The sequence below is a fragment of the Anguilla anguilla genome, chromosome 14 (assembly GCF_013347855.1).
Source record: "Anguilla anguilla isolate fAngAng1 chromosome 14, fAngAng1.pri, whole genome shotgun sequence".
Taxonomy (NCBI): Eukaryota; Metazoa; Chordata; class Actinopteri; order Anguilliformes; family Anguillidae; genus Anguilla; species Anguilla anguilla.
The window spans coordinates 5,535,867-5,657,265 of NC_049214.1; the positions used below are offsets into that span (position 1 = coordinate 5,535,867).

General features: G+C 46.6%; 6 protein-coding genes across 8 annotated transcripts; 3 read left to right on the top strand and 3 right to left on the bottom strand.

Moving 5' to 3' along the window:
- Nucleotides 1-8,270: 8,270 nt before the first annotated feature.
- Nucleotides 8,271-40,394, bottom strand: LOC118213470 (histone-lysine N-methyltransferase NSD3-like). Its single transcript, XM_035392486.1, has 23 exons — nt 40,031-40,394; nt 34,202-35,251; nt 33,294-33,453; nt 32,803-32,957; nt 31,263-31,877; nt 30,885-30,999; nt 29,872-29,972; nt 29,439-29,484; nt 28,543-28,673; nt 26,290-26,415; nt 25,752-25,878; nt 24,351-24,548; nt 23,820-23,999; nt 21,713-21,862; nt 19,447-19,603; nt 18,652-18,854; nt 16,773-16,888; nt 12,713-12,982; nt 12,177-12,293; nt 11,565-11,706; nt 10,521-10,627; nt 9,335-9,539; nt 8,271-8,583 (listed from the first exon to the last, which is right to left on the bottom strand). The coding sequence occupies exons 2-23, from the start codon at nt 35,204-35,206 to the stop codon at nt 8,318-8,320; spliced, it is 4,692 nt and encodes a 1,563-aa protein (XP_035248377.1). The 5' UTR covers nt 35,207-35,251; nt 40,031-40,394; the 3' UTR covers nt 8,271-8,317.
- Nucleotides 40,395-42,728: 2,334 nt separating this feature from the next.
- LOC118213187 (LETM1 domain-containing protein LETM2, mitochondrial-like) lies at nt 42,729-55,172 on the top strand. The gene is made up of 11 exons (XM_035391962.1): nt 42,729-43,112; nt 43,939-44,001; nt 44,512-45,055; nt 46,051-46,194; nt 49,249-49,383; nt 50,378-50,581; nt 50,946-51,065; nt 51,678-51,797; nt 52,916-53,023; nt 53,974-54,039; nt 54,729-55,172. The coding sequence occupies exons 2-11, from the start codon at nt 43,955-43,957 to the stop codon at nt 54,783-54,785; spliced, it is 1,545 nt and encodes a 514-aa protein (XP_035247853.1). The 5' UTR covers nt 42,729-43,112; nt 43,939-43,954; the 3' UTR covers nt 54,786-55,172.
- Nucleotides 55,173-62,043: 6,871 nt separating this feature from the next.
- Nucleotides 62,044-82,450, top strand: LOC118212767 (serine/threonine-protein kinase 10-like). Its single transcript, XM_035391028.1, has 17 exons — nt 62,044-62,488; nt 66,532-66,696; nt 68,441-68,489; nt 69,739-69,888; nt 70,331-70,403; nt 71,275-71,469; nt 71,954-72,128; nt 72,349-74,874; nt 74,971-75,101; nt 75,276-75,399; nt 76,921-77,100; nt 77,554-77,683; nt 78,522-78,646; nt 80,245-80,430; nt 80,940-81,065; nt 81,285-81,398; nt 81,912-82,450. The coding sequence occupies exons 1-17, from the start codon at nt 62,339-62,341 to the stop codon at nt 82,035-82,037; spliced, it is 4,725 nt and encodes a 1,574-aa protein (XP_035246919.1). The 5' UTR covers nt 62,044-62,338; the 3' UTR covers nt 82,038-82,450.
- A 98-nt stretch (nt 82,451-82,548) lies between these two features.
- Nucleotides 82,549-90,234, top strand: LOC118212984 (uncharacterized serine-rich protein C11G7.01-like). Its single transcript, XM_035391565.1, has 2 exons — nt 82,549-82,705; nt 89,008-90,234. The coding sequence occupies exon 2, from the start codon at nt 89,017-89,019 to the stop codon at nt 90,232-90,234; it is 1,218 nt and encodes a 405-aa protein (XP_035247456.1). The 5' UTR covers nt 82,549-82,705; nt 89,008-89,016.
- Nucleotides 90,235-100,084: 9,850 nt separating this feature from the next.
- Nucleotides 100,085-102,382, bottom strand: sprn2 (shadow of prion protein 2). Of its 2 annotated transcripts, none has more exons than XM_035390152.1 (2): nt 101,973-102,382; nt 100,085-101,010 (listed from the first exon to the last, which is right to left on the bottom strand). In XM_035390152.1, exon 2 carries the CDS (start codon nt 100,993-100,995, stop codon nt 100,540-100,542), a length of 456 nt encoding a protein of 151 aa, XP_035246043.1. In that variant the 5' UTR covers nt 100,996-101,010; nt 101,973-102,382; the 3' UTR covers nt 100,085-100,539. The 2 variants fall into 2 exon arrangements, with proteins under 2 accessions (XP_035246043.1, XP_035246042.1); XM_035390151.1 differs by having other exon boundaries at nt 102,079-102,370.
- Nucleotides 102,383-103,667: 1,285 nt separating this feature from the next.
- LOC118213352 (ras association domain-containing protein 2-like) lies at nt 103,668-117,661 on the bottom strand. 2 transcript variants are annotated; one of them, XM_035392261.1, is made up of 10 exons: nt 117,436-117,661; nt 110,125-110,207; nt 109,466-109,541; nt 108,741-108,892; nt 107,785-107,879; nt 107,289-107,428; nt 106,748-106,901; nt 105,691-105,812; nt 104,780-104,877; nt 103,668-104,326 (listed from the first exon to the last, which is right to left on the bottom strand). In XM_035392261.1, exons 2-10 carry the CDS (start codon nt 110,175-110,177, stop codon nt 104,257-104,259), a joined length of 960 nt encoding a protein of 319 aa, XP_035248152.1. In that variant the 5' UTR covers nt 110,178-110,207; nt 117,436-117,661; the 3' UTR covers nt 103,668-104,256. The 2 variants fall into 2 exon arrangements, with proteins under 2 accessions (XP_035248152.1, XP_035248153.1); XM_035392262.1 differs by lacking the exon at nt 117,436-117,661 and adding an exon at nt 110,318-110,946.
- Nucleotides 117,662-121,399: the final 3,738 nt, after the last annotated feature.

The following is a 121,399-nucleotide window of genomic DNA, read 5'->3' on the forward strand; positions in this document are numbered from 1 at the left end:
TGACATTGACGGCAGAGAGCTACATTGGCAACGAAGTCATAAGCCAAAAAAAAAAAGAAAAAGAAAAGAAACAAGGCTGAGGTAAAATTGACTTTCTTCTAAAATGATCAACGCATATAGATTATCTTGTCTCACAAACATGTGGTTCACGTAGCCTACTGCATACCTGTGACCAAGTGTTATCTTTTAAAACAGATCTTAGCTCAATACAGATAGATTATGATATTAACTACCATCTCTTCTCAGTTGACTCGTAGGCCTGTGGTGCCTTGTAAGCCTATTTTACCAACTCTGTTTGCACTTCGTCCACTTTGGCATAATTGCCTTGAAAGTCACTTGGGTGTAAGTGCCTGAAAAATGAATAAGTACAAATGTGAGCATGATCTCTTCTGTCAACAGGACTGAGTAAACATTGACATGTTATAATCAAGCCCTGAATGACAAGGATGAGAGGTCTCAGTATTTGGGAAAGAGTGGAGAAGTAGGTTGCGCGCATGACTCCATAGCTCCTAACAATATTATTTATGTTTTAAGATGTTTTTATGTTACATAGAGAGTAGACCTGTGCCGTTACTGGATAAAAAGTCACCTGTAAAAAGATAAAAACATCTTAAGAAGATTACATTGATGAGGCTGAGCCTGCACACTGTGTATTGGAAGGGATCTTATCCCAAAATGACGACCAATGTGCTGAGTTGTGCCAAAAAATATCTTTGTTTATTCAAATCATTAGTGCAAAAACATCGAAGTGCTCAAATGATGGTTTCCTGACTGAAACGTTTGCTGTCTTTCTTTTTGGCACTTTGAGCACACATATGTTTTTGCACTTTTTTGATTTGAATAAACAAAGATATTTTTTGGCACAACTCAGCACATTGGTCGTCATTTTGGGATAAGTTCCCTTCCAATGCACAGTGTGCGGGCTCAGCCCCATCAAGGTAATCTTCTTAGGATGTTTTTATCCCTGCAGACACACAGGGCAGTACGCTATTGGTTTTAAGTGTAGGGGAAGTACATCCCCTACACAAGGCATCCATGAGCATGTGAAAATCTGCTATGGAAGATAATGTTAGCCTCTTCAGCCAGAAGAGAAAGCTGGAACCTTGGTCTTCCTATGTTTGCTGTGTCGTATCAGGGTTTACAACCCTCAGGCTCAGTTGCATGTGTACACATTAATATTTATCACCCTACATCAGCCACACAATGATAATGCGCTGAAGGGAGGAGAGTTTTATTTATTATAAACTAGAAGCATGTACTGAACTCAATTCTCAGGTTTTTCTCCACTCTTATACATTTCTAAGAGTCCAAAGTGGTCAGCTTGACCTTTGCTTTATCCTCAACGCCTGCCATCCATACCAGGGAGGAGTCGTCTCTGACACCTTGCTGCCTGGGACCCCGAAAGCAACTGTTAGATAAATACTAATTAATAATTTTTGATTTAGAGATTGTTAAATTGTTGGTATGTAGGATACCCCCCTAGGCACCCTTGGTGGGAAAAAAAAATATTCCAACGTGGAAATCTGTGAGCTCAGTTTTGCAATCCATGCAATTTTATGAGGGTTTGCAAACACAGCCCTGTACCTGAAAGGGTTAATGGCTCACTCAAGAAAACTGCCTTTTCTGTGAGGGGATAAGATGATGACATGACAGGGTCAAAGTTCGGCGGTGTGTCGACAGGGGGAGATCCGGCTGTCACGCTTTTTGCTTTTTCTTTTCACCTTTCTGGGAATTTGAGGCTTCGGTGTGGTTTTTTTTTTTCTTTTTGGTTCGTCCAAAGCGTGCCCCACACTAGTGTGATTATTCAGTGTCTGACAGTAGCATGAGCCTAACAGTAGCACAGGTTAAGCTATCAAATCTCTCTAAATATCTGACAATTTAAATGAATTATAGATGATAGAACAGTGGCCATTCTGGAAAAGGTGCAAGGGGGGCGACATAGCTCAGAAGGTAGGAACGGTTGTCTGGCAGTCGGGGGGTTGCCGGTTCGATTCCCTGCCCTGGGCATGTCGAAGTGTCCCTGAGCAAGACGCCTAACCCCTAATTGCTCTGGTGAATGCGAGGCATCAATTGTAAAGCGCTTTGGATAAAAGTGCTATATAAGTGCAGTCCATTTTACCATTTACAAGGAGGTGAACCGTAGAACAAAATAAAAGGAAATTTTGGAGGAAGGAAACGTGTGAGAATTTGGAAGGTAACCCTTTTAGTCTCAGCGTCATCTACAAATCCTTTAAAGGCTCTGACCAATTATAAAAGGACAGATTCTGCGAGAGCCAGGGTTTGGACAAAAGCAGGTGCAAAAAGCTTTCGTGGCTAAAACGTCTGTACAGTGTTTCCCCTGTTGCACATTAAAAGCACACTGGCACTGCTAAGTGACTCTTTTTAAATATCTTGTTCCTGGAGCGCGAACCTCATCATCATTTGTCATTAGAGAACTGAGTGCAACGCACCAACTAATCGTTTTTTTTTTTTACCTTGACAAAGCGGGAGAGCGCAATGGTCCACCTTTTACGAGTTGCGCCAAGTCTTCAGAAGATTCGAGCGTCACCTGCTGCACGTGACGCTTTTGGTGATGTCCGCCTTTAGATCCCTGAAGTGAGGATAGGCATTCCATTCTGAAAACCATAAAGCCAAGGCTCTCTTCAATTTAGCAGGCGCAAGAAAGTTTTGCATACATGACATGCCAAGAAATAAGGAAATCTTTCACATCGACAGACTGTTTGCAGCCAAAATTTAAAATAAAGCTTTGTTTGCCCCCAAAGCTCAGTTCAACTCCAGCATCCTTCTCAGGAGCTGCCCAGGGTATCAGGTGTGGTAAATGAAATATATTTAAATCACATATTTTGTGACATTTATTGACATTTATTGGACACACTTATAGAAAAGTAATTAACATTTTTAACATACTTTTTAAAAAGAAAAAAACTATTTATACAGCTGGATATTTACTGATGCAAATTCAGGTATCTCATGGTTACAACAGCAGTACCGCACCCAGGACTTACACTACCCATTATAATACCCCACTGTCACCTGCATTATTTAAATATAAAAATACATACCGTGGCAGAAGATGACCAATGAGATAAAAATGAAGACCACTCTGCTGTAGAGAGTAAGAAATCAAGTTAATATATAATAACACAAAGATAATGAAATGACACACAGACTGAAACATTCAGAACAGTTTTATTGAAGTCAAACCTCAAGCAAGTCTGAAACGGATCCAATTTGTGGAATGTTACTTAAAAACCCTTCTGACAGAAGCGAAACATTTCAAACTCAATTTTCCTTTTAAATAATAATAAAAAAAACAAATATAATGTACAAAAATACGTTCCTACAGTCACACACAGATCATAAGCTAAATAGTACAGGCATTCTAAAGACACTGCAGCTAAATGACAATTGAGTTCTGTGCAATCTAGTATGTACAAATTTGGACAAGCATTCTTTTACACTATGCAACAACAGTGGCTGAACGACAAAACAATGTTTTATAAAGCAAAACATCAACAGCACAGAAACAGCGCCCCCTGCAGACATCTTAGGGTGGTTTCACTACATTTGTGTCTTGAAAAGGATTTTCATTCCATACATTTTTTTAAAATCATTCCTGATAAAATGTCCGGTAAATTTTAAAAATGAAATCTTAATCTGAGTGTGTATTTCTACTCCATGTTCATTATGAAAAGTCAGCAATTACAATCAGCATTACACAAAACCAACAAACCTGAAAAAGGGTAGTGGACAAGTCTGTCAGGAAGATTCAGAACATATCACTTTAAAAGTATGCATATTTAAAAAAAGAAAACAAAAGTCATTTTCCTTTTTTTAAAATGTTATATTCAGGTGTTAAATATTAGCAATTCCATTAAAATAAAAACAAAGGACAAGAGTACCATCTCCAACGTAGGATGAAAACATGATGTGTATAAACACTTAGATATTCATTTAAAGAATACACATTTGAGGTTTAGAGAATACCAACCTGTCATAACCATTAAGATACATTGCACCATGTAATACACTGAGTATTTATATACAATTGTATGTATTAGTGGAGCACTTCTGTTTTATTAAGATTAGGTAAATGACCCATGTAGAAGTATTCATAGTTTTTGCTGTGAGTGAAATATGTTGATCCTGAGGTGGAAACAAAGGCCATTACATTTTGGATTGGCTGACAATACTAATTCAATTCAATACTAGCATAATCAATGATAACAGTAACAATGATTTTTAAAAACAAGCACAGCAAATAAAGCAACGTACCTTTATAAGCATGACTTTAAAGTGAAGAGCACGCATTTAAGTCCAGATTGGCAGCTATGACGTTGGGATAAATGTGTTGACTACTGTCGGTTTCTATCACAGAATCAAACCGGATGACTGCTAACTGGCATCTGTAGAAAACAAAGTCTTGTTCTCTTCTTCCAGAACTGAATTATGTGCCCCAGGACAGAAGGGGGGGGGGAGGGGGAGGGACTAACAAAAATCATCCCGGTGCCCAATACACTCTCAACACAGCTTGTGTCGAAGTGGCAACGTTTGTGTTACAAATGAAAACTTTTTAATGCAGACTGTGTTGGAAGTAAGACAAAATGTGCTTTCCTTAAACAGATATGGAGATGTGTTAAAGAAAATGACTCGTTTTGTGTTGCTTCTAACGCATCCATTCTGAGAGCGTAAAGTCCTGAAACGCGTCTAGTCTCATGAGCAAGGGAAGCCCATTTCGGTGATCGGAAAGCAGATGCCATAGACATGAGCTAGGATTCCTGTCAGAAATCCCTGTTAGTCAGCTGATCTGTCCTTATAGTGTTCTCAGTATTCTGGGTGGGGGGGGGGGGGGGGGGGGGGGCGGTCATGCTACCCACAGTGTTTAATCACAGAGGCTCCCCAAAAACACTGAGGAAAAACTCAGCTCTATGACTGGACATGTTTAGCTGCATTCCTCTCCCTGGTTCACCAACTGCATTCATAAAAATAATAATAAAAATAATAATAATAATTTAAATGAAAAACAAAGCACACTCATCGAGCCTTATGTTATTACATGATAATAACTATCGCATTGCAGTACATAAACGTAATACAAGTACAAATACGAAATGAAAGGCTGCAAAAAAATAACACCAACATAACAAAGACAATTTCAAGTATCCTATGAGGAAAGTGTCAAATGTTACTTGTGAATAAAGTGTCATTAATGTACCGACTGGTGTACTGGTGGTCTAGCTGTTAGCCTAACCTTTACAGATGCAACCTTTACAGACTTCTCATGTTACAATGGAAAGGTATGAAGGTAAAAAAAAAAGAGCCTTGGACAGTTCACTGATTCATGTTACTACATGACCCATGCTGCACGTAGAAAGGCCTTGTCAGAGCCATATATTAAATATGACTATTATATATATATAACTATACACACTTAATCTATGGCTCTGGGGGTCACCATAATGGGTTAAGTCATTTGACTGGTTCAGTGATTGCCAGCGTGTGAAGACCCCTCCCATTAGGGGTCCCATGAAGCTCTTGAGCCTGGATGCATAAGTGCATGGAACACACACAAGATGCGTGACCAGAAACGGGCCTCAAGATGGCCGACAAAAATGACTGTATGTGCACCCATTTCAGATAAGATCACGCTAAGTACACACTTATAACCACAGGAGTAGGAAAAGCTCAAGAAGCTACCTCACAACAGCTACTTGCCTTTACATTGTCGTAGCCATTATAGTATTTCACAACGTGAGGCTTAGTTATTGGCCACCGGTTCGTTGGGTGGCCTCAGAACAAGCATGAAGTCAGGTACAGCTATGCTACACTATGCTGTAGTCACAAAGCTCCCCGTACACTACCTCCACTCCATCAAATGCTTTAGAATAAAGGCTTTTTTTCCTATTAACGTTAGTAAGAGTTTGTACACGTTACATAAAAAAACAGGTACAAAAGGGGTGCAAATTATCACGACGCTTGTAAATGACACAAAAGTAGAGGTCGATGCATGAAAAGTTCATTTTAAATCAAAAAGTTTAAAAAGTGACACTCGGGGAAAAAAAGTGCCATTCTGTAACTGCATGTGACATACAACTGAGATTAAAGGCATTGCATGAAGGAATTAGAAAATGTACTGTAACAACATACTCAATATAAATGCATAAAAATAAAGGACGCGCATGCCGCAGTCACATAATATAACCAACACTGAAGATACATGACACTATGAGTGAAATGCGTATGATGTATAAAAATAAGAGAAACGGATTAATCTCATGGCTAAACACAGCTCACCTCCTCCGTTACCCCTCTGTCCTAACAGTATTGATGACCGTGGATGCAGTACAAGTAGACGGGCAGTGCTTTAGCTTTCTGGGGGGGGGGGGGGGGGTGGGCAAAAGCTGGATCAGGGTAACAGGCATGGGTCACGTTCTCCACAATACTTAAGGTAGCAGGTTAGGCCTACAAAGAAATGTGTGCAGCTAGGATGCCTCTCAGCTCCCCTGATGCTGAACTGCCTTAACTCACTTTTTCACTAAGTTCAGAACCCTTGCAGTGCAAAAGCCCATTTCAAACCCTGTAGAATGCTATCACCTTCTCGTAAACATACTTTCATAAATAATTCCTAGATGAAAACTACCACCTATAAACAAATTTTATTCCTAATAAACCACTTGAAAGCATAAAATGTGATCCTTTTGAGCCTTAAATTCCTCACACAAAGGAGTTGTTTTTTTTCCCCTGTTTTCCTTTCAGGTTTTCTTTAAATAATCAAGTACATTCTTTGAGCATTTACAAATACCGTTCCAAACTTTTTTTTTTCTTTATGCCAGAAGAGTAACAGAAGCAGAAGTGCACACTTGTAGTGAAGAAACTAAAGAGGAATGTCCATTCCACCCCCAGCAACCACACGCACGAGCACCGTAATGTTTTAACAAATATTAATAAATATGAAAAAATGCACGGGGGAAAAAGTTGGCACAAATGCTTTAAAAAAAAAAAAAAAATTGTAAAAAAATTCTTAATAAATTATTAAATTTGGATCAGGCTTATTTTCAGTTCATCTGGTTTGATATCTGCCTGATTGATGATTATGACATTTGAAGTCATTTCAGGTTAGCACACCTCATTTGCATTACAAACTTTTAATTGGAAATAATGTCTTGTACAGTATTTCTGAAAATGTTTAGTTTGCCTTAGTGAACCAAGCGCAGGATTGCAAGACTCGGACATTAATTTCTATCTCAGTAATGCACGTGTCATGGTGACTTAAATACACAAGTTACATCACCATCATCATCATCATCATCGTCATCAACTCCAACAGCAAGGCATGGGAAGCGTGTGACTGAAATCTTAAAAACATCAAACAATTTTTTTTTTTTTTTTTTAAGGACACAACTCTTAGCAAGACGATGTAAGAGGATGAAGTTGTAAACATGTACATATATAAATATATCAATAAATATATTAAAAAATCTACCCAAAGGAAGGCTTTTACCACTTTGTGACAGCCCATCAAGGATAGCCATAAAACAACGTGCTCCAGATGGCAACAGCGCCACCTTTCTTTAACGTACTGGAATCCCGCGATAATTGCACTACGTGTTTTCCCAATCTTTATTTTTATAACCGATATCATATATATGTAATTATTCGTTTTTTTAAATTTTTTTTTTTTTTTACAAGAGGTACATAACACAAAGTTTGTGTTTTTTTTTTTTTTGGAGTGAATCAATAGCGTTTCGTCTGAGAGAGAGAGGCAGCAAGAGGGCTTCCTTTACCAGGCCAGCAAAGCATTCAGCTCCCTGTGATGGAAGCCCCACCCACTTAGGTCACAGGTAACCATGGTAACAACAGGTCAGTAACCAAAAAATAAAAAATAAAAAATAAAAACAAAGCAGCAAGGGTTAAAAATGTCTGTTTCTCCCTCACCCTCAGGAAACAAGCACAGAAACAGAAACGGTTCCCAACCACCAACACTGTTAGATTTGAATTCCTAAATTTGAAATGATGGTTGTTTTTGGAATGAAGAGCAAGGCCAGTCTCTCCCGCCTCACACTCGCTCCCCAGCACACATCTCGCACCTTGAGGTCCTCACAATGGTCAAAGTGCAGTCCCAGCTCCTTGACTCTCCCCACACCACACGCACCACGAGTTTGGATTCAGAATTTGGCAGATACCTAGTATTTAAAGCCCATAACCCTCCCCCTCCACCCCCCCCCCCCCGAGCCCTCTTCCCTCCTCTCCCTTTCCCCCCCCTCCAACACTCGGCCCACCCGCGCCTTCCTCCCCATCACCAGCAGGGGGCGCCCTTTCACTCGGCCGCCCCCTCCTCCTCCTCCTCCTCCGGCTCCTCCGGCTCCAGGGGCTCCTCCTTGACCCGGACCTTGGCCAGCTCGGCCCCGGGGTCCAGCGGGCTCAGGGGGTCGTGGCCGGGGCAGCAGAGGCGCCCCTCCAGGGCGGAGGGCACCAGCGCGCCCAGGTCGTGGTCGCGGCAGAAGGACGTGGGGCAGAACTCGCAGAACGCGGAGGCCGGGCGCTGGCACACGCTGCACTGGTGCCACGGGCACTCCCAGCGCCCTGGACCCACACACACACACACAAACACACAGAGACACACACACACACACACACACACACACAGAGACACACCGTTTTAAAAATGAGTGAGATTATGTGACAAGGCTGCTTGGCATAACAATAGCAGTTAAAGTTACACTATTGCTGAAAATCCGTGTACTAACATTACACAACTTAGTTACACAACTTCTGAAAATTATAGTGAAACACAACTAGTTGTTACAGCAACGGCAGCACAAGAAATGTTCCAGTTACAGCCACCGCACTCTGAAAGGGAGAATAATGGCATGACCAATTACTCCATTTTAGAAATTCACAGTAGTTTGGCCAGGCTGCGGTTGAAATAGGGTGAACTGTGTAGTCAGTTGATCAGGCTGCGTTTGAGATGGGATACACCCTAGGGTGGTTTGGTCAGGCTGTGTTTCAGACAGGACGTACCGTAGGGGGGTTTGGTCAGGCTGTGTTTCATACAGGACGTACCGTAGGGGGGTTTGGTCAGGTTGAGATGGGACGTCCCGTAGGGGGGTTTGGTCAGGCTGTGTATAATATGGGACGTACCGTAGGGGGGTTTGGTCAGGTTGAGATGGGACGTACCGTAGGGGGGTTTGGTCAGGTTGAGATGGGACGTCCCGTAGGGTGGTTTGGTCAGGCTGTGTTTAATACAGGACGTACCGTAGGGGGGTTTGGTCAGGTTGAGATGGGACGTCCCGTAGGGTGGTTTGGTCAGGTTTGTGTTTCAGACGGGACGTACCGTAGGGGGGTTTGGTCAGGTTCAGACACAGCAGGTGGTAGGCCTTGGGGCAGTCCTTCTTGTCGCACATGACCAGCTCCCCGCCCTGGCTGCAGCAGAAGCAGAAGTAGTCGTGGGTCTGCCGGCTCTCCAGCTTCACCTTGCGCTTCTTCGGCTTCAGCCGGGCGTTACGAGCCTTCTCCTCCTTCTCTATCACCACCGCGCTCTGAGAGGGGGAGGGACAGAGCGGGGAGGGAGAGAGCAGGGAAGAGGGGAGAGAGAGAGCAGGGAGAGAGACAGCAGGGAGAAAGACAGACCAGAGAGGGAGAGAGCAGGGAAGAGGGGAGAGAGAGAACAGGGAGAGAGACAGCATGGAAGAGGGGAGAGAGAGAGCAGGGAAGAGGGGAGAGAGAGAAAGCAGTAGGGGAGACAGCAGGGAAGAGGGGAGAGAGAGAGCAGGGAAGAGGGGAGAGAGAGAAAGCAGTAGGGGAGACAGCAGGGAAGAGGGGAGAGAGAGAAAGCAGTAGGAGAGACAGCAGGGAAGAGGGCAGAGAGAGAGCAGGGAGAGAGAGCAGGGAAGAGGGGAGGGACAGACCAGAGAGGGAGAGAGAAGGGAAGAGGGGGAGAGACAGCAGTGAGAGAGACGGCAGGGAACAGGGGAGAGAGACAGCAGGGAGAGAGACAGCAGGGAAGAGGGAGAGAGAGAAAGCAGTAGGAGAGACAGCAGGGAAGAGGGAAGAGAGAAAAGCAGGGAGAGAGACAGCAGGGAAGAGAGAACAGAGAAAAGCAGGGAGAGATACAGCAGGGGAGAGGAAAAAGAAACAGAGAATTGAGGCAGAGGATGAAAAAGAGTCAGTGGGTACAAGGAACAATGATTAAGAACAGGACATGAGATTGTGTGGAAGAAGAAAACATATTAAAGTTCTAAAAAGGATGGGACTATAAAAAAAAATAATCTAATGCCCTAAGAAAAACTACCAACCGCTGGCTCCAACAACACACACAGTGACAAAATGAAATCTCTCCGCATATAAACTCGGAAAAAAGTACTATAAATCCACATCCCCTTATCGTGTGGCTCATCGAAACTCTTAAAAGGTAAAAGGGAGAAGGGGCTGCTCAGGGTTTTTGAATGAGAAGAGCCCAGCCCAGCCCAGCCCAGCAGGCCCTAGAGCCTCCAGCCCAGCGGGTGGAAATGAGGCCGCACCTTGGGCTGCACCCCCAGGAAGCCGCTGCAGTTCTCCGCCCCGCACCGGCAGGTGGTGCGCCCGTTCCCCAGGCAGTCCAGGTTGTAGTTGAAGGTCAGTTCGGACTCTGCGGGAGACACGAGGCAATGCGAGCGCACTGAATCAATCACACACACAGTACAGAGCGTGCTCAGTTTACTCAGGGCATTTGACAACCGTGACAATAAATGACCTGTCGCACTGATGTTCGGCTGCAGTACTCTCTCATCTTTTCTCCTGAAAAAGCACAGACGAGGGCGACGCTGCAAATTCACGTGTAACCAGATCGCGAAACTTCAAACATTGCTGTTTGTCTGCTTTTACAGTATGTATGAATGTTGAAATTTTATTGTGTCCGTAATCGACTGCTGCTTTCTTGGCCAGGTCTCTCTTGAAAAAGAGATTTCTAATCTCAATGAGACTAACCTTGTTAAATAAAGGTTAAAAAAAGAAAAAAAAATTCATACAGTGAATAACACCATCCAAACTGACTGGTAATTACAGAACCTAAACCAACTCCATTTTTCTACCTAAATAACACCACTTTAATTCATATTATTATGCCACTTGAACTGACTCTACAAACTACTCCTGGAGTCCGAGTTGGATTCGTAATGTGATTCGATTCGCCTGAATTGATGCTATAAACGTGAATCAATATTGTGAATCACACCAACTGAAGTAATGTTGTCTGAACCCACTCCGTCTGAATTGATACCGTGGAATCACACCACCAAAATTCATAATGTGATTCAATGAAACTGAATCAACACTTTGAATCGCACCAACTGGACTGACGCTGTTAATTGCACCCCACCTGAAAAGATACTGTTAAATTGTACCATGATTGAAGTGATACTGTTCATCACACAACACCGATGTTTGTGCCGTGGTTCGACCGACCGCGTTCAGACTGAACACGGTCTGTAAAAAGACCGGGGGGGGGGGGGGGGGGGGGGGGGGGGGGTTGGGGGGGGGGGAAGACGGTGTCGGTGTTGGGAGGGGCGGCGGCGCAGTGCCCTCACCCGCCGCGATGTCGCACACGGCGAACAGGCCGATGCGCACGTCGCCGCTGACCGTCCACTTCTGCGTCTCGCAGTTGGGGCTGCAGCTGTGGTTCATGAAGCGCGAGAAGTTCCCCTTGGGCCCGGCGTCGATCACCCGGTCCTGCCCACACAGAGAGAGAGCACAGCCGCTACTCGCTACTCTAACTGCCAATCACAGCTTCGCTATGGAAACAAAGCTTTTTTTTTTTTTTTTTTTTTGAAGGGATCATACCAGTGAGGTGGCTGGTAATGTTTGGTGCTCTAACTCAAACCTACAGATTGCAGTCATGACTGGAAAAATAAAAGTGGCAATTCTGCCAATTCTGACAATCAACGAGTAGAGTCGCTGGCCTCTCAGTTCCTTATTTTATTATTTAAAAAACATAATAACATTAATATTACAAAGGTTACCCATGGCAATAAAGTGAAAAAAAAAGTGATGTATGTCCAGATAAACATCTTTACAGATATGTGATTCTCAAAAACCTATATCTAGGTACACATATTTCAAAAATATTTACAAATATTTCAAACTGTAAACACATGAGCACAGTGCATGGGGGAATATCCTGTGCGTTTTGGGGTCGGTACCTTGGTGAGGGTCAGCATGTAGAAGTCGGTCACGCGGTTCTCGTGGGAGCGTTTCAATCGCTGCCTGCACTCGTCCGCGTCGATCAGCTCGCCCACGTACTCCATCACAAAGTCCCCCTGCAACAGGAGCCACAGGCACATTGGTTCCACGGTCCATTTCCCATCCAGTTAATATGGGTTAACTGCCCATGAAACAACTTGATTAAAAAAAAAAATATTTAAAATTAATTATAAACAAGACCAGGTCAAAATCTAGTATATGGTTGGACCTAACACATGTGATGCGGCCGACCAATGGTGTAACTGCATCACTCACTCACTCAGTCACAGACATTCGCCTTAGTAGGGCTGGCCCCGCTGTTGCGGTCCAGCCAAAAATAAATAATCACTCTTTCACTGTCGTAAATAATAATAATGAAAATAGTGACATGCAGTTTTCAGAGCATCACAGAAGTGCGGAATGCTTGAGGAGAATGTCACTCCTGTGGCACTGGGGGACTGCGGGGGGGGGGGGGGGGGGCGGGGGCGGGGCTGACCTTCTTCAGGTCCTGCTTGGTCTTGAGGCCCCAGCCGCGCCCGTCGGTGCGGATGACCTCGGTGGCGGGGGCGAGGCGGCGGGAGAAGCGCTGGTTCTGGCAGCGCGCGCCCGCCGGGCAAGCCTCCGGGTGGCACTCGTACTGCAGCATGCGGTTCAGGCACTCCGAGTCCTGCCCGCACGGGCTCTCGTCCGCCGGCCCGCAGCTGCAGCGCGGAACCTCGGACACGTCCGCCACGTACACCTGCACCGGGCCCACCGGCCTGTTAGACTGGGAGAGAGAGGAGAGAGGGGTGAGAGAGAGACAGGTCAGCCACGTACACCTGCACCGGGCCCACCGGCCTGTTAGACTGGGAGAGAGAGGAGAGAGGGGTGAGAGAGAGACAGGTCAGCCACGTACACCTGCACCGGGCCCACCGGCCTGTTAGACTGGGACAGAGAGAGAGAGACAGGTCAGCCACGTACACCTGCACCGGGCCCACCGGCCTGTTAGACTGGGAGAGAGAGAGAGAGAGACAGGTCTGCCACGTACACCTGCACCGGCCCCACCGGCCTGTTAGACTGGGAGAGAGAGGGGAGAGAGAGGGGTGAGAGAGAGAGAGAGAGAGACAGGTCAGCCACGTACACCTGCACCGGGCCCACCGGCCTGTTAGACTGGGAGAGAGAGGCAGAGCGGTGAGAGAGAGACAGGTCAACCACGTACACCTGCACCGGGCCCACCGGCCTGTTAGATTGGGAGAGAGAGAGAGAGACAGGTCAGCCACGTACACCTGCACCGGGCCCACCGGCCTGTTAGACTGGGAGAGAGAGGGGCAGCGTGTGAGAGAGAGACAGGTCCGCCACGTACACCTGCACCGGGCCCACCGGCCTGTTAGACTGGGAGAGAGAGGGGAGAGAGACAGGTCAGCCACGTACACCTGCACCGGGCCCACCGGCCTGTTAGACTGGGAGAGAGAGGGGAGAGAGACAGGTCAGCCACGTACACCTGCACCGGCCCCACCGGCCTGTTAGACTGCGAGAGAGAGGGGGGGGAGGGGGGCGGCGTGTGAGAGAGAGAGAGAGAGGGGCACGGCGTGTGAGAGAGAGAGACAGGTCCGCCACGTACACCTGCACCGGGCCCACCGGCCTGTTAGACTGGGACAGAGAGGGGGAGAGAGGGGCGGCGTGTGAGAGAGAGAGAGAGACAGGTCCGCCACGTACACCTGCACCGGGCCCACCGGCCTGTTAGACTGGGAGAGAGAGAGAGAGACAGGTCAGCCACGTACACCTGCACCGGGCCCACCGGCCTGTTAGACTGGGAGAGAGAGGGGAGAGAGGGGCGGCGTGTGAGAGAGAGAGAGAGACAGGTCCGCCACGTACACCTGCACCGGCCCCACCGGCCTGTTAGACTGGGAGAGAGAGAGAGAGAGACAGGTCCGCCACATACACCTGCACCGGCCCCACCGGCCTGTTAGACTGGGACAGAGAGGGGGAGAGAGGGGCGGCGTGTGAGAGAGAGAGAGAGACAGGTCCGCCACGTACACCTGCACCGGCCCCACCGGCCTGTTAGACTGGGAGAGAGAGGGGAGAGAGACAGGTCAGCCACGTACACCTGCACCGGCCCCACCGGCCTGTTAGACTGCGAGAGAGAGGGGGGGGAGGGGGGCGGCGTGTGAGAGAGAGAGAGAGAGGGGCACGGCGTGTGAGAGAGAGAGACAGGTCCGCCACGTACACCTGCACCGGGCCCACCGGCCTGTTAGACTGGGACAGAGAGGGGGAGAGAGGGGCGGCGTGTGAGAGAGAGAGAGAGACAGGTCCGCCACGTACACCTGCACCGGGCCCACCGGCCTGTTAGACTGGGAGAGAGAGAGAGAGACAGGTCAGCCACGTACACCTGCACCGGGCCCACCGGCCTGTTAGACTGGGAGAGAGAGGGGAGAGAGGGGCGGCGTGTGAGAGAGAGAGAGAGACAGGTCCGCCACGTACACCTGCACCGGCCCCACCGGCCTGTTAGACTGGGAGAGAGAGAGAGAGAGACAGGTCCGCCACATACACCTGCACCGGCCCCACCGGCCTGTTAGACTGGGACAGAGAGGGGGAGAGAGGGGCGGCGTGTGAGAGAGAGAGAGAGACAGGTCCGCCACGTACACCTGCACCGGCCCCACCGGCCTGTTAGACTGGGAGAGAGAGGGGAGAGAGACAGGTCAGCCACGTACACCTGCACCGGCCCCACCGGCCTGTTAGACTGGGACAGAGAGGGGGAGAGAGGGGCGGCGTGTGAGAGAGAGAGAGAGACAGGTCCGCCACGTACACCTGCACCGGCCCCACCGGCCTGTTAGACTGGGAGAGAGAGGGGCAGCGTGTGAGAGAGAGACAGGTCCGCCACGTTCACCTGCACCGGGCCCACCGGGCTGTTAGACTGGGAGAGAGAGGGGAGAGAGACAGGTCAGCCACGTACACCTGCACCGGGCCCACCGGCCTGTTAGACTGGGAGAGAGAGGGGCAGCGTGTGAGAGAGAGACAGGTCCGCCACGTACACCTGCACCGGCCCCACCGGCCTGTTAGACTGGGAGAGAGAGAGAGAGAGACAGGTCCGCCACGTACACCTGCACCGGCCCCACCGGCCTGTTAGACTGGGACAGAGAGGGGGAGAGAGGGGCGGCGTGTGAGAGAGAGAGAGAGACAGGTCAGCCACGTACACCTGCACCGGGCCCACCGGCCTGTTAGACTGGGAGAGAGAGGGGCAGAGCAGTGTGAGAGAGAGACAGGTCAGCCACGTACACCTGCACCGGGCCCACCGGCCTGTTAGACTGGGAGAGAGAGGGGAGCGGCGTGTGAGAGAGAGAGAGAGAGAGGCAGAGCGGTGAGAGAGAGAGAGAGAGAGAGAGAGGCAGAGCGGTGAGAGAGAGAGGGAGAGAGAGGGGGGAGAGGGGCGGTGTGAGAGAGAGACAGGTCGGCCACGTACACCTGCACCGGGCCCACCGGCCTGTTAGACTGGGAGAGAGAGGCAGAGCGGTGAGAGAGAGAGACTGAGAGAGGGGCGCAGCGCAGTGTGTGAGAGAGAGAGGACACTGGGAAAGAGTAGGGCACGGGAGGGTGGGTGTGTGTGTGCATAATGTGAATGTCACTGAGTGTGTGTGTACATAATGTGAATGTTACTGAGTGTGTGTGTACATAATGTGAATGTTACTGAGTGTGTGTGTACATAATGTGAATGTCACTGAGTGTGTGTGTACATAACGTGAATGTTACTGAGTGTGTGTGTACATAATGTGAATGTTACTGAGTGTTTGTGTGTGTGCGCATAATGTGAATGTTACTGAGTGTGTGTGCATAATGTGAATGTCACTGTGTATGTGTGTGTGCGTGTGTGTGCGTGTGTGTGCGTGTGTGTGTTTATGGGACTGTGCGTGTGTGTATGGGACCGTGACTGACTGTGTGCATAATGTGAATGTTACTGAGAGTGTGTGTGCGCATAATGTGAATGTCACTGAGTGTGTGTGTACATAATGTGAATGTTACTGAGTGTGTGTGTACATAATGTGAATGTTACTGAGTGTGTGTGTACATAATGTGAATGTCACTGAGTGTGTGTGTACATAACGTGAATGTTACTGAGTGTGTGTGTACATAATGTGAATGTTACTGAGTGTTTGTGTGTGTGCGCATAATGTGAATGTTACTGAGTGTGTGTGCATAATGTGAATGTCACTGTGTATGTGTGTGTGCGTGTGTGTGCGTGTGTGTGCGTGTGTGTGTTTATGGGACTGTGCGTGTGTGTATGGGACCGTGACTGACTGTGTGCATAATGTGAATGTTACTGAGAGTGTGTGTGCGCATAATGTGAATGTTACTGAGCGTGTGTGTGCGTCTGTGTATGGGACTGTGACTGTGTGTGTGTGTGCGTGTGTGTATGGGACTGTGACTGTGACTGTGTGTGTATAATGTGAATGCTACTGAGTGTGTGTGTGCGTGTATGTGACTGACTGTGTGTGTGTGTGTGTGTGTGCGTATGGGACTGTGACTGTGTGTGTAATGTGAATGCTACACAGTGTGCGCGTGCTTGCGTGCGCGTATCTCACCCTGATGAACTTGTATGGGGGGGGCTTGCGGGTGTGGTGGCGCTCCTGCTCCAGGGCCTCCTTGCTCTCCCTCTGAGCCTTGAGCTCCTGGAACCTCTTAGCAGCCTCTTCCAGAGCTGTCAATCACAGACACCGAGTCAACAAGAGACTGACTGACTCTGAGCTTACATCAGAGAGACACTGACTGACTCTGAGCTTACATCCTGAGAGACACTGACTCTGAGCTCACATCCTGAGAGACACTGACTCTGAGCTCACATCCTGAGAGACACTGACTCTGAGCTCACATCCTGAGAGACACTGACTCTGAGCTCACATCCTGAGAGACACTGACTGACTCTGCGCTTACATCCTGAGAGACACTGACTCTGAGCTCACATCCTGAGAGACACTGACTCTGAGCTTACATCCTGAGAGACACTGACTCTGAGCTCACATCCTGAGAGACACTGACTCTGAGCTCACATCCTGAGAGACACTGACTCTGAGCTTACATCCTGAGACACTGACTGACTCTGAGCTTACATCCTGAGAGACACTGACTGACTCTGAGCTTACATCCTGAGACACTGACTCTGAGCTCACATCCTGAGAGACACTGACTCTGAGCTCACATCCTGAGAGACACTGACTCTGAGCTCACATCCTGAGAGACACTGACTCTGAGCTCACATCCTGAGAGACACTGACTCGGAGCTCACATCCTGAGAGACACTGACTGACTCTGAGCTTACATCCTGAGAGACACTGACTGACTCTGAGCTCACATCCTGAGAGACACTGACTCTGAGCTTACATCCTGAGAGACACTGACTCTGAGCTTACATCCTGAGAGACACTGACTCTGAGCTTACATCCTGAGAGACACTGACTCTGAGCTCACATCCTGAGAGACACTGACTGACTCTGAGCTCACATCCTGAGAGACACTGACTCTGAGCTCACATCCTGAGAGACACTGACTCTGAGCTCACATCCTGAGAGACACTGACTGACTCTGAGCTCACATCCTGAGAGACACTGACTCTGAGCTTACATCCTGAGAGACACTGACTGACTCTGAGCTCACATCCTGAGAGACACTGACTCTGAGCTCACATCCTGAGAGACACTGACTGACTCTGAGCTCACATCCTGAGAGACACTGACTCTGAGCTCACATCCTGAGAGACACTGACTCTGAGCTCACATCCTGAGAGACACTGACTCTGAGCTCACATCCTGAGAGACACTGACTCTGAGCTCACATCCTGAGAGACACTGACTGACTCTGAGCTCACATCCTGAGAGACACTGACTCTGAGCTCACATCCTGAGAGACACTGACTCTGAGCTCACATCCTGAGAGACACTGACTCTGAGCTCACATCCTGAGAGACACTGACTCTGAGCATACATCCTGAGAGACACTGAGTTCAGCTCATATCCACAGTCTGACAGAGACTGACCTACTCGCAGTTCACCCTAGAAAGTATATATTGTAACATACTGCAAATGTGTGGCCTTTTTAGAAGACATAATCCATATATTCCCAGGCAGTGTTTCTTATTAAATTACATGTATTGTAATAACTGAAAGAGGCAATAATTTGCATCTTTGTTCACGTATTGGGAAACGTGTCAATATCTTAATATGTTTTACTTTAATATACTGCAGTGTAGTTAAACTCCCAGTCCATATTTTAGCTCTGTATTTTTTTAATATACTGTATATTTAAGTTCCCAGGCAGTATAAGACATTTCCCGGTCTATCACCTACCCTCTCCTGGGCTGCGAATTGACCTGAGATCCGTTTGGACATCTTTAATCAGCAGAGCTGAGGTTCCAGAGCAGAGTGAGGTCACTCAGATGAGGTCACAGACCACGCCCACCCCGCTCACCCTTTTTGAAGGTCTTGTTGATGCCGATCTGGCCGTTGGCGATGTGCCTGTCACTCTCCACGTAGGGGAAGACCCGCCCCCGGCTGATCCAGTAGTAGTCGTGGGACCCAAAAAAGAAAACGGGGAAGTCCCCGAAGTCGTGCTTCAGGTTCTGGATGTTGTAGGGGACCAGGCGCGGGTTACAGATTTCCGCTGGCCACCACCTGAGAGGGAGGGAGGGGGGGAGAGGGAGAAAGAGAGAGACAGAGAGGAGCGGGTGGGGAGAGAGGCAGAGGATGGAGAGAGACAGAGAGAGAGAGGGGAGGGAGGTGGGGAAAGAGGCAGAGGATGGAGAAAGACAGAGAGAGAGGGGAGGGAGGTGGGGAGAGAGAGAGGGAGAGGATGGAAAGGGGGGGGAAGGGGAGAGAAAGGGTGAGAGACAAGATGGGGACAAGAAAGAGAGAAAGAAGGAGAGAAGAGAAAACCTTTTATTTTTGTAGCGCCACTACAGGTTTTTCAGAGTATTCCATTTCACTGTCTTAACACAAACCTCTCAACATCTCATCAGTAAAATACATCAAAACATAGTGTTTTTAGTCAAATCATTTGCTTCCACACATCCTTAATCCAAGACTACTTCAGAGAAGGCTCATTTTTCTGCCTGTACATTCTAGAACCTACATATGCAGTCGTATTACTAGGGCCAGTTATGGATTGGAACTCGCAACCTCCTGGTCCTGTGCTAACCACTGCCAGCTGCTTTATGAAGAGGAGAAGCAGAGCCAGGTGTGGTGAGCAGGCTCCTGCAGTTCTCACCTGTAGTTGCCCAGTTTGACCCAGACGATCTGCTTGTAATGAGGCTTCCTCCCCGCCCTGCACTCGCTACAGAGCCACGCCCCCTCCGGCATCTCCATGCTCAGACACTCGGGGTGGAACGAGGCGGGGCAGGCCGAGCAGGACAGCAGACTTCCCCCTTCACACACACACACAGGAGCACGCACGCACACACACACACACAAGCACACATATACACACACGCGCACACACGCGCACACGTGCACACACACACATAAACACACATATACACACATGTACACACATGTACACACATGTACACACACAGGAGCACGCACACACACACACACACATATACACACATGTACACACATGTACACACACACACACACACACACACACACACACGCGCACACACACACATTCAGACAGTCAGGAGAAAGGCATTATCACTGTACTGCAGGGGCCACCGTTCTCCGAACCTCACCCTGTTCATGCCATAGGGAGAGCTTCCAAAGTCACCAATCCCCTGTATGTATAAGGGGGATTGTGACTTTGGAATAAGGGGACCCATGTATACAGTTTTTACATGGGTCAGGGATTTGCACTTTGTGCTGGTTTTTGAGCCCGACCAGAACTTGTAGTAGAAACAGAAACATTTGAGGAGCTCAACACCATTGGAAGCGTCAAATGCATCCAAAAATACAGATTTGCAGAATGATAAGTGTAGACAGGCTAAAAATAACCCAAAAAAACTCTACATGAGGTTTTTCCATAGCATGATCCAGTGTAAGGCTGGTAGAACAGGGCCAGTATGTCCATCAGAGCTTCCGTTCACATTGACATCTGACATCACATCACAGATCATTTAGATGCACCAGATACTCAGCTAATCATTCATCTTTCCTTTGGTCCCCCTTATTCTTAACTGCAGGAGGTTCTGCCTGGTAACAGTTGCTATGTTACACAACAAAGGGTTCACTCCCACTGACTCTGACCACGCCCCTTAAAGAATTTTCAGAAGATAATTCGAAATGGAACGCGTCACCTCCATGGCAGAGAGACAGACCTTAAGAGCAGAGTATCCAGCGTGTATCTTCTATAATCTGTGGTGATGTCATTGTTAAATATCACTTTGCAGAGTTAAAGCTTGTGACTCCAGAGCAACAATAAATAAATGATATAAATGAACAATAAATAAAACGGAGAGAACATGACTGGAGCGTGCACAGGGTGTTCTGACAACAGACTGAACCCTTCGGCTTGGCTTCATCTAAACCACCTCCAACCACACAATCACTGTTTATTTTTCCTTTCTTGGGTGGCACTGGTGGAGGAAGCTGAGATGCGTAATATATATGAAATTGAGCCAGCTTGTTAAAAAGAGCAGTGCCCTTGTTTATTGATGAATGCAAAGCAAATGTCAGTGACTAAACTGAAATAACTCCACCATCCAAAGTGCAGAAAAATAAAGAGCGTGCCAAATTAAGCTTGTGTGAATTCTGTCTTGAACCAATAAATCCCCGTCAAAACACAATAGCAAAACGATAAGCAAACACAGCCTTCCTTTCAGGCAAAATGCTGAATGGGGAGTGTATGTCTGCAGAGGAACAGTGGTCCTCCTGCTTTTGATAACACATGTGAGTACATGTATGTATAAATTATATGAATGCATGCATACACACAAACACACACATGTACATATATGTTTGCCAAGCTGTATAACTGTTAAATTGTCCTCTTTTAATGTGTTTTGGTAACACAGCTTCATTTGCCATGTCATTGAAGCTCCATGTCATTTTGACTTAAAATTAGAATTTGATTCAACCCCCGACACTTTTACAGACGGCACTCCTCTTCTCTGCTCTTGCTAAAATGAGACCATTAAGTCAGACCATTTGAGAATTTACAAGGCAGGGGCAGCTCGAGGACACACACAGAGTAACAGAGGTTCGGCTGTGAATACCGTAAATGCACACAGATTCTCCACTTCCTTGTATGGCCAAATGACCTCAGGTCAGAGTTGAAAGGTCATAACTTACAGTGAGCCCAATTCCTGTCCTCGTTAGCCCTGTTTTGATTCATTTGTCTCCATTCAACAGCACCTTTGACTTTTAAAGCTTTGACAATTTTTTCTCTTTTTTTTCTAAATTATGAATGTTTTTAAAACCAAAGACTCAAAAAGGAAACCAAAAGAGAGAGAGACAGACAATCAGACAGACAGACGGACAGGTAACCACACACCAGAACTCGAAAATGAAGGAAGGGAAAAAAACTGTTCCGTTACCTTTCTCAACATTCTTTTTGGTAGCTGACGAAGAGGAAGGAATCATGGGTAATTTCATCAACTCAGCACCATTTGAGTCGGTCAGAAGGTAGTGGGACTTGTAGGCATAGGAGCGTAATATGATGTCGGTACGGTCTTGCACTAACAGCCCTACGCATACAGGAGACAGACAGGAGAGGTCATGAGGAAAACACAAACTACTCAGAGTCAGAGGACAAAAACACGACAAAAAAAAGACAAACGAGTTTAAAGGGAAAAAAAAAGCTCAAACGTGAAAAAGGAAAAGAAATTACCCATAACTGACGTAACTGTCAAAAAAGAGATTTACAGAGTTCAAACGCAATATCGGAGGTTACGGTTCATATCTGGCTATATCACAGCTTATATATTTTATACTGCAGGGTCCTGTAGGAAAGGTAGTGCCAACCCCAGTTCAACTTCCAAGGCTCAAATTCCAAAATTCCAAACAATAATATAATAAATAATTACAATAATAATAAATAAAAGTAAAATATTTTCTAGATTTTTCCTTTTTTAACCCCTATTGGACAGCCCAGGCACTGGGGGCTCAACCCTTTGCTGAAGCACTGTTAAGAGACCGCACGCTTGCACATGTACCCCAAAACGTGTCCAGTCAGCTGTGTGCTTCATTTCTACCCTGCAAGCCACCAGCTGGGCCACTGCAACGACTGTCACTCAGGGTCCATTCACAGCTAATGCGTGTAGCCAAAGAGCACGCTGCCTGCTGATGTCACCAAAAGCCGTGTACGGGGGCGGGGTTTTAACAGCGTAGTTCACAGGATCATTTTCTGAGAGCAGTCAGTGTGAGAAATTAATCAAAATCCACCAGGTGGCAGATGAACAAATTAAAATCCACTCATCAGGAGTGCTGTTTCTTACGGTAACTATGTTTGACATGCTATAGGAGAAAAAGCAAAAAATACAGCCGATATTCAAACTTTAAATGCGTGGCTGGTAATAACTTGAGTTATTACCAGAAGTTTCCTTGTCTGTATATGGAGGGTGGTTTCTCTCTGAAGCACTACTACCACCACAACTGCCACCCAGTGCAGCACATGGTAATGCGCCTAGTTCTTTCATACAGTTACCTGTACGAAATTTCCCTAAACCTGTTCAGACCGCAAAAGCCCCTCTGCTTTGCTCGGTGACATCATCAGGCATCTGCATCGATGGTGCATTTGATGTTCAGTGCGAGTCCTTCGCAGACTCATCGCAGTCACCCCGCTGGCCAGAGGAGTCGCCAGAGAGCAGGAAGGCTGGTGGTCACCCTGACAACCGAAACCCTCCCTCCCTCCCAGTGAGTTACTTCTTGTATCGCGGGACTCCAGGGCCCTGTTTGCACCGGAGCAGGCCGGGTTTGATCCGGACTGTGGGGAGTATCACCACACTAAGAAAAGTGACTCAGCTGGGCGTGGCTCCCAGTAGACCATGATCACCGGGATCTTAAGCCAACATGGAGAGTGAGACGGCAGTCGCTTTTTCCAAAGGACACCAAGAGCGCTGTAAACTGAGAAGGCACCAACTGAAGATAAAACTGAGTGAATCACCAGGTGAGACTGCTAGGGGTGGGGGCGTGGGGGTTATAAAGGAAGTTAAGAGAGATTTTCCGATGCCTGCAAGCTCCCACCAGCAGGAAACTTTCACAAGAAAACACAAGGGCTTCTTACAAAGGGATCAAAGGAAGTCAACCTGAATAATGAAAAAATGATCCGACTGCATTTGGAGGCATCAGGAGAAGATGAAGAGAGGAAGGTCTTATCGAGAGCGTGCAAGAACGTCGTTCATGCTTTAATTCAGACAATGCCCCCTGTGTATCAAGACAAATGCTGCACTGTTGCCAGGACTGGAGGTCAGCTACAGGTACATCCCCATAAAACAGGTTTACATGACAATTTGTACAACAGTTAGCGGTTCTTACAGGAACACTCTTCACTTCGAACGGTCGCCCCGCCACAAACAAGGTTTTAATGAAGACTCCCCCGGCTGACTGACACGTGTGACCGTTACAAACGAGCGGCGGGACGTCCCAGCTCCGTATCTGCGGGGAGGGGGGTGGGGGGCGGGGGTTTGGGGGGGTAAGCCTCACCTCGGGAGCACACGGAACACCAGGCCACGTTTACGGGCGGCGACGGCAGGCCGTCCTCCCCGGCGGCGGCGTGGTTGCTGCACACGATGACGTGCGGGGAGATGACCGCGCTGCCCGCGGCCACGCAGCCGTCCCCCGTGTGGTACGCCACGGGACAGCGGATACAGCACATCATACGACCTGGGACCGGGGGGGGGGAGGGGGGGGGGAGGAGAGAGAGAGAAGTAAGGGGAGATCAACCGGAGAGGAGGGAGGGGAAGGAGGAGTGGGATAGAGTCAGAAAGAGAGAGGCAGAGAGTAGAACATGAGCGAGCGAGATAGAGAGAGAGACAGAGAGAGAGAGAGAGACACATAAAGTAGAAGAGGGGAGAGATACAGAGAGAGAAAAAGCAAGACAGGGATAGATAGAGGTAAAGTCAAAAGAAGAAGAGACACATACATCTGTTAAAGGATGCAGGCCATGTTGAGCAGTGCACATGAGGCAAACTCAAGGTGATAGCCGAGGTTATCCAGACCGCATTTCCCAGGTACCTTTGCAGGCCTTGTGCAGGTCCCGCTCCAGACAGCAGGTGGCGCAGCTGTGCTGGGGGCAGCGGAGGCCGCTGGGGTCGGAGGTCGCGGCCGGGTGCCTGCGGGCGCAGGACTCGTGGTAGAAGCGGCCGCAGCCTCCCACCGCGCACCTCCTGACGTCGCCGTCCGCCGCCTTGCAGGAGAAGCAGGCGTGCGTGCCTGCGTGGTGGGGGGGGGAGGGGGGGTAGGGTGAGACACTGTGCTCCTCTGTCAACTCTACTCTCCCCAAAAACATCACAGCAGACAGATCCACATCGAGCGCCCATTCAGTCTTAGGTTCTGAACCTTGCACTCAAACTACTTCAGTTCTGTCATACTGTAGGTACTGTCTGTTCAATACAATACAATACAATACAATACAATGCAATATAATAAAAATCTCTTAGAGCCAATAAGCAACCACAATCATAAACCTCGTTCATCAGGAGAAAAACAAAAAAGGTTTGTGTAAGTTGTGTAAGTCGCTCTGGATAAGAGCATCTGCAATACGCCTGTAATAAATGGACTTCAACTTCTGTTTAGTTCAGAACACCAAGTCTATGTTATTTTATTTTGGTAAGCAGCACACTATACTCGTGTATTCGTTATTTTTTCTTTCAAATGTCGAAGTGACGTACAGCCGAGTGTAATTTGGCTGTGCGAGCTAACACCACCCTGCCAAGTCCGCTCATAGAAAGCGACTTTGAGCTTTTTTTAAAAAAAAGTTATTAAGCAACTCAATTTAAGTCCCAGGTTTTGAGCCACGGGTGGTGTTTTTCTGGGCTTGTTTTCAGTTTGAGTGTGTGTATTTCTGGGCTGTTTCATCGTTCAGCAATTTGGGATAAAATTAGAGCTGCGCTAGGCAATGTGCAGCTAGCCGTAGTGTTTTCAAAACAAACCAGCTCTCCCCCTCCCCTCCCTGGGCCAAAGAGCACAGTTAACTTGTTCAAACCTGCCAACAGTTCAGGTAGGCTATGGGAGGGGGTGAGAGAGGCTCCTTGTTTATGTTCCTGCGTTGTGTTGTCACAGCAACCAAACTCACAATTCCCACCCTGGAAAGCCCCCACAAAGCACATAAATAAATATATGAAATAAAATAAATAAATTCTCAACCCGTGGGGAAACACGGCTCCATTTATGCACATTCTCCTCTGTTACAAGCTGGTAAAAACCACAAAAAGTCTTCATGTGTATGTATGTGCTTGTGACACACTGTTGAGGCATTTAACATGTGAAAAATCTGTATTTTCAGATTAATGGGAAAACTCCCATCCCTGAATAAAGCAAGCTCTGATACAGCGGGCGTCTTTAAGACCTGGTTTAAGAGAGCTGGCTGGCAGTTTCACCTCCGACGCGACAAAGAGGAGGACAGAGGGTACTCACCTGTCTTACATTCAGCGCAGGTGAACTTCTCCTCAGAGGAGTAGTCCAGCCCCAAACAGGCGGAATGGAAGAGCCTGTTACACTCCCCCTCACAGAGCACCAGGTCGTCCCCGAACGCCTCGCAGATCTGACCAATCAGAAGAGCGGATTCCCGCACGCATCGTAAACGGGACAGAACACGGCCAGTTTTCACAAACCCACAATCACAACCTCTGAACATGTTTTATACACACAACCCTCACACAAGCTGAGCTGTGGGGTTTCGGGTTACAACAGGAAGCTGAGAGTAACGAAGACTGCAGGATGTGTTTGCACTCAAGAAGCTGCAATCTGAATTGCAGATTCTTTTTTTTAACTCTGCCATCAGCTTGTATTAGTGATTCAGACTGTAATCAAACACTGTATTATTATAAAAAAAATAACAGCTATTACAAAGACACGCTCCAAAATGAAAGGAGATCTTGTTCCTCGGTGTGTTTTGGGCCTGTGGAAACGCCCTGCCCGGTGCAGGCCGTCCCAGAGGGAGAGCGGGGCCCACCTGGCAGACCGTGTCCTTCCGGGACCCGCAGCCTCCCTGGCCGGACAGGTTGGAGTCGGACGACTGCGCGTCGGAGAGGTCCGCGTCGGCCGCCGCCGGGCTGTCCGAGCACTTCTCAAACTCCACCTGCAGGGGGCGCACGGGAGCACAGGAGACAGGCGGCGGGTTGGGATTTCACGCACACGCTCACTGCGACAGCCCACCCCCCCCCCCACTGTTAGGGACAGATGGCCCCGTGTGGGGCTCAGCCGTTGTTTGTGAAGGATGTACAACAGCGGCAGATCAAAGGGGTGTCGCCGGCAGCAGGCCAAACAGCTGCCCCCCCCCCCCCCCAGGACATCAGGGTGCGAATATTCACACTCAACTGTTGCACCTCTGACACCTCTGGTACCGAAACCCCCGACCTGTGGCTATCGTGTTGAGATTCGGACAAGAACGCATTCCGTCACTGCATCCTCGCGAATCTCCCTTCGCGCATCGTAATAAAACCTTCTCGACCGGAAAGTGGTCTCATCAGCCTGTTCCTTCGCCGGTCCCGACTCGGTTCCACAGAGGGAGAAGATTCCCGACAAATTCCCAACAATAGAACTTAGGGATGCGAGACGTGGAAATTCCGGAGCCGATTGTCTATAGCCGATACCTGGCAGCCCACGGCGGCTGATACTGATGCCGACACCTCCCTGTTTTACATCGCATGCAAACGGCAAACAGGTTTCCACGTTTCCACGTTTCCCGCAGGAAGCCGAGGAGAACGAGAACAGACGTCGACTTGTGGAAGAAAAAATTTGAATTTCATTTGCGGAACAAAATGTTTCAACTTACTTAGATGATTATTAAAAACAGAGGGCACACAAATTTAGGAAGTTATGATGCAGTATTTCTTGTCCTATGTGCCCTAGTCACATTCACAGGCTGGTACATTGCTGTAATACTGTCCTATGATGGGGGGGAGGGGGGGAGGGGGTGCAGACCAGCACATGCCCCCTCCACACGCAGCCAGCAGCCGCTTCTGTTCACTTGCGCCGTCCACCAGCTGCGCAGTCGCAAGACCGCCTGCGCAGGCAGAGCGCAGCAGCCACACAGCCCAGCCCGTTAATGCCATCAAACACTGAACATCAGCTGTGACTCCAGACTTTATTTACGACTCGTGATTCATTGAAAGGGTAGCCCTCAAATGTTGCTTCCATTTCAATACAAAAATAATAATAATAATAATAAATTGGGTTCCAGAACACTCCGTGTCAGGCAATGTATCAACATGCTTAGATGATTATTAAGCAGACGCCGTGAGTCTAGAGATTTACAAGTTAAAATTTGTGAGTTTGGCTGGCAAAAATACCACATTAAAAATAAATAATAAGCGCTTCAGGAAACTATGACTGGGCAACTTTCAGAGCAGGAGAGTCTCTTCTCTGTGTCACAATATTGGCCATACTTAGCTTATTGGCAGTAGCAGAAACAGAATAATGAACTGTCCTGTAGTCGTGCTAGTGGTAGCCATACTAACAGCAGCAGTGGCAGCAACAGTAGTATTTACAGCAATAGTAGTATTTGGAGTCACAGTACTAACAGGAGCAGTACCAGCAATATTTACAGTAGTAATATTAGTGGGAGCAGTATTAACTTCAGGAGTATCCGTTGTATTTACAGTAGTATTAGTATTAGTGGTAGCAGTATTAACTTTAGGAGTATCTGTTGTATTTACAGTAGTATTCGTATTAGTGGTAGCAGTATTAACTTTAGGAGTATCTGTTGTATTTACAGTAGTATTAGTATTAGTGGTTGCAGTATTAACAGGAGCAGCAACGGCTGTATTAACTGTAGTAGCAATAGCATCAGTGGTAACAGTAGCAGCAGTAGCAGCAGCAGTAGCAGCAGTAGCAGCACTAGCAGCAGTATTAACAGTAGCAGCAGTAGCAGCAGCAGCAGTAGCAGCAGTAGCAGCAGTAGCAGCAGCACTGGCAGCAGCAGCAGCAGTAGCAGCAGTAGCAGCAGTAGCATCAGTGGTAACAGTAGCAGCAGTAGCAGCAGCAGTAGCAGTAGCAGTAGCAGTATTAACAGTAGCAGCAGTAGTAGCAGCAGTAGCAGCAGCAGCAGCAGTAGCAGCAGTAGCAGCAGCAGCAGCAGTAGCAGCAGTAGCAGCAGTAGCAGCAGTAGCAGCAGCACTGGCAGCAGCAGCAGTAGCAGCAGTAGCAGCAGCAGCAGCAGTAGCAGCAGTAGCAGCAGCACTAGCAGCAGCAGCAGCAGCGGTACCTGCGGGTCACTGAGACCCCGGGAGTCGGAGTCGGACGTGTCGCGGTACTGGGAGCTGACCGGCTCTACGTCGGTGGAGGCTCGGCTCCTCTTCTTCAGGGGTTTGCAGGAGTCGGAGATCTCGCTGGCCCCTGGAGAGGAGAGCCCGGGGGGAGAAAGGTTCAGCATCCCCGGTGCCTGAACGTCGTGCCGCACCTGAACACATCCCCCTCAGGGGGAGAGCCCCCCAGAGCCTCGCTGCCGGAAGGTTCAGGTAGGCTACATGCTAACGGACTGAAGGGACTCCACTGCCATTGGATGCTTCTATGAGGAGTTTAAATCTGGGGTTTGTTGGACGTACCAAACCACTTATGAAATGGCCCGGCAGTGTCATCTGACCTGATGTACAACAATGTATGTTTAATTAGGGCGCGACCTAAGTTACAGTGAGGAAGGACTTGGGGCTCATTTACGTTACATTTGCATTTTAGGCATTTAGCTGACGCTCATATCCACAGCTCATAATCAGAGCAAATGAAGAAAAGGCCTAGATCCATAAATCACCGCTAACATCCCGAGCAGCAATTAATGAGACGCCATGGTTGGGTAATAGCGCCCCAGCGATGGGTAAGGCTTCGTCACATGACTTAACTTTTGGAAGGGAAGGTAGAGGAAGGACTTTTTCAGGGATAGGTGAAGACAGGGCAGTCAGAGGGGGGAAGATGTGGCAGAGAGGAAAAGGAATCGGGGAGGAGAAGAGAAGGGAAGGGAGAGGTATTTCCTGAAAAGGTTACAACGGGACGCTGACCAGAAAGGGTTGCAGGTTTAAACCCTCGGCAGGGCACTGCACTGAATAGCACACGGCAGGGCGGTCAATTTGAATCGTGTCAGAGGATACGGTGCCCAGCAGCAAATACCTTTTTGTGACCCTGTCCTCAGGTCGGTTAGTGGAAGAGTTTCGGCCTGCAGGGAACGGACAGAGAAAGAATGTGAGGTCCTTTCAAGGTCATTTTTATGCAGCTTTTACTTTTCCCATTTTTGCCCTAATCACATTTACAGGCTTGTATGTTGCTGTAATATCCTGTCCTATGATTGGGGGGGGGGGGCTCTATGCGCAGCCAGCCACTGCTTTTCACTTGTGCCGTCCGCCAGCTGAGCTGCGCAGTCGCTGCCTTGAAAGACTGCCTGCACAGGCACACAGCACAGCACAGCACAGCAGCCACACAGCCCAAATCTTCAATGCTATCAAACATTAAAACATCAATTGCGTCTCGACTTTGAAGGAATTGGAGAAACCGGGTTCCAGAACTCTCCGTGGCAGACGGGGGCCAGGTGCGGGGCGGGTCCTACCTGCTCCTTCTTCAGCTTCTTCTTTGGCACGGGATCCGTGATCTTCTCCGACTCGGAGCGGCTTCTCACAGACCTGCGCTGGGGCTTACGCTCCGACGGACCTGGGGGGGGGGGGGGGGGGGGGGGGGGGGGTGGGGTTTGAGTCTCACAGACCTGTTCACAGTGTCACACACTCACACACTCACACAGGTGACCACACAGTACATTCACAGGTTTGTGCATCATTTGCTCCCACCAGATCTGAACTACTGAACTCAGTTACCTAATACATCATTCCTTTCAATGCCAGCCCACAACTCACATTCACAAACTGTCACAAGCATTCAGGCATTCAAGCTGCATCACACACTCAGACAGGTGTTGAACAAACAGCTACAGGGTGTGTGCATGTGTGTGCTTGTGGTGCGCTGTGTGTGCGTGTGTTGTGTGTGTATGTGTGAGTGTGTTGTGCATGTGTTTGTGTATGTGTGTGTGTTTGTTTGTGTTTGTGTGTGTGAGTGTGTGTGTGTGAGTGTGTGTGTGTGTTGTGTTTGTGTGTGTGTGTGTGTGTGTGCGTGTGTGTGTATGTGTGCGTGTGTTGTGTGTGTGTGTGTGTGTGTTGTGTGTGTGTGTGTGCGTGTGTGTATGTGTGCATGTGTTTGTTTGTGTTTGTTTGTGTTTGTGCGTGTGTTGTGTGTGTGTGTGTGTGTGTGTGTGTGTTGTGTGTGTGTGTGTGTTTGTGTGTGTGTGTGTGTGTGTGTGTGTGTGTGTGTATGTGTGTGTGTATGTGTGTGTGTGTGTGTGTGTGTGTGTGTGTGTGTGTGTTGTGTGTGTGTGTGTGTGTGTGTGTGTGTGTGTGTGTGTGTGTGTTGTGTGTGTGTGTGTGTGTGTGTGTGTGTGTGTGTGTGTGTGTGTGTGTGTGTGTGTGTATGTGTGTGTGTGTGTGTGTGTGTGTGTGTGTGTGTGTGTGTGTATGTGTGTGTGTATGTGTGTGTGTGTGTGTGTGTGTGTGTGTGTGTGTGCAGCTCCAGTACCTGACGAGGCCTCGCCCGTCCCGTGCTGTGCCGAGCTCAGGTCACCCCTCCGTCCCGCGGGAGACCCGACCCTCTCCTGCTCCCTCACACCCCCCTCCACTTTAGCACTGCAGCTCTGCGGGGGGAGCAGAGAGAGCAGCTGTCACTCACCGGCTGCCCCAGGCTTAACTCAGCCCTGCTCAGACGGGACGAACGAAAGCCTGCAGCTCTACCGGCGTCCCTGCCTGGGAGAGCATCCAGCACCGTGCCCAGCCTGGACAGAGCCGCTGCCTCCACTAAACCTGGCAGACTGACACCTTGAAGTGTTAAATAAAGACCAATAAAAAACCTTGATACTGATGGTTTAAAGACGGCTGTCTCAGCCAATGGCAGGCGTACCCTGGGTGAGTGGCGGACCTGGTCGGCCTGCCTCCCCTCCCTCTCGGGGGCCTTTGGTTTGGGCGAGGAGGGGGCCTTCTCCCGGTACAGGGTCCAGTCGCACTTGGTGATCTCCACGTTCAGCCTCTTCATGGTGACTGACAGCGGGAGGAGCTTGCGAGCCGCCGCCGTCTTCCAGGCGGTTTTGATTGGCGGGGACTGGGGGCGGGGCTGGGGCTCCACGGGCGGGGAGGAGGCGAGGACAGAGGTGCTCTGCTCCTCCCCCTCTTCCCCCTCTTCCTCCTCTTCCTCCTGTTTGGGAGAGACGGAGCCTGGCTCTTGCTCCCCGCCTCCGGACGTGCTGCACTGTCGTCGTGGCTGCTGTCGCCGCGGCGCCGTGTGTTCGCCCTCCTGGCTGCCCCTGCTCCCGCGGGACCCCCGGGAAGGCCACGCCCTCCGCGCCGGCCTGGCGGCCCGCCCCTTGGCGGGGCCCGACGGGGGTGCGTCCTCCTTGTCCACGTAGATGAAGGTGTAGCTCTCGATGCGCCCCTCCCTGCTCATCAGGTGGGCGTCCTCCGCGTGGCCGACGCCCACCTCCCACTGAGCGCGCTCCCTCTGGGGGATGGGCCTCAGGAGCTGAGAATGAGTGAGGGGGATGTTATGTGGCATGACAGACCCCAGTGTTACAATGCATTACAGACCCCAGTGTTACAAGGCATTACAGACCCCAGTGTTACAATGCATTACAGACCCCAGTGTTACAATGCATTACAGACCCCAGTGTTACAAGGCATTACAGACCCCAGTGTTACAAGGCATTACACCACTGCTGGTCCATGTGACACCCTTACCCACTGCACATCACACACATCAACCACCTGGATATAAAGGTCATTCTTCCCTCTTTTCTCATCCTCCCTCTCTTCACTCTCCCTCCCTTTCTCTCCCCCATCCATCCCTCTTCATCTTCTGCCCTCCCTCTGCTCATCTCCTCCCTCAGCCTCCTCCCTTTGTCCCTTCATCCAAAATGAAGAGCCTGCCCCCCCCCCCCCACCAACCTTCTGGTGAGAAGATTGATTGACTGATCTCCCCTTGAGCTCCACAACCACCTGACCCCCATAGATCCATTCCCATGTACACGCACACACAGACACACACACACATAAACAGGCACACACACATGCATATATATGCAAACGCACACACACACGCGCGTACACACACACACACACACACACACACACACACACAGGCACGTGCACACACACACACACACACACACACACACACACACACACACACACAGACAGGCACACACACACACACACACACACACACACACACACAGACAGGCGTACACGCACACACGCACACACACACACAGACGTACACACACACGCGTACACATACACACGCACACACACACACACACACACACACACACACACAGACGTACACACACACACACACGCGTACACATACACACACACACACACACACACACACGCACACACGCACACACACACACACACATACACACACATACACAGGGAGCCCGTACCTTGTGTCTCTCCGCAGGGTTGGTGGTCCTGCGCAGCGTCTCGGCCTGCAGCTGGTCAAACTGGTCGCGTCCCTCGTACTCCACCACCCGCTTCTCATGGACCCAGGCGCGCTCCGCCACGCTCCCAAAAAACTGCACGTGGTACTCCCGGTGCCCTGGGGAGGGGGGCGAGCAGGCCCGTGTCAGCCGGGACGTCCCGCGTTACAGAGAAAATGGGTACGTCCCATATTTCACCACGTTCTCCAGATCTTAACCTGCCATTGATTAATTACTAGGATGCGCACACTCAACAAAACAGGCAACTGAGAACTATACTGCTGGCCTGGGAATGAGCAAGCAAAGTCTGGTTGCTAAGTGGTCACCATGCAGCAGAATGTAATTCATTTGATGAATAAGCTGGTATATGGGCACGGGAATGTTGGTGCATCTAGCGCTGGAGGACCAATCAGGGGAGGATGATTGGGCCATGTGATGCGGTGGCAGCATGGTACCTCGGGTGTTGATCCTGCTGTGGACGTCCAACTGCGGATCACAGGAGACCATGCAGGGCCACCACGGGTACGTCCCCACTTTGGCCCAAACCAGGTCTCCCACCAAGCGGTCCCCACAAAGGCCTGGGCTGGTCACGGCCACCGAAAAGTGCTTCTGAATCTGTCCCCAAAAACAGACATACAATAAACACACACACACACACAACAAACATACACAAGCACGTGCACATATACACATACAACACACACACACACACACACAACAAACATATACAAGCGTGTGCGCATATACATATACACATACAACACACACACAACAAACATACACAAATGTGCACATACACATATACACATACAACACACACTCAAATACAACAAACATACACAAATGTGTGCACATATACATATACACACACAACAAACATACACAAGTGTGTGCACATACCCATATACACATATATACATACACACACACACACACACACACACACACACACACAAAACAAAGAAGCACAGAATTATTTTCCTCAGGGGGAGGGAAGGGAACACAGGAAGTCATAGGAGACGTTTCACGCGCTCTGCATTAACTGCAGTAACTGATGTGCAAATTCTCTGGTGCTGCTGAAACAGCAATAGGACCTTAGAAAGGAAAGATGGGCAGATTAAAATGCTCAATGTTCTGTTCATCTTTTCCATCATAGATTTCCTCACTTTGAAGTCGTTTCATCCCATTTTGAATTCATGCGAGTGCAAGCTCTGGGCAAGAGGGAGTGGGACAGAAGGAGGAGGAATGGGGAGAGAAGAGAGGGGAGGAGAGGAAAAGGAGAAGAGAGGGAGAAGGAGATAGGATAAAGGAGATGAAAGAGAGAGTGGGAGAAAGGGAGATATAAGAAAGAGGGGGGACTCACACTCAGCTCCTCAGGCTCCACTTTGGGGCTCCTGAGGGCCACCTGTTCCTGCCCGGGCCCCTGCTGGTCCCCTGCCCCGTCGCCCCCCTGCTCCTGGGGGCCCGAGCCCACCGTGGGCTCGGCGGCGCCCCCTTGTGCCCGCAGCAGGCCCTGCTCCCAGCCCCGCTCCAGCTCCAGCGGCTCGCCCCCCCGCCGCGCCTCCTTTTTCCTCTTCTCCTTCTTGCGCTCGTGGCGGCGGCGGGAGGCCTCGCTGGCCTGGAACTCCTGCAGGAGGTCCCCGCAGAGGGAGGACTCGAACAGCTCCCGGCCGTTCCGGTACGTCTTGATGATCTTCAGCTTGATCTCCGGGGAGCTGGTCTTCTTGGGGCCGCCGGGGAGGACGGAGGGCGGGGCCGGGGGCGGGGCCGGCGCCGAGGGGGAGGAGGCGAGGAGCAGGGGCGGGGGAGGGGGCAGGACGGGGGCCGGGAGGTGGGGGGAGGGAGGGAGCTGCTGGGGAGGGAGAGGCAGGGAGCCGTGGAGGTGCGGATGGTGGAAGAGGTGGTGGTGGTGGTGGTGCTGCAGCTGCTGCTGGTGGGAAGGGTGGTGGAGGTGCTGCTGGTGGTGGGGGAGGTGGGGAGGGGGCAGGGCCGGGGAGGGGGGTTTCTCCTGGACGACGGGCGCCCTCAGCACCGTGCCCTCCCCCGGCAGCAGGCACTGGTCGCCGTACCCGCGGATGGCGCCGTAGCCGTTGGCCGAGCCGTTGGGGAACTGGGAGTACACGGAGTACTTGGCCTGGGGCTCGTAGAGGCCAGCGCCCGGCGGGTAGCCGTTGGGCACCCCGGGCAGGTCCTCGGGGGGGTAGGAGAAGCCCGACTCCAGGGCGGACTCGTAGGCCGAGGGGCCCCCCTCCCCCCTGCCCGCGTCGTAGCCGCCATCCTGCCGGACGTTGGCCGAGTCAATGAGCTGCGGAGGTTGCTGAATTGTGTTTCCCATGATCCCTTGCATGAAAGAGAAGGAGAAATCCATTGTTCTGCTCCGGCATCCTTTAAGATTCCCTTTCTCTTACAGGGCCTGAGGGGAAGAGGAGTAAAAAAAAAAAAACAATTTTCAACTGAGTTTCGAAACAAAACTGGAACCACTCCATGTACGAGATGACAGATAAAAGCATATTCCCCTTCAGAAGAGGACAGACATTTTATTACTTTAGGCTGTACAAGACCAACGAAAAGCAGCAGCATATTGTAGAAGTTACAGAACAATACACGCATGTTATTTAAGAGGTTGCAGGTTCAAATCCCACATGAAGCTCTGCCACAGTGCCCTTTAACAAGGTATTTACAGTTACCTGATATGGCTCAGTACAAATATTCAGTTAAGAAATTGGATAATATATAATTGCTACATAAGACAGTAAAGTGCAAGTCCATCCACACAAGGGCATCTCATAAGGAGAGAAATAAAGTGATGCAATAACCGGAACTCAGGAGAATTTCTTCTGTAAAAAAGCAACTAAGCATTTACTGAAAACCAGATTCCACCCCCCAAAATTTTCAAAGATCTTGACCCCTTTTTTTTTTTTTTCCTACCACAAACTACCCACAAAATATAAATATGCAGTCATAAAAAGCCTTTTGTTCCTTTATTTGTTTTATTCCATTGGTTTATTTTTTATTGTATGACCTACAAGAACCGTAAAAGGTTTTGGCTCCATTAATAAGATTTCCTCACATTGGCAAACATTGTTCACAAATGACTAGTGATTGTCCAACCCCCATTACTACCGCCACCCCCTCAAACCAAGAGAAACAAGACTAGGATCCGGCCGACCAATGGTGTAACTTCACTCAGTCAGTCACAGACATTCGCGTCTGTTGGGCTGGCCCCACTGTTGCGGTCAAGCCAAAAACAAGCAGGTTGTGCGTCAGCCAGAATCCCTGCAGAGAGGGCAGGGGGGAGTGGGATTAGCATCTCTCACAGAGAAGGCAGGGGAAGTGGGATTACCATCTCTCACAGAGAGAGCAGGGGGAGTGGGATTAGCATCTCTCACAGAGAGGGGGGGTGGGATTAGCATCTCTCACAGAGAGGGGAGGGGGAGTGGGATTAGCATCTCTCACAGAGAGGGGAGGGGGAGTGGGATTAGCATCTGTCACAGAGAGGGCAGGGGGAGTGGGATTAGCATCTCTCACAGAGAGGGGAGGGGGAGTGGGATTAGCATCTCTCACAGAGAGGGGTGGGGGAGTGGGATTAGCACCTCTCACAGAGAGGGGTGGGGGGGGTGGATTTAGCATCCCTCACAGAGCACTGATCTGGAATCAGTGCAGCAGAGGGGGCAGGGCGAGTGGGTTTAGCAGCTCCCTGGTATCAGCACTGCAGAGAGGACACGACTGTAGACCACAGTGCGGGACCACACAAAGCAGGAGACCAATTCGCTTCACGCGTCGACAGAGAGATTGAGAAGAAAGCCCTCGTTGTAGCTCTATCCGTGCACCGTGCATCAGAACACGCAATATCCCGCGTAAACGCCGACGACCTTGCAGCGCACGCATCCGTACAGCGTCGTCCGCTGCGCCCTGCGAACCGCGCGCCCCGCGGTGCGTCCCTGTGATTTACTGTATTAGCAGCGCGCTGAACGACGCTGAACGACGGGTCCTCCGCTGCTCAGAGGGAGACTTCCGAACGCTGGATCCCTGCACCTCTCCCCACCACACCACCACACGTGAAAGAGGAGCCTGACCCCACACGGGCGTTAGCTTAGCCTAAGGAAGACGCTAAACATGTCGATGTGACTTATACATGAGGAGGTGCTGGCTGAGAGGGAACCGCCATTCTGTGACATTAAGGCAAGAGAACAGAGGGGGAAAAAAAGCCTTCATTGATCCCTTATGAAGTGTTTCACGTTTAGCACAGAGCTAATCAGTACATTAAATCCGTTTTACCGTAGCTATCTGCATGGGCTAAAATTCCAAGCAAGGAACACCACAGCACACAAAACATCTAATAAATGCAAACGACGGCTCTTGGGTCTTCTGCTTTTGTACCAGAAACCTCTCACAGATAGTACGTCAACCAGAAAATGCAATACCGTAATACCAACACAGCTGTAAGTTTAAAAATGGTAAGGAGTTCTGAATTTGAAGGTTAAATGAAGGTCTGGAAGACTGAAGAACTGTAATCCTTTAATGGATATAACTGACAGACCCAAACATGCAGCTTCAACAGTGCACACCAGCTAATATAATCTTTAAAGAAAAAAAAACACCTAAATTATATGGGTATTCAAAGTACTTTCATCCTGACAGCCTGCCTTCATAGTTGTCAATTTAATGAATAACAAATCACAGCGAACCATGTTGCTAAGAGACAGGTCCTAACAATTGTTTTATCCCATTCACGGGAAGACAAAATGTCTGTTCTCCTCTGAATCTGTAAATGCCATTGGCTACGGTCCGCTTTCTTCACAAACTAACACATTAATCACATCCCCATAATATACATATCCATCAGGACAGAGGAAATACAAACAAGGGTTTTATTTTTCATTTTCTGCACTTCAGTTTTAACGCAGAAAACACTTCAAACAGAAACTACCACAGAAAACCATCTGATAATATTCATAACCAACAACTGCAAACCATCAATGACACACAGTGTCATTGTCTTAATTAGAATCAAGTGTCTCCTAATCCCGTCATTCAAAATTCAAATTTAGTTAGGCTCAAAGATCCATTTTATACAAGGTGAAAATGAACTGCTAGAAACGTGTTTGGTAAAACGTACACCGCATGTTCACGGCCTGTGAAAAAATATTCAACAAACATTTATGTTTTCAAAAACAAAAATTTTAAAAAATATTAAAAACAACATTGCACATGTCCTGAAAATCACTTTGTGAGACACACCAATCAGACCAAAAAAATGAGCAGGTAAAAAAAAAAAAGCTCTCATCATTTTTGCCATAAAAAAACTCCTCCATCTAACTAACGGCAAAACAAACAAAATAATAAAACAAAAGCAAATTATAAATTTTATTTTACATTTGTACATATAAAATACACCATGTTGCACATGTCACATATAATGAAGCTCTATGAAAATATGGCCAAGCTTGCATTTTGAGCCATTAGATCAAGCGCTGCATAACAAATCTAGGAAACATTTCTTGGACGTGGTCCAAAAAATAACTTTGCAGCCTCACTGAAATGCTACTGACCCACTGAATGAAGGAGGAAGCTGCTACCAGCCCGACTGGATACAGTCACTATACCTGTTACTGCAGCTATAGTGGAACGGATGCTCTAAGTGCAACAGGCCACCATTCAGACAGGTCTGCAACCACGCAAGTTCCAACGGCACAGGGTCTCTGGTACGGTCATTATCACTGGTATTGGCGTTAAAAAAAAAGCATCTGCGTTTATAAATAAAACCAACACACAACAATGCTTCAGGACCACTTGATTTGTTCAGGTACAGTGACAGGTATTAGCCATATGAAGTTTCTTTATGTTCACAACATGCACAAAAATTGTGCTTAAGTGAAAACACAAAGGAAATAAGAAAATGCTAGAAAAAACTACTGACACACAATTAACTGGTAACTGAAGTGCCTTGGTACTGTTTTATTTGGCTTGCTTTGCCTTTCATGGCATTCAAATTCACATTTAGTGTAGGCCAACATTTTGAATGACTACTGCATATTTCGTTCAGATAAGAATTATACAATATATATAAGTTCCTTTGGAAAGCAAAAAAAAAAAAAAAAAAGGACTGCCTGTAGAATTCCATGTCCGGACTGAAGATTTAGAATAGGTACATACATTTATTAGCGGCGGTAATTATGACAGCGTTGAATATGCTATTGCAGGACTAGTGTCCAATATATTAATCGGGCCACAAGAAATGAAAAGCACGAGCCTTGCTTTTAAATAAATCGCAAAGTTCCACTTCACTTTCAAACGGAGTACAGGAATGCGCGCTCTTCAGTTTATGGGGTAAACAAACCAAGTACAGGCACTAACAAAAAGGGAAGCCAAATAACACAATGCGTCGGAAAAATATCAACACAACATTGCACCCATTTTATTCAAGTTCAAAAAAGGACCCAAATAGCGCAATGTGTCATAAATCTACCAAGATAGATATCTTAAAATATAACTGATCACCTCATGGTGCAATTGTACTAAAACGAACAAAAGTGATTACAGCCTGGAATATGTCAAATTTAGTTAACTGTAAGCTCATTACATATCTACAGTTACACATTGTAGAATTCCACTTCTGTGAGGGAATACGCAACTTAAGGACAATGCAATCTTAAGTACATATTTACAAGGCCGAAATAACTGGCATGAAGCAAAACACAAAGCTATACTTTACGCTCCTGTCAAGTTTGACGTGCGTTTAAACATCTATCAGCTGGTTAGCTTGGCTAGATACCTAGCTAAACAGATAGCCAACTAGCTAATGGAGCTAACTGGCTAGCCTTGTTCGGACTGAGTATTCGCACTGGGATGGCGTCCATTCTGTACACAAACAGATACAATGTTTCCGTACTCAACGTAGCAACGTTCAAATACAGTTGCCATTTTCATCTAGGCAAGGAAATGCGAAAAATGCGGACGGCTACAGTAGTATAAAGCAAAAGCGGCGAGCTACCAATATGGCTGCCATTGCCCCTTTAAATCGAATTGGCCAGATTACACCTCCATCACTCGTTACACTAAAGAAGAGGAAAAATAAACCATACCGTTTAAAATTGGCATCCTAGATTGCAGCGGAGCAATTTAACAATAATGTCAACTAGCAACCAAAGAGACACGATAAGTAAAGATAGAATAAAAAGAATGCCAGTACCTTCAGCGTGTTCCATTCTAAACAAATACACCCAAATCTGAGCTTCCTGGTGCAATATATTAACAGACACAACAAAAGCTTGGAGAATTTCTTTAGTACAGGCCTCTTCGCTTGGTAACAATGTGCTGATAAAATAAGGGACAATATGCAGTCAGTTTCCAGTTCCCATGCCTGGTTTGGTGGCCGGATATTTGAGAGAGGGCCTCGTATTTTGCGGAATGTTGGAGCGTACTTTGGATAAATCTGGGTGCTATGTATTACAGCACAGCTGTCTCCCTCTCTCCCTCTAGCTGTAACAAAAGCTCCCTGCTTCAGGCCCTGTCTTCCCTACTCAGCGCCAAAAGAACATGCTCCCGATTGGACGGAATTGCATTAAAACAAAGAGCATACCGGGATGTGTAGTTTTATTATTATTATTTTATTATTGTCAATCATGAAAAACAATATCAATGAGGCTACATCCATTCAGATATCAGCCAGAGTCATCAAAATGCAATAGAATGCAAATAAAAAAGTAACAAAAAGATTCTGAAATGTTTCTTTTGAGAGCTGCTAACTTCTTCAGGCTATATTTGATTGAATTTAAAATAAAATGAGGTGACCAACTGTAATTTGCTTAGTCAAACTATGTTAAGCGATTTTATTAACAATCAAGTAATTAAATCTCTGCAAAAAACAATCTATCTTGACATTCACCAATTAAATGCATTACCCTGTAACACTATCTGTGTTCTCAACAAAACACAATCTGTCAGATGCAAAGATGCAAACTGATGCACGACTAATGGAAAGGTATTTTTACAGCAAACAAATTTTTGTTCCACATTGGCTCTAGCACATTGGATTTGAAATAAAACAATGAGTGTGAGGTGACAGTGCAGACTGACAGCTTTAGATTTTAGTTTAGATGTGATCCCGATGCATTTGTATTCCACGAATAGGCTTCCACGCTCTGTGAGCAGACCTTATGGAGTCTGAAATAACCTTATAAATGTGCCTATACAATTCTTTGAGAATCATGAAATGGACGATGTGGATTTGCCCATTTTATCTGGTCTGAAAACACTACTTGATTTTAAAATGAGACATGGGCTTGGCCTGCTGCATATTAATGTAAGGAGTTTAAGATCTAAAATGGACTTTGTGCATCTTTGGTTCTCAGAGACTGCTCCTGATATCTTGATTGTAACAGAGACCTAACAAACAAACTCCGTTCCTGATGCTGACATACCCCTTTGTTGGGTACAATGTGCCCAGAATAGACAGAAAGAGTAGAGGTGGTGGGGTAGGTAGTTATGTTAAAAGCCATTTTAGTGTTGCGGCATTATCGTCTACATCTGTTCCAAAGCATTTTGAATGTATTGTACTTGATGTCTGCACTGGTCACAACAGCCAGCTAAAAGTGATGGGGATCTATAGTCCCCTCCCCCGAATACACGACGACTGTGTGAAATGTGACCGATTGGTATGCATACGGTCCCAGAAAACCACCAGGCTGTATACTGCCTGTGGAATCGATAAGAGGAGAACAACGGTGTGTATAGGCGATGTAAAAAGCACACTCCAAGAACACAAAACACCTCTGGTTTCAGCCACGCCCACTTCCGGTTGATATCCAAATACAAATCCAAATAATTTTTTGGTTGAATAAATACAGATACAAATACAAATAGTGGCATCTCCTTCCACCCATACAAAATAGAGGAATGCCATAAGAAGATATTTAAAATATTCCAGCTTGGAATCTCCACTGTCTGAAGTATGATTAAGAAATGGACGGGGAGCTGTTTAAGTCAAGAAAAGATTTGGAAGACTGAGAAAAATCTCTGATTGAACTGCTTATACTGTAGACTGCTCAGGTATGCAAACCCCCCCCCCCCCCCCAATATCACTGCAAAGGACCAGCAGAAAGTTTTAGCGGACACCAGAGTAATGGTGCACCTTGTCCACTGTGCAGCATTGCTTACTCAAATCATGTGTATGGCAGAGTTGTCAGAAGGAACAACGGAGTTTGAGAACCACTGACTAAAAAGGATCAAAAGATTAAGGTTTTGGAATGGTTTTCAGTCTCCAGACCTAGAATATTGCCGCAAATCTGTGGGGAGATCTAAACACGCAAGAAGACCAAAGTTATACTTTCAGTTCACGAAGAGTTTATATTTCAATATTTAAATGGCAACGTCAAACCTGTCATTTTATACTTTAAATAAATATTGAATAATGAAAAATAATGAATTCCAAGGGAACATCACTGATACGCATAACTGGATAACTTTGAATAAGTTGATTTCAGTGAACATTGTCGACCTCTTCAAATGTTCATTTTGTAAAATGGGATGAGATATTACAAAAGTGGAATTTAGGATGAAACGTTGACATGTCCACTCTGTGATGGCTGAAACTGCACTCGAAGATCGAGTAAAGATTAAAAAAACTCAGGGCACGAGATTCAAGTCAATACTACAGATTGCTCGGTACATGCCGTACTACTAGAGACTACAGAAGCTCTTTAGTACAAGTACATTATGCAAGTGACTGACAAATCAGATTTTACGTACCTTTGGAACGTCCCAATGCCACAGTTACGGCGATTGGAGTGTACGTCACGCCTGCGTATATGCCTGTGTGAGCAACTATTGGTGTTCAGCCTGGTTTGTCATGGATTTCTGTGGGTGTTCCAAAGGCTGAACTCTCGCGTTAGCGTCAGTCAAGTTTGTGTGGCGTACGACAACAACCTTCGGAAGGAATAGTACTCTGTGCTTAACGGCTTCGTCTGAAAGGCTAATAAACAGCAAATCCGTTGTAAATAGTCGTACATTTATCTACTTTAACCGTTATAACTAAACCTGTTTTAATGGCCAGTCGATCGCTTTGAATGGATTACAATTTTTTCGACGGAAACAGTCCCGCATTGCCGCTGACAGCGCTGTGTGCGCGTCCGAATAGGAAATTTGACTCCGAGCTTCGGGAGGAGTTATTGCAAAACCAAGCTCCATCTTTCAGGCAGTCATCCGATCTGTCAGCCGAGTCGAATGGTCGCCCTGTAGCAGTGGAAAATTTTTGGAACACGGACATTTCCAAGGTAGCTAACAGGCTTGATGTTTTGTCAATTAATGTGTAACGTTACCTAACGCCAGGTTAGACCTGCAACGTGAGGCGAACCAGCAATTGAATATTGGTAGGCTACCGTTAGCCAACGTTAGTTAGCTAGTCAACTGTAAAATAGCACCGAGTTGGAAATGCCAGAAGCTGAAATTACATACTAAGCAATGGTCGAAGTAGCTAGGTTGGTAACAAACAAACAACCTATCAGGCTGTATCAACGTTATACTTGTATGTACGTGTGATGTCAATGTGTATATTCAGATATGTATTTGTATGCAAACGGCCGTCTAGCTAAATATCATACATTAACATTTAACACTTGGTTATAGGACGGACACGACACGTGTGTACGGACGGCAACGTTCGCTTGTCAGCCATCTCTTAGCTAATCGTTATGCAACAAGTGCAGCGGCGTTTAGATTTTGAAACTGTTTCGATCCCTTCATTTCTTTTCACGCTGAGCTGTTTTAATTGAAAATTAATGGCAATATAAATGTTAAAGAAACGACGGACTGTTAAAGTCGAATGTATAACATTCTTCTATTGTTACAGGCTGGCTGTATCGGTTCTACAGAGGATAGCTAGGTGGGCAGTGGCCTAAGTTGTGACACGTGAATTCAGTGAGCGTGCAATATTATGTTTCGCCACTAACGTCATGCGCCGTTGTTTTATTTTTTACTCGGCTCGCTAAGAATAAATGCTACAGAGTAGTTTGATGAAGCCACCATTATGCGTCTGGTTTTGGTATTATGTCAACGATCCTAAATGTTGTGTGTAATTTTTTACTGCGGTTGAAATTTCAGAAGGAAGGCACAGACCATGGCAGTATTCAGTTCACAAGTGCTGCTTGCCGTGGCGAGATCAAGGTAATTAAACGAAAGGATTTCGTTTTCGAAACAATGTGAAACGAGAAATGTACGTCTATATTGTTAAATACTTTTAACCAAACATCTGCTGTTAATTACAGAGATACTGTGGTTATCATTTCGGATTTTTGTAATTATGCTTTACCACGTTGCATAATCTCCCAGCAAAGCGCCGGTAATTGTGTTTGATTGAATATGGAGAATGAATCCTCAATTTAAAAAAAGTTTTTCTTTGTGAGTAGAGGGAGAGAGAGAAGGAAACATATTTTTCAGAAAAGTAAAAGTTCCCTTGATAGCGGGGCATATTCTCATTTAAATTTTTTATCTTGAAGTATCAGTGTGTGGCTGCAGGTTTGCTGCATCATCATTTATGTACTGTCAAGTTAAAGATCTGTGTTTTATCTCCTGACTGAGCCTTCGTTATCATTAAAGCGTCAAAAGGTTTTGTTGCTTTTGGTTCGCGTTGAGTATCGAGAGGTCATGTGCGACGATTTCGTTTGTGACTTCCAGGGGATCCTACTTGCTCTCCAAGGGCCATAGCTGTGCCTCCATCCCGCCGACGGCCTGCGTGCGCTACCACCTGGAGCGCTCGCGGCGCGCGGCGCTGACCGCGCGGGTGCCGCGGTGGACGCCCCACCACTGCGCTCAGATCCGCGTCCGGCCCGGCTGCGTCCCGGCCCGCGCCCTCCACAGCTCCTGCCCCTGGCTCCAGGAGGCCCAGGAGGCCAAGGAGGCCAAGCAGAGCAAGGAGAAGGCCGCGGAGGATGACTCCCCGAATAGGGACCCGGTCTCGGCCGGCCCCGCCCCTTCGCCGGCCGCAGACTCTGCCTCGGCCCCGGTCCCGTCCCCGGCCCCGCCCCTTGCCGCCGCGGCCGCTGCCCCCAAGGCGCCGGAGAAGGCGGTGCTCAGGAAGACCCTCAGGCAGAAGGTGCTGGAGGAGCTGAAGCACTACTACGACGGCTTCCGCCTGCTGGGGATCGACACCAGCATCGCCGGCCGGACGGTGTGGAGGCTCCTACACGGGCAGCAGCTCACCAGGAGGGAGCGGAGGAGGGTACGGGCAAAAAAACCCACCAATCAAACGCAGGCCTCTTCTGTCCCATAGAGCCTCGCAAGGATCCTAAACCTCCGTTCTAGGGGGGCTGCTGTCTCTTGTTTTTTTTTGCTTGAGAACCCGAGCACTTCATTTAAATCATCGATTTTCTGAAGAGAACCCGATACATATACCTTCGTGTTAAAGGCCTAAATTGGCTGCGAACTGAAGGGAAACCATATAGAAACCTGTAGATGCTGCGGCCCTCCAGATCTGGAGTTCGGGATCCTTGCGTTCGAGGCTCACTGTATTGATCCACTCTCAGAACACAGATCAGAGGTCCTCGCCCCTCCTCCCTTTTGCAGTCTTGCGAATTTGTTTTGTCGACATCAGCATTTCTCACATCTCTGTGCTGTTGTACTCTGTGTTTGTCACGTTTTAGAAACTGTGCTTCTTAAAGTAGGAATAAAAGCCTTCACATTTTAGTGTTGAGTTTGGGTAGCTGGATAGACACAGGAATGGTAACAATGCAGAGCCTGGAGCAGAGTTATGGAGAGCAGATATTTCATCATTAGTTGACTGTATCCAGGGAAACGGGAGGACTGCAGATCGTAAAGCAGCTTTGGCTTTTAGTTGGGGAGTTTCATTGTTCAGAGGGTTTTTCCCAGATGTGCGTTGTTTTTAAAATGCACGTGTAAAATCGGTGCAGTTCAGATACCTCCATGCAGGGCAGATGTGCAAGCTGAGTGCAGGATTGCTGCTCTCCAAGAAAGGAAACCGCAAAAAAAAAAACCTGCAGATTCTGCAGCCCTCCGGGACTGGAGTTTGAGGCCTCCGGGCCTGTGCCTTTTGCTGATGTTGTCCACTCTTGCCCGTGGGGTGGTTATGCGGGCAATATCTGTCTGCTGCCCTCTGGGGGGGCGCTGTGCGCGGTTCGGAAGACGGCTCTGCTCGGCAGCGCCCTTTGGGATGTGGCGATGACCGTTTGCCCTTCTCGTCCTCCTCCTCTTCCTCAGCTGATGCGGACGTGCGCAGACCTGTTCCGGCTGGTCCCCTTCACGGTCTTCATTATCGTGCCCTTCATGGAGTTCCTCCTGCCCGTCTTCCTCAAGCTGTTCCCCGAGATGCTGCCCTCCACCTTCGAGACGGAGTCCAAAAAGGCGAGTCCCGGCCTCAGCCGTGCGCCGTTTAATTTCAGCCAATCGTCTTCCAGTCTGTTTGACCCCCCCACAGAGATTAAATCACCCCTTAATCACGTAAGACCTGGGCCTGCATTGATAAAATGCTGCAGAGTACGAGTGCTGATCTAGGATCAGTTATCCTGACCTTCTCCATTATGACTGAAAAGGCAATACTGATTCTAGATCAGCACAGCTACCATGATACATTTATGAATATGAGCTCTAGTGTGTGTGCGTCATAAAGTGTACAGTTAGCCTATGTAATTTCATATTATCATAAAGAAATTATCGGTTGATGTTGATGCTCTGAGTCCATGAAGGCAAGGCCCAAATTGTGCAGGGTCAAATACTGCTTTAAGGTGGTGCTGATTTGCAAAACATTCCTGCAAGAGCATTTTCAGTGAAGCATGTCACTCACCAAAGCAGACATTTGAAAGGAGAATTTTGTTCTGAGTATTGATTTGGATAGATACTACTTGTATAATTGTCAATGATTGGCCAACATTTCCCTAGTGTATTTCTATGTAGGTATTTGGCTCTGGTTTGGCCCAATCTGGTGACGCATGTTTAATTTGTTTGATTACCATTCAGCCGGTTTAGATAAAATGACTTGTATCAAGCTGATACCTGGTGTTTTAAGTGAGTGTAAAATGAGGTCATTTCATATCAGGTAATTAAGTATTCGCTGAATCGACTGGTAAGTGTACGCTGAGAATATAACTGCAGTATAAATATTAACATAAGCAAATCAAGTGAGGGTAAAATGGGACTCGCCCAACCATGTGCGGTAAAATGGAGTATGCAAACATGCAGTACAGTGTGCCACTGTAGGATTTTTCCACTCTCTCTGGTGGAATTAAATTATCATGTTGTATAAGTACTTAGTCATTAGATAAGTGCATTTTGAGAGTATTCACATTTAGCAAGCAAGCGACACAAGCAGTTAATGCTCCATAAGTCGTGTTTCTTTTGAGCAGCCTAAATCCATCTATAGTTCTTGTGTTTTCGGTGGGAAAATAAAGGCCAGAGCCCTCCCTGAGGTATTTGGGTCATGTAAGTTAAGTGAATAGGGTGCACAGGGTTTTGACGAAACTGTTAATCATAACCACTCTCACATGTGCTGTTCAGAGGTTAAGAGCTTGTTTTTTCCTGAGGCACATCAATGGTTAATGATCTGTGAACTATCTGACGCCTGTTCTCCACCGCCTCAGCTTGGCCACTCGCGCGCAGTTCCGATTTGAGCCAAAATGGCGGTTTGCGTTTCGGCAAATGCGAGTCTCACCGGCTGCTCCGGTGGGTTAGCAGCATAAAGTTAGCGCTGAGCTTTACGGACAACACAACAGAAGTACAGCGTGGAAATACGGTGGCTGTAACACGATCTAATGCAAGTAAGATGTCTTAATTCTATCAGGAACAGCATATAGTAACAGTATGAGAACAGGAATATACAAAATGAACAGGGAACCACTGGGTGGGGGAGGGGGAAGGAGAAACCGTACGTAGTAAATTTGTCCGGAGGGGTATACGCACCTACTCTCACTTTAGTAACTCGGGCTGGAGGCAAGTCGGCCATCTCCTCTGGGGTCGTCTGCTCAGGTCTCCTCGGTTTGGACACGCCTCCTCTTCATCTCAGGTGAAGCAGACCAATAGCAGGCCTGCGGTCGGTGGAAATGTTCGTGTATTCCTGTCAGCCTGCTGTCTTCATGTTCAACCAAATTTTTACAGCATCTGGACACGCGAGGGCCTATATCTGTAATGTAGACTGATGAGGTCACAGCGTTGGTTCCTTTTTCCCGTAAATGAGGAGTGGGAAATTTGGGGAGTTTCCAAAACCGTCAAATGACGCATCATCCGTAAACACAAGACCAGAAAGGGCCTTTCGGTTTTGCTTTGTTTTGGGGATTTGTTTATTTGAGCCATGGTAACCATAAAAAGAGAAAGTGAAACTGTTCTTTGGTGAATGACGGGTGTTTTCACAAATGGATATCAGGGCATCTGCAGTCACCACAGGACACAAGGACACCACAGTATGCATACGTGTTATTTATGAATTGCTTGGTATGAATCAACATTCTTTGGGTATGGGATGTGTTCTCTGCCGGATGGTCAAGAACTTCTGGCAGCTGTGCTTGGTAACCAAACTGTTACGTTAGTTGAGATGTACTTAAGACATAAAATCTTGAGTGGCCCAATCCCTTGGGCTGTTGCCCCTGAACTCTGTGGTAGCCGGAGTCCAATCCGCAGGCTGTGGTAATTTTGGTGTTGTGATCTTTTAAACTCCATGCTTTCCCATTTGAATAAAGTGGGAAAATGCATAAGGTGGTCAAAATAGAGGTGCAGCCTGTACACTGTCCTTGTTTTAAAAAAAAAAAATTTAAAAAAAATGTTAACTACATTACACTACTTACTGACAGAAGACCATTTAATTAAAGTTGGTGGGGGACATTGGCACCTGTAGTAGGTATTCGTTGAACATTTTTAAATACGGAGTAAAAGTCGACCATCTTGTAAATATCTCTTGGGTGTCTGAGACTGCTCTGAGGTCTGTTGCAGTTATTATCTACAGGCACATGAATGCGTGTCCTGTTGGTGTTTTTTTTGATGCCTGAATGAATGCGCTCAGTTCCTGTAGCTGTACCACAGACGTGTTGTAAGTGTTAAGGTGAGCCTGCACAGCATGGAATGTGTAGGACGTGCAGTTTGTGACATTTTTAGTGGAGCCGTGTCATCGGACTTGTGTTTGTTTCTCCTTTGGTCACAGAAACCTTTGGTTTGGAAAAAGGCGGATGTGTTTTTTTTTTTGGCTTTTTTGTTTAGTAACCGGTACAAAGTGAGACAGAGTGTGAACAGTTGAATCGCCACAGTTGTGTACGCTCAGAACACACAGACGCTTGATTGGCTAGCCAGGTGTGGATCCCTGGAGTGGTGGACAGCTGGGGGAGTTGGGGGGGTGTGGTTTGTATTCCTGTCGGGCAGGAAGATCATTGGCTCTTCCTTTTTCCCCCACCCCCCCCCTCCCCTCCCCCACTGCAGGAGGAAAAGCAGAAGAAGGGGCTGGCCGCCAAGCTGGAGCTGGCCAAGTTCCTGCAGGAGACCATCGCCGAGATGGCCCGGAGGAACAAGGCCCAGACTGGGGAGACGCAGAAGTTCTCTACCTACGTGCAGAAGGTAAGTGGACCTCGGCAGAGGGTAGACGCTCCTCAGACGCCCCCCCCACCCCCCACCCCCCCAAAACCTTGGCCGTGTTACCGTGGGGCTGCCGTCCTGCCCCCACGCCTAGTGTCCTGCCCGCCTTTCACAGCTGGAGCTGTTGAGCTAAGATGGGTTCAGTGTGTACAGAGAAGGGGGGGGCGTGCCGTGTGTGTGTGTGTGTGTGTGTGTTCCGTCTGTTTGCCAGACGGTGGTAGTGCGAGTGCCGCTCGCACCTGCGTCTGTCACTAACCACAGGCAGGAAACACCAAAGCCCAAAGAGAAAAGGGTAGATTTCGCCCTGAAGGGGCGATACACTCACCAACTCAGATAAATGAGCTGGGAGATTTTCAGGAGCTGAGACTGGAACTCTGAACTGCGCTTCCATAAATCACCCCGGGAACATGGCTTCTCCGTTCCCATTACACCCCCCCCCCCCCTTCTCTCCCCTGTTTGTCTGTCTGAATCGTGGCTATTTATGGATGATGTGCAGTAGCCACCTGCAGCCCTGGTGCTCTCAAAACAGACTTGTTTTCACCTTTGATTAAATAATTATGAATTTGCCCTTGTCTTTGGAGAATCTCCAGAGAATTCTTAATTACAGCTTTGAGTTCTGAAGGTAGTATTAAAAAAATATTCCAGGTTTTATGCTTGACACAAACAGTAAGATGCCTCCTAGTGGTGAAATAATGTAATCGAAGCAACCGAACTTCAGAGTATAATCTCTGAGGAGACCGTGATGGTAGCAGTTTATATTAACCATTTAATTTGAACATTATACGCATTTATTGGTTTGCCTGTCCTAACGTAGACAGGGTCTACTTAGTCAGGAACTGATGAATAACATTAAAAAAAAGTTAATGCTTGAGTAACACGTTCTGACTGGGGCCTTTACCTTGGTGGTTTGGGCCGAGGGCCTTCAATGGAATGGAATTGTAAAGGTGGTCTCCGTGCACCCCCCCCCACCCCCTAGGTGCGCCACACAGGGGAGCAGCCCACCACCAAGGACATTGTGCAGTTCTCCAAGCTGTTTGAGGACGAGCTGACGCTGGAGCACCTGGAGCGCCCCCAGCTGGTGGCTCTGTGCAAGCTGCTGGAGCTGCAGCCAATCGGCACCAACAACCTTCTGAGGTTCCAGCTGCTGCTGCAGCTTCGCACCATCAAGGCTGATGATGAGGTAGGAAGGGGGTGGGGGGGTGGGGGTGGATTCCGTCAGATTTCCGAATGCTGGCTTAGTTGTACAGATCAGCATATATTAGATCAACATTCCTAGTTTTTATTACGGGAGTGATTTTTTTCAGCTTTCATGCACCTGAGAGCTTGCACAAAGGACTGTGAGAAAGTTTCATGAAAGAGCCTTTGGCTTGCGGTTTGTGGTGAAATGGCTTCACGCTCTCCCTCTCAAGTCTTCGGGTGTGAATTTGAGCACGGATGCAACGGTGCCCAGCGTTTTAGTTCCGTCTTACCTGGATGTGACACCGCTGGCTTCGCGGTTACGTGTAACCCCTTTTCTCTCTGTGTGTGTGTGTGTGTGTGTGCAGATGATAGCCACGGAGGGCGTGGCTGCCATGAGCGTGTCGGAGCTGCAGGCGGCCTGCAGGAGCCGGGGCATGAGGTCACTGGGCCTGACCACAGAGCAGCTCCACCAGCAGCTGCAGCAGGTACCCGTCCCGACAGTTCATGTGCCGGAAATCTACCCCAATCGAAACACTGATTTTGCACCATCAGTGAATTGCACCTGGGAGTGTTAAACTGCGTATGTGTACTGTATGGTGTGGGGGGGGGAAAACATATAGAATGACTATTGTCCACCAGGAAGGAGGCTTCACCTCCCAGCATACATTACATTTAAAGGAAACTGTACTGTGCATGGATACATGCACATTATACACACTGACACGCTGACTTATTTGCACTGGCTACATCACACTTTGTATCTGGAGACATGGACGTTCGGAACACATTCTATAAACAAAAAAAAACTGATATTTTTCTCCTTTCTATCATTAACTTCTTCCCTGACACAGTGTTTGGATGTGAGCTCAAAATGGGGGGGTGGGGGGGTGGGTGGGTGGGTGGGGGGCGGTGGGACAGCAGGGGGAGGTGTATCTGCATCCACTGCAGATTTCTGTCACACGGGGTTGCGGTTGGTCAGATTTGGGGGAAGCGGTCATCAGCGCTCTCGGAGAGGAAGTGTGGGGAAGCGGGGTGTTGGCGGGAGGCTTTCCGTGCGGTGTTCTGACCCCCTCCTCCTCTGCTCCCCCTGCTCGCAGTGGCTGGACCTGCATTTGAAAGAGAACGTGCCCCCCTCTCTGCTGCTGCTGTCCCGAGCCATGTACCTGACTGACCTCACTCCCAAACCGCCCGTCATACCCCCAGTGCCAAAGTTGGAGGTAAGGGTTTAAAGGGACAGATGACTTTACCGTAGTCATCAGTGTCACCTGCCAATTTCTGACAACTCTCACCTAATTTCACCCATGTTAAGAACAAAAGCGTTCTTGTATTGTTGCTTGTGACGTGTATGAAAGGTGGCCACATGCAGAACTTCTCTTTTGGATATTCTGTACCACACTGTTTTTTTAAAGAGGAAAAGATGGGGGTTGACTAATTTACGAGTTAGACGTGAATGTGATGTTTGTCTTGTGTCTCGGAAGTGCAGCTACGGTGAGATGCTGACGTAGCGATCTGCAGAATTATTTTCAGGTTGAACTAGGATCAAGAGTTCATTTTTCAATTAAGTATTTAACCCAAGTTGGATGGTTTGAGACCGAGTAAAATTACAGCAACACCGTGTACCTGGAGAACAGTAATCCATTATTTTACATTCAAATGGGTTTTTTTTTAAAGAACATGGGCAAAATGTTATTTCTTGGGTACCCTTTCAGTGGTATCGGCTGGTTTGACCTAATTCCTTTACTCTGGAGATGCTAATTGATTGCATAAATGCACATTCAGAGGTCTTTGCCTTTTAGAAGAATAATTTAGTAGGGATGGGTACTTGGATGATTTTCAGGACCCAAGTGCCCAGAAGGAGTTTTGGTCAAGTATTTTATTGCATGCGATAAATAAGCATTAATGTGTGTAGTCAGTGATCCTTTTAATTCATATCTGCATAGCAGGGTGGAAAGTGGAGCTATTAGTTGTGGTGCCCGTCGGTGGATGTTGAAAGATGGCGCCAGAGGAGAACCATCCTTGCGTGCGATGCCAGTGAAAGTGTGTGATAAAGCGTGCATGACGTGGGCCAGGGGCTCGACCGCGAGACTTCGATCCTCGATAAGACGATCCCCAGAGACGAACGCGCGGCGCGAGCAGAAGTGACTGTGCCCAGCCTAAAGGGAACGGTGTGGGGAAGTGAAACGCACAGAGGACGCCCACGGCCATTAAAATGGAGGACATAAGACACAGTGTCCCTGTGTGTGTGGTTATGTAATGGTGATCTTGCAGCGATTACAGCTTCTGTAATGGCCTGTCTTTGTTCCCCGTCCGTCCCCCCCCATCCCCCCCCTTGCAGAAAGCGCCCTCCCCGCCGGCCGCAAGCGAGCCCCCCGTGCAGGAGAAGCCCATGCTGGCGTCCCAGGACCTGCTGAAGGACCCCGCCCCCATCATCAAAGAGCGGAAGGCAAGGAGACGCGGCTCCGTCCCCCCCCCCCCCCCCCCCCCCCCCCCCCAAAAGAGAATTCTCTAAATCAGACGCAGCGACACCGAGCATACCGCTCACATTGCCCCGTAAACCGTTCCGATTCGCCGTGCGGTAGCCGTGGGGACTGAACCCCCTCTGGGCTGTACCGCTGCATGGAAATGAACCACGATCGGGTGGCACGGTGCAGCGCAGGAGCCGAAGCTCTGGGGGCGATTAATCATCCTGCAGAGTTTGATTTTCATACTGCTCTGCAGAGCGGCTTACTCCCCTTGAGCCGCTTTTCCACCGCATGGTACCGGCTCAGCTCGACTCGACTCTGCTCGACTTTTGTCGTTTTCCGTCGGGCAAAATTTGTGCATAGCACCTGGTACTTTTTGGGTATCACCTCCGTCGAGGTTCCAAGCGAGCTGAGGCGATACCAAAAGGTGACGTGAAACACTGCAGACCACTGATTGGTCAGAAACGGCAGTTTCATGCGGCGTCGCTATATGACGACCAGCTACATTGACGGGGGTACTATCTGCAGTGGAAAACGAAGCACCTGGTACCAGAAGCGAGTAGAGTCGTGTCGAGTCGGTAACATGCGGTGGAAAAGCGGCTTTATAACACAGCTACTTGCAACAGAACTAATTCAACACTCAAGTACAGTTAAGCAGTTGTTTTTTGGTAGTGCCTTGTTAATGTTTTAAGTTTTTTGCCATTTGTGTCAAAAATGGAATATTCAATTTGCAATAGAATTTTGAACTGGCTCGTGTATGAATCTGGAATGGTGATGGGGTCAATTTTGCAGGAACAAATTCATAACCTTTCAGAGTGCCACCTTCTGAAACAATCTGAAAATTACAACAGTGGCTTCTTAGCACACACACACACACACAATCTTATGGCGGGTTGCGCTGCTTTGGGCTAATGTGTTTTGTGTTCCCCAGGGTGAAGAACTCCTGGATAAGGCCTTCATTTCAGAGATGCCATCGACCGAAGCACAGATCATTCACGTAAGTCCTGCTAGCTGCAGTGTGGCTTGGTGTTTGGTACGGAACCTGGAGGAGGTGGGGAAACACGATTACGATCTTATGCAACTGTGCCATTTACCCAGATTACAGCCGTATCGGTACCGGCCGAAAACAGTTAGGTTTAAAGGACTTCAAAGACCTGCGTATTTTGAAGACATCGCAGGCTTGTACTTATTAACTCAAATTCATGTCAGGCTAATCTGATGAATGGGCTTAATGGATGGCGCTTTTAAAATGACGTCCTGCTTGGGTTTTCAGTCCGAAATACCCCCCCCCCCCGCCCCCCTCCATTCCATGGTGGCCCTCCTAATTCCCCTCTTCTAGGCCAATTCCTGATAGGTGCTTAGAAATTGAACCATATTATAGAAAATAGTGTTGGGAGCAGATCGCAGACCAGTGCTCTGCAAATGGCTATGAGGCAGCACGAGGTGACTAATAGGAACTAATCCAAGATCACTGCTTTGCAAGTCAGTACAGCTCTATATGCAGAGCGGGATAACCACTGGGAACTGATCTCAGATCAGGGGTCTGCTAGCGAGCAGCGTTTGCAAAAATGAGGCGACTTTTAGGAATGCGGCTCTGGTTGTCATTATGTAACGCTGTCAGGAGCTCTTGATATTCATTAGGGCGCGCATTGCTGACAGACCTGTCTGTCTACCCCTTCAAACCAGGCGAAAAACGCGCAGATGGTCCACGCGCCCAAGAAGATGTCTGCCAACGGCATGTGAGGGACCGCCCCGGGGCAGGACCGCCCCGTCCCGTCGCACCGAGAGGAGACGAGGGCGGGGGCACACCCTTCATTAACCGAACCTGTTCAAGCTGCTAGAGGGAGAGAGAGAGAGAGAGGGAGAGTGAGAGTGAGAGAGACGCCCTTGGACGAGTTCTCCGGGTTCTCACCAATGGGCTGACTAACCTTGACCCCGCCCCCTTCCCTGGAGGAGGGCGTTTCCCAGGAAACCAGAGGCTGGGAGGGCGGGGAGAAAGCCGCTCCGGTCTCCAAATTGTCCACGACTGATTCGGTCCTGCCAGACTCAGTGAGTGAAGCCGACGAACGCTTTGGGTGCGAGGTGCATTTCCATTTCCCGCCTCCAGCTCAACTTTACAAAAAAAAAAAATTTTTTTAAATACATTTAATTTTTTTGATTGGTTATAATTGGCTGCTACTCCTACTTTATCAGTCAAAATGAACAGTGGCAACAACCGAATTAGGTTTTTTGGGGTCACTTCGTTCTTCTTGGAGAAAGAACGGCGACTTCCTTTTAAAACTGCCGTTACTTGTAGCGCAACAGCAGCGCAGAACCTGAGCGTTCCTCGACCCGGCGGGCGTCTCGCCCCCCCAGAGCGTCGTCCGCTTCACTCCTGTCTGCAGAACTGCACTTTGTATATTTTGTAAATACACTGTACATTGTTCCCGTCGTCCCGCGTGCCCTCTGACCCCACGGCCTGCTGGGTACGGACCCGGCCGCGACCGCGTCCCTGCGAGCTCCAGAGCGGCGCGTCGAAACGTGAGACTGAGAGCGGCGGCGCGGCGCGAGGCTTCGACGGCAGCCATTTTGCTCGTTTTGTTTTATTTTTTTAAAGAGTGCGGATGAATTCTCCCTTCACGGGGGAATTTGAAGTTCAGTTCTCCATCTGGAGATTTCACAGTGACATGAAGCAGCATAGCCGCCGCCCCCCCCCCCCGACCCCCCCACCCCATGTTGTAGCTTTAGGCAGATTTGCTGTCTGCATCAGGCATGTATATAATTTGTTGTGTGCTCTTGCACACCTCCTTTAGGTATACATTTAAAGTAATGATTATTTTTTGTTGAAAGTGACGCGTGGGTCTGTCATAACTAATATGTTAAGGTTCTCAGATGTAAAAAATACTTTGAAGTATTAATTAGTATATAATTATTATAAGTATATAATTTGAAGTTTACGCATTGTCTGCCATTTTGATGCACTACAAATTGACTTAATTTATCAAAATAGACGGGTTCTGTCCATGGCCTTTACAAATTAAAGAAAAAAAATGTATTTATTAGGAAATTAACTGCAGACTTGAATATATATGTTGGGAGAAATGGCAATGCTGTACCGAAATCTAGAATCAAGTTTAAAAATATCAAGATCGAGAATGACTTGCAAACGTTCTTCACTAACCAGTTGTGCCACGGAGGGTAAATCAGACCTGCCATATATATATAAGTATGTATGTACTGTACATGTCTCCTTGTGAATTATTGTTGCCTTATTACTGGGAAAGCCACTGAATAACAGGAGTCATGCAGAGATTTGTCCGTTAGTTTACAGTTTCCTGAGGAATACGGTGTTCTCTTCAGGCCCGGTTCGTTGGGTTAGCTTCACTTGTCGTCGTTGCCGAGGCAGCCATTTTGGAACTCCTCCTCCTCACGTCTGCTGAACGGCGGCAGCAGCCGGCAAAGTGAAGGCCTTCAGGTGACCCGATCCTCTCCTCCGCTTCCTCTTTCGTCCCCGCTCGAGGGAGCGTGTGCGTTGGGAGAACAGGGTCACTCACGCGACCGACCTTTTCGAGAAGTCCTGATGATCCGGTGAACACTGTGTGCTGCACACGGTCTTTCTGCAGCGTAACAGAGTTATTTTATAATAAGCTTTTTTTTTTTAATCCGAAAGAAGAGAAAAACAGTATGTGCAAAAATGTGCTAAACGAGGCACGCTCCTTTCCGATCGGACCGCAGCGGTTTGATCGGTCCTCACTCAAATGCTTTATTTTTGTACTTGATTTTAAAGGTTTATGCAAGTCCAACAGACTGCCTCTGTAAAACTGTAAGGTGCTTTCTCAGTTTCAACTTTTACCTCTGATACTCCGGAATGTTTCCTTTCCCCCCCCCAGTTCCTCAGCACTGCTGAAATGGGGGGGGTCTAGTGTCCCCGTTAAAATGTGTATTAAAAAAAGGTTTGTGTGCGATTTGATTCAGCACCCTGGACCTTCATTTGAAGGAACAGGCTGGCAGATTTATTTTCTGATGTTTCCATCTTTTTTTTTTTTTTTTTTCCATTGTGGACCCGAGGTTGTGACTTTTTTTTTTTAGTGGACATATTTTAACGATACATTGTTTGTGGGTTTATGAAATCAAATGCCAGCAAATACATCCGGAAAAACAAAGTACTGTTTGTTTTTTTGTTTTGTTTTAAATTCAACTCCATTTTGTTTTTGCTTTTGATCATTGTGTGTGTTCTGTTGTTGGGTAACAGCCTAGACCTTTAGAAAATGTTTGAACTGCCTTTTGATCGCAGCTATTCTAACTGTGGGACACACGGGAGTTTTATTTGGGTGATTTTGGCCTTGGGATAACATCTGTTAGCGCGTCGTACCCTCAGGCCCGAAGCCCGTGGTTCTCCAGCAGCCCGCGGACCATGTCCCCCCCCCCCCCCCAGCTGAGGCTTAGCCGTTCGGCACGGCGCGCACCGCGCGTGCCCCAAATACCATCAGCTGGTGTTACGGTGCTAAAGGCCCCACTGTGTGGGAGCAGAGACACACGCCGTACCTTCTCACTCGCAGCTGTGCTGAACGCTATCACAAGGCTGGTCCCTGGCATGACACGACACGACACATACGTGCATTTTATTTTATTTTTTTTAACATAACGTGTCGACATTCTGTAAGTTGGTGATTCCGAGATGTTAACAGTGCTGCAGGAGAACTCATTTAAGCCCTGATCTTGGGTGATTTTCTCCACGAACACACTGTGGTTTAAAATGCAGAGTATGTACCAACATTACATGCTAGCGAACCTGACTCACAGTTTCTACTGCTCTGAATGTGCCCATGCATACTGGGGGAAGTTGTTTTGGGGGGGGGGGGAGAAAATTCCATGGCATTAAAACAACAAATTCATCAAACTTTCCTGTGTCTTTTTGTTTGTCCTGTGGAAGATTATTTTGCACTTTATTGGAGTTAAGGTGTCTGGGTTACACTTTCAAATCAAGTGCTGATTTACAAAAAAAAAAAAGGGGAGGGGGGGGGTTGCACATTACTGGTGATCTACGGAAATATTTTTCAAATGAAAATCTTAGACACCTCATCTAGTATGTGGTTTTTTTCACTGGTGAAGGGGCCTGGTATGAGTATTATCTGAAGTGGCAGTTACCACATATAAAAACAGCCTTTTGTGATCTTAGATTAGTGGTTTCCAACCTCAATCCTGGGGTGGTTCGCTGGTTTTCCGACCACAATTTCAATCCGAGAATTTTTATTGGTTGTTCATTTTTCTTATTTACTTATCTTGTTTAGAGGGATTGTTTATCCATTTAAGCCACATTGTGTCAGAAAAGGCTTCACATGCCATGAACAATGAAAATGTTCCTGTTCACAAACATTGTGATTATAGCGCTAGGTTGCAAACAATTAGGCTACATAAAAGAGGCTATTTTTTTTTAACTGGTCATATTAAAGACTGAGATGGAGCAATGCACTCCTATTAGGTGAAAGCGTGGACTTGCAATCGATTGGGATTTCAACTGAATGTAAACCAGGTGGTAGAATGAAAACCCCCAGTAGCAAGTTCGCGAACCACTGAATAAAAAGAAATGGCGCCGACAGTACGGCACACATAACACTTTTTTAAAAATTAATTAAAGCCCAAGCCTTTTATGTAGACATAGTGATTTCCTTACCCATAAAACCCCTCCAACAAAACCGGTTCTACGTCCAACGGCAACGTAGGCTGGGGTTACGAAATGTGACTCATGTCACACAGTGCTTAAGTCACAATGCACGTGACTTTCAGGAAAACGTCAAATTTCGAATAGGTAATTAAGAGTTGTTGTCGTTGCCTAGGCGAAATGAGGAGCCCAGTCAGAATCAAAGAGACCGATAAACAATCCGTATTATTGTTGTCTGGAAGGTACACCGTAATGTAAACTATAAAAAAGTCCATGTGGGGGTCCTGTTATCCGGTTGACAATAGAAAATTCTAACGGATTTCTTTCAGTTATGAGATTCCTTCATACACGATTTTTGGACAAAGTGACAGCCCTTCTGCACGTACGCCGCAAATGAAATTCGAATATATTTCTAAAACAGAGCTACACTGCCATCGTGTGGCAAAACAGCTGCACTGCAACTGGCTTTGAACAGCATTCCGTGCTTGTTTCTTGCTGAGTTTTAAAGGGTTCAGGGGTGTGCAATTTCCAAGATTGTCCATGGGCTGTCGGAGCAACTGCTGTCACCAAGGTGTGTAATGATAGTTACAACCAATGAGCACTGTGCTGCCCTATTTATTGATCTATCATCTGACACTTTTGAACATTGATCTAAGCTCCAAAAAAGCTGGTTAGCGTGATAACGATTGCTTTAATGCAGTATACAGCACTTTACCGAGTCGTAATCAATGTTGGTCACCAGGGGGGTACCTCAGGAGGAAATTATCCTTTATCCATTTATGTTTATAATCTCCATCATTAATATTGCTTTAGCTGTAGGGAATTTAAAAATGAATCTTTATGCTGATGACGCCACCAAGGTTTACTCCCAGCCTCCTAGTCCCAAATGGTTCAGGACGTCCAACATTCTTAAAACCCTGTGGCTGCTCTTCGCAAAATTAAATTGGCTTCAAAGGCTGATAAATACGAAGGATTTGGACTAATGTAGATCTTCATCCCAGCCTACTGAAAATATTTCTACCATGAATGGGAAGTGTACAGAGATCTGAAAGATCTTGGAAATGTTTGAAAATTTGGAAGCTTAGTTTTAAAACCTACACTCACAATTTTGTAAAAATAAATACAAATAAAATAAAAAATAAAACCTGAAAAGAAAGCTTGTTTTTCCTTTTGGAATGAAATGTTTCGTGTTAGTGTGCCCTGCTAAGGAACCCTCCAGACTACAAGCGATTACAGTGACATTCGTTATATGCATGATGCCCCAAACACTACCCTGCAGGCCACTGACATGTGCAGGGTGTCAAGGTACACTATATGACCAAAAGTCTCTGGACACCCTTGGTGTAGGACTGTTTTTCTTGGTTTGGGCTATGCCCCTTAGTTCCAGTGAAGGCAAATCTTAATGCTACAGCATACAGTCACATTCTAGATGATTCTGCGCTTCCCCAACAGTTTGGGGGAAGGTTTTCATTCCTATAAACTCTTGCTTGATAATGCACTTACGTGCTTACTTTTTTGGGTTTCAGACAAATTATGTATCAAAAACAAATAAAGTAATTGGCCTGTATAAAATATTGTTAGAATCAGAGAATCTGAATTTTAAAAGTACAATGATAGCTTTCTGACTTAGATGATTGGCACGTGCACTCACCGGCCACTTTATTAGGTACACCTGTTCAACTGCTCGTTAACGCAAATATCTAAATCAGCCAATCACGTGGCAGCAACTCAATGCATTTAGGCACGTAGACATGGTCAAGTTCAAACCAAGCATCGGAATGGGGAAGAAAGGTGATTTAAGTGACTTTGAACATGGCATGGTTGTTGGTGCCAGACGGGCTGGGCTGGTTTGAGTATTTCAGAAACTGCTGATCTACTGGGATTTTCACGCACAACCACCTCTAGGGTTTACAGAGAATGGTCCGAAAAAGAGAAAATATCCAGTGAGCGGCCGTTCTCTTGTTGCTGGCAGAGGTCAGAGGAGAATGGCCAGACTGGTTCGAGCTGATAGAAAGTCAACAGTAACTCAAATAACCACTCGTTACAACCGAGGTATGCAGAAGAGCATCTCCGAACGCACAACATGTCGAAACTTGAAGCAGATGGGCTACAGCAGCAGAAGACCACACCCGGAACTAGCAAGGTGTACCTAATAAAGTGACCGGTGAGCGTATGTCCCCTGTTCCTCCACTAATGCGCTGTGAAGTCTAGTCGCTCTTGGTGTCTGCTCTTGAGGTGAGAGTCACTGAGACTGTGTGTGTATTTTAGGGCAGTGGTTTTCAAAGTGGGGGCCCGCCAGGAAGCGCCAGGGGGGCCTCAGCAAATTGGAGGGAAAATGAGGGAAAATGCTAAAATAAAAAATAATTAACAAAAAATAAAATTGAATTATTATTATTATTATTATTATAAAATATAATTTATAATTATATATATATATAATATCAAAATCTTATTTGCCATGCCTGCCCATCTTTCTAATTGCCTGCCAGTCAAAACATCATTCATCACAACACCGTAACAATAATGTTGTTAAACTAAACTGACAAACAATGCTTATAATGGAATCTATCGGAATGATTTTATCGGAAAGATTTTAAATACAAATGTATTATTATTTAATTAATAAAAAAAATTAAATTATTATTTAATTAATAAAAGTAAGGAAATATATTCAGAAGTTGTCTTTTTTTATTTTTGTTTTTACCCCTGCCATAGTATTGTCAATGAGTTTTTAAAGACATCTTGCAAAAGGAGGACCCCGGCCAGAAGCTAATGCTATTTTGGGGGGCCTCGGCATGAAAAAGTGTGGGAACCCCTGTTTCAGGGTGTGAAATCGGTGGCTAAAGTCACTGCGGTTCTTCTCTCACAGCAGCAGAGGCATTTGATGATTAAAACTTCATTCACTGCTAACTAATGAATGCAAATAATTTTCCCCCGTTGTTTTTCGTATTACCTTGTGTTACGCTGGCATCCCCATTTGAACTCCTCCCTTTACTAGTGTTTATGAGCTGTTGAACTCTACTGTGCCTCAGTGTTTCCTGTATGAGAGTTAAGTCTACATCATCAGCGAGGACACACACATTTGTGCGCATACACATATATACAAGTTTGTACGCACACACACGCACACACCACACACTCCACTTCATGTCGATTGTGCCTTACAGATATCAAATTCGATCAAATTCTATCGAGCACTGACAACAGCATCAAAAAAAAATAAAAAATCTAACTCTCAGTGCAACCTTTGAGTCGTAAAAAAATAAAAAGCCACCCAAACCGGAGTGTTAGAAACAGGGGCAGAAAACTTGTGCCATTTTTCTGTAAAGGATGTGGTTTTAATGCAGACGCTTCCGGAAGCAGAGGTGCGCTGTGGAGTTTGAGGCGGTGACAGTCACACGCGCTCCTCGGAAGGGACACAACCTGCCTGCCTCGTCTTTCAGCCTTCTGCGTGGCGCCGCTGGACGTGCATGTGACCCGTGTTTGTGTGCGTGTGTGCGCGTGTGTGCGACTCTGCAGTAAGCCCCCACTTCCACATTTTGGGCAGGAGAGCGGGGGGGGGGGGGAGGAAGGGGGACCGTTTGGGAACCGGGAAGGTTGAGCGAGGGAGGGGGGAGGGGGCGCGGCCCGTCCAGCGAAAGAGAGACCGGTTACCATGGCGTCCCTCCTGATGAGGATCTTCCGGTTGGGCACGGAGAAGAAGAGGGTGAAGCAGTACGAGAACCTGAGGAGGGACGAGGACCCGCGGGACAGCTGGGACACCCTGGGGGAGCTGGGAGACGGAGCCTTCGGCAAGGTTTACAAGGTGAGGGGGAAGGCCGGCCTCCATCTTGGCCCGGGGGCGTCACAGGTGGGCGGTTTGTTTTGGCTTTCTTTGTTGCCTCGGGTCTTGGAAACAGCCTGCAGTAGTGGAAGTTCTACACGTTCATTTTTTTGAAGATATAAAACCTGACAATTTATGTCCACATTTTAGAAAAACGTAATTTAGAAAATCTTCCCTGGGAGACTGTGAGTGGAAGCATGCGAGTACGTGTCCACGGATCACGCGGCAGACGCAGATCCCGTTGATGAAAGCTTACATTCAAATAAGGAGGGAAAATTTGAGAAACGTACATTGAGAGATTTCATACAGAATAACCCGCAGTTTCGATTTGAAAAAAGCAGCAGTGAAGCGTGAACGCCTCCTCCATGCAGACGCCTCAGCTTCGCTCGCGTCAGGGAGATGCCATGACGATATTAAAGACACGTTGAGCAGGGAGTTCGACTCCGTGAAGAGCTGGTCGGTTCATAACCGCCCATCCTTGGATTTGGGGAAAAACCAAAGTTTTTATATATTTTTTTGGCACTAAGCGTAGATTACAGGTGGACAAAATGAGTATAAACTGGGCAGCAAATACCACTGAATCAAGTGGGTGGGTAAGGAACTGGGCTTGTAACCGAAAGGTCGCAGGTTCGATTCCCGGGTAAGGACACTGCCGTTGTACCCTTGAGCAAGGTACTTAACCTACATTGCTTCAGTATATATCCAGCTGTATAAATGGATACAATGTAAAAAGTTGTGTAAGTCGCTCTGGATAAGAGCGTCTGCTAAATGCCTGTAATGTAATGTAATGTAACATCTTAGGGTGACTCCGAATCAACGTCTCTGACTGCTGCTGGAACATTTCTAAAAATCAGCTAATATACTCAGATTGTTGTATTGCAACTGCATATCGCTTAGCAGTGGAATTAAAAAATCATTAGTTTCAACCCTTATTTAATGTCATTTTGACTATGCATGTGCGGCTTGGTTTAACGGCCTAGCCCAGAAGCTTAGACATAGAAAGCAGGTTAAACAAAATAATATAATAAGATACATATGAAATGCTCCTCAGAGGACTCACGTAGGAGCCTATGAATTGGTTTGGTTTGTTACCATCAGAGACGACTAGAGTTGACCAGTTGACGCTGCTAAACATCTTTGACCTTATAAATGGCCATGCCCCAGTATATCTGAAGTCCCACACTGAGATTGGGTTCATAATCAGCACAACTACAAGGCAAGAGCAAGTGTTACGTTCTGCAGAATCCCATCGGCAGACGGTACTGCAAGAACTAGGCTACTTGTTTAACCCCGGCATCTGTCTCTGGAATAGTCTTCCCTTGCACGTCAAACAGAGTTGGAGCAGAGATGTGCATAAAAAGCAGCTGAAGGAATATGTACGGCGGTCGATATCTGATTTGGCCTGCTCTAGTTAAACATTATTTGATTTCTGAGAAATCGGCCATGTTTGATTGATCTTGTGTATGGCATTGATTTACACTTCTGACGCATGTTCTTTTTACTGGAAGGTTTTAAAACTATGAAATTAAATTGCTTTTTTTTTTGCCCGTTATATATAATTTGATGTTTTTGTCCTGAGACCGAGGACCACATTGGAAATAAGTGTTCCTAATGCTATTATGTGCCATTCTCTGGGCAGGACCAGCATCCAATGATACATGTATTCTTTTACCCAAAAATAAAGTAAATCAATCAATCAATCAATCAATCAATCAATCTGTTTTCTGTAATTACAGACTGACAGGTAAAATGAATGGCGTCCATGTTGCTCAAATTGTTGACACCTGGCCACTGAAACTACATCAACATGACAAACCAACCAGGTTCCAAATTTAATTAAAAAAAATGTAATGCTCCATTTCGACAGCTTCAGTTTTAAAACAGGGGTCCCCCAGGCCCAAGCCCTAAACTCTGATATATCTGATATAACGGGCCAGCAGTACCCCCACCAGGACAAAGCAGGAGCCCAAGAACCAGCTTCCAATCACAACAGAGTCACACAGCAGGAGTACATTTTAAACTGTCAGAGGTGACATTTAACCTAGTGTTGACTCGCGTGAACTCTGTTGATGCTGAATTAATACTGAAGATTTTACTGGGATGTTGTAAGAATGTGATCCTTGCAAGAGGGACAGCACAGAGAAATACTGAGAAGTCCAGTGTCAAAGCGAACAAAGGCCATTTCAAATAGATGAGACTAGCGTAAAAACTATTTGTGCTGTGTGGCCCTAACCCACATGTGCAGATTTATCATCAGGTTATTAGTGTTCGGCTGCCATTGAGCATGTTCATTTCTGTTGATTAATCAGCAGTATAGCTGCAGTACAGAAATGCAGATAACCAGTTCGGACTGCCAGGTGATGCTCCGTAGGATGGTAGCTGTAGGCGCCGGCGTCTTGTTACTGCAGCTGGAGTTCGAAACAAACAATTAAGTAAAACTACACCGTTTCCTAGGTGACGACATACCGCGGGGCCCGCTGCGGTTTCTCGGTGGCTTCCTGTGAAAGGCATGCTTGCAGAAAGATTGCTTCCTGTTCGATGCTCTGACGCCCCCTTCCTTCGTCTGTTTTTCTAAACCTAGACTCTGAGCATAGACCCCCCCTCTCTCCTTCACCCCCCTCCCCCCCCCCAACTCCAACCCTGCTCGGTCCTCAAACCGCCAGAGTCACTTATGAGAGGCATTCCGATGTTACCAGAGCAACCCAGGGCTAGCACAACACTGACGGTGTGAAGGTGGTAGCCTATCCCGAGTGCTCTTCCTCTTTCTCTGCTCTGTGGGTCTGGGTGGTAAACCACATGGCCCAGCAGGCCTGCATCCTCGCTTTGTGTTCCACCCTCCCCCCTCCCGCGATTCCTCGAGTCCCCCCTGACCTGAGGTGTCACAGCGTCTGCAGTCATACCAGGGATGCGCAGGGCAACAGATTCAGAAAGGAGAAAGCAGAACTTCTGAAGAGTTTTGGTTACAGATAAAATCAAAAATAAAATCAGAACTGAGATAAACAAGCTAGGAATGGCTACACTTTACATTTTACAGACATCCCCAAGTTAATTTACCTACGTGCTAACAGCATGGACAGACCCCAAAACATTTTATATATACAAGTTCACCCCAACATGTCCAATAAGGCCAGTTATACTACAGCATAATTTAGTACATATGTGGCAACATATTAATCATAGAGCGCTCGATTTAAAATTCTTCAAGTAGGTATCTGTACCAAATGCTGTCTTGTTCTCAGCCAGCAAGTGTACAGCGCCCTCTAACTGCCATGGTTGGTACAGCTGTTAGCATGCGACTGTTTTCCAAGCCTACTATAGTGGTCTGCTAGCGGACATCTGAAGGGAAGCAGCTGAAATGAGGATCAACTGTCAAAAACAGCTCGAAACCCATTTTTATGATCTTGCTTTCAATTAATTTCACCTCTTTATTTTAACACCATTGTTATTATTTTATATTTCTTTTATATTTCTTATACTTGTTTTATGCTTTTTATATCTTAGGATTGTTTTTATCATTATCAATTTATTTTATTACTATTATTTTATTAATTTTATTTTCATTAGTATTATTTTTTTCTTTATTATTTATTTATTTTTATTTTTTATTTACTTCATTTCTGCTATTATCATTATCAATTTATTTTATTACTATTTTTATCTTATCTTAATACCTGTGGTACTGATTTCTATTGTTTCTCTTGTAAAGCACTTTAAGCTGCATTTTATGATATGAAAGGTGCTATATAAATAGTGTATTATTATTATTATTATTATGATTATTATTGTTGTTATTATTATTATTATTATTATTATTATTATTATTAATAATAATAAAAGATTACAAAATAACAGATGAGTGGTCTTGCTGCTAGCGGGCCCCTGTCAGTTCCATTTGCAAAATGCAGGTGGGACTCACAAGGCGGTGGTCCAAAAGGCGCCCGATTGTCAGGTTGGTCCTAACCTGTATTTGCACAGGCACCTGTATTTACACTTGCATTTGTGTTTGCCTTTGACTTTGCGATCAGGCACGCAATCGGGCGACAGGAGCCTTGGCCGCGGCTAAGGTCATAGAGGTGCGGAGCGAGGAGCAGCTGGAAGATTACATCACCGAGATCGACATACTGGCGGCCTGCCGCCATGGCAACATAGTGACCCTGCTGGACGCCATCTTCTTTGAAGGATGGTTGTGGGTGAGACACTACAGAGACGCGCTCGAGCCTCCATTAAGCAGCAGAACAGCCACAGGTTATTTATACTCTCCAGACAATCAGCTAAGTGTGTTCCTTCCATCCACTCTGCTTCTACATTACATTAAGGAGCACTGCATTACAGTTTATTGCCACGCTGTACCCTGTTTATGGTTCAGTAGGGGGAACACTTCCCTCAGTGCCAAATAAAACCGCAATGGCCCAGCATTGCGATGCGGGGTTTTGCGCTATACAGGGTGCAATATTGAACCAAAATCCTGGCTCACTGTCATTAGAGGTGCAGTATGCAAATTTGAAGAAACGAGCGAGAGAGAGAGCTAGATTTTTTTTTTTTTTAAATAACGTTCTACCACCTCCCACCCACTCCAGCCAAAGGCCCGCCCTTTAAACACACCAAGTAGGCTACGTGTTGCCCACTGAACTGTATGTAGTTAATTGGTGCTGTCTGACATCGGAGTACTGGAGAGAACACGACCGTCGAAAAGTAAATTAGGGACAATACAGCGCACCAGGCCTCATCCACAGTTGGGAAATAGAGCGCATAACGTCATCATATTGCACATAAACACTGAGCCTAGAATATCGTTTTTATTTACAGCTATGGGATGACGAGAGTCAATTAATGCAGACACCAGCGTTTTTGCTTGTATGAGACTCAGACGAAGTTACGGGTGAAACGTCGGTCAAATAAACCCATCTGGAACTGGAGTGTGTGTGTTTTTTTTTTTTTTTTAACTTGAACATCACAGATAACATAGCTAGCTAGCTAGCTACAGGATAACACCTGATGAACAGCATAGCTATAATGTAAACAGTGTGCTAAATACATCAGCTAACTAACATTTTCCAGCTATGTCAGCTACACAGTTCGAGGCGATAACAAATTCTAACATAAATAGAAAAAGCAAGATAATTACCTGTCCAGCAGAAATACTGCAAGCTCAGCGTCACTTTTGAAGCCCGTAAAGTCCATGTAGCTCACGCTGAAAAGCCGAACCAATTCTCTTTTTCAAAGTCTTGTCTCTCGCTCAGTTCAATCCCTTTTTTGGTCATGACATTTTCTTCGACAGCCCTTCTTTTCTTGTTTTTTTTAAAAATTAATTTTAAATCAGTATACACCGTCATAGTCAACGGCACTGGTAATTTTTGTGGATTTTTATTAGCCATTCTTGTTTTGTTTTCTCGGCAACTAGATTAGCACTAACTCTACCGTATCTCACCTCTGCTCTCAACGGTGTAGCCTACTCCAGAGCTGGCTCTGGCCTACTCTAACAGCGCTGTAGGTAAACTCGCAACATGACTGACAGTCTGAGAGCTGTCCTGATTGGTTGTTAAGATTCAGGCTCGGTGGAATTTCTAGTGGCTGATTTCAGAGCCTGGAGGAGTCAGAGCGACTGGACTTTTTTTCTTAAAGCTTATAATTTATTCATAGCTGTCACAATGTGAAGGAAATTGAATCCAATATGAACAAAAGTGTTACAAAAAAACGTACATACTGCACCTTTAAAGATTCCACGGCATTCCCGGTAGGTGTATGAACCACGTGACCAGCATAAATTCCCACAAACATGCCTCTCCTCTACGTGTGTCCATCTAATTATCCCCTCATCACCTGATTGGCTTCAGTCCCTTGCCAACAGCACACTATAAATGGCAATGCCTGCATGATTTTCTCTCTCCCCCCCCAATCCCCCCCACCCCCCACCCCCCACCCCACCCCCCTCAGATCCTGATCGAGTTCTGTCCCGGAGGTGCCCTTGATGATATCATGCTGGGTGAGCTGCGTGATTAAATGTTTCGGTACATCCCGTGACTTGGCTTTGAGGGGAAAAGTGTTCGGGCACAGCCTGTACTTTGGACAGGAGAAACTGTGGAGGGAGCAAGAGAGAGGGAGTTATTGTTGCATAGACTTATAAGCGCTTATTGTTGCACTTTATTGTATTGTCCTGGATGCACGTTATAGTCATTGTTGTTGTGTTACTGTTGCTGTGTCACAATGTGATGTGAGCAGACTATGACATATGACTGGACTCGTGTGTGTATAGGGGAGATTCCTTGTGAGGAAGCATTTTAATTGTTTCTTAAGACTGTGGTCTTGGAACACAGTTCAGTTACTACGTTTAAGCATTTCTGTTTTAATGCTGTCAGGGCCGCATGCTTTTCCACATTTGAGTTTTTGTTGTTGTTCTTTTAGCTCTTTAGAGTGATTGGTTATCCAGTGGGTTTTGGTTGGTTTTTATTGTTGTTGACTCAAATATTTGTGGCTTTTCCAGAACTGGTTCGGAGAACAGTGCCTCTGGACGTTAATGGATTTTCCTCTCTTTTGTCAAGCGTATGTGAGCTAGCGGTGCGGTTTAACGGCTGCTTTCCTGGGCCGTGGTAACACCGATGTGGGCGTGTCTGCCATTAGAGAGCAGAGACAGGCTGGAGTCATGCAAGCGCGCCGGGGGTCTTTGTACATTGGATCGATTCTCCTCATGTCGTCCAATCACTTTTCAGTTCCCTGTGCCAAGCCGGAGCAGTAAATCACGTTCGACGGTCACAGTGACTGTACTGCCAGGAATGGTGATGCACTGGTCAGATGTCACACTATGCTATTCATTAAGGCTGACTCAGATTGGCTGCCAACGGAGGCTGATTGGTTGTCAGAGGCACAACTGAAATATGACTAAGCTGCAGTTTTTCTGAGAGAGGGAATAATGTATGTGTGCATCTGCATGTGTGTGTATGTGTGTGCATGTGCCTGTCTGTGTGTATGCCTGTGTGCATATGTGCATGCCTATGCCTGTGTGTGCATGTGTGTGTGTGTGCGTGTGTGTGTGTGCATGTGCGTGTGTGTGCGCGTGCGTGCGTGTGCATGCGTGTGTGTGTGCGTGTGCGCATGTGTGTGTGTGTGTGTGCGTGCGTGCGTGTGTGCGTGCGTGCGTGCGCGTGTGTGTGTGCGTGTGTGTGCGTGTGTGCGTGTGCGCATGTGTGTGTGCGTGCGTGTGCGTGTGTGTGTGTGCGTGCATGTGTATCATGCAGAGCTGGAGAGGGGCCTCTCAGAGCAGCAGATCAGCGAGGTGTGCTGCCAGACGCTGCAGGCTCTGTCCTACCTGCACCAGCACCACATCATCCACAGAGACCTGAAGGCTGGAAACATACTGCTCACCTTGGAGGGCCAGGTCAAACTGGGTCTGTTCTGCCTCTTCGACTCTCACTCTCCCCTCTCTCGGTGTCACAACTGTGCTGTCTCTATGTCTGTCTCACTGCAGTGTGTGCAACTGTGTACTGCTTCTGTTTCTCTCCCACTGCAGTGTGTACAACCATACTGTCTATACTTCTCTCACTGTAGTGTACAACCATACTATCTCTATACTTCTCTCACTGTAATGTACAACTGCACTGACTCTTTCCCTCTCACTGCAGTGTGTACAACCATACTGTCTATATCCACAACTGTATCATCTCATTGCAATGTATACAACTACACTTCTACCCTTTATATATTTATCAAAGTTCCTTATCCCGTTCGCATCATACCTTAAATGGCAAGTCCCTCTCCTTTTCCACTTTTCCTCTCACTCTCGTTCCGAGACTCATTCATTCTTTCTCTCTCGCGCTCGCTCTCCCTCAGCGGACTTTGGAGTGTCTGCAAAGAACGAGAGCACCCTGCAGAGACGGGCCACCTTCATCGGAACGCCTTACTGGTCAGTGCCACCGTTCCGACTCACACCGGTGGCTAATCTAATGGCCAATGGGCGGAAATGGGCAGTGGACTACAGAGGGGGATTCAACCTCTGGTGCCACACGGAAGGCTCCAAACTCAGCAGAACAGTAAATCATAGCCTCCACTGACGCGCGCTAAGTATGTTCCATCAGGTTACATGACTGCACCGAAGTGGCTGCAGAATGAGAAGGCCGTTTCCGTTGCCTCCATTTTAATGCACTCTGAAAGAGGAGAAAGTGCAGCGGCGCACACATTAGAAAGAGGAGAATGGCTGACACTTCATCAGAGGCGCTGTTAGAAGGCCCTTAAAGAACAAAGAGGGAATGAAGAGAACAGTGTGTTCCGTAGCAGGAGGGCTCCCCTGGGAAACGGTTTCCTGGAACCCCCTGTTACGCTTTCTGACAGAATGCCCTGCAGTGCCCAACACGGACTCTGAGTACATTACACGCGCAGAAGACAGAAGGGCATTAAACTGTCAGGCATGTGATCCCAAAACCTCCCGTCCTCTTTCCAGTCTCTGTGACAGACGTTTTTTCAAACATCCAATCTATTGTGCAAAAAAACCTGTCTCCATTAGCCTCTTCCGCCCGCTCAAACTTTCTATTACATTCTATTAGAATGTATTAATAAATCAGTTTTTATTTTTGCTACTTCTACTGTTAAGAGATTCCCTTGATTTTTGTGTGCACGTGTGCATGTGCATGTTGCATGTACCCATGTATGCATTTGTGCATCTGTGTTTGTGCATGGGTGTGGTGTGTGTATGCATACGTGTGCATATGTTTGTGTATGTGTATATACATGGTGTGTGTGTGTGTGTGTGTGTGTGTGTGTGTGTGTGTGTCTTGCAGGATGGCCCCAGAAGTGATCCTATGCGAGACGTCCAAGGACAATCCCTACAGCTGTAAAGCAGACATCTGGTCCTTGGGCATCACCCTCCTGGAGGCGGCTGAGATGGAGCCCCCGCACCACAACCTCAATCCCATGAGAGTCCTGCTGAAGATCACCAAATCACCGCCCCCAACCCTCGCAAACCCCCGCCTCTGGTCAGTATCCCAAACAGTACCCCAAATTTCATGGAGTATTACCCTTAATTTTCAATAAATCGCGAGTATGAATTTATTTGCACATCACTCTCAGCTTTCACATGTACAACTGCCATTTTCCCCCAGGGTCCGTGAGATTAAAGTGCTTTTGAAATATTAAAACTGTAGAACAGTATGCACGAACAAAGTCTTCACCGTATAAATATTCAAAACAAAAAGCTATTACACCATTACACACAGTCCTAAAAATCTTTTTTTTTAATTTAAAAAACCCACAGAACTAAAGATAACAATGTTCTAAAAGAATGTTGATTTTGAAAATATGTTGATTTATTGCCATTGAACTTCGCAATTCAAAAGAATTAGAAGATGTTTCTAAAAGAGATGAGATGAGCTCCTGGTTGAGATACGGCAAATGCAGAGCGTGGTAGAAGGGTGCAGGGCGTGACTGGCCTGGCCTGGCCGGGCCTGTCGTGCGTTGCAGGTCGTCCCATTTCCAGGACTTCCTGCGCAGGGCGCTGCAGAAGAACCCCGAAACCCGCTGGGGGACCCAGCAGCTCCTTGCGCACCCCTTCCCCTGCGCGGGGCGGGACGGGAGGGCCCTGAAGGAGCTCATCGCCGAGGCCAAGGCCGAAGTCACTGAAGAGATAGAGGCGGAGGTAAGGGGACATGAATGGGGCTGTGCTGTACGCAGCCTCCATCTCGCTCATTGGGTAAGCGTTGGTTTTCCCACCAAGAGGATACGAGCGACTTTAGTCAAGTATGGTTCCAATGAAAAGCACACGCAAATGAACACGCAAATGTAATACAGCCTCTCTCTTTCACTTAATTTCTCTCTCTCCCTTGGTCTTTCCATTTCTCTTCCTTTCCTTCCTGCAGTCATTATCAGACCTTCCTCGGTCCCTGGCTGAAGAAATATCCCTGGATCCTGAGAAGGGGGCAACTGACGTCCCATCAGGAGACACAACGCAAGACGGGGGTCTGGTTCCAGAGCCCCAAAGCCCGCAGGAGACACCGGCCACCACAGAGCTCAACCCAGACCACACCGAAGGTGACCCTAAATGTCCCACCAAGCCAGACGGAGAGGGCGGGGGGGCCAAGGTGAACAGGAGGGCGTCCCGCGGCAGGGATAAGGCCCAGAAGCGGGCGAGGCGTCTGTCCGTCCCAGGCACCCTGCTGTCCCTGCTCAGCAGCACCTCCCGCCGCTGCAAATCCGGCTTCTGGGGGGACAGCCCGCTGGTACCCAAGGGTCAGGACCTGGCGAACGGGTCTGGGGAGGGGGCGGAGGGACAGGGGACAGCAGGCTCAGAAGAGAGGGAGGAGGGGACAGAGAGGGGCCAGGAGGTGCAGAATGAGAGCCCTGTCCCTGCCCAGGTAGAAGAGGCTGAAGCCTCCCTTGCTGTGCCAGAGGAGAACGGTGCCAAGACTCTGGACAAGAAGGAGGAGACACAAGGAGTTCAAATAGAAGAGACAGAAGGAGGAGCTCAAACAGAGGGACCAGAAGGAGGAGCTCAAACAGAGAAGACAGAAAGAGGAGCTCAAGCAGAGGAGACAGAAGGAGGAGCTCAGACAGAAAAGACAGAAGGAGGAGCTCAAACAGAGAAGACAGAAGGCGGAGCTCAAATCGAGAAGACAGAAGGTGGAGCTCAAACAGAGGAGACAGAAGGAGGGGCTCAAACAGAGGAGACAGAAGGAGGAGCTGAAACAGAGGGTACAGAAGGAGGAGCTCAAACTGAGGGGACAGAAGGAGGAGCTCAAACAGAGGGGACAGAAGGAGATGCAATGCTGGGCCAGGCTGGATTCCAAGGACAGGCAGTGAATGTGATTTTGGTTGAAGAGTCAACTCCGGAATCTTCCGACCCGGACCCTGAGCCAGCCGAGATCCAGATGGGCGGTGAAGCTGTGACTGATATGTCCGACACCCATCCAGTTTCCAACCAGAGTTCTGAGACTCTGACATCAGGAGTAACTGTGAGCTCAGTGGAGAATGAGAAGGAAAGCCAGGTGGCGCTGGTGGCCACTGATACGGTTCCTGCTGCTGTTGGACGCATCGCCATTCCGCCCGCTGCCATGGCGGCCCCTCCATTCCGGATTATGGAGGTATGCCTCTCCGCACTCCAACTGCAGGGTGCCCTGATCCCTGCCCTATGTCTGGAAATGCCCAGGATGGATCGCATGCGGGAGGAAGAAGGGGTGGAGCCAGGTCCCTCAGTGGCAGACCGCCTCGATTTATCTGTAGGAAGAGCTGTAAAACATGTGGGCACGGCGGAGGCAAATGGAGATGCAGTGAAAGATAAAGAACAAGTGCCTGAGGAAGAGGAGGCTGTGGGGGCTAGGGATGGGGAGCGAGAGGAAGAAACAATTGAGGAGGATGGGGGAAGAAAGGATATCCCTCCTGTTGAGGATGGGAAGGAAAGACAAGAAGAGATGGAAGACGGAGAAAGGGAACATGCAGGAGCAGATGAAGGAAAGCTGGAAGAGGAAGCACAAGAGGAAGGAGTGGCAGAAGGAGAAGGGGAGGTAGGAGGGAGTAATGTGGCGGAGAAAGAGGTAGATGGAGAGGCAGCAAGGGAGATGAGCAATAGCACTGTAGAAGAGGGAGGACAAGATGTGGTTCTAACTAGCACAAATGAACCGGCCTCATGTACAGAAGGGGATGGATTGGAGAACAGGCATGAAGCTGCGGTGGGTAAAGACCCAGGACAAGAGGAGGGCGTGCCATCTGAAAGCAAGACTGAGATGGGACCATCACACATCCAAGGAGAGGTCAAGAGAGATGAGGGGACAGAGGAGGGAAGAAAGGAAGAAGAGGAGGTAGAGGCAGGGAAAGAAGAAGAAAGAAAAGAGCATGTGAGGTCAGAGGAAAGTCAGGACGGAGAGAGAAAAGGGGAAGAGGGGAAACCTGTGGTCCTCAGAAAAACGGACACAGGTGACGGAGGTTCTGTGGAGGGAGGAAATGACAAAGAGGGAGGAGAGAAAGACGCACAGCCGGGGGAGTGCGAGAGGGTCAGAGAAGAAAGAGCAGAGGAAGGGCAGGCCAGGCTAACTGAGGCAGGGGAGACGGTCGCTAAAGACGGAGTGAAGGAGGCAGAGGAGGGCAAGAAGAAGAGGAAGAACAAAGAGAAGGGAAGTGTCAGGGCCAGGAAATCCACCAAGAGGGTGAACTTCACCTGGGATGCGATGGGAGGATTGGAGGAGGGGGCGAAACGAGCGGATGGGGTGGAGAGGAGCGTGGTGAACGGCAGCACGGCTGCCATTTCACAACGGACAGACCAGGACCTCCCGGACGGGACGTGCTCAGGATCCAACAGTACTCCAACCGCAGAGGACCAACCCCAACCCTCCACTAGCGAGAACAAACCCAGCAGGGCGAATCTGGTCCCAGGAGTCCCAGGACCTGACGGAGTGAGTCACCGTCCATTCCCCGTTCCGAAGAACCAGAAAGGAGGCTTGCCGGGTCTAACTGGCTTATCTCTCTGCTCTCTCTCTATCTCTTCTCAGGAAATCACCCACAACAGGAAGACGGTTAAAAGAACGCGGAAGTTCATGGTGGACGGCCGGGAGATGAGCGTCACCACGTCCAAAGTCGTCAGCGACAGCGCCGGGAAGGAGGAGCAGATGCGGTCCGTCAGGTAAACCAGTCCCCCGGAAACAAAAGTCACTAACTGACCATGAAAGATACAACACTAAAAGTAAATGAAATGTCTCGACTAATGCACGTGATGTATGTGTATATTTTATATATAATATATAATGAGTCCTGTGCTTCGAGATGTGTACTCACGCATGCACATGCGTCTGCGCAGACGGCAGGAGCTGCACGCGCTGAAGCTGCTGCAGAAGGAGGAGCAGAGGGAGTATGCGCAGCTGGAGCAGCGCCTGCAGCAGCAGCGGGAGCAGATGTTCCGGCACATCGAGCAGGAGATGACCGTGAGTGAAGCCATTTGATATGACCAACGCTGTCCTCCAGGAGTTTGACAGATTCCCCATCACTGATTATTCATATGGAGGGGAGATTTTTGGGAGATGTAGTTTTTACTTGTATTTCATCAGCTTGCACCATAAACCTACAAAATATACATTATCGTTCAAAAGTTTGGAATCACTGAGAAATTTTTCTGATACTTTTATTCAGTAAAGCATCATTAAATTGATTTTTTGCAGCCAAGACATTGATAATGTGTTACGAATTACAATTTTAATTGTTTTTTAATTGTAATGTTTTTAATTCAGTCTCTATATATGATTGGCAAGCCCCATTTTCACAAGCCACTGTACTGACAGAACACCTACTGAACCCTTCCATACCTCGGGCAATGCAATCGACAATTGTGCATAGCCCTACGGGGCCACCGGCCACACAGGATTAGACACAAATTTTAGAAAAACACAGTTTTTTTACACAACACTGGACTCCATAGTGAAAAAAAGACTTGGATATGGAAATCAGCACTCTTTGATGTATTCAGGGGTCTGGCCAGCTAACCATTAATCCTTTTAAAAATACTTGAACCAACGGAAAGACATTGGAAAGAGGCCAGAATATGGTCTAATATGTTCTCTCATATTGGTTTGGATTCTTACTTAAGTGGCCGTGGTTCGGATTAAATGTACATGAGCTACTTGCAGGACGATAAGATATATAACAGTCCCACTGGAAGATTCTTGAACCGTGAGGTACACCCCAAACACTATCTAATGACCCGACACATACGAGGGGGGGGGGGACGGGTGCATCCAATGTCATGGACCCTTCACTTCTACTCCTCTTCATCTCCACCTTTCCCCCCCTCCTTTCTTGACTCTCCTCCTTTGCCTCAACCTCTTGTCCTCTCCTCCACCCCTTATCTTCTTCTTCACCCTGTTCCTCCTCTCCACCTCTTCATCCTGCCCCTGCTCCACCATATCTCCCCCTCCTCCCTTTGTTCTCCTCCCCTTCCTCCTCTCCCTGTTCCTGTCCTCCTCCTCCTCGTTCTTCCTCGTCTCCTACTCTCCCCTTTTCCTGTCCTCCTCCTCCCCTTCCTCCTCTCCCTGTTCCTCTTCATCTCCTCCTCTCCCTGTTTCTGTCCTCCTCCTCCTCGTTCCTCATCGTCTCCTCCTCTCCCTGTTCCTGTCCTCCTCCTCCTCATTCCTCATCATCTTCCCCTCTCCCTGTTCCTGCCCTCCTCCTCCCCCTGTTCCTCCTCATCTCCTCCTCTCCCTGTTCCTGTCCTCCTCCTCCTCCCCGTTCCTCCTCGTCTCCTACTCTCCCTGTTCCTGTCCTCCTCCTCCTCCCCTTCCTCCTCCTCCCTGTTCCTCCTCATCTCCTCCTCTCCCTGTTCCTGTCCTCCTCCTCCTCCCCTTCCTCCTCCTCCCTGTTCCTCCTCATCTCCTCCTCTCCCTGTTCCTGTCCTCCTTCTCCTCCCCTTCCTCCTCCTCCCCGTTCCTCCCCGCCTCCTCCTCCTCCGCCAGAGTAAGAAGAAGTACTACGACGGGGAGCTGGAGCGGGTGGAGCGGCAGTACCGGCAGCAGAGCGATAAGATGGAGGCGGAGCACACGGTGCGGCTGAGGGAGGAGGCCCACAGGCTGAAGGCCCAGCAGGAGCGGGAGCTGAGCCGCAGGGGGGCGGCACTCAGAGCCGATCCCCGGGAGGTGAGCCACGCCCTGCCCCGCCCCGCCCCGCCCCGCCTCGCCTTACAACAGCCCAACGTGCCTTCCTCCGCATCACCCAAAACCTGGAGCCCTCCACGCCTTGTCCGTTCACCCCCCACCACACCCCTGCCGAGCCCAACCAAACCTCGCTACTGAACAGCTGGGGCTAATCAGGCTTCACAGCCGAGGCCCACGGAGATGACACTGTGTGTTCAACCTTTGGTCTCTGCTGCTAAGAACAAGACCAGGTCAAAACCTAGTATATGGCTGGACCCTAACACACTCCATCCAGCCGACCGATGGTGTAACTTCATAAGTCGGCCGACCAATGGTGTAACTTCATCACTCAGTCACTCAGTCACAGACATTCGCGTTTGTAGGGCTGGCCCCGCTGTTGCGGTCCAGCCAAAAATGCACATAACATATCCCTGTCCGTCTGTCCGTCTGTCTCAGGAGCAGCGGTTCATGCAGAAGCAGCAGCAGGAGCTGAATGAGGGTCTGCAGAGAGGTGTGCAGGATCACAAGAGGAAGGTGGCCTCCATGGAGTGGGAGATCACAGCCAAATCACAGCAACTCAAGAGGGGTATGCAAACACGCACGCACGCACACACGCACACACGCACGCACACACACACTGTACTCACACTCATTCATACATACACACACACACACACACACTGTACTCACACTCATTCATACATACACACACATGCACACACACACTGTACTCACACATACATACACACACATGCACGCACGCACGCACGCACACACTGTACTCACACTCATTCATACATACACACACATGCACACGCACGCACACACACACACACACTGTACTCACACTCATTCATACATACACACACATGCACACGCACGCACACACACACACACACACACACTGTACTCACACTCATTCATACATACACACACACACACACACACACACACACTGTACTCACACTCATTCATACACACACACACACACACACACACACACTGTACTCACACTCATTCATACATACACACACATGCACACGCACGCACACACACACACGCACATCCCTGTACTCACACTCATTCATACACACACACGCACACGCCTATGCTCTCTCTCTCTCTCTCAAACACATACCTGCATCCACACGCATAACAGAATGAACATCACTGAAGTAGGACAGAATGCAGAATACTACATCCAGAATACAACACAAGTAGAAAGACAGGGAAGAGGGAGAGGTTAGTGATTAGCGAAATTTCAAATGGAAATTATTCGTCCACTGTAATCCATCAGGAGAGATGATTCAGGTTCATTGAGTGCCTGCCAATGCTAAACAGCCACAGCCATGAGTAATCAGCTTTAAGTGCTGGATGAATTACCACTTGGCCTCGTTCCCAAAACTCCCATCCCCACCCTTTAGCCCGTGAATCCGTCATCTGGGAGCTGGAGCAGCGCCACCTGCAGGAGAAGTACCACCTGTTTAAGCAGCAGGTGAAGGAGCAGTACTCACTGCAGAGACAGCAGCTCATCAAGAGGCACAACAAGGTGAGCAAGGCGCCAGGTCTGAGCGACGCACGGCAGCGGCTGTTATCGATCGCCGTGACGATCATCGCCACCACGTGGCCTTTCTTTCAGATGCGGTACTAAAAACATCCAGACTTCAGTGGCAGTGTGAAATGCTTCCGTGGAAAAAAAAAAAAATGTCACCACTGTTATATATTGGGTGTTGATAAGACAGCCACTTATGGACGTCCAGCAGATAACAGTGGCATTTCACGTGGCCTCTGAAGTTGAAGTATGATTGCTACCGCATCAGGTATAATTTTTTTTTAAAAGATGAAAAGAAAGGCAATACACCACATGACCATTATTAAATTCAATAATTGTCAATGTCTGCACCTATACATCACCTGCCCCACCTACACCCTTGTACCTCTTATACCCCCTAAAGAACTCACCCTACCACTGCCATGCAGCTGTCAGGGCTCTACACTAACATTTTTTCCACGGAACGCGGAATGTGCTCCTAGGTTGAAAAGTCTAGGAGCACGCTGTTGGATATCTAGTCTCTAGATTATCATGTTTGTGAAACAGACAATATCGTTTGTATGTGAGTATCTGTTTTCCCCCTTCGCCCCTCCTCGCTCTCCGCTCCGCTCCACATCCTTGGGGCAATTGAGACTTGCTGTTTCAGGTCTTATCTCTGTACAAGTCTGGAGTGTCCTGGAGAGCTGCATCTCTCACTAACCCCACCCCTATATCACTAACCCCGGCCCTATATCACTAACCACACCCCTATATCACTAACCCCCATCCCTATATCACTAAGCCCCACCCCTATATCACTAACCCCCACCCCTATATCACTAACCCCCGCCCCTCCTTAATCACACCTCCCTCTTTGCCTGAACCCAGCGCCCCCCTGACCCCCGCCCCTCCCACCTGGTAAATGGTAAATGGACTGCATTTATATAGCGCTTTTATCCAAAGCACTTTACAACCGATGCCTCTCATTCGCCTATTCACACACACACTCACACACCTCAGCTGCCATGCAATCAGCTCGTTGGGAGCAACTAGGGGTTAGGCGTCTTGCTCAGGGATACTTCGACACGCCCAGGGTGGGGGATCAAATCGGCAACCCTCCGACTGCCAGACAAGCGCTCTTACCTACTGAGCTATACCCAACCCTGCCTCCTCTCCCCCTCCTACCTAACCCTTGCCTCCTCTACCCCACCTACCTAACACTGCCTCCTCTCCCCTCCTACCTAACCCTTGCCTCCTCTCCCCCTCCTACCTAACACTGCCTCCTCTCCCCCTCCTCTACCCCACCTACCTAACCCTGCCTCCTCTCCCCCTCCTACCTAACACTGCCTCCTCTCCCCCTCCTACCTAACACTGCCTCCTCTCCCCCTCCTCTCCCCTTCCTACCTAACCTTGCCTCCTCTCCCCACCTGCCTAACCCTGCCTCCTCTCCCCCTCCTACCTAACACTGCCTCCTCTCCCCCTCCTACCTAACACTGCCTCCTCTCCCCCTCCTCTCCCCTTCCTACCTAACCTTGCCTCCTCTCCCCCGCCTACCTAACCCTTGCCTCTTCTCCCCCTCCTACCTAACCCTGCCTCCTCTCCCCCTCCTCCTCCAGGACAAGGAGAGGGCCTCCCGGTTCCACCAGGCCCTGCTGGAGGAGCAGCGCTCCCTGCACCTGCAGGAGCGGGCCCAGCTGCAGCGCACCCAGAGGGCCGAGGCCAAGGCCCGGCTGGCCCAGTGCAAGCTGGACCTGAGGGCCCGGCGCCTGTCGGGCCCCGAGCAGAGACAGAGCCTCACGCAGGTCAGCGCCAGGCTAGCAACGTGATCAGGGATGTGGGCGAACTGCAAAAAAATGAAGGAAACGCTCAAATTATTGAAAGGAAAAACCTGAGGGGAAAAGAAATGACGATGAGGATTCCGTCCAAAAGAAATTACAATGAGTTGTGTGTGTGTGTGTGTGTGTGTGTGTGTGTGTGCAGGTACTGGCATCCCGGCATGCTTACAGTTGTGGTTCCTTTGTTTTGGCAGTCAACTGCACAAACAGTAACAGAAGTGATCCCGCCAATATAACAATCAAAAATGTACTCTCTAAATCTCCCTGCCCTTATTCTAAGCTAAAACATGAGCGGAAAGGCTAAAACTGATCCTGGTGTCAGAAATCCTACTCTGGGATGATTTTATCAATTCAAACGAGACCTAGGCCTGTGCTCTTAAGCGTCTCAGAGTGTGAGCGCTAGTTTAGGATCGGGGCCTCTCCTGTCCATATCCCCGACGCGTTGTGACCTGGCGCTCGCCCCTTCCCGCCCTCAGCTCGTGTCGGAGGAAGAGTCCCGGCAGAAGCAGGAGAGGCAGACCCTGCAGCAGACCCAGGAGGCGCAGCTGCGCGAGCTGCAGGAGCAGTGCGAGGGCAACGTCGCGGAGCTGCAGCAGATACAGGTGACCCCCCCCCTACCTGCCTCACGGCGTGCACGTGCAACTCTGCCGCCCGTCACTGTCACCCGCGTCCCTGAGGGGGTGGGGCTTTGATGAGCCAGGCACACAGATATGAGTCCTGTCCTTCAAAAACAGTGAGGGAAAAAAAATGTAATTTAAAAAATCCCGGTAGAAAATCTGATGTGTGTGTGTGTGTATGTCTGTGTGTGTTCTATCTGTCAGAATGAGAAACTACAGCTGCTGGTGGATCAAGAGAAGAAGAAGATCAGAGGGCTGGAGGATGAACACACACTGGAGCTGAATGAGTGGAGAGACAAACTGGCTTGCAGGAAAGAGGTGAGTGAGTGAGTGAGTGAGTGAGTGAGTGAGTGAGAGAGAGAGAGAGAGAGAGAGAGAGAGAGAGAGAGAGAGAGAGAGAGAGAGAGAGAGAGAGAGAGAGAGAGCAGAAAACGAAGGACAGAATAATGAGGTAGGGATATAAAGGAGGGAGTAAATGCCAGAAAGGGAGACTGAGAAGCAGAAAGAAGGGAAGCAACAGGAGTGTAGGACTATTGCCAATTTTTTACATGTACACAGTTATTACACTTTACATCATTCTTAAAAGCTCCACGCCACTACACAGCCACAGCACTACATCACTGGGAAGAAGGGAGGGTGGGAGTGAGGGAGGGAGGGACGGATGTGAGGGGAGAATGCAGGGGTATAAGAGAATAGGTAGCAGACAAAGGCAAAAGATGGGGATTGGGAAGCACATGAAAACTGAGGGGAAAAGAAATGTTGATGAGGGTTCTGTCCAAACGAAATTACAATGAGGTGTGTGTGTGTGTGTGTGTGTGTGTGTGTATCTAGGTGTTAGAGGAAGACCTGGCTCGCAGACGCAGGGAAAAGGAGGGAGCTCGCAGACGATGCAGCGAGCCCGAATCCCGAAACACCAGCCGACGCCCACGATTCTTTATCAGCACGAGCTTCACTTAGCCAAGCTCTTTCAATTGCGCGCGGGCGCACACACACAATAAACGAGTAATCCAATAATTCTCTCAAACCGAATTTATCGTATAAAGCCTTTTAGCACACCCTCATCAAAGAGTTTTTTTTATATCACGAAACACTGTTGTAAATATTAATAAAATACAGTTTGGGAATTAAGAGCCTTTGTGACAATAGCAGGATGAAGTAAATAAACTTAGGCTATTCAACTGAGTCTCGTTGTTTGTGTTTGTATTGTGGACAACCCCATTTTTTTCCAGATTCAACTTTCTCGTGACTGATTCTTCAGTATATTACCAATATTTTCCACTAAATCATCAATGCAATTTAGAGAAGCCCCTCCGTTTAAATTGTGACATTGCCTTTTTGAATACTTCATAATAAAATAAAATTATACATGATCGCTGTATTTGCGTCTTGACTGGAATATGCACCGTTTGATTAAAACTTACAAAAAGCGCACGCAAAAATGGAGGCGTGGTGGTGAAGGGCGTGCGAGCGGGGCGCGGCATTTCTGGAAGTCCTGCCTATAAAACTCCATCTTCCAGCTGTCGTTTTCATTAAACAAGTCCAATCCGAGCACCCGAGAGTAGAGAAAGGGCGGTGTTACAGACGATCAAAGGCGCAGATCTCGCAGCACATCCTAAAATTCCGAGGTAGGCTTATCTTTAAAGGGCCATAATACTTTGTTAGTCCCACTGTTAGAAAAATATTGTTCACCGCGTTTAACGTTTTGAATTGCTTGCTTTTTTTCCGGAATGTGTGCCAGATTCCGTTGCATTCTGTTCTCCTTGAACCAATGCCTTTTATTTTAACGTAAGTGACATACAATAACAATTATGTCCAATACAATACGTTCAAGTGATGTAGTAATTTAAAATAAGTGCAATACAGTTTAAGTGGAATACAATAAAAGTGATGTTGTAGTAAACATATAATTAACGAAAATAATAATACTAATGAAGCTTATGTATCTCGGGAAATTTTGGTAATGAATTTCAAAAGCTGGATTAAAACACAGGAAGTAGCCTAGCTTGATATGCTACTTAACAAGAATGTTATCGGTAGGATAGCTGCGGATTTCGTTTAACTGTCTGTTTGAATCTGTATCTGTTTAGAAATGCCATATTCTTTGACACAGAGGAATATAATAATATAGGCTACGAGTTTGAGATCCTGTAGGTTGCTTTATATCGTATTAAAATGTTGTCCGGAAACCGAACAAAGTGTTTCAAAGTGATGCTTATGAAACCACTGTTTCCGTGTACCGCTGCCGAGTCCCACAATCAGCGGATTTATCTTTAAGTTCAGCGCCCACAATCGGCCGACTGTGGGCGTGTCATTTATTGTTTGAGCGGCAGTAGTGTTAGATAAATGTTGACCGGGTTGAATGTCTTGTTTAATATTATATATAATGTCCACTTTGAATAAAATCTAAAAATGATAAAAATGTGTAAGATTGCGTTTTGGGTGGGGTATTGCATATAGCCCAGTCATACAGCCCTCATTTTGTGATATATTTGTGATCTATGAGACTGGGGAAAGGGGTCTGAATTAACTTAATTGATTTGATATAGGTTGTATTCTCGCTTTGTTTTTGAATTTTGGAGGGACATCGCTGTATGAATAAAAGCAGGAGTATTGTTTTTTATTATTTGCTGTCCTGGTTCGTTTGAGAAAGCGCCTGGCGATTATGTTCGTATTGGTCAGATGCATCCAGCTTCAGGGCTGTTTTTCTTTTGTTTAACATGAAACTCGTGTTGTTGTTCGTATTAACCAGAACATGGCTTTAAAGAGTAACTTTCTTATTTATCATTTCGTAATACATTAAAATGGGGCACGTGCAAAGATAAATTACATGTACATCTTCTACAAATCATACGAAGCTTTATATTATATAGGCTATCAATTTCAGTCTAGAACAGAACTGTCTAGCAGCAAGCCAGCTTAAGTAGGCTATCGCTTTTCTTTTTGTTTAAACATGACATTAGTTTGTCGTTTGCATCACTGCAACAAACTGAAGGCTATAGAAGCACAACTTATTAGCAAATACAGTGTATCATTGGAGTGCAGTTCGCTAATGATTCGTTCGAATTGAACGACTCTTTACTGACTCGGAAGTAATGATTCGTTTTCTCAGTTGAGTCGTTCATTTGACTCATTCGATTGACCGAGCGGCTCCGCCTACATCGTACTCAACTTCCAACCAGACCTGGGTCAAATACGCATTTGATTTGGATTCAAACACTGTTCTATGCTTTATTGATCTTGTCTGATGTATTGGAACCAATGAAATACTCTCAAAAAGTGGAAACCTGCCTTCTGGTCATATCTGCAGGCTCAATTGCACCAGGCAAGAGCAATAGAACACATAAAAGTATTTGAATCCAAAACAAATGTGTGCCCCAGGCATTTGAGTGACATGAAGTTGCAGGACATAACATGACCCTCATTCTATCGGCCATTTTGAGACGCGTGTGCTTTTTATATTTTTTCATGGTTGTAGACTTCATTAACTTTGAATGGGACCTCAAAATGTGAAATTTGGACCCTGAATTGTCCGTAAACTTTGAGAGGAAGGGTGAAACAGACACGGCTCCTAATCTCCTCCCGGTGTCAATGCAAAAATCTGTCACCCGTGCAAAGCTCGTTGCCACGGTAAATTAGATTCAATTCATGTCATATTGGCCTTGCAGTGCTTCAGTCAGCAGGCAAAAAATGGTAAGACTGTAAATGGTAAATGGACTGCATTTATATAGCGCTTTTATCCAAAGCGCTTTACAATTTATGTCTCTCATTCACCCATTCACACACACACTCACACACCAACGGTGAAAGGCTGCCATGCAAGGTACCAATCAGCTCGTTGGGAGCAATTAGGGGTTAGGTATCTTGCTCAGGGACACTTCGACAGGCCCAGGGCGGGGATCGAACCGGCAACCCTCCAACTGCCAGACAACCGCTCTTACCTCCTGAGCTATGTTGTCCCCATAGCTATGCCTGAGCTATGCTGTCCAACCTGGATCCAGCGTGAACTAGAAGAGTGCATTCAGTAGAGTGCAGATCTCCACCAGGCATGTTAGCTTTGCTGATGCAACAATGGAGGCCACACAATCAACGTATGTAACCAGACAAATACAATATTACAAGTTCTTACCACGTGCCACTGAAAATCCCAAAAACGCCAACTCAGTGAAGTAACGCTAAAGGTGGTGACACGTTAGCTAATTTTTCATTCATATCAGCCACGATGTGTTAGACAGAGCTAACGCTCATGTTATAGTCTGGCACTTTCGTTTCAAATCCGGACAGGAACAATCTGGACGGGAACGATTCCAAAAGACCAGCGGTGTAAAATATCAATTTCAACGTGAAAATGCCAACAAAATAATTGCCACAGATTCAAGCATTAACGTACCCCGTTAGTTGGCGGATTATTTTGTTGGCATTAAATTTTAATCGCTGGTCTTTCATTCCAAACGGAAGCAGTTGTTGGCCAAAACGGAAGCAGTTGTTGATCACTTGCGGCCCCTACCGGCCGGTTAGGAGGAGTGAGGAGTTAGAACTCAACGTATTTCAATGGACAATGATGGAAATTCATTCAAATAAAATACTTGTCGTTGACCAATTTGCAAAATAATCGAGAATAATTCAGGTCCTTGGCCTGCTGCCAGCATGCACAACAAGTATTAGGCTGATCGGCCCAGTAGTATGCGAGATTAGCTGCGGACAAGTACACAAACACAAACACAGGCACAGGCACACGCACACGCACACACGCGACCAAATGCATAATCCCCTCCAGACTTTCGCTGAAGATGAATAACCACGTAGCTACACATGCTTGGGTGTTGTTTCCAATAAGGTGTCGATGCGTATGAATGACACCAGTACCGGAAGGGGAAGGCAACAGGTTTTGGAGTGGAAACATATTTTGTACTGACGCCAGCGACGGTTAGATCGATGTAAGCTACCACGGATGTCTTCTCACTTTTCCACGTGACATCACCGTGCTCACGCCCGGTTGATTGAGAGACTGAAAGACCATTCCGCAGAATCTGACGCCATCCAAACTTTAGAAAGCGGAGACGGCGGAGAAATTGAATTTCCCCAATTATGCAAGATAGTTAGCCAAATTTGTGTTGTTCAGGAGGTTCTCATCACGAGTATCATCCAGCCCGAAGGTTAGAATTGTCTACAACGGATAACAAAATCTCAGTTTTGTTGCTGTAATCCAACAGACAAATCAGAGAATTTTAGTGACTAAACATAAATAAGCATGGCAGCTACTATTAGTTTGCAAACAGTATGCATGAATGAATTTATGCAATAGTTTCCAAAGGACGTATTTATTACCAACAAATTTAATTTCAGATATTACAGTGGGAATAATTGTATTTCAATGTGAACACTGAACTTTAGGAACCAATAACTCATAAAATTAAGCAACAGAATTGTTTCACTAATCTACGGTAATGTCTCAGAATTAGCCGGCGTGAGTTTCAGTGACCTGCCGATATAATGTAGACTGTCACAGTATAGCCAAACTATTGTGTACGAGGTGAACTACGTTCTGACATCTGCCAAATCGAGATTCTGGAATTACAGTAACTTTTTGTGTTTGCATACTTGATCTAACATCGCTGATTACATATTATAGTGTCTTGACATGAATCATAATTCCAGGTTCATGTTTGTTCAGGCTACTGTACACGCAACTACTTGTACTTGAAACTTACAAGCTATTTTATAGCTTGAAATGGGCTGACCACATGAAAGACATGCGATTGGCTGTGGGACTGTTTGTAGACTCTGCAAAATAAAATGCTTATGATGTGGCTATTTGATATGGCTATAGCTGACGTCGGCATTGATGATGGAGAAGCAGATAAGCTGTCCCAATGGAGGAAAGGAGGAGTGAAAAGTAATGGGACACACCCATTGAGAGAGAGACCATTCGATCACTGCTTGAAGCAACGGGAAGACAGGCCATTGAAACTGAGATTTATAGGCCATTAGTGAAGAATTTAATATTAGTCTTACAGATATTTTTGTGTTCTTTTTTTTTTGCTCTACAGCTCCATATAGATATGAGAGACCGGTTAATCATGAATCGATTAATGGGTGCTGACGATCGATTAAAAGAATGACGTGATATTTACATGAAAAACACATCAGTACATAGGGTCGGAAATTGTGGTCGAATGCACACATTTTATCAGGGCTGGCCCGTGGCATAAACGCTCTATGCGGTTGTTTAGGGCCACAACCGCTGGGGGGGGGGGGGTGGGGCACACGACCACGAGGGGGGGCCACACGATCCAATGTTTATCTAAGGCAAATAACGTTATTTTCGTATTCCGGAACTGTCGCGGAACTAGCGGTATAAATTGAAAATGCAACAGCAACAGAACAGTTCATAACAATGTAAAAAGGATTTTATGAAGTAAACACTTCCCCCCCCACCTCCACGACAGAATCTAACAGCACCCTTCCCCCCATCCCGCTCGACAGACTTGTTTAGGGCCACCAAAATCCTAGGGCCGGCCCTGCATTCCATGACCAATGATTCTGGTGCATTAGCACGATACGTAAGGAAAAAACGGTCAGATGAGTCATCCTTCATCCCTCGCCATATTCTCAACACGTGGCGGGGTGCATGTGGGGGGTACCCAAAGAGAACGGGGCAGGCCTAATTGCGTGACCCCTACAGTGAGGGGGTCCGGCGGCTCTGTTACGCTGTGGTGGGGCATTGTCCTGGCATGGTTTGGGTCTAACTTGTCCCCTTAGAGGGGAAGGGTCACTGCGATCCATTACAAAGTGATCATCCTTATCCTATGACGAAACATTTCTATCCTGATGGGAGTGGTCTCTTCCAGGATGACGATGCCCCCCCAACCCACAAGGCATGAAGGGTCAGTCATTGAATGGTGTGATGAGTATGGAAATGATGTGAATCATATGCTGTGGCCTTCACAGTCACCAGATCTGTGGACATACCGCTATATTGATAAAATCACAACACGAGACTCCGACGTAGTCTTTTCTTCACCTCATTGCGTGTTTCTCGTTCTGCATGTGCTCAAGGACACAACTGAGCATGTGCGGTGAGCAAAACTATTAACTCTTCCTGGTGCCGTGTGGTGGAATTGTTCTCCATAGCTTTGTATTCGTGTAACTGTCTCTATATATTTACACACTCTTAAGGCAGTTACAACAATAATTCCTGCCACACCCCATTACATTACATTACAGGCATTTATCAGACGCTCTTATCCAGAGCGACTTACACAACTTTTACATAGCATTTTACATTGTATCCATTTATACAGCTGGATATATACTGAAGCAATTTCGGTTAAGTACCTTTGCTCAAGGGTACAACGGAAGTGTCCTACCCGGGAATCGAACCTGCAACCTTTCGGTTACAAGCCCAGTTCCTTACCCACTGTGTAAGGAACTGAACACTCCGTCCTACACCCCTTGACCCATTTGGACAGAAAGTGCCTGTGGAATCACTGCGTCTGCAACACTCGAACCTAAAGAAATCAGAACATGCCTGCGGCATGTGTGTGAGAGACAAATTAGAGCAAACCATTTATAATACCGGTTCCACTCTTCATCAGCTCGATCAATGGTAATACAGTCACATGTGCAATGCTGCACCCTGAGTAAATTCACTCACCAAAATTCAGAAAACTTGTATTTGAGGGTAAATCACTTTACAGAGAACTCCATTGTGCTATATAGAATTATAAGCTGTAAGCTAAGTGTAACAAAATGGGTTTTATTTATCAAGAAAATGTGTTTTTTTTATTGCATTATGTATACCAACACACAGTAGGCTATACAATTGTTGTTTATACCATTTTATTTTCAGATTTGGATTTAAACTGAACTGCATTCAAATTTTAGCAGATTTAAAATGAAGATATAATTTCCCCTCCCTTCTCACCAGCGTCGCACCATGAGGAAGCCATCCCTCCGGGTCCTCTTCTCCCTGTCCGTCCTGCTCCTGCTGCAGGAACACTCAACTTGGGCCAGACGCTCAGGCTCCTCCGGCAGAAGCTCTTCCAGCTCGTCTTCGTCTTCATCATCATCATCATCATCCTCCTCATCATCTTCTAAATCTTCGTCGCACACCAAGACCTCACAAGGGAGCAATACGCACTCCAGTGGCTCCCCCAAGCAATCGCACAACCCAAGCAGCCATCCAGCTGCAGGAGGCCATAACACTTGGAGGTACCCTAGCAGGCGACCGGGGTATCGACCGGTGTCGGGGGTTTACACTGCCGGGGAGGAGGAGACCCCCAACTGGAACCCCAATAATGAGATCCTCAGCCCCCGGTATGGTGGAGGCGGGGGCAAAGGAGGGCGCTCCCCGTTCTCTTACCAGGTGCAGCAGATGGGCTACGGGCCGAACAAGCAATCCAAGGGTTACGCCAAGACGGCGGCGGTGGCGGTGGGCACCGGGGTGGTGGCCGGAATGGCCGTGCACTACGGGCTGGGCCGCTTCCCGCGCCCGCACGTCACCTTCCGCAGCCCCGAGGAGCGGTACTACTACAACCGCTACATGTACCAGCGCTACGGCTCGCACTCCACCGACAAGGACGACTTCGGCCGGGACTACCGCTACAAGCCGAGGGAGAGGTCCTACGACAGCCACATGGAGAGCTGCATGGCCGAGGACGACCTGCTGCGGGCGGGCGGGCACGGGGCGGAGCCGCAGGGCGACGATCCCAACGCAGCGGCCAACAACGGAAGCGAGGCTGGAGCCGCCGGCCTGTTGCCGGGCAACGGCACCGTCAACGCGACGGCGGCCCCCGACGCGACGGCGGCCCCTGACGCGGCGGGCGGGGCGGAGCGGAATTCCACCCCGCCCCCGGAGATCCACGTCCCGCCGCCCGTCCGTCCCACCGGCGGAGCGAAGGAAGGGGGTGAGGAAGGGGAGGAGGCCGACTTCGTCAGCATCGTGGAAACTGGATACCCAGAGCTGGTGGAGCAGCTGAAGGTGCAGAAGTGCGTGGAGCGCTACATAAACTACTCTCATCCTTACCTGGAGAGGCAGACCGCAGAGCAGTTTCCCCAGGGAGCCGCAGCTCAGCAGCGCCCCCTCTGCCTGGGAGTGTTAGTTCTGCTCACCACTGCACTCATGTTCTTGAGCAGCAGTGTCCTTCTGCAGTGAGAGATGAACTTACACATACATGCACACATACATATGCGTACATGAACCCATACACACACACGCGCTCACACAAAAGCTCACACACCGTTTCACGCTCACACACATGCATGCACGTGCATACACAGACATACACTCAGATGTGGCAGTGGTGGGCACTGTGCAAAGAACAGAGAGACAAGAAAATTGTTAAGAGAAGTAGGAGTTCTGTGTTTTAGAGTTAATTTATTTCTGAGCATTTTAAGCACTTGTGTTAACATTACTGTAATTATCCAGCTGATAAACCAAGGCACCTTTCTTTAATGTCTAGCAGACCAAAAACGCAGCACCTGTACAGTGGTGGATAAAGTACAGTATCAACTACAAAGTACAAGATCAATGTCCTATATAGAGGGGGAAACAAAACATTTTAACAACAGATACAGAAATCAGGACCAGATAAAAATATTTAATGGTTTGGGTGCTGCTTGTGCCTAATTTTGCATAGTTACTAATAATGACCTGTCAGTCAGGTACGCAGTCAGCCTGCACAAGGTGCATTTGACATACCCTCCTCCTCCTCCTCCTCCTCCTCCTCCACCAACTTAATGTGAGTGAGCCTAACTGGTGGGCGTCAGAGTGAAAAGAAACAACAGCTTGACATCACATTTTTGAAAATGAGCGCATGCTCAATCACACTCTCCAAAACTGACAGAGGAGGTCGCAACACTGGGCAGGGCACACAAAGAATTGGGATTTTGAAACTGGAAGAAAAAATGAGGTCAATTTTTTTTTAAATGACAAAAAAATTCAGTCGTACAGATTGGGTCTAATCAAGTACTGAGTGCGCGCTCTGACAATCCACGAAGCAAATGGACCAATGAGCATGTGAGATTTAGAAGGACAACGTCATGAGGGGAAAACCCTGGCAGACCAACAGACAGTATGTCCGTATACGCCGCATTACTGTCCAAGATTTCATAGCCCAATGTCAGTGTGGTACATGTGACTTACTGAATCATGTCTGGTGCCAGACAGTATACACCACTTACACACTGAATCAGCCAACTATACCTCAACTCTCTTTTGCACTGTTTTTGTTTATTATTACAGGTACGTGGGAGGTGTAAATTGCAGGGTGCAGTGGGTGCAGCTACGTCTACCTTAGTTTGTGCTGTTTTTTGTTTGTATATGTTGCTCTTTTTTCGATACAGGACTTGGGTTGACAGAAGAAGTGGGGGGGGGGGGCATGGCGAGGGGCACTAATTTAGCCGTTTCGTGATGTAATGCCACTGTACGCGACGCCAGTGGGCTAGCTGGCTATTACACGCGGTGATGAAATAACCAGGGAGCACACCCAACGGCTACATTTAAAGCGACTGCGATTTGTGTCACCGCTTCGTCACAGATGACATTAGGTTTCGCTCAAGGTGACCGGTAGGTTTAATCTGAATATCGCAAACAGCAAAACGCCTAACGTAACTATAAAGTGTAGGCTATATTAGGTGTACCCAGGAAAAAAACCCAATGGAAAAAAAGTATGTACTGCATTGCAAGTATGACAGTTGGTGTTAATAATTAGTCAGGGGAAAGGGAATACATGTGTCAAATGCATTATGGAAAGACATTTAAAAAATTTGAAAGTCTAAATGGTAAACAATGAACATCTCTACTTAGAAAATGTGATATTTTCGGTTGTTTAAGATGAACTCCCTGTGGCCAATGTAAACACAGGGTTTGAGATTGTAAAACTGAATTTACTAAAACATATATATATATATATATATATCGCCTGAAGGTACACCTTGTAAATATGCTTGCAGCAACAGTTTCGTACCATAGTAATTTACACATATAGCGTTTGTGAGTAATGTGATTCATTTATGACATATATTATGGATTTTCATTATAATTATTGGCCCATGCAATTTCGAGGAACAGTGTAGGCCTAACTGAAACAAAAAAAGACATGGATGCCAGTGTATGAGTGGATTCTGTTTAACTGCACTAAAGCATTGTCCACTTGAAAGTTAAGATTCAAATATTTTATTTTACATGACTGTTACTCTCTCGACTGTATTCTGTGGAAAACAAGCCTGTAACTAACATATACTTGTATTGCCAGCGACTGAGTGTTATGTTCTGTAAAGATATACTGTATTTAGTGCCTTCAACTGTTCATGTATTACAAAATATTACTTCTGTATGCATAAGATACAAAAGCACCCTGGGTTTGAATATTCCTCATTATATGTTTTATTATTAGCATGAAATGGATAATGGCCTCAAACAGCTAATCCCACCTCGTTAGCATTGCTAAAGTGCATTTCGTTTATTTTTCCAATGAGTGGTGGTCGATCCAAAAAGCACCAACTTCATAGTACAAAAATCGATTTGCAACTGTGGGTGGAAAACCAACAGATCGTCTAAAGCCAGTTAAGTGCACAGTCCTGTGACTGCATTTACAAAATCATGCAACTTTAATGCTTGGGAGTTTCCCCACTGCAAGGGTCACTGAATAAGGAGAAGCAGATTCAGGTGTGATCTATTGTACGATGCCATTTTAAAAATTATATACAATTTTTCCTGAATACAAACAAGGTGCATTTGATTTCCACAAGCCTGTGCAGAAACAGTTTCTTATTTGATGGTGTCGTTTAACTGTCAGTTCTGATTAAAATATTTCTTCAACTGATGCACTATTCACTCACAGTATGCATAAAAGGTATTGCATGTGCAGATTATAAAATTACTCCAGAATGCAAGTTACTATTTTTATTGGTCCATGGACCCTTGTGTCATCTTTATTCATTCTTTTTTCTCTATCTTATATTGTATGTCTAAAAGTTTGTGGTACAGAATAGCTTTCACAGCCTCTCACCCCCCAGAAAACACAAGTGCTCTTATTTTATGACTTTTTATACTTCAGTTCTTACCTGCAACTGAGCTAAAATATCTCAGCAGGTTTTAACACTTACTCCTCCTTTCCTTCTGAAGAAGAAATCTTTTAACAAAGGAAACATAATATCCACCATGCAACATTACTGCCAGCCATAATTGCACATGCTTGAAGAGTTGACTCATACTCAAGTCATATCTGGGGAATGAACCACTAATTTCACTGGGAGGAAGACCAAAAAAACAATGCCGTCGGGAAAATGAATCCTTTACGTTTAATCATTTTTCACACCGTAAACATTCATATCCATGGATTCAGTGGAAGCTGCCAAATCATCATAAAGGCAGGTTGTGCCTAGCCCCAGTCCTGGAGGTCCAGTTGCGGGTTTTTGCTCCAACCAATTGTTCTAGCATAATTTTAACAGCTGTGCGCTCCAATACCGTGCCACAAACGTATCACACCACAGCTTAAACATTTTCACCGAGGACGGCGTCTGCCTCAAATTACTGAACTAATTACATCGTTCAGAGCAGAGGATAGTTTAAAATCTGGAAATGGATTGGCCCTAGTTGTTCACTCTGGTCTTCAGCAACAGTGCAAAACTAAATCTATAAAAACCCTCCCTTAGAGGGTGTGGCAGCTTTTCCCCAATTTAATCTTTTCTGTTTGTTTGTTTTACTTATTGGAATCTCATTCTTCAGATTCAGTTCTGTTAACCCCAAGGGACATTTAAATGAAGACACCGGTGTCTAATTACACTAATTTGAAACTAACTGATGGGGTTAAACTCAGGGGAAGTGTTGCATGCTACTCTGTATCATCTCTGTCTGCTTGTGATGTTGAACCTGTGTGGGAATAATAATTACTCTGTGAATGCAAAGCAGCCCACCATAGGCTTTTACTGCTAATTGTGTGTGAACCGCAGGCACTAATAAAGGTCTTGTGCATTTACAAAGCCATGGTCTCCTGTCTGTCTCCCTGCTGAAGGCATTAGAAGCATATTAAAGTGGGGGGGAGGCTTTTAAATCATCAGATAACACAGACAAAATGGATTAGAAAACAGGCTGTAAGTGATGTTACAGAAACTGTATTCTCTCTTTATGCGCCTGTTCTTTAATCTTTTTTGCGAACCTTGAACACTGTTTTCTACGGCTGAAGCAATGCTTGTAGCAAAGATGCTTCCCTGGGAACCACCTTTCTTGGAGGTTTTCTGAAATCTCTCCTTTCCTCTCCCTCTCAGCTGACATAGTGGATATCTCCAAACAGTGGGTCATTGACAACTTTAACTTGCTAGTTGATGAAATCCACCAGGTTCTAAAACCTGGCCCTTCACATCCGGGTTGTTCTTGGATCTCAAACGCTCGGTTTCCCCACGGTTCTCTCATCTCTCATCAGGGGCGACGTAGCTCAGGAGGTAAGAGCGGTTGTCTGGCAGTCGGAGGGTTGCCGGTTCGATCCCCGTCCTGGGTGTGTCGTAGTGTCCCTGAGCAAGACACCTAACCCCTAATTGCTCTGGTGAATGACAGGCATCAATTGTAAAGCGCTTTGGATAAAAGGGCTATATAAATGCAGTCCATTTACCATCTTAAAGGGACGTTGTGATACAAGAGATCGCACATTCGTGATTGTCCATCTTGTCCATGAACTCAACACCAAGCATAATATTCTGACATCCGGTTTTTTTTTCTTCCTGCTTAATTTTCTGCCCATTTTTCTCAGGGTTGCAGTGCATGCTCACAGTGATTCATGTTCACCCTCCATTCTCGGGCGCACAGAGCTGGCCATTCATGCCTGTGCAATGTGTCATGTATGACAGCCCTTTCTTCCTCTCTGCTGGTGTGTGTGAATAAACACTTCCGCGATACTATCACTGGGCTTAATTTCATCATACCGTTTATTTTCTTCACAAGACCCTTTTTTGCCTTCAGAATCCAAACCTCTCTTTTCTGTACCAAGTCCTCAAATTCTGCATATTTTGAACAGTACCAATTTTACTAATCCTTTTCCATATTCACCTGATAAAACGGCTAATATTTCTTGATGAAGCCTTTCAAGCTCAACTAAGCCATTTGAACACACGCAATACTTCCTCTTCCGCATTCGCTTCATTCTCCTTCAGTCTTTAAATTTCTATCAGTCCACGACAAAGCAGAGCTTTCATTTTTTGAGTCTATATATTGTTTATTCAATAGTTTTAAAAAGGGGCGTGCGCTCTCTCTTGTGGCCGTCAAGCGCTACGTTTGCGTTAAGCTTGTCGGTCTCAATGCACGTAAAAGTAGTTTAATTCCAAAATTTCAACAGTTTCTTACTCTTCTTAATTATATCCACTATATATATATATATATATATATATATATATATATATATATATATATATATATATATGCTCTTCATACATATATATATATGTGAAAAGAGCTGTGGCATGCCCGAATACTCTCCAGCAAACCTTTCTCTAGTTTCTTAGGCTACGATTTACATCATCTGGTTAAAGTGACCTAATTCCGTTTTTTTGCTCACACGAGGCACAAATCAGATATGTATTATGAATGCGGGGGGGAAAGCACAGGGAATCGAACATTTTCAGATCTGTCTGGGGTCACATTCATATGTGGAAATCCAATAGGAAACGAATACCATGTGACTTATTTAAACACACTTCATTTCCCGGGCATTGCGATATTTTCATACTTTTTTTCGCATTTCAATTAGGTGTGACGTAATTACATGCACATCCACTCTCCACCGGCAACGTTGAATGTTAAAATAAATTAAATGCAGGATGAAGGCTCAGGCCAATGGGCGAATACCGTGGTTATGTGCCTCTTAAAAGTCGATACAGGCCATAATACAGCGGATGTTGATTACGGACCAAAGATGCTTCGAAACAAAGTAGCTTGAATTATCACTTATGTTTTCTGACCGTTGCAGTTGGCGATATGGCTATGGCAGTGTGGTTGTTCACTTTCGTATCCGTAACTAAGCCCTCCCTGTAGGCCAATGCGTGCGGGTTGCTTCAAGTGTAGGTTAAACTGTGTGAACACAGATATGTGGTATGAGTCACTTTTAAAAGTATAGTAAACAGCTGGTATAAAATTGGAACTGGGCATCAAGAACTGCGGTGTACACGTAGCCTTAATCTAACGTGATGGCAAATCTAGTATGTGGCTATGGGGGTATTGACTGAATGGCTTCCTTCCATTTCGCTTGAACGTAGCAATTAGAACGTTACAGACATCTGCTTGGAATATTCCCAAACATAAACGTAAGAATTTCATTTAGCAATTAGCGTTGCTTCTTTCCTGAGATCTGAAGTCTGACTAATTTCCAAGCAATCAGATCCTCACCTGCAGAACGATCCCATCCTTTGCACGCCAATCTTCTTCAGCAAGCCTTTCAATGTGTCCACTTTAGCAACAAACTAAGGGACGTGATGACGCCATGTGTAGCTACAGTCTTCACCAATCAGAGAAGAGCATTATTTTAAAGGTTACTAAATCACATTTTAATCTCTTTTTGCAGATATTCTGATGTAAGCATTAACAGAATCATGAAATACAAAATAGTGTAGTAATATTAACTTAAATATTTCCCATTTTAGGAATGGGTCCTACAGAGGATAATGAAGTAAAGCTATCTTAGAATTTTACGACATCTGTTACACTTAGTGGCTGAGGTCCTGTTCTCTGAATAGCGAAATAAACAAGTGGAATTCTTGTGTAATTATACCAAGTCGTTCTACTATCAATAGCTGCGACTGCGACTAAATATGGAATAAATATAGAATTTTACCGTTGCTTTCACAAGTAAAGATGTCCATTACAGGATCCATTGGTCATTTAAATTACATCAGCCATGCGCAAAACCACACTTGCTTTTTACGCCATAACTCTTGAGTTTGTTCTGGTTTGATTGATAACTCTTTTATCCAGTAGCGGACAGTATTTCGCAGTCAAACTTTTCGCATTCAACCGTAACATTACACCGTAATAAACAAGCATTTTTGTGGTGTAGTTGTTTTTTCATTTCCTTCCGTTTTTGGAAGATTTCACTCATTTTGCCAACTCATCAGCATAGCTAAGGTAACATTTGACCATGCGTTGGAGTATGGATCAGAAGAGGAAGAGGCAGCATGAAGTCTAGCGAGGATACATACCGAACATGGCAAATTACTGCTTGCAACATTTCAATTATTTACGCTGTCATATTTTTGATATTGTTATATTTGCATTGGTCGTAAGAGAAATGTTAGCCTTTGCTAATAATGGTCAGCATACTTGCACTGGGGGCTAAATAGGTGTTAGTAGGGGCATTGTTAGTGTACCCTGGGCAGTATCAGTGTATCAATACATACATATCAGTGTAGGTAGTATAGTGGCGTAGTGTTGTAAACGGTGTCTTGCTTCATTTTAAGCCATTTTCCAAGTTTGTGGTGCTCACATCTGGAGTTATAAAGCCCTCAATAAATGAATGGGCGAGAAATGGCCAGATTTGGCATCTGCATTTGGGGTTAATTTATACGAGCATTACAGCTAATGCTACCACCTGAGCAGTCTCTGCTAAAACTGTCTCTGACGACTATCACTGGAGAAAGTAACCACAGCAACGTTACCAAGTAGGCTACAGAATTCAGCTGGCAAAGATTATTGGGTTGCTAGGTAACAAGTTCCTTTTGCAGAAAGCACAAGAACTGACTAAAGGACACGAGGACGCAGGTGAAAGAGAGCAGAGACGCATGAATGAACCACACGAACTGTCAGTACCACAGAGTAGACACAGATACACCCAGAGAGAAAACTCTCACCAATGAGGTCATCATCATTAAAATCACTTGGCTCAAAATTAGAAAATGAAATATTTTACATTCTTAATTATCAGTGCAAAAAAAGAGAAAAAAAAGACATCACGTGTGTCCTAGTTAGGTTTGAAACGTCATTATTGCTTCATGGGATACATGATTAACGTTCACACGACACCGCGCCTTCTGGACCTGGCTTCGTGGGGTCAACCGCAAACAGTGCAAAAATCTGTTGGTGACAGATGGCGAACCGAACACCTTCGGCTGCTCACACCGCTTTGGATAAAAACACCCACCGTGTGCACAAAACAGGTTGCACACAAAATGTATGAGCCTACGACCCAGCTAATGAGTGAATACATTTCCTGTGACTGACCATTTATTAAAAATACCCCTAATTGAAAAAAAGAAGACAAGGAATAAAAAATATAAATTGAAAAATAAAAACAACTATACTATATAGTTCAAAAACAGATTTAAATTGAATGCGAACGACATGATGCAAAAAGACAGGTTCAGCAAATGCTCTTCCGCAAAAAGTTATTTTTATTCGAAAATGGCAACAAATTCAATCTCTTGCTTTGTAACAGAATAACATCGCTCACAACAGGATTGTCACAGAGCACAACGAAAAGCAGAGCAGGCCCATTTATGACGTAATAATGCATTTACAATTGTAATGAGCTCGGGCAAGATCAAGCGCAATGATAGGATGCTGAATAAAGAGATGCCCGTTGGCTTCACGCTTGTGCCGCGCGTCTCAGCGACAGCACCGATTCGATTCTAAATGTGCCCAGCAGTTGCACGACTGAAAGCGTCTGCCATATCACTACATGTTAATTGTAAGCAATAACACAGCTATTAAGGGGGCAGTTATTTGCGCTTTGAATAAGATTCTCACTGTGTTCATGAAATAATGAAATGCACTGAATTGTGATGAGTTAACGTAATAAATACAACGTCCAGAGGATGGCCCTTCTTCCACTACACATGCTGTATTTGACTGGAACCTCACTCAAAATCTATTAAAACAAACCCAAGGTTAAATGTGAAGAGCATATGACAAGATTTCTCAAAGCATAGACATGCAGGGCAGATATGTGTTTGAAGAGTATTGTAAACAGTCATTTGAACTTCACAAAAACTTTGGACTTCACAAAATGTAATAAATCACCCGAACACAAAATAAGTACTGAAGTATACGTGTGTTTGAGTTGGCCTCGTGCCTTATGCTAGCGATACATTACATATAAAAGAAAAATAATTGAAATGTAAACTGCACATTTCTGCACACACGCACACGCACGTGCACACACAGGCACGCACACGCCCACACACACACACAGAAAACAGCCAAAATCATAATAAATAAAAAAACACACACAAACCACTCAGATTAAAACTGTGCCAAACTCTTACTGTAAATACACCAAAGCACGTTAGTTAATATTCTTAAGATACCGTATTCAAAAAAGAATGTCATAAATACAAAATAGCATTATCCAGAAGTGTAACACATGTACACACCCACTAATGTTTTCTTTTGATATAGAATGTTTAAAAAGTGTTTAAAGACCCTGTGTAATCAAAATAGTTATTTTTTATGCTTACATTAAAAACAAAGAACCAAGGAAAATAAATACTATCACATTAAGCCCTTGTTATTTTGTTTTCATTTATTTTATGTATTTATTTATTTCTTAATAATCCTGAAAGGATATTGTTGAAGGATTTGGTATTGGTTGATGAAGAACTGATGTCATCAACAAGATTTTTTTTGTTCACCAATCAGCAGTCATTGCCTAAATTTGTTAATATGCTTGTTTAGCACTTGACCAGTACTGACTGTACTATAGGGACTAATGTTACAGGAATCATGTTTGTTGACTGTATCAACATATTCATTCTGGACATGACATGATACGACTTATCGTATAGTGTAATGAAAATAAGCGAACTAGAAAGTAATCTAACATCTTTTTTTAAAATTTACTGTAAGGACTTTCATAGAAGGGCTTGATGACAAACAACAGTTGTCAGGCATCAGTAGCTTGCTGTCCTAAATTGCTAGCTACCCAGACAGGATCCTGCTCTGGAGGCAGAGGCGGTGGTGGTGGTCCTGTCACTGAGATTGACTAGTATCGGCACCTCCATGAATTTGTGTGTAAGGGTTGGTGTTCCCCTTGCATGTTCTACCAGCTAGCAAACTCAATGCAAACGCGAGTCTGTTTGTTGGGCTATCTATCCAACGTGAATATTCATTACAGATGGAACATGACCCCCCCCCCCCCCAGCTCTATAGCTCTCCTGTTGAGAAATACTTCGCTTTAGGTCAAAAGGACATTTTATTGTCTTCCTATTTATACATTTGTAAAAGGTAAATATGGTCATTTTTCTGTAAATTTATGTATTTTTCTTAAGGCGTAGCATACACTTTAAATGTATAGAAAGGTAATTACCCAGGGTCTTTAAGGAAACGGGGGTGGTAGGGGCAGGTATAGTAAGAAGGCAATCAGGCTGGAGGCCTGGCCCGGTACACCTGCACTGGTGTTCCATTTTGAGCCGGTTGGTCCTCCTGCTGCTAGGGGGAGTTGTGGTCGTAGTTTCGCTAGTGCTGAAAGAGAGGACCTTTTCAGATCCCCTTGATCCAGTTGCCCAGCACCACCGACGCCACCGACCCCAGAACCAGGGGCACGCTGGGTAACGGTCCGGCGCTGGAGGCCCCTCTGTACTGGCGCCAGTCGGAGCGGTTCTGGTAGCCCGGCCCGTTGGCGTAGTAGAAGCGCCGGTCCTCTTCGGACGAGTCGCCGTCGTAGCCGTAGCCGTAGCGGGGCCGCCCCAGGGAGCCGAGCCCGTACCCCAGCGCGGCCCCGCCCAGCGCCCCAGCGGCCGCCGCCCCCGCCAGCTTCAGGCCCTGCCTGGAGGACCCGCGGCTTTGAGAGGGCGGGGCCTTCGCGCCCAGGCCCACCCCTTTGCCCCTGCCCCTGCCTCCGCCCCCACGCTTGGGCTGGACACCAGGGCACAGTGTCGCCATGAGCAACATGACCATCCACAGGAGGAGGAGGAGGAGTCTGCGGTGGCCAATCATGACTGGGGAATCGTTCTGCATCAGGGAAACAATTAGGACAAAATTTCACACGAGGTTATGACATGAGATATGTGTATATCAGGGTCGATGTCAATTTAATTTCAGACCAATAAATGCACGGAATGAACTGGCATTCAATTCATGAAGTGGAAAGTGCCTATTAGGTTCTATTAGAGGTTTCGTCAATTAATCAGTGCATTTCAGTTTATTTTATGTATATATTGTACAGTATATATACAGTGCCTTCAGAACTTTAAAAAAAAATCTAAACCCAACAAATCAGTGCTGAACAGAACAGACACAAGCCCTCTCAGAGCCCACCCAACCACAGCCAGGAATGACCATCACCATTCAGACCAGGATTAGAACCAATTACACGCTTAACTGCCCCACAGAAACACCATGCGCCGCCCTTTCTGTAACAAACAACGCGGCCACAGACAAAAACAGACCACAGCAACGTGCGTACAGTACAATCTAGACAAGTGCCACTCCGCTGCACTTTTCGCAGTCTGGATTTTTCCCCTCAGTTTTGCTGAACTATTAACCGATCCTTCCCAAATTGTGCCCCCGTGATCTGAAGACGTCATCATTGTATTGTGGCGTAGTACGAAATGTAGTAAACTCACAGCATGCACTGAGAGATGTGCTAATTGAGATGTGGGTTTGTCCATCGGTGCCCGAACGGACAAATCTATTATGTCTCACCATCTCTCACTTCTACAAAACAAAATCCGAACTAAGAATTTGATTCCATTTTTGGATGACAATGGAGATGGTTCCATTATAGTGCGGAAATGCAAAAATATATAATAATAATAATCATGATCCTAACCTTTCTTTGTATAGTACCTTATCATATAAAAAAACTGTAAAAAACAGAGAAATAAAAAAAAAAAAAAATGAAATAGTAATAATAAATTACAAAATAAAATAAGTCTACTAAAATGAGTAATGGTAAACACATGATACATTACCAGATCTAAAAGCAAGGCTTTAAAAAAAATCCATTAAACCAAGAATATCCACAAATCAGCTCAATTTCTATTCAGAACGACTGAAGAAAAGGAATGGAGCCTTTACCCGTTGTCAAGGTCCGTTATCCGAAGCGGAGTCAAGCTGGAGATGATGGTGCTGGAGATCTGTGCTTCAGTTTGTAACCAATCGCTGTTTCTCTGGGTGGGTTTTGTTTGGCTGAAGCTGTCACTCAAACTGCCGAGGCCAATCCGCTGCCGGGTGGGAAAGCGGGGGGGGTGTGGCATCGTGTTCACCATTTCCAGACCACGCCCCCCGAGCGCCGCTCCTCCCACCTTCTGATTGGTTTTAAATCGATAGCCACGACGAGACTGAGCCGCCTGGCTCCTCCTCCTACCCTCTTCCCCGCCACTCGAGTTCTCCTTCGCAAACTGCATTTTACTCTCTCTCCATCCCTCCCTCCCTCCCTCCCTCCCTCTCTCGCTCTTTCTGTACCGCTCCGTACCGTGTCCTTATTTCTCCATCTCCCGTTCGCTCTCCCCCCCCCTATTTCCCTCGCTTTCGCACGCCCCCGTGGTTGTTGCCACGGCAATGGCAGCGAGCATACATGTTTGATGGAGACTAAGGTTTCTATACAGCGGATGGAAACAAAAGGAATGGCGGTCAGGAAAAAAACAGCGGACCTGATCCGAGAACAAAACACGACAAACATCCAGGGGACTCTGCCAGGCACACATATTTATTACATTTTAAATAATCAACGTATCATCCGACAGATCAAAAGCATTCATATTTAAGGCATTGTCCTTAACATGGAAGAAATAAAAGGTCTTCTCGGTATTAAAAAACACACCAACGCACACAAATATTCATAAGATACAAAATAAAAATAAACAGAAATAACAGTCCGTAATAAACTACACGAACAACACAAGAAGACGCAAACATGCGCAAACACAATAGAAAATCTATTATTTTGGCCATCAGCTCCACAGATCTCTTTGTATAGCTGGTTACACAATATCCACAAAATGCTTTTCAACTGAACTTGATCAGTTTCTGCAATCAAAATAAACATACGTGTGGGCAGGAGTGTGTGCACACATACAGTACACACACACACACACACACACACACACAAACGTAATCTTTAAAAACAGGGGTCCTCAATGCTGATCCTGGAGAGTTGTGGGGTTTCCTGCGTTTGTTTTTGCCTAAAAAAATCAGCACCCAATTTAGACCCACAAGGCCTCTTTAATTGCTAAAGTACACCAACAGACCCAGAATCAGGGTGAAAGATCCCTGCTTTAAACATTGCACATTCCTCTAAATCCAACTGTCTCTATAATCTTCTTTGTGGAGCCATCTTTGCAATAGCAGTGTTTTTATTTTGTGCCATCATAAGGTAATGTGCTTGGCTGGATTCTGTCAGAAAACGAACCCCCCACCCCCAAAAACATAGGCCAGGCTTGGGGTTCAGAGATGGAGTGGAGGGTCATGTGCTTTGGAATGGGAAGAATTGGTCCGGCCTGCATTCGCTGGAAGAGCCTGGGGTCAGGGGGGTGCCCAAACTGAGTGTGGAACGAGAACCTCCTGATTGGACACCATCTCCTGTCCGTCACAGGACAGTCCTAGATGGACAGCACATCTGTCCCCCTTGGCCAGCGAGGACCACAGGGCTGAGAGGTTACTGGAAAGCGAGCCAAGCCGCGGCTGAGATCAGCAGGCCTGTCCTCAGTGTAGGTGCTCAGAAAAGCCTGTTCCAGCAGTGCGACAGTTAAGTGAGCCTGCTTTACAGCTTAACACCTCTGAAAAGCCTCTTCCAAAGTGTAAACATTGAGAGAGCCTGTTCCGTAGCGGAGATACGTAGAAGCAGCTCAGTGGTAACGCGAGTGGACCTAATCCTGCCCTGACCTGACAGAGAGGCAGTTTGAGCTAGGCAGAATCAGCTCAGGGGAATGTGCTTTTGCCCTCCTGCAGGAGGACAGTCTGATTGGCTGGGTTAGTCACCGTATATATATTTGCAAAGTCCCATGGGAAAAAAGTGCTATAGGAAACGTCTTTCTTTTCTGACATTGGTGTCATAACGGGCGTTATTGCTCTGCACCAGTACTGCCACTGCTCCTCACCTGTACCGGGTGAGTCTAAAACAGAGCGAAAAAAAGGAGAAGGAGAGACTGTATGGAGAAGGGATAGAAGGTAAGAGGAACCAGGTGGAAGGATGGAAGGAGGGTGAGAAACCCAATTAAGGCAGAGTTTTCTTGGGGTTCCTGCAGTGTGGCGGGGTCACACATAGGTGGACCGCTCGGTCAGAGATTGCAACTGCTTCTCAATGATACAGCGAAATAATTTGTACCTGAAAAAAACAAGAGTGGAAGAGAGACAAGAGAGAGGTAAAGAAGAGAGAGAGAGAGAGAGTGAGAGAGAGAGCTTAGAACATTTGTAGGATCTAGTTGTACTGCTGCAGAATTAATTTTGTTTAATGTATGTCTCCCCCTGGTGGACAGAACATGGTTCTGCAACCCTGAGGTGACGTCAAACGCACTATGCCAGTCTTCAACTATGCCTAAAAACTGGTAGGAGCCCTGTATAGTTGTAAAAAAGGTTCCATATGCATTTGAAAATTCAATAAAATGAGTTTTTAAAAATCTTTTTGAGCACAAGTATAATCTCAAGTATAGTATCATGGTTCTGCTCCTAAAGATAAAACATTTTCCTGCTCTTTCAAATGTAAGGTAATTTTCCCTGTTCCACAGTGAATATTGTGAGTGCTTGGTCGGGATTTCGTTATCGGTAGAGAGGGAATTACCGTTTTCTGAGCTTCTGTACCTCCCTGTCCTCCTCCTCCTTCAGTTTGGTGATGAAACTCCGCAACACCGGCATCTCAAACTTGATGTACTGCGCCACCTGTAGGCGAAGCAAAGCGTTACCATACTTAAGGAGTCACTCTGAGATCGAGAACAAGCAAAACAGATAGAGACATTGAACCAGATCACCCATGTGTTCTGAGGAAGTGCGGAGAAAGGTTTCATGATTACATGATCTCAGGATCACTGGGTCACATGGTCCAAGAATCACATCTCAGACTCTACACAGGGTTTTTGTCAGTCCAAACTTAGAGCACAATATTAACCCTTTAACTAAAGGAATCCACACAAATGCCCCCTCGTTGTATTTAAATGACTTTTATACATTCACTCAGTAATGCTTGCACCATCCTTTTTCACTGGTGTTACTTATATCTTGTGACTACATAAAAGGTTTTTCAGAATTTTACTTCGCAGTTCAAACTGCACAAACCATGTCTCATTTTGTTTTACAGGTGTTTGTTTTTTTTGTGTAATTTCGCCTACAGGCTGCTTGAATAAACACCAAGGCGACCCGTTTAGGGCAGTTCAATGCAGGACAGACGCTGCTATAGACCCACTAGAAACCCAGCTCTGTATTCTTAACATTCTAATTTGAATTTGTGACAATACTGCAGCAGTGGACATCCTGTACCGTTAGCACAGGAAACTCCTACTACCAGCAGGAACTTCCTGTAAATAAGAGGCAGACGGGCTGGAAGACAGGTAGGGGATTGAATATCTGGGGATCGAAAGGGTCAAATGGAAACGAGGTCACATGGTCTCAGGTCGCATGGTCCCAGGTCACATGGTCTCGGGTCACATGGTCCCAGGTCACATGGCCCCAGGGTTAAAGTGGGTAAAAGAGTCTCACGTCGTAGGTGACCTCCTCTCCCAAGTCCTCCTCCATGAGGAAGACCTTGCAGACCTGCTCGCACGGGCCCTGGAGCACACGAATCGCCAGGGGATGATCGCTGCGTTTCAGCTTCGCTCGCTCTGGGAGAAACACACACACACACACACAACCACGCTCAGTTACACACTGCTAAACACACACATACACACACACACACGTACACACACATACTGCTAAACACACGCATACACACACACACACGTACACACACATACTGCTAACACACACACAATCACGCTCAGTTACACACTGCTAAACACACACATATATACACACACACACACACAATCACGCGCAGTTACACACTGCTAAACACACACATACACACATACATACACACACATACTGCTAACACACACACAATCACGCTCAGTTACACACTGCTAAACACACACACAATCATGCTCAGTTACACACTGCTAAACACACACATACACACACACACGTACACACACATACTGCTAACACACACACAATCACGCTCAGTTACACACTGCTAAACACACACACAATCATGCTGTTATACACTGCTCAACACACGCATACACACACACACGTACACACACATACACACACACAATCACGCTCAGTTACACACTGCTAAACACACGCATACACACACACACACGTACACACACATACTGCTAACACACACACAACCACGCTCAGTTACACACTGCTAAACACACACATACATACACACACACACACACAGAATTACAAGCCACTATAAACAAACACACACAATCACGCTGTTATACACTGCTAAACACACACATACATACACACACACATACACACACATACTGCTAACACACACGTACACACAGTATTACAAGCCGCTATAAACAAATACACACAAACAAACAGACAGTAATACACACATACACAGACATAAACACACACATACATGCAGTGTTACAAACTGCAGTGTAAAAATGCACACACACACACACACACACACGTGCACACACTCACGCACGCATGCGCGCAGATGCGGGCAGCAGGCACTGACCGCCACTGGTGTGCACGAGGTACAAGGCGAAGTCGTCGGGGCTGTTCTCGATCTTAAATTTGCTGAGCAGCACGCGCAGGACCTGAGGGGTGGTCATACAGCTGTTGATGCGGACGTTCGTCAGAGTGCCGTACGCAGGGGTGAACACTGCTGTCTGAGAGAGAGAGAGAGAGGGAGAGGGGGAGAGAGAGGGAGAGAGAGAGAGAGAGGGAGTGCCAGAGAGAGAGGGAGAGGGGGAGAGAGAGGGAGAGAGAGTTTCATGATACTATTCATCGTCTTATGATTTTGATTTAAAAAAATGACTTGCTTTGTGCTACAATAAAAAATGAATGATTCTAGGGAGAAAATGAGAGGGGGACAGACAGACAAAATTTAGAGGTGTCTGTTTCCATGCAACACAAGATCCAGAACTGAAGACCAGACCTCTGCAGTTATCACAGTGAAATGTGCACTGCTGTAAACCTCAGGGTGAATCCTGCTGTTCCAAGCTGAATAGTGCAGTGCATTCACACACACACACATTCGCATCCTGTGCTGTTACCTTGTGGTTGTAGTAGTGGCCGTTGATGGAGAATCGATGGCGTCTGATTCGCCGCTGGTCGCTAGGCGATCGCCGGGGGCCCCGCCTCCACACCCCTGCATCACTTTTAGTCCTCAGGAGCTGTGGGGATTCTTCCTCTCCTTCCCCAGACAGACAAAGGAACAGACAGACAATCAGTCAGTCAGTCAGTCAGTCAGTCAGTGTGTGCGTGAGTGCGTTCTTCACAGGCGGAATCAATAAGATGACTGCAACACCAACAGAGTACTAACAGCGTTTCAGGTTGAACAAATGTGTAAAACTCCCTAAATATCCCGTTTGGAACATAGCATTTATGGTTGAAATACAGGACATCCCAAATAATATGAGGTGGTCGGCAACAGAGATGGATACACGGGGTATAAAAGGCTGCTTCTCGAGTACAGCTAAAAAAAAAAAACTTGCCAGTCAACTGATCTGCACCCGCCTCTGAGCGCAACGAAAACGCCCTCACTCTGACCTGTCTCTGCTTCCTTCTTCACAGCGCTGTTGTTCGATTGGCCCTCTGGCTCTGTCACCTCGACGGAAGGCGGGGCTTGCTGGGAACCCTCTTTACTGTGGATGGGGAGAGAGATTTATTTAAGCTCATTGTGATCCTCACCACCATAATAGCTAATGATTATGTCTCACGATCATTAGTTAAATAAATACTGTTGTATACAGCACACTCCTTGCACGATACACTTTGTGCATTTCTGTATTTCATGCCAAAAAAAGCTTATTGAACTGGAACTGAGAGGGGGTCCTGATGGTCATCAATTTTCCCTTAAAAGTAGAACAGCTTTGTTTGCCTATGCCTGTTTATAAGTCGCATAATAGTAGGAATATATGAACCATTTCATATTTGTATATGACTGCTTTGCAACACTTTTGCTCTGCTAATAAAGCACCATTAAATTGAACTGAACAGAACAAGTGAAAGACGGAAGAGAAAGAGGGGTGGTGGGATTGGAAGCTGTCGAAGGTAACATGAATACACAGACATTCACACCTCACACTTGTCCTGTTTACTATAAAAGATAAAACAACGAGATTCATCAGTTTCAGCATACTGCCTTCAACATACTTCATCTTTGTATGTTTATACTCCCTACCATCCTCTCTATTTACCCTGTGAACAGTAAAGTCATCCAGGCACTTCATTAATGTAATGTCAATCTTGATTTTATTTTACTCATTCAGAATTTTTCTGGACCCACCTGATACCTGCACAAACAGATCCATAAATACAGCTTTTATGCACACACTGGTACATATTGAGCAAAGGGAACAGAGGAAGCCAGGAGTTCTGTGGGTTCTTTGCACAGTGCTGCTGTTTATGCACAGCTTGCCTTTTGCCCGCGGTTCAACCCCATCTCAGCACTTCCTGTGTACCGATTACAAGCCAACTTCCCCATTTGAACCTTGACCTCTGACCTCTGAGCCTCCAGATTGCAGCCCGAGTGCCAGGATGTGGAGGCGGGAGGCGGTCTGATTCGCTCCTTGTCGTCCTGCATCTGAAGCCTGATTGGCCGTCGCAGGCCCCAGGAGATGTTGAGCAGCCCCTCCACGATCAGCTCGTCCTCCTCCTGCGTGGGCCGGGGCGAGACACAACACAACACTGCACACAAGACCGCTGAACGACCACAGTCATGCACCACACCAAAATAGGAATAAATCAGTTCCGCCATTTTAAGGTTCCATGGTCAACAAAGAGTTTTATCCACACTAGTTTCAGTTTGTAAGGTTAATGGGGTAAATATTGTTAATAAATAGCATAATTTAGCATATACAAAGTTATTTTTAGAACTTAATTTTATCAATAACATTATAATTACTGCTACTTTTAGTCTTACAAATAAAGAGAGTGAGAGAGACAGAGAACATGTGACGGATTTTATTGAATCACTTGTTCATTTATCCTCCATTTCATTTTTCTACTTAATGGCTGTGTGTCATGTCTGTACATGTATCTGTGCTTTGGTATATACAAGATCTCTTACGTCGTGCCGATTTAAATTTGGGGGGAAAAAAAGTGAATATGAGAAAGAGAGAGTGGGAGAAAGCATGAGAGAGGGAATGAGGGAGGGAGGAAGAGAGAGAACACACCATGCAATAAAGAAAGCGAGGGAACACTGTACGAAGAGAAGCATGGGTCTCACCTCCCTGTGTCGGAGCTGGAGCGTCTGTCCCTCATAGTACAGGTTGTAGGTTTTCAGGTGTGACAGCAGAACGCTCCTGCAACAGACAGCGCAACCACCGCCTCATCAGTCCTCACAGGGCCTAGCCTGCAGAAGTGAGCCGGCCCCACAGAACCCACAGTACTAGCTGCAAAGGCCACACTGAAAAGCCCCAAACACCTTTAGCAACAAGCCTCTCTTGGTGCTTAGGCACTAATACTGAGTGCGACAGCATCAGACGAGGCCCCGCTGGTCAGCTCGTCCAAAGGCCTGTAGGAGGAAGGGCTTCTGGTGGGAGGTGACGGACGGTAACGGACGGTAAATTAACTTACCGCATATACACCGTCCATCAGCGGCCATTTTAAAACACTGCAGCTGTTGCATGCACTGTACTAGCGGGAGGGTGTGGTTATTTTTTTACACATTAAAGACATTTTAATAACATCTGAATGTATATTAGGCTTTATTTTAAAGGAGGGGTCGGGGCTGTATAATATTTATTTCCAAATAAAATGAGATAAGGGGGAGTCATGGCCCAGAAGCATGGTAACTGTCACAGTCCGGCAGGTGGTGGGGAGGGTTGCCGGGAGGGTTGCCGGGAGGGTTGCCAGGTGGGTTGCCAGGTTGGTGCCGGGGCTTACTTGCTGACAAATCTGTTCTCCCCGATCTGAACGGAGTCCTGTCCGTCAGCCATCCTCGCTCAGCGGAAGCAGCATGGGTGGGGCTGCAGGAGAAGAGGGGTGGGAACAAAGCCCGGGCTGATTAACCAATAGCAGAGCGGGTGGAGCTCAAAGACAAAGACAGGCTCAGAGAGCGGGGAGGTGCAGCATTTACCGCAGAAATGGGGTCTTATGATGCCCCGTGACTCCTGGGATAGACAAACCCAACAGGACAAACACACATTGATCCACACACCGCACAAACACTCTCACAAACACTCACACACACACAGAGCAGACACCTCACATGACCACAGTTATGAGTGCACCAAATGACTGCACCAACTCAGAAAGCCTGTTAGTAACACAGTAAGTAATGCAAAAACAAACTAACACACATGCATGCATGTACACGCACACACACACACACACTTCTATAACTCTGCACACACAATAAAAAAACAGAAAGTTTAGAGCAGGGAATGAGCCATTTATCCCATCTTGACTCAATACTGGCCACAGTCTGGAGCGCATCAAACCACTGTGCCGAGCCTGGTCTGGAACAATAGCCTCTGCTCTGCTTACCCTGAAAGAGCCAGCTAGCCATTCCGCGCATTTACAAACCTCTCTCTCTCACAAACACACTGGCCCCACATCACTCTGTTCTTTCCCTTATCAGGACACCGCATCCAGTTATTTCAGGGAGATGATTCACAGCTTGTATCTTTATAAGGTGTTGATATGCATATACAGATGTTCACTGAAGCAATGCAGATTAAGGACCTTACTCAAGGGTACAACAGCAGGACTCCCCCCCCACCCCAACCAACCCCCACCCCTCTGCCTCCCTCAGCACAAACCCTTGGGTTCCAGGCACCCCCCATGCCCTCCACACCACCAGCCCCGGATACAAATTCATATTTCAAATACATTTAACTGTTTAAATGCTGGCACAATGAGAACACACTATCGCAGACCCTTGAGATTTTCAACTGAAACGTGTTACTAACCACCACACACAATTGCGTGATTGAAGAGTGTTCTGAATATTGGTGAAAACAGACCTCAGTATTGTGCGGGAGTCATGCTGGTTAAACCATTCTGAACGCAGTGCTTGATCCAGGTTTGCGCAGCACACCGGCACAACGCTAACCCGCTAACCCGCTAACCCTAACCGCGCGGCTGCAGCGTCGGGGGAGAGCGGACGAACGACTGCGTGCCTGACGCTGCGGTCCTGCTGGACACGCGGCCTGCAGTACCTCTGGAGCTCTGCCGGACTGCTGCCTGTACGCCACACTCAGCTGCCGTTCAATTCAGCAAGTTTGGGGCCGTGTAGAGGTATAAGCACTGGCCTACCACCGCAGAGACCTGGGTTCAATCCCTGGCAGCAGTACTTCCGGCTTGGTCAGACGTTCCTACGAACACAGTTGGCAGTGTTCACGGGTGGGGAAGCCGGTGAGGGTATGAGTCCTGATCGTTGCATTAGCGACTCCTACTGGTCGGTCGGGGCACCTGTTCAGCAGGGAGGGGAACTGGGGGAGATAGTGTGAACCTCCGCACGCGTTACGCTCTCCCAGTGAAACTCCTCGCTGTCAGGTGAAAAGAAGCGGTTGGTGACTCGGAGTATCCAACCGGCATGGAGGAGGAGGCATGTGGTAGTCTACAACTTCCCCAGACCGACAGAGGATAGCGCATTGACCAGGACTGTGGCTGGTTCACACAGGGAATTGGTATAATCACTAAATTGGGGAAAAAATGGGGGAAAAATGGCAAAAAATAAATAAAATCTGCAAATTTGATTATGTCTCTTTACAATACTGATCCTCTGCAACAGGAAATACTGTCACTTACCAATTGCATCACATCCTGCCACAGGTTATAAGCCGCCAGTGTGAAAGGCTACAACTAAGACAGATCCATGTATCCACCACACTCCACGAGCCACAGACACATTCAGGTGAAGTGCTGCCGCCGTGCTTATTTCAGCTGTGCTTTGATTGGTCTCTTTTCAGAACTGCTCCTCTACAACAGAAATCTCCACCCCCCTACCAACGACATCACATCCTGTTGAAAGATACAGGATGCTGGTGAGAAATGCTAAGACAGCCACACCTACGTTCATAAGCTCACCAAAGGTCAAGTTAAATCGGAGTGTGATGTCATGGGTTAAAAAAAGGTCAAAGGGTCAAAAAATCTGTTAAATCAGAACACGGCAACAGTTTCTGTCAATTCACTCCCTTTTCGATAGTATAGAGAGAGGGGGAGGGAATGGAAGAGATGAGAGAGAGGGGAAGAGAAAGGTCCTTCTGGGGGATCCTCCCCTCCCCCTCCCAGTGAGGCTCTTCCTTTTTGGCTGGGCTCACACGGGAAGTGAAGGCTATTCTCTCATCGTCACACAGACTTCCCCCTCGCAGACTGTTACAAACATAAACACTACAGGCCCCCCCATACGCACACCGGCTTCAATGCACACAGAGGCACTGACACACACAAATATGTACATACAGGTATGTGAATACACACACAACTGTACCTATAACACACAGAGGCAAAAACACAAGCTTGTGCAAACACAGAGGCACACACACACACACATACATGCACACACACACACACACACACACACATACATGCTCACACACACACACACACACACACACACACACATACACACACAACTGTACCTATAACACACAGAGGCATAAACACCAGCATGTGCAAACACAGAGGTACGCACACACACACACACACATACATACACACACACACACACACACAACTGTACCTATAACACACAGATGCATAAACACCAGCATGTGCAAACACAGAGGTACGCACACACACACACACACACACACACATACACACACAACTGTACCTATAACACACAGAGGCAAAAACACAAGCTTCTGCAAACACAGAGGCACACACACACATCATGCACACACACACACACTCACAAGCATACACACACAAAGCCACATGGACACAAAAACACAAAAGTGTGAAAACGTAGAGGTACTGTAAACAGTTACATTTCAACACACTCCTCACACAGAGTCAGAACTCAGAACGCATTGTCCACGGCACTATGAAATATTAAACCTCCATCAAAACCATCGCACGCTTCCGTTCTATGAATATTTCAGCACCTGTGCCGGGTCCCGTCAGGCACGTGCTCCGTGAGGCTGCAGTTTAACCCCTTATCGCCCGCAGTCTCCTGTCCCCCATAATGCACAAGGCCATCTGTGGGTCACAGGAATAGGGACTTCTCCATTCAAGTTCAGTCCAGGAAATGAATTTAAAGTGAATCCGTTAGTTGAGAATTCCACATAGACGATTTGGGGAATTTTTCCAATTTCCCAAAAGGTTCTATGTGGAATTCTCAATGCATGAATTCAGTTTAAATTAATTTCCTGGATCGACTGGACTGAAAAGGAACGGACCCAAACTCTGCTTGGATAATGAGGGGTTTGAGCCTCACTTCTTTGAAACAGGCCCTGATAAAGCACAGATTCGGGGCCATTAAGCGTGGTCTGGAAGTGTATATGACACTGCCGTTTCAGAAAGTCTGGTATGCAGCGTGGTTCTGCTAGCTTCATGTGGCCTTCATAAGGCATACATACACAGACACTTTCATATTCAAGGTGCTAACAATTTAATAAAAAGTTACAGTTAAGACAAAGTTTTTTTTTTCCAAAATCATGTTCACAGTCGCAGTGTGGAGTGACATGAAATTTCCCATGCATGGTTTCATATTTTTTCAAAAACATGCGCTAAATCGCTCTACTTTGGCAGACACGGAGTACTGCAGGTGTTTATGAATGCTATTGGTCAGTGACTGGCTGGGGCACGGTGGAGGCGGGGCTTGCTCTGGGCCCTATGTCTGGGAAATTTCAGGGACTCCGTATTATCTGCAGACTCTAACCTTGGCATAGGTTTGGCTCCCTGGCTGAGATTAGACACGGCTAGCACGTATGAGTCTCTGTGGATAAACCAAACTTCAGCTGAACCTCTGAGTTATGGCATAACACACACACACACACACACAGAGACACACACACTCACCGACACACACATTACCTCAGCTCTGAAACTCTGAATCAGATAACACATGCACAGACCCAGACACACAATGCAGCCAAATATGAATTAAAGTGCACACACTACATTCAAAGACAGTCTACATTCTGTCAGACTGTTCAAAACAGAGAGAGAGAGAGAGAGAGAGAGAGAGAGAGAGCAAGAAAGTTGGGCAGTAGGGGTTTTCATACACTGGAGACACATTAATTATGAACACAGACAAACTACTAATATAGCCAAAGTAAAAATACTAGCGCTCTCTCTCTCTCTCTCTCTCACTCACTCTCTCACTCGTGCATCCAGTAATTGCTAGGAGGAAGTTTAAAGTCTGACAAAAATCTGACCAGCAGGCTTTCTGCAGTTTTCCGTCTGAAACTGGAGACACTGGAGGAGTTTACTGGAACCGCCCCAGAAACAGGAAAGAGCTTTCACTGGGGGTATCGCTGCAGCATGTCGCCCAATCAGAGAGCACCATGGGATTCTTCTACCTCCCTGTGGACCTGGCCTCTGCCCTCTCCTTTCACCCTCCTCTCCCTCATGCTCTCTCTATCACTCCCTCCAACTGTACTCCCCAACTTCTGCCTTCTGCCTTCTGTCTTTCACCCCTCTTCCACTCTCATCCGCAGTTTCTTTCTCTGACATTACATTACCGGCAATGAGCAGACGTTCTAAATCCGCAGCAACTAAACACAAAGTTTTACACAGAATCCGTTTCTACAGTTATTTACTACAGTTATTTTCTACAGTTATTTTTCTTACTGAAGCAGACTCAATTTATTTTAAGGACAGTTTCCTCTTTATCTCCTTCCATCTGACCTACTCATTTCCTGTAGCTGAATGCTGATCATATCTTCCTCTCTCTCTCAATGTGGCCCCCTCCTCATTCTCAGTACAGTACACTACACTGTACAGTCCCCTCCATTGATTTCTCTCAAATGTCTGTCTCTTTACCAGGTGTGAATGATTATGACAAGATGTCAGCTTGGCAGAAGCCTCTCTGGGCTAATTTACATACACTAATACTTCTTCAATTCTTTGCAAAAAAAAAAAAAACTGCATTTATATTAGGTGCTTTAACAATATGAGGAACACACACACACACAAGCCATTAAGAGTAGTGCAGAATATGGCGGGGGGGGACTCCAAAATGGTAGAGCTGGTGGGGTAATATAATGGTTAGGGAACTGGGCTTGTAACTCAGAGGTTGCAGGTTCCCTTTGAAAAAGGTAGGCTACTTTGCCTGAAATGCTTAAGTAGCCTATATAACTATAGCATATATATAACTATACATAACCAATAAGATGGACATCAAAGTGAACAGTACTGGCACCACCATTGACTGAGAGAGGGGCAACCTACTGTGTACAGCACTGACCTCTCCAAAACCAACCAAACCCTCCAAGAAAAATAACCATAGCCTCTTTCCTGAACTCTCTCTTTCTTTTCCTCTCGCTCACCCCTTCTCATCCCTTGCAGCTTGCTGCTCCACGTGTCCTCCTCTGTGCCCACCCCCCCCCAATAGAAACATTTTGAAGGTGGGCAGTAAAGACTCCCTTGGGCTGAGTAAAGCTTTGGCATGACGGATCACCAATCACCCCCAACCCCTCCCCTCGCACCGCGCTCTTCCCTCCCCCCGCATTTTAAACCTAACTCACCAGGCTGTTGCTGTTGTTGCCATGGTGACCCCCATAACAGTTGCAGACAGAGGACCAGATCCATTGGATGCAGTGCCAGCAATCAAGTTTTTTTTTCTACTCCTTCGATTGACGACCAGAAATTTTACACGCACTAATGGTCTGTAGAGCTGTTAAACATTCAGTTTTTTCCCTAACATTTCATCCCCACATCAGTTACCATTTTTTGACCTGTTGCCATGTTCCCAACCATAAACGACCAAAGACGGCTTGAAACAAAACTAAAATGGAAAAAAACACCAATTCAATTCTGATAACAACATAACTGCCAAAACTCTGGTTGGCTTCATCACAGGTCACATTCTCCCAGATTGATTTTGCACAGCGGCGTTTCTCACACAGCCTGTATGCTTGTTAAAGCAATTCAGGTCAAAAATGCCTTTCTCATAGAATATAAAAACAGTGCCACTATTGAACAATATTCATGTTTGGGGGGGGGGGGGGTCTTTTCATACACATGGAAATGAAATGCACTCAATACAAAATGCACTTGCATACACACACACACACACACATATATATATATATGGCACGATGCCATATATATAATAAAAAGAAAAAGAGAAAACATACACAGAAAAGCACATTGCTCAAAAAAATGTATCGAGTGGATATGTATGGAAAGGCATGAGATTAAATTAAGGAGAATCGCGGCTCCTCCAAGAGACCTGAACTGCAGGCCAGTTCCCAACCAGCATACCAAACTGTTGCGTAAGCACGCAGGGATCAAGCTATATTAACATCAAAGACTCAGTATTCTCCTTACATTAAGTGTTCAATTTCACGTTCTGCTCATTCACAAATGTCAACAATGTGCCGAGAATATACAAAAGCCTGGAAATTAACATATTCGCCAAAATTGGCTATCTGTAAGGTCTAGGTTCTGAAAAATACAAAAATGTGTCAATGCATTTTGGCCGTTTCAGATCAATGAGTATTTCCGTTCACTCGTCTTCGACGGAAATATTGGGTTGCACTGTTACGTAAGCCAGACACAAACAGAACTGCAAATCCAAAGCAGTAGCGGTCAACTTCTTGGTCAATATCAGGCTGAGATTTCCAGCATAGGTTACCGCTGTCTTGACGCACGAGGCGAGGGAAAGTAGCCCCAGAACAGTCAACGTCTTTACCCTGAAATTACTAGAGAAATTTTAAAATCCGAATCCCGTTACGTCCCTCTGGATCACGCTGACTGTCGTACACACTACGCAGAAAAACTTTCCCCTTTATTTACGCGTTTAATCAAAACGTTGCTCTCTGGTGGGTAATAATTTAAAGCACGATGCCATCAAAACCGCGTTCAAATTATGCACAATCTACACACAGTAGCAGCTGGTTTGAAGACACTGACTACACAGACCAGACTAAAACCAGAGACCATCGTTAATAGGTAGGCTACCCGTATAACTGTTTCGCTCAACCAATACGTCCTTAATTGGTCGCAAAATAACGTGCCACTAACACTAACGTTTTCCACGTAAGTTACAGAGTAGCAAGCACCACGCATAACACTTACTTGAATTTGTGTGCGCCTTCCCCTTCTACAAATCGTTTTAATCGCGATAGGTGGGGTGAGGGGGTGCGAGCAGCAAGCGCGTGCCTGACGCGTGTGTCACTTCACTGGTGCCGTCAGCTCGACTGGTGGCGTTTCGTTCGGCTTTGGTGTGCGCGACGCATCGGAATCAAATCTGTGCATTGGAAGGGGAGAGGCGAGCCCCCCCAGCTATCAGCTGTGCTGGCTTCCTCAACGCGCTATTAGCCAATCGTAGTCTCGCCTGACGCCTCTTTGTTTTGTACAACTGCCCAATTACAACGGAGATAAAGTGACGGAAGGAACCGCGAAAACAATGCGCTCATTTGACACATATTGCTACATCATGTTGTAGGAACAATCAATGCGTGTCTCCACCACAGTACTTAAGCATGCGTAAATTGGCGTTAATATGCCTGCATGTCGACCTGAATCTGTATCCTTGATAGATTTCTGAATATAAAGCCGAATTAAATATATGTTTTGGAAACTCGTTACGATGTTGAATGCAAGGAGGATAACAGGCGTTATCGTCTTGTTACTTGGTTATTTTCCGCAGTTTCACGTACCCACATACCAGGTAATTAAAACCCAGAAAACTCATTCTCCATTTTATTTTTGTGTCATTTCCCAACCTCCTTACATTCGACACATAACACTAAATTCGAGTTTTTATTTTCAATACTCTACTGACCCATACAGAAAGTGAAAGGTAAGACCAGGTGTCCAATTTACTATCTTGCATGCCCAACTAATATTGTTGGGCAGCACGGGTGGCACATGTTGACGGTGGGCAGCACAGTGGGTACAGCAAGAAGGTCCTGCGCTGGAATCCGGCCTGGGCCTTTCTGTGTGCGGTTTGCATGTTCCCCCCGTACTCTGGTGTGCGTGAATGGTGTGTGGCCTGTCCAGGGTGTATTCCTGTCTTGCCCCAGGCTGGGACAGGCTCCAGCACGCCCTGCAAACCCCCGTTCAGGATAAGCAAGATCATGGATGGATATCGGGACATTCTTTTGGGAGATTGGTGTGGTTTGATCAGACTACTTCAGCCTGAATTCCTTTCCCCACAGGGGAGTCACTAAGTAAAGCAAGTTATTAATTATTCATGACAAGGAATACACACAGTAACACTGCTCCCTCCCAGAGCTTAGCCTAGAAATGACCACTCTTCACAGTTTACTACGTCATCTGTTTAATTGGGTGTCAGTGCTGTATAATGGTTTGGGAATTGCTGTTTGGAATGGGGACAGAATTACCGCGTAGAATATCCAAGTGTGCAAAACCGATTGTATGTAGGAATGTAAACTGTGTAAATCCATCTGGATAAGAGTGTCTGCAAAATGGCTCCATTTGAAAAATGTAATATGAGAGAGATGCAGATTTGCACAGATCTCCAGCCCCGTGGGCTCCAGCTCAGCAGCAATGTGCTGACCAAAACAAACTGCAACAAGTTCTTAATGGTAATTAAAGGTACACCACCACCACCACCACCACCAGGCATACAAGCAATACAACAGACTACATTAATTCTCTAGCGTCTTTTATTAAATAGGTTTTCATTCGTTCATTATTTGTCAGCATAAAACAGTTGTTGCTACAGTTAGTATACACAATGCATGTGTGGTCCAGGAGTTTACAGCACATGTCTGTAACATACGTCTTCTATGCATTTAGGTTTCTTTTAAAGTGTCGTATTCAGTATTCTTTTCTCTTTACAAATTATCAATATGAAATAGAAAGCAATAATATAAAAATACTGTGGAACAACAAAAAAAAAGAAAAAAAATCTACCGAGCAAACAAAACAATCAAAATTTCCACCAAACTACAGATTTTTTTACAAAAAAGCCGACAAGACTCTCTCTTTCTTAAACAGAGAAGTAACAAAAACCGTTGATTTAAAATGGCGCCTCTCAACCCCGGTCCTGGACAGTCACAGGGTCTGCTGGTGTTCGTTGTTGCTTAGCTCTTAATTTATCAATTAAAGCAGTTCGTTAGTTAACACACCTCCCCTGGGTTTTTGGGTCTGCACCGATTTATTTTAAGTAAAAAAAAAACATGATCATAAAAACAGACCCTTTGGCTTTCCAGGACCACAGTTGAAGATCCCAAGTTTAAAGCACAAATGCATTTTTATTTCAATACAAACATTTGAGTGTAAGTGTAAATGTGGTATATATATATATATATATATATATATATATTTAAAAAAATGTAATCAAACTCTTGCAAAATGAAAGAAAATGTCTCGTATATTTTATACATCTCTCCCTTCCAAATAACTGAAAGGATTTTTACGTCTAACCCGCGATATAGACTCTTCTCTACCACCCGCCCTTCATCGTTGCATCAGTCACCTCACAGACTCCAACAGCGGAACAGCAGAAGAAACTACATCAACATCCACTAATACGGCACAGAATTCCAGTATATCTTTATCTCTGGCCTTAATGACCACTTTACTCATGATTGGCAGAGCTATAATCGAATCAAGGCAAGTGTAGGGAACACAAACAAGCCAATCAGAGACTACAGGAGTCTTTTCCATATTACAAATCAGTGAGACGACTATATTGAAGAGGCCTATAAGTGGACAGACAGCACCATTTATGTATGCATTATAAATACGCTAATACTCGAGTGTTTAAAAAGAAATGTAAAACATAACATATGCAATTTTACTACTAATGTGAGAATGATGCTTGAAAAAAAGGGGCGGAGCTACAATATGCTAGCCAATCACAGTATGACTGGTCCAAAGGAGCCACAGATTCTGGGGTTCAGAAAGGCCCACTGTCCAATCACAGTGATCCCACCACACACTGAGCATAGTTACTAGAGTCCACAATATGTTGCTGGATAAAATTAACTTTGTGTCAACCTCTGTATCAGTGTGTGTGTGTGTGTCAGTCTGTCCGCCTGTCTGTCTGCATGTGCGCATTTGTGCTTGTGTGCACCTGTCCAAAAAATGGTGTGTATGTACTGCCTTCCCCACCAGGCAAGTCTAATTACCAAAGTAAAAAAAATTTCTCAGACATCAACAACTCCTACCCATGAGATAATCCAATTCTGTGGGATGTGCTGTGCTGAAGAAAGCATCTACGGAACAGTTTTATCAATAACCAAGCTGTGAAGGTCACTGTTCCATCTTTCTCTCAGTGAGAACATACCAAGAGGCTGTCTGGTAAGATTGAGGTAAGTAAGAAGAAAGAACAAACAAACAAACAAATGCTTCAAGAACCAACCAATGACTGCGCTCTCGCAAATACTCAAACTGATTGGCAGTCAGGGTCGACACTGTCTTTGAAGCTGTAACAGAACTAATGGAAGGCACAAAGTTACGTGTAGCTTGACATGACAACTATTGTCATGGTTTCCGATAACGTTTTCCACGCCTACGGAAGTCACCATCAAAACTTCAAAAGTGGAGTTTGGCTGGAGAACACACTTCACGGACAAAAAGCCCAAGACTACATCGTTGACCTTTTGCTTCTTCTTTCAAGAAAGGTAGCGACAAATACTAAGCAAAGGGGTTGTATAGTTCAAGCTACAACACACACACATACACACACACTTTGAAATATGAGACTAAAAGTAACCCAGCAATACTTCAGCCTTCTATGCTGCACTGCCCTCCACAGCCAATCAAAGGCCAGAGGTCAGGGCGGTTGGGGGCAAACATCTCCAGGCCAAGTTTTCGTTCATCCACTGAAGGGAATCTCAAAGCAATCATTCTTGACTGAGTCAAAAGCTAAAACCATAACAATATGCTTTCCAGTGTTCCTGGCAGACCTCTGTATAAAATCTCATCAAACCCTTGCTGATATCCAGTTATTCTATTCCACAGTGAGCTGCAATAACTCAGTGAGCCTTTTTGAAGATGGTTACACTGAAATCATCAACTACAGTTTTTGTTTTCATGGATTAATTCCATTTTGCTTGTATGTGCG

Excerpts from the sequence above, each read along its gene's own strand:
- LOC118213187 (XM_035391962.1), top strand. The coding sequence starts at position 43,955 with ATGGCAGTATTCAGTTCACAAGTGCTGCTTGCCGTGGCGAGATCAAG. Across the intron at positions 44,002-44,511 it reads CTTGCCGTGGCGAGATCAAG|GGGATCCTACTTGCTCTCCA; the intron begins GTAATTAAACGA and ends TGTGACTTCCAG. Across the intron at positions 51,066-51,677 it reads TCCACCAGCAGCTGCAGCAG|TGGCTGGACCTGCATTTGAA; the intron begins GTACCCGTCCCG and ends CCCTGCTCGCAG.
- sprn2 (XM_035390152.1), bottom strand. The coding sequence starts at position 100,995 with ATGATTGGCCACCGCAGACTCCTCCTCCTCCTCCTGTGGATGGTCATG.
- LOC118213352 (XM_035392261.1), bottom strand. The coding sequence starts at position 110,177 with ATGGCTGACGGACAGGACTCCGTTCAGATCGGGGAGAACAGATTTGTC. Across the intron at positions 108,893-109,465 it reads TCCAGCTCCGACACAGGGAG|GAGGAGGACGAGCTGATCGT; the intron begins GTGAGACCCATG and ends CGGCCCACGCAG. Across the intron at positions 104,327-104,779 it reads GTACAGAAGCTCAGAAAACG|GTACAAATTATTTCGCTGTA; the intron begins GTAATTCCCTCT and ends TGTTTTTTTCAG.
- LOC118212767 (XM_035391028.1), top strand. The coding sequence starts at position 62,339 with ATGGCGTCCCTCCTGATGAGGATCTTCCGGTTGGGCACGGAGAAGAAG. Across the intron at positions 71,470-71,953 it reads CTCGCAAACCCCCGCCTCTG|GTCGTCCCATTTCCAGGACT; the intron begins GTCAGTATCCCA and ends CGTGCGTTGCAG. Across the intron at positions 81,066-81,284 it reads CGGAGCTGCAGCAGATACAG|AATGAGAAACTACAGCTGCT; the intron begins GTGACCCCCCCC and ends TCTATCTGTCAG.
- LOC118212984 (XM_035391565.1), top strand. The coding sequence starts at position 89,017 with ATGAGGAAGCCATCCCTCCGGGTCCTCTTCTCCCTGTCCGTCCTGCTC.
- LOC118213470 (XM_035392486.1), bottom strand. The coding sequence starts at position 35,206 with ATGGATTTCTCCTTCTCTTTCATGCAAGGGATCATGGGAAACACAATT. Across the intron at positions 26,416-28,542 it reads GGGGTCTCAGTGACCCGCAG|GTGGAGTTTGAGAAGTGCTC; the intron begins GTACCGCTGCTG and ends CGCCCCCTGCAG. Across the intron at positions 16,889-18,651 it reads CAACAAGACCTTCAAAAAGG|CTCTGGAAGAGGCTGCTAAG; the intron begins GTGAGCGGGGTG and ends TGTGATTGACAG.